At 41.8% G+C, this 104880-nt stretch overlaps 4 protein-coding genes and 1 non-coding gene across 5 annotated transcripts; 3 read left to right on the top strand and 2 right to left on the bottom strand.

Moving 5' to 3' along the window:
• The first annotated feature begins 5553 nt into the window (after window positions 1-5553).
• lpar6a (lysophosphatidic acid receptor 6a) lies at window positions 5554-8049 on the top strand. The gene has a single exon (XM_054600721.1). The coding sequence runs from the start codon at window positions 6389-6391 to the stop codon at window positions 7487-7489; it is 1101 nt and encodes a 366-aa protein (XP_054456696.1). The 5' UTR covers window positions 5554-6388; the 3' UTR covers window positions 7490-8049.
• Window positions 8050-18122: 10073 nt separating this feature from the next.
• On the bottom strand, window positions 18123-23989 carry nek3 (NIMA related kinase 3). Its single transcript, XM_054600743.1, has 14 exons — window positions 23967-23989; window positions 23672-23795; window positions 23287-23380; window positions 22895-22992; window positions 22714-22797; window positions 22324-22391; window positions 22122-22208; window positions 20826-20880; window positions 20362-20562; window positions 19949-20063; window positions 19238-19405; window positions 19014-19136; window positions 18775-18892; window positions 18123-18519 (listed from the first exon to the last, which is right to left on the bottom strand). The coding sequence occupies exons 2-14, from the start codon at window positions 23786-23788 to the stop codon at window positions 18453-18455; spliced, it is 1395 nt and encodes a 464-aa protein (XP_054456718.1). The 5' UTR covers window positions 23789-23795; window positions 23967-23989; the 3' UTR covers window positions 18123-18452.
• Window positions 23990-24283: 294 nt separating this feature from the next.
• On the top strand, window positions 24284-24356 carry trnak-uuu (transfer RNA lysine (anticodon UUU)). Its single transcript has one exon. It is a non-coding gene; the product is annotated as a tRNA-Lys (tRNA).
• Window positions 24357-32751: 8395 nt separating this feature from the next.
• Window positions 32752-73246, bottom strand: LOC129094712 (LHFPL tetraspan subfamily member 6 protein). Its single transcript, XM_054602977.1, has 4 exons — window positions 72973-73246; window positions 71589-72106; window positions 36771-36869; window positions 32752-33480 (listed from the first exon to the last, which is right to left on the bottom strand). The coding sequence occupies exons 2-4, from the start codon at window positions 71971-71973 to the stop codon at window positions 33362-33364; spliced, it is 603 nt and encodes a 200-aa protein (XP_054458952.1). The 5' UTR covers window positions 71974-72106; window positions 72973-73246; the 3' UTR covers window positions 32752-33361.
• A 2639-nt stretch (window positions 73247-75885) lies between these two features.
• cog6 (component of oligomeric golgi complex 6) lies at window positions 75886-97967 on the top strand. Its single transcript, XM_054623379.1, has 19 exons — window positions 75886-76108; window positions 76383-76526; window positions 77276-77347; window positions 77536-77594; window positions 84647-84758; window positions 85279-85361; window positions 85626-85696; window positions 86615-86708; window positions 88467-88595; window positions 89707-89798; window positions 90842-90906; window positions 91032-91123; window positions 91419-91536; window positions 92330-92461; window positions 92631-92798; window positions 93329-93436; window positions 95142-95195; window positions 95323-95402; window positions 97010-97967. The coding sequence occupies exons 1-19, from the start codon at window positions 75974-75976 to the stop codon at window positions 97155-97157; spliced, it is 1956 nt and encodes a 651-aa protein (XP_054479354.1). The 5' UTR covers window positions 75886-75973; the 3' UTR covers window positions 97158-97967.
• The last annotated feature ends 6913 nt before the right edge of the window (window positions 97968-104880 follow it).

The raw sequence follows: 104880 nt of genomic DNA, 5'->3' as shown, positions 1-104880 counted from the left end.
AATGATTTGAACATGTGTAGTACAATCTAACTCGTGTTTACACACAGAGATGTGACAGATACAGTTTCAGAGTCTTCCTGTGAGAGGAAGCTCCTGTTATTCTACAAGTATGCATGTTCACATCCTGAAGTGCAGCTTGACGGTGTCACGTCACCCAGTCACACTTCTTCCAGATTTCAAATAGCTGCCAGGAAGATTCAGGGTGTGGTCAGAATGACGGACATATTACAAGATGAGGCAATCCACTATTGTGGTGTGCAGAACATATTGAATTTGGGAAGTTTAAGAATATATATTTTTTCAGATTCAGTCAAAGGATTTTGAATTGACTTTCTTACGGTCTTGACTTAAACAACACGTTATAAGCTTCATAGTATGCTGAGCTCTAACAGACAGCATGTTTGGAGATTGCGTGATGAAAGCCAGATCAGCAGCTCACTGACGATAATTCAGTTACTCCGGTCCAGCTAATGGCTACTCCCAAAACAAATGATGTTAGATTTACGTGCACATGGCTTTGAGCATAACACCCACTGTAACCCGCAGTATAGAAGACTTATTTGGTGTAAGGTTCTCTGGTGATTTTGGCATGTATTAGCTTTAACTTTACATTACAGTTGCCGTAAAACATACATTTCATTTCACCCTATTACTTGTCTCTTAGAGAAATGGCCTTTTAATAGTATAGTGTGCAGAATTAGGCAGTCAGTGAAGGTAATATGTTTTTTATATGGATAAAGCCTCAGACTAAACAAGTACATTGTCACACAAAATGACTCAACATACCTGACACACAAGTTAAACGGTTTTACAGGGAAATGAGGAACAGCACTCAGCTGCCAACGGTAACTGGCCCTCTGCCACAAATTAATTTGCAAAGACCCTTAAGCATTCAGATAAATGTAGTGGGTAAAAAATAGCCCAATTCCCTCTCTAATTTAGAAGTAAAAGTATAATGTCCCATAAAACAGCATCAAATGAGTATCACTTTTGAAATTTATCACCAACTTTACTTTTTATAATTAGAGATAAAGTACCACCTAGAATTTCTGCTTAGATGGGTAGTAGTTCAGTGTGGACTAACAGTCAAGCATCCTCCTCTGTGATGACAGGACGTTGTTGGTTCGATAGAAGAGAGTTGCACCTCATCTGCCTTACAAGCCGCTATAAAATGTTGGTATTTTTGGCTTCTCGGAAGGTCATCTTGGATCTAGGTTGGTGTGTTGGTGTGTTCCAGATTCGTACAGAGTGATAATACAACCAGATCTAATTTCGTACTGTAATAGTTTGTTAGTTCTCTTTTTTGAGTTTCATGCACCAGTTTCTGTGAAATATATTATCAAACATCGACCGGCCTGTTTCCCCTCATAAATACCTCTCTGCATTGCAATCCAAGCATGCAGTATGGCTTGTTTGTTACACCTTGAGACAACATTAAAAGCAGTGGTTTCACAGTCAGCCCTCTCAGGATGACATTATGTAGTGAAACATATACGTGTAGCGGGAAAATGAAACCATCTGCATGGCTATTTCTGGCCAGTGAGGAATTGCTCCAATACACCAAGCTTCATCCAGAAAATGGAAACAACAGCTGAGTCTTTAAATTCCAAACAAAGTGTTCGGGCCAGCGGTGCCAGGACATCGGATGACCCCGTTCATGTTTGTTTTAAGTGAAGCAGAGCTTTCGTCTAAGGCTCGTACCATTAACTTACATGCAACATTATATGATGACTCTAAGGCCCAAATACTGTAGGTAACGCTTTACAATAAGGTACACAGCATCCAAAATCACTAGTTACTGGTTCCTAAACCACTTGGCCAACTCATAGAATAGTAAAATAGTAAATAGCCTGAAAATGAGTTAGCTTCGTGTTGTTGACAGTTTAGTTGTTGGGGCTTTTGTTGGGGTGTCAAGTAAAGGAAAGGTTGTGAAGACAAGTTGACACTGAGTTGATAAGACATGCGGTGAAAGGGCTTTTTATACTACTGTATATGCGGTCAGTGGTTTCAGTAGGGGAGGGGGAAGTATATGTTTAGCAAAGCAGTCAAAGCTTGAAGGCGAAAAGGCAGTGTAGGGGAGCACCAGCAGCACATACCCTTTTTATGGGTTTTTTTTTAAATGTCAAGAAAATAAATTCAATCATATGTGCAACTTTTTTTCAAGAGAAGATAAAGATGATAAAGTTAGGATTGTCACTATCATAAAAAGCTTAATTCAGTGTGTTAAAATCTGGAGAGTGATAGAACATCTCCTCCCTTTTGTGCCTTTTCTAGACATTTTAAATCCTTTAGTCTCTTTGCTGAAACTTATTTTAATTATTTATTCTTGATGATGATTCTAAATGTGTCAGGGCTGTTGACTGCACTCACTGAGACTTTTTTCATTGCTGTGGCAGTTCTTTAACACTTCCTTGGCCTCAGCAGGTCCTGTATTGACTGCAGTTCTGTTGGTTTCACTCTTCATTTGTTTATTTGTGAACGACAGCACAACATTTGTGCGGCCTCTGTTTCCAAGGTGAACATGGAGGAATGAGCCGAAAAACACTTAGAGTCGCAGCAAAGCTGTCCGTGGTCCAAAATGCCTTTTATTTTTGCCAAGTTAGACTTTTGTTCAGCAGTTTTCATTTTGCAGAGATGAAACACAATGAGTTTAAGTGCTGAAGGATGTGTTATTTCAAATCTTCTTCAAAAGGCGGGATTAAGTCATTTTGTTGAAAGTCACATGCGAGGGTCAAGTCTTAAATCTCTTAAATCCAAAAGTTGAGTCCCAAGTCCAACCTTTTTAGTCATTATGCTTCGTCAAATTTAATGACGTTTTTAAATGTGATACACAGCCATTAAAGAGAATTGAGGTCAAGTTACTACTTTACATTTTTTAATTAATAATTAAACATTTTGGGAAGTGCTGTCATTCCCTTTCCATCTGAGAGTTAGATGAGAAGATTAACACCACTCTCATGATTGTACTAAAGCTACAGCTTCGACCCAGTTAGCTTAGCTTAGCTTAGCTTAGCTTAGCACAAAGACAGGAAACAGGGTACCAGCTAGCCTGGCTGTGTCCAAAGGTAACAACATCAACCTACCAGCACCTCTGAAGCTCACTAACACCAACTGCATAAACAATGCTTTTTTTAAAAAAAAGCTGAGTGACTAATATCAAAGGGGTCACCTGTTGACTGCAGGTTTACCATATTTTAGCATATTTCAGCTTACAGTTTTGGTCTACGACATGTTTAACCAGCTGTATTGGTCTCATGACCAAAATGTGCTCATGGCTTCTGTTCAATATAAGCAGTTAGCTAAATGTAGTCTGCCTCATCTGTCTCTTTCACAAGAGAAAACTCTTCTACTTTGACCATTCAAGCCTGTATAACAAATATAACATTAAGGTACAATTATATGTTGAATCTCAAACTGTAAGTGTCACATTCCTGTTGCATTCTTCTAAAACTATTTGTGAAGTTTGAAGTCATCACTAAATTTGTAACCCATGTCTGACTACCCTTCTGAGCGCGTCTGATCATCGTTACACAACAGTATTATGTCACCTGCTATCTTTCTCATGCCTTTTTCTCCTCTATTTTAAAAGCCTCTAGTCTTGGCCTTGGGGGTGCCAGACAGTTTCCTGGCATTGTGAGAAATTTAACAGTCCAGGGATTTCAGGCACATGTTTTTGTTTAGCGACCACATACTTGCATGTGAAGAGCTTGTTTTTATGTGCTGGATGGAACTATTTTGCGAGTGAAAGACAATAGTACATGTTTTGGTTTTTTTTAACATTTCACTCCAGCCTTGATGGTGTTTATTTTGTGGTAGAGTGACAAAGAGAGGCACAGTGGCCACTAAACACCCACTGACTTCTCTGCAATATTTTCCTTCATTTGTTTGGCTATTGTTGGTAATTCTCTGAGGTCAAAATGAACCATTGTGGGATTAGTGTCATGTTACTTAACTAACACATATGTTTGTATCATTGGAGTCAGTTCCAAGTAGGGAAATATTATTGTTATCAATAAAAATCAGCTGAATAAGTTCCCCTTTGTTTGCATGATTTTACTCAGATGTGAACTACAAAGCGTGATTTTAGTAGAGATGCACTTGTTTTAGCATTCGTTTACTGACGGAAAAACCCAAGTAGTATACATCCCATTTGACACATTTACAGCCACCCAACAGAAATACACTCAAACAATTTACAGTATTCACTGACCGCATTGCCGATCACAAAGTTGAGAGCACTTTCAAGTTGTCTGAGATTAATTATTGATAAACTTCACATTCCTCCCTGCTCAACTACTTCACTCGCAACAAAGGCCTCAATGTTTTTACTGACTGCCAAGTGGGGAGTTTCTACTACAGGAGAACTTGAATGCTGTTTTGCAGCGCTGAGAAGAGAAAGCTGTGGGCATGGGCTTACATGGGCGACTGAAAAACTACTGAATAGAGAAAGCTTTCTGTTCTGTTCTATGTCCCTTGCAGAATAAAACAGTGCTTCTGTAGCAGAGCTGCTGCCCACACAGGCTGTCAAGAGCAACAAGGACACAGTTCAATTTGGGTGTACCGTAATGCAAGCCCCTGTGGAGGCCGTCACCCCCGACACTTCCAGGGTTTTAGTGAACTTCTCAGGGTTTTTTGACCTCTTTTCTTAATGGTCAGCTTTTTTTTTTCTGACAGTCTTTACTTCTGAGAAAGTTGCAACGCCGCAATATTAAAAATAATCACAGGTCCTGCATTCAGGATGTTACATTAAGTAATAGTTAAGAACTTGAAGAACAATGGTTCCTGACAGTTTCATATTATTGGACTATTATTACCCCATGCATAAATATGTAAGCAGCATTTTATGATGAAGCTGGTTGAGATGGAGCTCATTTTAATTTACATATAATTATAATAATTTAATAATATTGGTAATATAATAACTTGCGCTTCAAAGTAATTAGTAATAAGAGATGCTTAATAAATGTAATAGAGAAAAAAAAGGTGTGAAGTAGGCATATAAAGTAGTATTTGAGTAAATGTACTTAGTTACATTCCACGGAGGAGCCGGTAAGGGGTTTAAAAAATAACAAAAACATGAAAAAAATACATTTAGAGGCCTTTTACCTTCACTAATTTCATCACAGTTTAGCCAAAAATGTCATGAGTCAGAGCTTGTCTTTTTATCTGATTATAGTGGAGTTACATTTCAAACTCGTTGTTATGCTTTAATATCTAAAAATGTTTTGAGATTCTTGGCCTTATAAAAGCACCCTTCTCTCACTGATCAAGTAAGATAGCTCAAAACATTTAATTAAACTATATATTTCACAGACATTTATTTATAACTCAAAATGTGTTTATAGTGACAGTATTCCAGCACATGATGAGCATGTATTGTGAACTTTTGATGAATTCCCTCACAACCCAGAGTGGTTGATTCCTACTCCAACTGTAGAGCAGACAAAGGAGTAGGAGGAGTTGGATGAGAGGCAGTGGGAGGGGTTACCACAGCTGCTCTCCCTTCCAAAGTACAAAAACTGCCTGTGATACCGGCACAAAGGAGAAGAACAGCTCTGTCTGAGTGTGGTGCGTGCTGAGCAAAAGCTTGGGAGGCTGTCAGAGAGAGAAACGGGGGAAAGAGAGAGAGAGAAGGGGACTTACTGAGTGACTCAAGTCAGTGAGGATAAGAAAGAGAAAGAAGAAGGAGGGAAACAGTGAGACACTCACATTGTGCCACTCTCAACGCTCCAGAGATCCTTTGAATGAGCCTGGTGGTTTGTGTTGAGGACCTTGTGAGAAGTGGAAAGCTAACAACAACTTTGTTGCTTCGGAGCTGAAAAGGACAAAAACACAGGACTGAGTTTTGACAAAGAGAAAGGATTTTGCCATGAGGACATCTCTCTAACTGACCTAAATGTGGATTTGCCATCATTTTTTTTGGGGGGGGACTCTTTGGCGGCTCGTGGTAACTGAGGACATCTTGAGTGAGTAGGAGACGCATTCGTGTGACCGATTCATCTGATTAAGCTCAGTCTGCAGCTTGTGGGCTGCAGCCTGCTCAAGAGACAGGACAGGGGGAGGGGAGGACGCTCCTGCCGTAATCTCTGTCCTCTGGGAGGGGTCTTTTCAATGTGAGGTAACCCCCCAATATAGCTACATCAAGACAGGGACTCATGTTGGCCATGTGCAGCAGTCCTCTCTAACATGGGCATTTGTGTTGGAAGGAAAACTTTGTACCAATGGCCTGAATTATTAAACGGCAGAGTGTCTTTAAATGTATCCTGGTTTGGGACTGTTTTGTGCTTTACTCTCCATTCATGGTGAATTCATTGTGCAGGGCAGCCCTTTCATTATATAGTAATTATATAACAGACACCCATCGTCCCTCCACTCTTTGTCTCTCAGAATGTTCAACAGTACCCTCCTTAGCGACAACTTTACCCATGGCGGGGCTGCAAATAGCTCGGCAAACAACTCTACCTGCGACAAGAACGATGGGTTCAAATACCAGTTGTACAGCACCGTCTTCAGCATTGTGTTTGTGGTGGGACTGATCACCAATGTTGTGGCCATTTACATATTCACCTGCTCCCTGAAGCTGCGGAACGAGACCACGACCTACATGATGAACTTGGTGGTGTCTGACCTCCTGTTTGTCTTCACGCTGCCTTTGAGGGTCTTCTACTTCGTTAGCCAGAACTGGCCTTTCGGAGGCATGCTCTGCAAGGTCTCCGTCTCGCTCTTCTACACCAACATGTATGGCAGCATACTCTTTCTCACCTGCATCAGCGTGGATCGCTTCCTAGCCATTGTGTACCCTTTTCGCTCAAGGGCGCTCCGGACCAAGCGCAACGCCAAGATAGTGTGCGTTGCCGTGTGGGTGTTGGTGCTGTCCGGGAGTCTCCCCACAGGGTTCATGTTGGAGACCACCTCCCGCGACAATAACAAGACTGATGCCATTTTCTGCTTCGAGAACTTCTCCTCTAATCAGTGGAAATCTCACCTGTCCAAGGTGGTGATATTCATAGAGACAGTTGGCTTCGTCATCCCGCTTCTGCTCAACGTGTTCTGCTCCATCATGGTGCTGCAGACTCTGAGCCGCCCCAAGACCATCAGTCATGGGGGGAAGCTGAACAAAGCAAAGATCCTGCGCATGATAATTGTGCACCTCTTCATTTTTTGCTTCTGCTTCATCCCCTACAACGTGAACTTGGTTTTCTATGCTTTGGTCCGCACTAAAACTTTAAAAGGCTGCTTTGTGGAGTCGGTGGTCCGGACGATCTACCCGATAGCCCTCTGCATTGCTGTGTCCAACTGCTGCTTTGATCCCATTGTTTACTATTTCACCTCAGAGACCATCCAGAACTCCATCAAGAGGAAGTCTCAGGTGAACCGTTTGTATGACGTCAAGTTCTCTGAGGCGCTGCAGTCAGAAACCAGCTCCAACCTGCAGTGTAGCCTGAGGAATCTCAAAGCTAAAGTCTTCCACAATGAGTCATCAGTGTGATGGTGGGCTTTCTACACACAACATGAAAGGTATTAAATCTATCCTTCCTTGGAAAACTGAACTTCCTTGAGACAATGGGAAGTGCTTTATGGAGCAGGTATTATCTTCATCTCAGGGCAAATGTTTGGACCTGTCATTGGCAGCATCAGCTCTGCAGTATTACTGCTACATGCATGGATACATACGTGGATTGCTTATTTCCTGTGGAGTATTTTGTAATTGTGTTAAGCACAATTACTCTGCAAGTGACCTTGAGGGGAATGTGATCCCCGAACAGCAGGACAGTGATGATATTGAATGCTACTTGTGCCTGTATATTTGTACATTTCTGTGGTAAGTTGTGGTGCTAACTTTAGATTAGCATCTATTAAATTAACATAAAGTTATATCAAGATATAGATTGTACAGGGCTTCTTTTTTTTTTATTGTGAATTATAAATAGGTCACAGAAGTGCCTTTTTTGTTCTGGCACCATTTCATTATTGCCTATGTCTTTAAATGACCATTAAATGCACTGACACAGAATTCCACATACTGCACTCATGCCACAGTAATGAATAAAAGTCATGTACTGTTTAAAACAAACGATTGCACCTGAAACTTTTTTTTGTCATTTAAATGAAGAAGATGCTTTCTTTTTAAATAGGAATGGTTTTAAATTAGGAACTTGGACCTAATCGACCAAAATAACATGTCAGTACAATGCCTGTTTATTTACATCATTAAACCTTTCGACCGTCAGGGGAAGATTGTAGCAGTGGGGTAAGATAGCTACGGGCCTCAGTGCACACTAGTTACTAGTTATGAAGCACGCACACACACACACCTATACTTATTTTTGCCCACATGAGTTGTATATTACATTCGAATGAGTTACCCAGGCTATTGCATTGGAAAGAGCTCTATCTACGGGCCCCCACGCCACTGGGGCACCCCTGGATTGTAGCATCTAGCACACAAGAGCAAACGGGTTATATGACGTTTTTGCTGCATGCAAATTAGGAGGCAAAGAAGTGGAAGTAGAAAGTCTGATGGAGTAAGTGTGACTTCCACTGGGGGGGAAGGGGCTTCCTGTGTGGCAACCATTGGGGAATGAGAAGGAAGTCTTTATTAATGGCAACAGATACAAGCAGAGTATTCCCATTTTCAGGCAAACATTAAATAATTTTGTATGGGAATGTGGTGTAAGAACCACCCGGTCTAAAACAGCATTATTGTACGACTGTATGCCATTATGACGTCTGCTTAAACATAGTGAGCGGATCAGTTGGTACTAGGAGGGAGTGGAAGCACTGCAGTGTCTTTTATATTTAACTTTACCTAGATAGAAATTCCGTTTTATCATCCTGTAAAATGTTGTTTTCCTCCTCCACAAGGACATGGTGTTTTTAATGTCGTCACTGAAGAGGCTGATCTTTTGATCAACAGGGAATCAAAAATTCAAACAGTCATGCGGCATAATTAGAAAAAAATAGTTGCTCACAAAAACATCAAACTGAAATAAAAATAACAAAGTTAATTAGTAAGTCCTATTTGCAGTTTGATAGAAAATACATACGTATAAGTTATTTGTGTCCATAGTTGTGGACAAATTTACAAGTGATATGGCATCAGTGAGGCGTCAACACGGTGTGAGAGTGAATAACAAGAAAGCAACATGGTGCTTTAGCTTTATTGACATAGCCTGAAGGTCAGGCAGCGGCACTTTATTCATACACCACCTATAACTCTGGTTCTGGAGACATGTGAGACTCAAGGACGGGGGTCAAAGACCCGTGCTGTTATGAAAACAAACAAGTACAATTTGACTCGGAGGCGGTTCGCATTGTCTGCACAGGAGGTCATCCTCGTGCGAGTAGCTGCGACTTGGCCACATGCTTATGCTGAGCATCCTGAACTAGGACATGTTCTTGACTAATCATTTCAAGAGGATGTTGTTGTTTAATCACTCTGCATGAATTTGTCTGGCCATGTGTATCAAGCACATACAACCGTTATCTGATCACAAAGTTTTCATGGCTGTTGTCATCTGGGCCAAAGGTCAGGGCAGAGATAGAGGGACAACCAGAGGAAATGACAGTACTAATGCAATTAAGATATGTAAATTAATTGTTTTTCTAAACTTAATAGAGGAAGTAAATACCGTTCTTACTGAATATACCCACATTTACTATAAAAATTAACCAGAACCTTCTTCATAAACACTGACTGATGTAACTGCAAGATGTTCCGCAATTGTACAATGTTGCTTAAAATGTCAAGGACTTGAAGTTGTGTATACGCTGAAGTCTTGTGGTTGTATAAGCTCTCTGTATCAGGGATCGGACCCCCTCATGTGAGCCCAGCAGGCTGCCCAGCATACACAACAGTTATCTAATCAGCATGACCTCTCCTTCCCAGCGGGCTGCAGGGTGAGAAAACACAGACACCACACTGTGTGTCATCACGTACACTCTGTTCTGCGTTGCTCTGGTAATTTCAGATGGGAGCGTGCATCAAAGCGTTCTCGTGCAGTAAAAGATGGGCCGGGGATCTGGGAAATGTTTTTGCGTGAGTGAAGCGAAGAAAATATAAAACATCCGTAATTATTTAGACTTCTAAGATTACGACACTCAGAGAAGGACTGACATCCAAAAGTTTTTCTACTTAATAAGATTTTTGCATTGTTTAGCCTTTAAGAATCATCATAAAGATAAGTAATTTGTTTTAAGTAACTGCTGTAATCATACAAATCAAAAAACATTTGCCTTCTGCAGTATCATCACAGTCAGTGTCTTCCTCCAGGTTTTTCTTTCTCCCCTGTGGTAAACCCAGCATGTTCTCTCCAATGAACCTCTTTATGGCTGCTTTGAAGTTCTGTCAGTCCCATCTGACTGAAGATCCTCTGGTGTGTTGAGAACTCGTGTCAGGAGTAATCTCCGCTGGGGCATTAACGGGGACCTCTCAGTATGACGCGAGATCAGGGTGAGGTCTTCGTCCTCGGATTCACTCCACCGCTCCGGATCACATGACAAGGGTCCCAATGGATCTGTGGTGGGGGGGGGGGGGCTCTTCGCAAAGGATAATCAACCATGTTCCCTGCATGGGTCACAGGATGAATTTAAGAGGAAATGGCTGTTATTAGAGTGATACGGCCCATGCCCATTGAGAGATGTGCAACATTTTCCCACAATTACATTAGAACCACATTCCACATCTCTGGTATTTACAGTCCCACCTTGGTTTTGGGGTAAACAGGTATTATTATCGCTCTTAAAAAGTTTGTCACCCTCTGGGGGGGCGGGGGCAGATTGCTTGCTCCCAGGCTTCTGGAAGAATGCAATAAAAACACACAATGAGGTAGACAGAACATTGCATTAAATAACCATTCGTCAGGATGTGGTTTGACAAAAAAATAAAAAAGACTGAAGGTTGTTGTGCTTCTGCTAGCACAACAACCTCCCTCAGTCTAAAATCAGAGGCAGCACTGAGCTATAACCAGCGGTGGAATGGGCCCTCCTCAACTCCCTGTCGCCTCGGACCATAAACAGGCCTTATCAATCCCTGGAGGAGTTATTTGACCAGATCAGCTCCTGGTTGCATAACATCTTTGGAATGAAACAGAAAGTGCAGACAGAATGTCGATGAAACACTCCCTTCATCTGAGTGCCGTGGTGTTTACAAAAAAAGTGTTTGCAGTGAACAGGAAAGCTCATGCTTGTTTCATATGCATTTCAGCAGCTCAGGCAGGAAATTTGGGCATTTCAACCGCTTTCACAAAGGGTGTGTGCACGTCATTGTTCTTCTGACCATCGACCGGATGAGTCTTTACCTTCCTGCATTTTCCTGGAAACACAAGGTTGTCCCTCGAACTGAAAATGTACAGATCCAACAGCACACATAATATTCTGCCTTTGTTTCGGTCTGAGTGTTTCAGCCTGACTGAACACAGTATAACAGTCTGTTGGAGAAAAAAACCTGTCATGATTAGGTGTGTTCTGCTTGATGGGACAGGTTGGGCTCTCCTTAACTGGAAGTCCTTCCTCTGGGAACTCCTGGGGATTTGAACAATGTCTGGCCAGCTAATGTGGACACATTAATCCTCCCCAGCAGCCACAGCTGCTAACCAGAGAGGACAGCCCACTGGTTCAACTGACAGTCTCATGAGAGAAAGTAGAGGTCACCGGGTCAAACCCCACAGCAGCCACATGTCCCATATGCCCCCATGTCAAAGCACTTTATACCAAAGTATAACATGAAAACTGACTCAAATGTTTTCAAACTTGCTTTGAGGAAATGTAAGTTCAGGGTATCACATTTTATTTAGTTTTGGACTCATTTCTAGGGCCACAGTGTCACATAAAAAAAAAAAACATTTTACAACTATTGTTAGCTGCTGTCTGTTCTGTTCAGCTCTTGAGAAATGCTGAATCCTTATCTGCATGTTCACCGTGCTATGGACAGTGTAAAAGAAATACCTCAAATTTAAACTGAACTGTAAAGTCAACACATTAGAGCTGATCAGTACAACTTGTAATGAAGCCTGGGGTCCACCTATCAAGTTTTACACAGGGGCTCCACTAAGCACATGGCAGGATTAGTGAAATCCGGGCCCCGCTAATGCTGCAGTACAGACTCAAAAACAAATACCCGTAGCACACCCAGCAGCACAACCACACATAAAAGCTGACGCTTACAGGTCAGCCTCGAGGTCAGCATGTTCCCCACTAGGAATTTCCACAGACCACACAATACTTATCCTCTCTTCCTCAGCAGAATTTTGTCTCCTGTAACCACAGAAAATCACTATTTAATTCCCCACTGAGGTGATGCCCTTGTTTTCTTAAACCCACTGTTGTCTGGAAGCCTTACTGAGACTTAAATCATGACTATGGTCCACTAAAACAGTGAGTTCTCCCCTCCAAAGAACATTGCTGGGTTGCGGTTTCACAACGTTGGCCCCGAACACGTTGCACTGAACCAGAGGTTGGTTGGGTGTTGAGGGTGAGTGATGTGGGCAGAAGCTGCACGAGATTAGCAAGCAGGCATGTAGACAGGAAACACACAAGAAGTAGAACAGGTACACAACTGCAGGGGCAAGTCAACGTACTAAGCTTATGGAATGAGCGTAGCTACCACAGTGTTCAAGATAATGATATGAGGAGCAGTTGACAAGCCGAAGGGTAGGCTGATTGAGGGCTGATCAGCTGATTGCAGACAGGTGTGTATGATAAGCAGAGGAGGCAGGAGGACCACGCCCACACACAGGATATAGGAAAACAAGCAGGAGCACAGGCCACGGCCATGACATGCTGGTTCCTAGAAAAACTAAGGGATGACACGCTTAAAATACAACTTCCTCATCCCTTTGAACCAGGCTCCTGGAAGAGACACCAACAATTATTGACATTGTGGCCTTAGTGTGGGAAGGACATGGCTCATTGATACCCCAAAGGTTATCTGTTTGCTTCAGAAAAACACACACAATTAGCCCCATGTAACAGGCAGATAAGACCAAGACAATTCCACAGAGCTAGCATCAGGCTAGAGAGGCATCTGCCATTTAATCATCATATATTGATTGTACTATTTCCTGTGTTTTCCATTAACGCCACATTTAGCAAAAAAACACAGGTATATATTATTGCTACTGTTTTGCTAACCATCCTCTGAAGTTTCAGATTTTTCTACATTTTCCCAGACCAGCTATCCTTTTCCTTCCATACATTCCTACATCCATCCATCCATCCATTTTCCGTAACCTGTTTATCCAGTTAAGGGTCGCAGGGGTGCTGGAGCCGATCTCAGCTGTCAATGGGTGAAGGCAGGGTCGACCCTGGACAGGTCTCCAGTCTGTCACAGGGCTGACACATAGAGACAAACAACCACTCACACTCACATCCACATCCACGGGCAATTTAGAGTCTTCAATGAACCTAAGCTGCATGTCTTTGGACTGTGGGAGGAAGCCGGAGAACCCGGAGAGAACCCACGCTGACACAGGGAGAACATGCAAACTCCACACAGCCTGGGAATTGAACCCGGGCCCCTCTTGCTGTGAGGCGACAGGGCTAACCACTACACCACCGTGCAGCCCTCATTCCTACATGTTATTAAAAAGATTATTGATGGATGGATTTCACAACTTCTAAGCTTCAGGTGTCTATGAAATGAGCTGAAGCTGATGGCTGCCCTGACAGAACATAGAATGAAACTTAAAACATTGTTCCAGCACACACCAACACAAGCCAGTACACGCTCTGTACTCTCATCACCGTGTGAAACTTTCCCAGTGATGCAAACAGTGTTATGTGTTTCGAAGTGGCACGGTGACTGATCAGGACATTAATCATTAACTCGTTATTCTTTCCTGTTTGAACTTGTTCAGTGGCCATGCACTGTTTTAGATCAATAATATGTCCCTTTACACAGAATCAAGACTGAAATATTTGATTCATGCTGGGGCCTGAATTACTGCATTATTCTTTGTCATGCGTTGCACACCAAGCAGTTTAGAGTTACAATTGATCTGTGTCAACCTCATTTATGAACCAACATACACACCTTTTTTTTTCTTTTTAAATACTTATCGGGTATCTTTTTTAGCCCTTCTAACTGTGAATGTTTTTATAGTGGGAGTTTCTCAGCAGCAAATGCGTGCAGCCAAATCTGACTCATTTCAAAACCACCATGAAAAGTGTTACTTATCACAGGATATACGCAGAGATGCAGAGGTAATATCTTTCACTGAAAATATTGCAAAGTGGGGGAAGACAGTATAGGACAGGAGATTCACCTTTAGATCAGTGTGTAGATAAGTAGCGTGAAAACATGAAAAAAAAGAGAAAAGATATTTCCTGTAATTTTTCACCATGAGATGATAAGTGATGAAGATTTGCGGCTGCCAACGTCACACAATAATCTGTGGGATCTTCAAAAGGGCAAAATTTGATGTAACAATGTACTTCTTACGTCATAAAAATGTAAAGTATCGGATTTCGGAGAACTGTCTGTAAGCTACAAGTGTGAAAGCTTTTAAAGACTGCCATCGATCTATTATTGGCTCAAAGGAAGGATGGCAAAGGGACAAGCCAGCAGAGCCTGTGACCCTGCCTAAAGTCAGGAGTCACCAGGCCGGTGTGAGCCACAAACAATAGCAGCCTTTCAAACTGCAAATGGCCCGATAACCCGGTGCAGAGCCCGCACCGTCCCACTACACGGGATCCAAATATAACTGCTCCTGACTTTTTTACTTTGAGCAGCCGACGAATTGTAGAGCTCCACGACAAACCCCTGCTTGTCTTTTGTCTAATACAGAGCAACGAAACGCTGGCAGGAGACAATGGCGGGTCACTGCAGAGGGCTTCAAATAATCATAACAATGACAGCTCCCATTTTTAGAGTTGCAAAGAGACCTTCAACTGCAGTGCCTAAGTGCTTTGTTATTAACAGGAAGAGCTGCTCCCCGAGAAGAATAAACAGCACTTCTCTTTACTGGGTGAGTCACGGTAGCAGGTTTCATTGTTTCCCTCACTGTGTGGTTGATACCAGTGAGGCTATGAATGTCTACTAAAAACTTACTAAAAATACAGTACAGAAACGAATGCAGCTGAACATCTAAAAACAAATAAAGACACAATAGAAATGTGAACACTAAGGTTCCATTAGTTTGTTCTGAATAAGTGGAGAACTTTGGTAGAAAATGCCGTCCTAAGCATCGGTAGCCAGACAGAGATCATTGGGTCATTTTGCATCTGCAACGCTCTTCCTGTGTGAAACTGGGGGCGGGGGGGAACCTTCAGAAAGAAGGCAACAAAAACAGGCACCATGACAGAAGGGGAACAGAGATTGTTGCAGATAAACAGCGTCAATAATTCATCGAAGGCGATGACAAAAGCTGCAGGTCCAGATGTGCAGACAATCAAAATGAAAGGTCTTCTGTGCATCATTTGATAAGAGAGGAAGCTACTTGAATGTATGCTATTGGGTCACCAGGATGTAGCGGGAAGAAAATCAATGAAGCACTTCAGATTAAATGTCTGAGCGGGAGTCCAGAGATTCAACATCACTGTACCTCTGTAATACAGGATGTAGCATGTTTGAAATGAGTAACACTTCAAGGTAAGCTGAACTGAGAAAGATAGAGAGGAAAATATATCAGGGCCCTCTGATCTTTTTTTTTTTTTTTTACTCATGAGCTGCTCAGCTGGCACGCGATGTTCAAAACCAGGGCATTGTGGGATTCGCTTGAACTTCTCCCACAAAAGAAAACACTGCGGTGAGTTCTCAGAGGTTTTATTAAAGCAGAAATTGTGTTGTTCACTTGTCAGTGCAATGAGTTCTATCATCAAACTGATTTGACTTTGACCTCACAACCCTGCTGTTAACACTCAGTGTAGGAGTGCTGCACAAAGGAGCAATTCATTCAAAGAGAAATTCCTTTTTTGACCCATTTATAGCCATTGAGTTACAACAGACACAACTTCACATCCTTCCTGAAAGAGGAAGCCCCTGTTCATCTGCTTGTTCGGCTCTGAATTTTCTGAAGTGCAACCTCAGAAAACTGTTGTCATGATTCTTTTTTTTACAGCACCCTTGAGCCAATAATTGAAAGAGATGGACTTAATAACATGAATTACTAGACGATTCCATGCAAAGCAATAGTCCTGCAATACATTCTATCTTTGTTTATAAAGGTTCACTTGTGTAATTTGTTTTGAGACTTTGTTAGAAAGGTGTTGTTTTGTTATATTAATTATCATTATATAACAGCAATATACTGTGAGATGCTGGTATTTATTAATGAAGCCAAAGAATGAAAGAAACAAACAAAAAAGGAATTTAGGCCTGCAGCAGACGCTATGACTCAAGGCTCAAGGTGGCCCCATTTGCTGGCTTACTTTATTAGTGACACTGAGCATTATGGAATTATTAATAGAATCTGAATAACAAAATATGGGAGGAAAAAGAAAAAAGTGAAGAATCAATAAGGAGATTGAAGTATAGCACAGAGGGAAACAAAATCTACTACATACATCAGCTGTGCATGTTGGCTGTTGCCTACTTGCACAGGGTAATTCATTCCAGGGCCTAAAGTATTACGACACTCTATTAAAGTCATTATTACAGTTTGTAACAGAAAACCTTTAATTTTTGTAATTCAACACAATATGACAAATTGTTCAACAAATTAGTGTCTAATAAAGATTTTATATTACTTTTCCCTAATAAAATACAGTTTCAAGATTAAAGATTCCTGTTTTTGATCATATATCTCATCAAAGAATAAATACATAAATAAGACAAGAGCATTAGAAGCAACTTAAAATACATGACCCTTTTTGATACTTAAGGCAAGTCCAGATTTCAGTCAAAAAGTACTTAGGTTCAAACCTTTCAAAAACTTGATTGCAGCCCTAAATAACACAATCCTTGTTATACCATTCAAGCTCAGACTCCATAGTTTACATTAGATGGCTGAACTACGAAGACGGCGTCTGGTTTGTCGTTGACACGGATGGGAGACCCTCCTATCTGCAGGACACACAGTATGGTGGTGTTGTAGCTTGTATGCTACACCACTTTATCTGCATCCTCGCTTAAACATGGACATCTTTGGAGGTACGAGGGGAAATTAAGTAAGAATTAAAAAAAAAAAGCAGGGGGCTGGGGTGTGAGCCCTGGAGGGGGGATTCAGTGTGTCTTCAAGATAAGGGGCGCGCTTCGGCCCCGGGCTTCCTCAATAAAACACATCGTGGGCAGATATGTGGAAAAAGACTTGTACAGCGGAGTCCTCCTGTCAGCCAATGGGAGGCCTCAGCGGGATAATCCATCCCTGGTGTGACTGTTACTGGTGAATCAGCATCATTATGGTTTTGTTGACTCAAGGGTCTGTAGTATCTATATCCTGTTGAGCCCAAACCGTCATGGGCGAGACTTTTTCTTTTGTTTTACCAACATGTGGTTAAGCTGTTGCTGCTTTTACCTGATACTGTTGAGCTTCTAATTTGCCAAAACAAAGATGGAAACAGGCTCTACTTGTTCCCTTATATGAAACGACTTTATGCTCTTCAGTGTACAAATAACCGAGAACATAGTCCTTTGACTCCATATACAAGCACTATGAGCACTCCTAGATGAATCTGACTATAGCTGATTCTTAATATCAAAAAGGAATTCAACAAAGGTTAAATTATATCTGAGCCAGAACAAGAAGTTCTCACTCCCACTAACTACAAACGGTTCACATCAGTGATTTCTACTCCACCTAGTGGTACATAAATAGACCAGCAGTCACTTCTCAGTGTCTGCACCATTGTGTGGGTTCTTAGTGTCTCGCCAAGGAGTAAAAAACAAAGAAATACCAGTGACATGTTTAGTCTGCTTATGATATTGGAGAGGAAATCGACATGAAAAGGTGTGACCCTGTGGAGACCCAGCTGCTCTCAGACTAATATTTCCTGCATTTCCCGACAAAGGCAAACAAAGGCAAATCAGGAATGTTATCATAAAATCAAATGTGAGGCAGACACACACACACACACACACACACACACACACACACACACACACACACACACACACACACACACACACACACACACACACACACACACACACACACACACACACACACACACACATCACACACACACATCACACATATCTTTATGTAAAAAAAGGTTTTATGACAGCAAGTTGAACAATATCCAAATCAAATTGTAGTGTTTTGTTGCAGCAGTGTGATCCGGTTCACACAGATCAGTGCAGAGCTTAAAATGTAATATAAAAACTACTGTCATACCGTTACTGTCTGAGCTTCACTGGGGTTTTGTAAACTTGGATAGAAAGATGCTATTAAAGTTGGTCCTCATTCATTAGATCAAAACCTGGTCGGTCTTATATACATGATGTGAAATGACTTTTGTGTCTTTAGTTAATGTAAACACCTTTTGATTGTGTAGGCTCAGAACGAAATGAGGCTTTAGTGTTCTGAAAACATGTTCTCAACTTCATCCATCCAGTCACAAGGAGATTCTTCCTCAAAGTCTCTGTGGGGAGGAGAAACAGTAGAATACATTTGAACTTTGTTTTCATATAAGAAGTCATACAAAAACAGCACATTCCCTACATTCAACAGATATCAAACAGAGATCTCCTCTCTTTGTACATTCATTTCTAATAGGAATTTTATTGTGAGTTTTGTATATTTTTCTAGGTGCTACGTTGACGTGAAATAAAACCAGAAGCCTACCCCTACTGTACCAGATGGATTAGATTAGGGATAGTAAATCAGGATCACTTACGTGTCCTCGTCATCAGAGCGCGGCTGCAGACGCTCCTCGTTTACGACCACTTCAGGCTCACCACCGTCAATGTCGTCACCCTGTGGCTCGGAGAGGGGTCCCACTAGAGGGTCTTCAACTGAAAAAGAGAACCCCAGAGGACTGTTTATATCACCCACGAAGATGACATATGACGTATTCCTATAAAGAGGGAAATGACTAACAAACTAACACGCCATGTGTGTCAGATGTCAACAGACCTCCAGTGTTGATTAAAAAGGTGCTGAAGGCTCTGCTCAGTCGGGCCTTCTCCAACAGACTCAGTAGCCTCTCAGGAGGATCCCTGTCCCACCGTCTCCTCTGGCTGATGTCCTCTGGATCCTCTGACACACCCGGACAAACACGGACACAGCTGATACACACTGATACTGAATTTTATTTGACAAACTTCAAGTGGGTGATAACGTTGCTACTGCTAGCATACCTCCATTTGTAGAAGCTGTGAAGGCCTGGTTGGTTGATGCCATGCTGTCAGATGAGACGAGGCTGGCATTGGCCAACATCTGCCGCACGGTGTCCGATGGCTCAGCGGCCCACTGCTTTCGAGGACCTGGCTCTCTGCTTTCACAGTTGGCTTCAGGAAACTCCACTCCTGAGGTAAAAGGTTACTTAGGATACGTATAATTTATTGTTCTCAGTAGGATCCTGAGTAGAAATAACATTAATATTCTGTACAAGCTGCATTGATAAAAAAAACACAAAAACAAATGAAGGAAAAAAAAAAAGAAATACATTTGGGAATCTCTCTTGCTATAATAAAGATTTGTTTCAGTTGCAACCAGAATGGATTAGTCATTTTTCTTTTCAGCGCTTATTCTTATTCTTACTGTTCTCAGGTTTTCAAAAAAATAAAGCATCTGAAAGTATTCTAGAAATAACTCAGATGATATTTTTCCTGTGTTTTGGGTATGGCTGTGTTGAGTAAGTAAGGCTGAGTCCTGTCAGAATGATCAAAACTTGAGAGAATTGTATAAAAACATGTAACACATGTATGACAGCTGGTATTTGCTCACTGACAACAACATGTATCATCCTACCAGTCTTCACAAAAATGTCTGTGATGTGGTTCTCTGTGGAATTGCAGCAGTATTTCACATTTTCTTGACAACACTGTTAACTTTGACTTGGACTCTACCTTCACATGTTGACGTTTTTAGTAAACTCTTCTCTCCCAGAAGATTAGCCACCTTCCTTCCCTCCTCTCTATTCCATCGACCCGTACGCCTCCCCTGTTCCTGCGTCTCCAGCGCCTGTAAAAGATTCAAAGCACAGCAGTCAATCACAACACATAACATGAGCTCCGTGGCCATCTGAACTAACAGCGCCTTGTCAAAGGTCAGATTCCACACGGGGTCGACTCAGCTGGGGAAATTGTGTAAGAGTTTAAATTCTCACTTTGACACCGTGTTGTGACAGTGTGTCGAACTGATGGATGAGCGACCATAAAATCATGTCTGGTTCAACTGTTTGAGTGACTGTCACCATGCAGGAAGCTCAAACTGCAGAGAAGGGCACTTTTAGGTTCAAAGGCGTTGGCTGTTTCTGTACCTGGGAGGGCAGGTGCGTACGCAGGAGTCTGGAAACGCGGTGAGAGCTCAGGATGCTGTGCAGGGACGGCCGGTCTTTTGGGTTGGTCTTAAACATCTGCTTGAGCAAATACTGCAGCTCGTAGGGCAGGCGATTGGGGAGGGGAGGGTACGCACCCCGACACACCTTAAGGATCAGGCTCCTCCAGCTGGATGCCTGGAACTGGACACAAGAGCGAGGCGTGAGGATCTCCGAGAGACAACTAACCACGCCGCAACATCTGAGCCAAAATAAAATACACAGCAGATGATCGAAACTCAGCTGAAGATACAGGGCCTCCATCATTCCACAACAAAGCCTTGCAGGATCTCGCTGTGACGCAAGATGACAGCAGGAATATTGAATACAATGATTCATTGAAAATATTTGGAGAGAGGCCCGCAGTCCAACCCGTGGAACATGGCGAGAGGAGGGAGGGGAAGTACCGGGTGTCGCAGAGTGCAGAGCTCGTAGAGAACGCAGCCCAGAGACCACACATCACTGCAGGACACACAAACATAGAGATGGTTATTCATTCACGGCAGACATTAGTCATGTACTGGCAAGGTCAAGAAGATAAGGCAAGACGGGTCAACCCACGCATGAGTTACATAATCACTGCTGAGCTGAGAACACAGACTTGTTTTGAAATCTCCTCACTGTTATTGACACTCCAACGCTCAGGACTGGACATTTTGAGCGTTGTGTTAAAAAACTAAGTTGATCAAGCCGGCAGGGAAAGTCTGAGCAAACATGAAAATTTAGGAAAGCTCATGAGGATTTTTAGTTTGTTCTAGGAACTACGCTATGCTAATGTAAAGCAAACAGAGCGTATACAGTATTTCTGTATATTGCTTTTTCACACCTTGGGTCAACAAACACCAGGTGATGGAGCCAGAGCAAAGCACAACGGCCCTGTGGGAACAGATGCCAGCTGGGGATCCCAAAAGGTAGTTAGTACCTTTTGGGATCCCATGATCCACACGCTTCAATCATGGGGAAAACCAGCTGTAGCTCATCGCCAATCAGCGCATCACCTCCTCAGTCAGGAGAAAGGAAGGCACAACGGCAGACAAAAGGTTGATTCTCACTTTTGACAGTTTCTCCTGAAAGACGGAGAAGCCTAGACGAGGGAGACTAAACTACCCGGAAGAATCCTCACTTTACAAAATGAAAGGAATCTTTTGAAACCTTGATTGGTCCAGCCACCGGTACAGCGTCTGCATGTGCTCTACCTTCAAAGTAATATTCAAAGTGCACTGATACAAACATTACCCTATGTAATGTTTGTATCCTCCGCCTGTGTACCTCTGGTGTGTTTCTTGTAAGGATAAATTTAACTCATAGGAATCAATATTGCCAATTTTCTGCACATGGTCAATAATGTCAATAACATGTGCACATTCTATAGATATCGCAAAGGCATCAATATAGATATACTAGTGTGTATAGTCTTCCTGTATACACAAACATTAGCTTGGACTCTGTCTATGTATATGGCCCTCTGTACCACATTTCACAAATAATATTTATTCATCAGACTTTTTTATGTTTTCTTATATTGTTCTATAATTGGGGGGTTTATGTTTTTTGCTTTACCCGATGATTAATATTTCCTGTTGCAATGTTCCAATTTCCTCAAACTGGCATTGATCCAAAGTAATTAAGGTTTAATCTTATTTTCATTTGATCGTTTGCCATTGAAAATAAAGGAACCAGTCAAACATACATGGAAAAAATACCTCTTGTTGTTGTATGGCTTGTTGTCCCAGATTTCTGGAGCCACATAATATGGTGTCCCAACATATGTATGAGCGTATGCTTTTGAGCTGCAACACAATTACAAAAAAATGGTAAAAGATCAAATGTAGCAGCAGCAAATTGAGCACTGAGCAGTGATTGAAAAGAGGCAAACTATAAATTGTTGCCTTTCTCTTCCTGCACCTGTTCAGAATACACGCTGAGCCAAAGTCCCCGAGCTTGATTGTCCCATTATCTGTCAGGAAAATGTTCTGGGTACGGAAATGAAAAGGAGTGATGAATTGACATGAGGCCAAAATAAGACCAGCGAAAATGATTATATTATGCATAAGTGGGAGATGATCTTATCTCAATCTGCAACTTCATCATTGTTCATTTCACTCCACAGCGCTCAAACTGATGAGATTTCATCAACATGCATCCAACCAATAAACAAAATTATCGGCTTCCTGTTCTGATCTTCCTCATGAGTTTGTAATGTCTGTTCTATGTATGTTTACTGTTATAGACATACAAGGGAATCTATACACATGTAAAGTAACTATAAACTATGATGTCTAGAGACTACTGCACCTTTGACTTCAGATCTCTGTGTAAAACCCGTCTATCATGGATATGCAGTGCGGCAGCACACATTTGAGCAAACCACCTCAAGATCTGGAAATAAAAAAGATCAATAAAGCAAACATGAAATACAGAAGACATCATGTGAAACATGAAATAGTGAGAATAGCTTAAGGAAATCGAGGCTTACATCATCAACAGAGAACTGCGTAGTTTTCTGTTGCTGTATCCTCTGGAGCAGGTCTCCTCCACTGCAGTACTCCATGACAATACACAGGAGGTCATCAGCTGAACAAACGCAATCACACTGTCTTTTCTGCAGTCCAACCCATAATAGCACTTACTATATTCGGATTAGTCTGTTGCAATTATAGTAACTGCACTATACTTTTGTCTGGTTTTGCTTTATAAGAAAGGAGATGCACTTATGACTTCTGGTTAGTAGTTCTCTTGAATACCTATGTTGAATACACTTCCTGTAAGTCGCTTTGGATAAAAGCGTCTGCTAAATGACTGTAATGTAATGTAATAATGTAATAATAACTGTATGTCTTGTTATAAGAGAGTTAGTTTTGTGAATACCTTCGAATGCCTCCCTGAAGGCAACAATGTTAGGATGTTTCATTCTGGACAGCAGGATGGCTTCTCTCCTCGAATTCTCCAATTTGGAGTGATTCTATAAAAATGCAAATACAACCATGGATGCATTCTCTGTTATGAAAAACAATCAGCCTCCACGTCTCTGTACTAGGCCACAATCTTTTGGTTATCAGCACAGAGCAAATAGTCCTAACCTTTCCATATCCAAAGCCAGGGACATACCAGTCTAGAATGAAATAGTCTGCAGCAGGTTACGTTGGGGATTCTTATTTTGTTTTGTTCAAGTTCAGTTACTTCTCAGGTGAGGGGACAGCTACTGTAGCAGATATATGTAATGTAATGTAATATATATATTGTTTGCACATACCTTTGGCAGCTGGACTTCCTTGATGACATACTTTTCCTGTTTGCCTTTACACCGGACTAACAAAGCCCGACCGAAAGACCCCTCACCGATGACTTTCTGTAATGAGTACCTCTCCATAGAGCTCCTTCATACACCACAAAGAGACCACAACAAAGGATCAAAACAACAACTAATCCAGCTACAACAGAATGAGCCGATGGAGGCGAGAATAAAGTCTTGGTTTGGTCTTCAATGCTGGCCTTTAGACATTTACAACGTGTAATAAAAGATAAAGTCAACGCAAAAAAAGATATACCTGACTCGTGGGTGTTTGTTAAGCCGCTACTTCCTTATTATTGTATGACGTAGGCGATATATACCTGTACTGCGCGATTTGGCCGCCAGATGGCAGTAGATGATAGTCTCTAAATCCTACATATTATTACAATATGTTAAAAATAATATGTTATATCACAACGTGTCCTAGTAGTGCATAGATTCGGATTGTGTTCTGGTTTTTTAACTTAGTTTTGTTTACCATATCCTCTATTTTGCGTTTCTCCGTACACCACTAACGTGTTCTAAACCTACAGTGTAGACTTCTTAAGCGTCATACTTCACCACGCAGACAGAGCCCGGATAGCTCAGTCGGTAGAGCATCAGACTTTTAATCTGAGGGTCCAGGGTTCAAGTCCCTGTTCGGGCGGTAGTATTTTTGACTTTTCTGTGCGGACTGGACGACCTTAGGCTAAGATGCTGTATAAACTATCCACCAGTGACGCAAGGACAATTGATGGATCTTTGAGTGGGGCTAATACGAAACCCTAGTTCCTGCTTTGGCCAAATCTGCTCACATCTATATCCAAATTACTGTATCAGACGACGCTGTGCAGACTGTATCATTTTGAAACAGTATAAATCTGGTTTAGAAATATTCACTGTAGCGGATTAAAGAATTTCAGCATCTTTGAAGAATCTTTTTATTTTATTATCACACAGCAATGAATTGAGACCACCAAAACATCTATCTTTATTTTGTTGTATAGTATGTGTATTTATTGTCTGTGTCTGTGTAGTTGTATAGTATGTGTATTTATTGTCTGTGTAGTTGTATAGTATGTGTATTTATTGTCTGTGTAGTTGTATAGTATGTGTATTTATTGTCTGTGTAGTTGTATTTATTGTCTGTGTAGTTGTATAGTATGTATTTATTGTCTGTGTATGTATGTGTATTTATTGTCTGTGTAGTTGTATAGTATGTGTATTTATTGTCTGTGTCTGTGTAGTTGAGCTGCTGCAACACTTGAATTTCCCCCATGGGGATCAATAAAGGAATATAATAAATAACATGCAAAGCAATTCTAAACGGCCAGCACAAATTTAAAGTGTATGCAAGTTTGTTGTAGTTCAGGGGCTGAAACTCAGAAAAACACAGGAAGATAGTGTGCAGCAGAATTCCCCAAACATCTTGTGCAGCATAAACCAAGTGCTTCCTGCATAGCCAAGCGATTGCATAGTGGGTTCAAATATCTAGTATTTTCCTCATTACCTCTATCATTTTGCTCCATGGCAGTGCTCTTCAACAGGAGGAAAATAAAGGCAATAATGAGGTAAATATTGGGCATGGCGCAACCGTTTGTCTACAGCTCCTTGATTGTGCTGCACAAGCTTTTAAGTCAAATTTTGATGTGCACTTTATGTTTCCTGGAGCTGAAAAAGCTCCATCCATTATAACCACAATTGCTTACATGATCACCAGGGGGGGCTGGAATCGATCCAGGCTGACATTCGGCATGAGGGGCAGTCAATTAGGCCTAAACCCTGGAGGACGTGAGTCAATCACAGGGCTGACACATAGAGATCACAGTCTATGATAGTGACAGACAACCATTCACGCAATATTGAGTCGCCAGTTATCCTAACCTGCATATCTTTGGACTGTTGGAGAAAGTCACAGGTGCACCCACTGAAAGCATTGACGCTTTCTGCAGAGGAATTGCCAACTCCACACAGAAAGTGACAGATGGCAGGTTCGAACCCTCGACCCACTGGGTAACCACTGCTTTAAAAGATGTCTTGAGCTTCTACTGACGAAATTGACGATTCATGTATTTTCATACAGATTAGGTGAAATATTCCTGGCAGGGTTGGTAATAGGGCGAAACTATCAAGAGTACTAGCTTCAAACGTTAAAAATTAAAAAATTAAAAAATATCATGATCCATGTAAACAGTGATCATGGCTATTGTAAGTACTCACAGTTGTTAAGCTATCAGCTTGTAGAAGACTCCCTTGACAAGCAATGAGTGCATCGGCCATTTTAGCACGTGCAGAATATGCGCAAGTATATAGACAGGTAAATGAAACGATGGGACGCTCTAACTACAGTCCTGACAGCCTCAGATACCAGATTTTACTTTTTTTTTTTTTTTTTTTTTACAGCATTTTACGAAATGATTGCTGCCAAGATGGAATCATGATTATTTTTTTTTTTATCAACTCTGCCTTTGAGACGAGACAGTAATACGCTCTTGGTATTATATAATAGACTACAAGCCTAGAGGTAAATCAGACAGCAGGCCAACTGCCACCTCCAGCTGGTGATTTTCATGAGAGAAAAATTGTTTATAATCAGAAGAAAAAGTGGCCTCACTAAACATTTTTTCCCCATACTAAGCTTCATACAGTTGAATGAAAAGATCTATAAAAGCTGTTTAAATACATTCTGAATGGACTGAGAAAGAAGGCATGTTCTGTGTCATCCATGGTATCTAAACAATTTATTTATCCCCAAATAGCAGTTTGGCCTTCTGTGAGATGTAACAAGACAGTGTTTGTATACTTGGCTGAAGTAAAAACACTGTCAGGCTGTTCATTTGAGTCTGCTCTGCTCCTTAATTTAGGAACTTTCATTATGCCAACTATCTAATCATTCATGAGGTTATACTTGTTATTAAAGATGGAAACCAAGGGACCAAGCTAGAAAAATATGTGTGAGCGAGAAAGCCTTTACAAGTAATTTGAAAACATTTAATCTGTGCGGTGATGCCTGCGAAGTGAAGATCATGTTTCTCCAGGAACGGGCATTTCTGTAAGTGGTTGTGGTGCTGAGTGAGCATTTACATGCATAATTGTAACATATGGAATCTGTCAGAGGCTGTGACACTCTTCTGAGTTTGTTCTGACACAAGACTGGCATGAAGCAGCTGTAGGGCAATAAAGAATTAAAACTGAATGACATTAAGAACCACTAGTCTGGAGGTTTCTCAATCCAGGGATCAGGCGCCCACGTGGGCCTCCATGACGTATAGAGCGTTATTTATTAATATTTGTCTGAAAGAGGTTATGAAAAGTATGCCTTATTCAGGTGGCAGCTTGATAACTGTCAGGCACCTGGGGCAATGAGAAGTTTGGGACAAAAGCCTGCATGAGCAAGCCTGCATGAATGAGTTCCTGTGATGTAAAAATGTTTTCCAAAAAAATTACCCATGTCATATAATCTGTAATTATTTAACTTCAGTTAAATCTTTATGTTTGAGTTTATCAGTGAAATACATATTTTTTTAAATTAAGAAAAGTCTTGGTTTCTTCACTTTTACGAGGCTCACATTATATCAAAAGCCATCAGAAGGTCTTTCATACATATATACATATATATCCTATGTGTATATATACAAATACACATAGGATATGGGATTGTTTTAAATGTCACGTTGCCCAGGCGACAATTTTTTTTAACGGAGAAGGCTAATTATGATGGCAGTGTTAAATATTGCAATGTATGTCCTGTGAGAAATGAAAACAGAAAATTATAAAGAGCAAGAATTTGTGCTCAGTTATGCCATTGATAATAATAAACCGGCGCATACAGATACCATTTAGGATGAAGCCTGGTTCCAAAGCACATCTTAATATTGTTCAGCTATTCGAAAAGAGTGAACGAATGAGCTGAAACGAAATGGCAATTCAGTTTAATTACCAGGCTATTACAGATGGACAGCAAAGAAGCAAAGCTACGATCTTTGCTGCGTGTCGGATAAGCTGCTTTGTGGATGGTGAAGGTCATTCTGTGGGACGATTTAAAGTTTATCTAAACTTTAAGGTCCATTTGAGCATTACTTAACAGAGGTTTTATCACCATTCTTAATTCTTAACCTGAGAGTATATGTTACCTTGGAGGCTGTCACTTTTTTTCAGTTCATTGTCTGAAGCGATGTTAATAGGTTTATTCTTCACAGGCTTTTTGGATGGATCAGGCTGACTTTTCTCCTTTTTTCCTCAGAAGCAACAGTTCTAGTTTACTAATACAGAGCGGACCTGCAAGCTTTATTATGTACTCACAAATAGAATGACATCAGCATACTGGATGTTAGTGTTTAATATATTTTTACAGCAGTCCCAGAGAGCTTTGCAGTACATAATCAAGAGTGATGAGATCGGAAGCCTAATGTGTACAGATCCTAAATAAAGAGAATAATACATTTCTGACTGTGTGTAAAGACACTTACTAAACTACCCCATTTACCACAATTCCTATATTTGATCATGTTTTCATGTGATGTTTTCCAGGGGTCCTATTCCAGTCCTCAGAACATGTGTTACATTCCTGTGGTAGATGTCCCGAAATTCCACACAGGTCTCTGAGTGCCTCAGAAATACCGGAGGAAAATGTCACAGGAACCCAAAAACGTACTCTGGTTACTCACAAAGCAGAACATATGGTATTTAACCACTGGGAATGTTTTATTTTGGTCTCCACAAAAACAATATTTAGCTCTTTTAATACCATGCTTTGTTAATTAGTGCTGGACAGTTAGCATGCAGAGGGTTTTATCCCAGCTTGTTTGCAGAGTTAGGGATCATTTTGTCCCTAAGTCTTTCATTAAACATAAAACAATAAAGGTTGTGGAGGGATCATCAGCTGCTGTCTTAGTTAAATAGGTCTCAATGGGTGTATCATTTGGCTCAAAGTAACTTGACAAAAACAGCATTTTGAAGTTAGGTCTATGGTTACTGAGGATTAAGGGATCAAGGCTAGATTCTTAAACTTGGAACTGCATAAATACCAGTGGCCAGAGAGCTGTTTGTGACCGATAAGAGGCTGGCATTAACTTTATCAAAGACCTCCTTCCAGAGCTCCTCTGGGACAACCTTTCGTCGACAGGTGATGCACTTCATATGGCCAACACCTCTTTATAAACAGGACAGGAACATAGGTTTGAGACAGATTAAAATGGCATCAAAACAGCAGCAGATTGGGAACCCGCTGCTCACAAGCTTTTGATGAAGGATAAAAGAATCTGCATGTTTCTCTTGGGAGGATTCTGTACGGCAGAGGGCTGATAGCAGAGTTGATTACACTGAATAGTGCCTCGGTGTTGAGAAAACTATTAGATAGGAGCTCAGCGAATGCTGCTCTTGCATCTTCTCTGCATATATATCTTGTATTACAGTAGGTCTTCCATAGGGTGCTGAAATATTTGCACTCTGTTGATTGGCTCTTATGTTCGATACCTATAGGGGTTTAGGTTCCCCGAGCAAGAGGAGGCTGTGAAGCTGGATTTTTTTTTTAGTTTATATAGTTCAACAGAGCTCCATTCAGGGAACTGTGCCATCTTTGCAAGCTTTGAGAAGCTCACACTGTTTAGTTTTTTTTTTTCTTTGAGACCGTGCCCAGAGGTATGATTTCGGTTCTCTTGAAATTTGTGATGCGTTACTTTTTGTTTGTAGAAAGTATAACTAAGCTGTAGCCAGGTCTCACCCGGCTTAGAAATAATGCTACTGCTTGAGTTTGAACTTTAACTGAAGTAAAATGCAAGGTGATGCTACTCTCCATCCTGCAGGTTTTCATTGATGCTAGCTGTTAGGTAACACATCTGTGGAAGGATACAAAAACATTTTCTCCCAGCCCACAGTGCCACACTACTCTTACCAGGGGAAAAAAATACAGAGTGGTACAGAGGAGGAGTGAGAAAATGGGGAGGTCATTTGGGATTTTGAATTTTTTTCTAAATAAGTATTACCCTTTCCTGTGTGATTTTATGCCCATATAACCAAATAGAAAAATAGATATCAGTGAGGAGCTATCATCCGGCATGCAGATGACTGATAACCTTATGTTACATCCTCACATTCCCAATGTGTCTCTCTTTTTTTGATAATCACATTTTACTCTTAAGGCTCTGCAAACCTATGTTAAACCGACATAGGTGCTTTAAAGTGAGCATGCACAGACGCAGCTTGATTGACATCTCTCGGACTATTCTGTTAGCTTTGCTGCTCACACATTGTTAGGTGGGACACATGACACCTTTGTCATGGGCCTTTTCCACAGAAGACATTTTGACAGGTGTAAACTGATAAAAATGAAAGATGGCGGCATTCAGTTTGGTTTCAGGGTTGTGCATTTGTGGATAGTGGCTTATTGTCACATCACATGGCTTACTGGGACACCTTAATAGAACCAAGCCCTCGTTAATGTTATCCTTATCACCTGTGCCTTTCCAGCTATGACGAATCAAAACGCCTGCTGTGAAAAAAGCCTGCAATAACTGCCCTCTTTGAACCTGAGCAGAGGTGTAATCAGCCAGAATTGGAAACACCTGCGTGGGTGTGTATGACCTATAAAAGGTAAACAGAGCGGCACTGTTAATATCGAGGAGGCTGACATTTCGTCTTATTAAAATACGCCCCTCCCAGTATGAGGATTACCTTTTCTGAGTTCAAACAAACTGCTAATTTAGAAGCTCTGCTCCTGTATCCCTGTAGGTGGAACAGTGGACCATGAGCTTTGAGTAACAGCCTCCAATCTTCGCTGATGCAGTTTGTCTGGTGTATGTTTCATGAATTCCCATCATGCGGAGAGGGAAATATGATCATTTAAAAGCCGCTAACTGGCAGTTCATAATTGCAGTATGGCACAGTGTGAAACAAAAATGGCGTTTTAAAAAACAACAGTGAGATTGAACGTCTCCAAACAATTTCAGCCCAAATCACTGCACTGTCTGGGAAAAGTGATTGTTTGCATTCTAGCTAATGTGAAACACCTGCCTGAATGTCTTCATTATTGTGCTGCAGACACTGCACTTAAAAACTTTTTTATTACTCGACTGCCAGTGCACTCACATTCAGTATATTGCACAAGGCTGACAGACCACGAGTTTGCTATACAGGCTCTATATGACAGTAGTCACGGCTCACTATCTTTCTATCCAGCAGCACTATCAATTAATAATGCAATATCTTTATGGAGATTGTTGTTATAGTGGCACAAAACCTTTTTTAAGCAGTTGCTCTTTAGGGCAGTATCTTGCTCCGGTACTGTCGAGGAAAGAGAACTAATTAGAAAGAATTAATTATTGCAGAATGACTAACTGGATGAACTCTCCAAAGGTGATTCAGTGCTTTCCCCCTTAAATAATCCCCACTCCAATGATAATAAAAAAGGCGCAGCACAATTCTGCCTCTCGTTCCATTTTTCTTCAAGGTGAAAGAAAATCAATTAGGACAATTAAGTAAAAAACTATTTTAAACATGATTGTTTGGATTCAGCTGATAATTTGCAGCCTCAAGAGCTAATCCAGGAAGTTATCCTGCCGGTCTTTCCAAATCACAAATGTTTTGGAAAAAAAAGTGTTTTTAAATTGATACATACTTTATTTTGTTTATTTGACTAGAAGTATTTCAAGTGTTGGCTTATTTGTATTTATCTATTGGTGGCGCCCATTAAAGTGATTGCATTAAAGTGATTGCAAATTAACATTTGGATCAAATGCTCAAATCCTGCAGGTTTGTGAGATGCTCTTTAAGGGCCAGTTAACCCAAATTACAAAAGAAAACGCAGATAGTATTTTTTGTATTTTTTTTCCTCTGTCAGAGATTTCTGCCTCTACTGGAGTAACGTAGTGGTCAGTTTAAAGCAGTTTGTGGCCCTCACTGTATTGAAATAATTATACTTTAAAATGCTTGGAGCGATCAGCAGCTCAAGTCATCTTTAATCAGTTACAGCAGTTGTAATATCACTTTTACTCAGCCTCTGACAAGAGCAGCTGCACTTCCCTGGTTACCACACATTTTGCATGTTTTAAGACAATCAGCCGCCCACGAGTAACAAGCCCTCACTAAGATTGCATCGTACATCCCGTCTGTCAGTCTGAGGTACGGGTACTGATGTAAAAGAGGGAGCGCTGCAACTTAACCCCAATGTGTCAGCCTGTGCTGATGAGGCATCTGGTTGACACTCTGTATCAATCGTGGGTGATATCAATCAGCACGGCAGATCAGAGAGAGAGAGAGAGAGAGAGAGAGAGAGAGAGAGAGAGAGAGAGAAGAATGCAGTGGAGTCATTCTAACATATTAAACAGAGCAAGTACTGAGAGAGAGATTTCTCAAGTGAGGATGGAGGGGGGGTTGTCATTGTCTGGGGACGCGGCGCATTGTGAGAAAACATGCTAATAATGAGGGCCACATACTTGGAGAACAGCTGCATTGTAAACGAGCTGACTTTGAACACTTGCGCTTGGATGAATCTCTGAAGTGTTGTTTGCTAATCAAAGGAGGTAAAATGGAGAGGAACAACAAAAGGACTAAAAATAGTGACTGGAAAGCTGGGTGCAGCTCACATACAGCTGTGGTAATTGCTATGAAAAGGTTGCCATTATTGTTATTCACACTGTGAAGGCAGGTGGATGGACTCGGTGATAGCCCTTGACATTAAGCTGATGGATGCGTGGCTACTTCATGTCCCGGGGTGCGATTGCATCTTAGACTTTGTCTGGAAGACTCTTCAACTTTGAGGTTGAGTAACCTGATCAAAAGGCAAATAATCTGACTAAGAGTCACAGGATTTACCTCATCAATAATAGGGAAAAGTTAAATTCACAAGCGCTACCCGTCCTTATCCTCTATATCGATTGGGGGGGGGGAAGGACTCCCACTTGTAGTGAACACTACAGAGATCAAGAGGTCATGGGAAAAGCTTTTCAGGAATGTGAGAGGAGTTCTGTTCAGTTTATCTCAGGGCGGATTGTGGGACTGAAATAACTTTAAATACAACATTTCAATAAACATTTATTTACAAAACGAAAAAATAATGACAAAGAATACTTTGAAGAGTGAATACAAAACATGTGCTAATATGATAAAATACATTATCATACACGACGTATATCATCTTATGAATGTGTTAAATAAACTATGCTTAGACTTTTGGGATCTGAAAAGGTTGAGTCAAGGAAGCAGGCAGCCAGTGTTGGATTGCTTTACATTATAGGGATTATTGCATTTCAGTTTGTGTTTAAGGCAAGGATGAGACAAGAAGAGGAAACAGAAACACTTCACGTAACAATGAAGAAAGATTACTTTTCTCTCCATCATCACAGGGGACACTATACACATAAACATCAATGACTGAAGGGGGAAGACAAAAAAGAAAGAAACAGAATACTCTTAAAGAAATGTAACAATTTTACAAACAGGATTGGTCCATACATTTTTCATTTAAGAACAGATCTTAAGAGAAGAACAAGTTTTTCAAAGCCATGTGTCCCTGCAGTTGTCAGATGAGTTGTGTCCCATGATGCACCATAACGACTTGGTGTCTTTGGTGCCTGATGTGCTGTACTGGTGCAAGTCCACAGGGTCGGAGTCCTCTCTCTTCCTTCGTACCTCCCGGGCTCTCTGCCTGTCCCCGTCTCTCCTCCGATGCTCCAGTCAGTACGGGTACTGCTTCTGCTTCTTCCCCGCGAAACAGGACATCCAGGTGCACAGCAGCATGGCAGCCGCCGCTCCTGCACCCGTGCAGTAATACGCCCAGCCGATCTGGCAGGAACCTGCAGAGGAAAGCAGAGGATTCAGGGTGATATCTTTCCTCTGTTGGGTTTTCTCTCCCCGTCAGTCAGCAGGATATCTACAAAAACCCATGAATGGATTTCAATGGAGTTTGGACAGATAAGCCTTTGGACAGGGAACAACTGATTACATTTTGGGTTTCACCAGAATGTTTGAAGAGTCCTGCACTGCTTACTATATACTTTGGGATTACTGCTCATAAACCTGGCATCACTTCTACAATAAAGGCAAAAAACAACTTCTATAAAAGAGCTCAAGTTTAAAACAGTTTACTCCAAAAGACATAAATAAACTGCAGGAGGATATCATCAGAGGATTTTTTTAATTCAAGTCATGTTCCTGAGATATTAATATTTAAGGGATTACAAACACTTTAGTTTTAACAAGGCCTATTTATTTTGTTTCTTACCTTGAATGTGTCATAATTTGAATATCTCTACTGTTGTTGTCCTGTGCACACAGTGCCCGTCCAAAAGTGGTAACAACTGGCACTGGATACTGGTGTATGAATGGATAACTGAATGCTGATCCAGGTGTGGAATTTCCAGCCTTACTTATAACATAACTGTCGGTTCATTTGAAATACTTATGTTCACTTGGAATGTGTAAGTATTCATTTGTACCGTCTGTATCATAAGAATATTACACTATGTCTATTCTTGAATTAAATCCAACATTAACATGTTACTGTCAAGTCGAGTCAGTTTCATTTATATAGCCTAATATCATAAATCACAAATACAGCACATGACAACCTCTTTCCTTTTCCACCTTTGCTTAAGTTGTGGAAAAAACTCCCAGAGCAAAAAAATGTTGTGAACTGCTTAACATTTTTGTTCAAGCCACAACATTTCCCTTCCTCTTGTGAAAAAGAGTTGGCATTGTTGAAACACATGCACTGGACATAGTTAACTTCATTTGCAAACAGACAGTCTGGTATGTACCAAATGCACTCTCACAGCACAGACTTCTGGGAAGCACACCAAAGGCAGAATGTGCTGAAAGTGAGCCAAAAGCAAGCACAAATTAAAACATAAAGGACCTCCTCCTATAATCCTCAAAAGGGAATTATGTGCACTATTAAAGAAAGATATGACCTAAATCTGCCTCTAAATTTGGAAAATGTTGAGATGACCATCAAGACTTCTCACTATAAACATCAAATTTGGGGAGAATGTCTGATTGAATGTAGTTATCTGATTACCGGCCGGGTGGTATGAGGAGGAAGCGTCTCATTAACAAATCATATCAGCTTCTTCTGACTGCAGAAACCTGATTCAGCAGGCAAAACTGAAAACACTTATTTCTCAGACTCCATTTTCCGTTGCAAATTTCTCTCAGTGTCGGCATTACTGAAAATGAGCTTCCCCTCTTTTGAAAACGTGGCTGAGGTTTATTAACTATTAACAGGATGTGAGAGTATTGAAAACATGCCAGGTCAATGCAATGACTTGGATCTTCCATGCATTCGTTCTGTGGAAATAGATGTGATCATTTCCCCAACTTTTTTTATCCAACATGCATGCAATTTATGTTTCTCAAATCTATCTTTGAATTGCTAAAGTACTGACTGCTTTATTCATGATTAATGAACAAGTCTACATTCTGACACAACTTGTGAAATCCGTGTGAAATCCCCGGTTTTCACAGCAGAACATCACAGTCCTGTCATGAAACAAGACAGAGGTGAAGCAGAAATAACTGAACAACACACTGATGCAAACGCACCGGTTAACAATAATCCTACTGAGAAGAGCCTGTTCTTTCAAAGAGGAAATCACAAGATTACAACCTGACATCCAACATCATTTCTTCTGATGACATGGTCTGAAATTCCAGTTATTAAGACGACATGTTTAGGAATTTTAATCTGATAGAAACATATGCACGTGGGTTTGATTTCAATGTTGTGTCACATCTACCAGCTCACATATTGGCTGCTGCAATCTGTATGTATCTATAAGTATTTCTTAACAAACATTTTTTATATAACTAATAATTGTTGTGTTTGCCTTGTTGGTTATTGTTTGGTTAATTTATGTTTTTGATTGTCATGAAAACATTTTTTATTGACTAGTGATGCTCCGTCAGGTCAAAACTTGTTGATTTATATAAATATTATACATATAGTAAAACTGATAGTAAAAACTAATGATTGGATTTCCTCAGCATACTGGGGACTTCACGGAATACTTCACGGACAAAGTGACCATTTGTATATCAGTTACTCGCCCCCTGTTACCATGAATTCTTGAAGAAGACACTGTTTTTCCCGCATCCCTAGATGGTGAACGGAGAATCAAAACAACAGAGAAAAGGCTTGATAAATTGAAGAAAACGGGGGCCTCTAACAAAACTCGTGCAGATCCCGAGTCTCATTTATCCAGCTTTATGCTCACTTCTTCCCGAACACATGCAGCTTCAATTCACTAAGACTTTTCTCCCTTTTTTTGATTCTCTGTTTAACGTGGAGGCAAGCGGCAAAAACAACGTTTTCTTGACTTATTCAAGCGAACACTGGATGAGTAATTGATATACAAATGTTCACTTTGGGGGGTTAAGTATTCATTAAATTAGTTGGTTTGTATTAAGCTGCAGAGCAATTAATCTGAGCAGTTAAGAAAGTAGAAAAATAACTTCATTAAAAAAAACTAAATACAAGCTGCAGGAACTCTAGCATGGCGGACGTTGATGTAAATTGAAAGAGAAAGCAAATCTATGCGTACTTGATTACATAAGTAATGGTCTCAACAGCTCTATCAAAAGCGTACCTTTGACATTTAATTAAAGTATTACATAAAACCAAGTGATTTTTCTCTGTTAAGTAGAGGATCAAATGTTGTTTGATTAGCATCAAATAAAGAAAGCAGCTGCAGAATGAATAGCCTCTCAACCTGCCTAGCGTCTAATACAGTAGCATATTATTGTCCATCTATGAGATAGTCCTGACATGCCAGCTGAATACAGAGCACAAATCTGGCTCCTGTTTAATTCTGGGCACATATTTAGAGCTTTCAAACTCTGCAGAAATCAGCAACAACTGGAGGTTCTGTTGACTTTTTATCATTCAGAATTAAAAGTCTTCTCAGTTTTCAGCTTTGTCATCCAGAAAATCAGTTATCAGCTCTGGGACAGACAAGTGTACACAGTCATGGTTGAAGCATCGGTGTGTGGGCTGTAGCTGTGTGTGTGTGGGTGTGTGTGTGTGTGTGTGTGTGTGTGTGTGTGTGTGTGTGTGTGTGTGTGTGTGTGTGACTGGTGGACAACCCACCTAGTTGAAACTGGTTGGAGCTGTTATTGCAGGTCTGCTGCACTTCCTCACTGTCCCATCCCAATGGATAGAGTGCACAGCCAGATCCTATGAGCAGACCTGAGGATGAGAGAAAGAGAGACCGTCAGTGATGAAGGAATCGCACCAACCTGTCTGATCACAAAATAAGACTGGAGGCTGACGAGGCAGCAAGGACAAACTCTCAGCATCAAGGCGCTCACTCAGCTCGTTGAGGAAGGTCTGCATTGTTTTTTTTACGAGACCTCGCCTTGGTGGGTTTACATAATTTTAGAATCTTTCATTAATGAAGAAAAACGCAAAGCAGTGTGCTGTTTATTAATTAAAACTCGGGTTTCGTGTGGATTCTCCCTCACTCTTTGGTTTATGTTTTAATTAAAATGATTAAAAAAACAACAGAAACAACGAGCTGCTGCTCTCCAATAGAATGACGTCTGTGAACTCGCCGCTGTGATTTTTATATTTATGTCACCTTATCAACCGTTTCCAGCAGATACTGATGGGGGAGAGCTCTGACCCGTTCCAACAGTTTTACCTAACAAGCCTCAAATCCCTTTGTAAAATGACACGGATTGTGAATTTAACACTCCATCACGTTTTTTTACCGCGACGAAACAAAGCACTCCTCTGCCAGCAGCTCATAAAATACCGCTGCAAATGAACAAGGAACATATGCAAATAGCTTGGCAATTTCTCACAGAGGCATCAGCGAAAAAAAAAAAACAAGCATCTTTTTGGTGCGCAATAATTACTGTAAAACTCTGGAAAATCCTTGAGGGACTGCTTTATGTCAGTGATTAAAGAGACTTATAACTGCGCTTAAAGCTGCACACAGAGACAAGAGTAAAATCTAGTCAAGGCCATTTACATTAAGGATTAATATCCACAATATTAGCCTACAGCCGGGTCTTGACAAGTTATTCCCCGGATGCCAAGGCCTGTCTCTTGAAATTACCCTGTAGGTGGCTCTGCCATCACATTAGCTTAATCCCCTCCGATGTGTCTACCCTGCTATCAGTTTTGGGATGTGAGGATGGCAGCAGAGGAAGAGAAGGCAAGACAGCTCTGCCTTCCAACCTGATTAGCCCTGCCATCCAGGACTGCCTTATTGCATATAGGCCAAGATAACAAGCAGGAATTAATCCATATGCTTATGCAGATGGGCCAGACAAACTGGCTAACATCAGAGGTGGAGTTGGAAAAGTGAAGAAGACATCTGTGTTTTTCCCCAGCTGCAGCCAAAAGGACGGCGAATGTCACCGGCTCGCTTCTGGGGAGAAAACAGACCGGCTTATTATGGCACCTGTGGTAGGAAAACAATCCAGTGAAACTCGCATGTTGATGAGAATGAGGGGATATAAAAATTAAAAAAAAAGGCTCTGACCAAGTATGTGTCACTGCAGCTCAGGATCAGAGGGGATCCGGAGATTGTCATACGTAACAACTCTGCCGTTTCTTCTTCAGCCCCTTGAGAAAAGTTCAGGGTGAGTTTCTGCCTCAGATCCAAAATTACAACCTTTAAGTAACACAGGGGGCATTTGATGTAAATCCCTGTGCAAGCAGCCACTGTGGACCTCCGCTAACATAAAAACACACTATTCTACAATTCTGCAGAAATGCGCTCAGGAGCAAGGGAGCGCGCAGTCAATAAAATATTCTCAGTTATATAATGTTATCGAATGGGTTTTGATTTGTAACAGTAAAGACTGTAAAGCATGCAAGCATGATAATGTATTCATGATTAATATTTAACCGAATCAAAAATTCCCTTTCAAGTGTAATGCAGAGAGATACAGCAGCATGCAATCAAATAGAATTTCCTTGCAGCACACGGGAGGGGAAAAAATAATGCAGGGAGGAATGTGGCTTTGTTTCCCAAATAACATTTTGTTATTCTATCCCGCAAAATGCAATATTTCCATTTGACAAAATCAAGATTCATGGGGATTCGCAGTCATTCTTTGATTAATCCATTTGTTAAAATGATCAGAAACATAAAGAAATGCTGCTCTGTAGCAGGCACCTCAGAGAGAGGAACAGGGGAATGAAAGACTTCAGTGAATAGTTTCCACATCAGGACAGAAGATGATGATTTGACGACAAGGAATGCTGAAGATCTAAGGCTATAAAGACAGGAGGGAAATTACTGCCACAACAAAGACAAAGGCTCAGTTCCATTGTGTAACCACAAAAAAAAAGAATCAAAGGTTTCCGGCTGAACTGCCAGTCTTTTCTGTTGTTTTTGGGGATAAACTCACTGAGCCTGCAACACTGCAGTGGGTGAAATCAATGCGAGCCCTCACATGTTACCATGACACTGTGGAGACAGAAACTGCACGACTCAAATCACTGTGGGAGCAGATAAAAAAAATATATAAACACATCTCCAAGGTGTAATTCCATACCGTATCATACGTGGCCCTACATTTCTCTTTTGGCTTTTTCTTTATTTGATTATTATTCTTTTTTTTGCCGCTAGAGTTAATTCCATCAAATCCCATCCTCCACACTCACTATGTGGGTTATTGAGAACCAGAGGTAGGGAGGCTGGTGACTGGGATGTGGGAGACAGATTACCAAGAATGGAAAATGTTCTTGCACACAATGTTTATGAGTCAAGCTGCTCGTGAGACGTGTGGACCTGTGAGAGGCAGCTACCCCGGGCTCTGATTCTCCATGCGTGCTGTTGGAGACTGATACTTCCTCTCCTCCTTATTTCCTAAGCTGACACAGATGCACCCCGATCTGCACAAACAATCAGTTGGGGATTTGTGTCATTTAGCGTGTGGTTGTCAGCTACAGCAGTGCTGCTCAACCTTTTTGGCTTTTGACCTCTATTAAACCGAGGCCTTCTCCTGACCTGCGGGTGGCTGTGGTGTAGTGGAGAGCAAGGTAGTTCTCCAATCAGAGGGTCGGTGGTTCGATACCCGGCTTTGGCAGTCGATGTGTCCTTGGGCAAGACACTTAACCCCAAGTTGCTCCCGAAGGCTTGCCATCGGTGTGGACTGGATGTTGCATGAATGTTAGTTAGAGTCTGATGGTGGCACCTTGCATGGTAGCCTGTCATCAGTGTGTGAATGGGTGAATGATATGTAATATACTACTGACTGTAAGTCGCTTTGGATAAAAGCGTCTGCTAAATGACTGTAATGTAATGTAATGTAATGACCTCCCATCACAGTCTGAAGACACTTGTATCGTGTGATGTGATTTTCCCCCCCAAAAAACTGTTGACCTAAATCTGGTGTCCTGGCCTCCAGCTTGAGAACCACTGAGCCAAAGGACACGCTACAATCACAAGCACTAAACCACATGGTAGACTTTTTAAGATAAGAAAAAATGTAATGATCCCCTTGGGGAAAAACTGGTTCGCTGTAGCGGAAAATAGAGATAGCAAAAAAATAAGTCAAATGAGAACACTGCAATAGGAAGTTGACAAATAAAACTCTTGGGTGTTATGTAGAAAAACAGTGAAGTGCAAATGCAAAAAAATTAAAACAACCATATTGGCTTCCACAAATGTGTTTTGTGAAATTTCATCGCTTTCCCCAAACCTCAGAGAGGTTCTCTCTTCTCCTGCAGACAACATGATACACATCAACAAGCGGCTCATTTCTCTGTGAGCAGATGGCCGTCTCATGATGAAATCATTGCAGAACTCCACTTAAGCTGCCATGAGGATTGTAGTGGATAGAGTCAACACGCGGCTGTTATGCAGCCAGTACACAGCGACTACACCACAGAGAAGAACAGACGGACAGAAGAGATCATAAATGTGAGAAATCTTTCATCACCTGCATCCACGGCCGCTGTGTGTGCCTTCCACGGATGACGTTGAGAATCAAAAGAACGAGTTTCCCTTTGGCACGCCCACGCCCTCAGGTCAAACATAAAGATGCCCCGATCTTTCTGGGAGATCGGCAGAGGTTAAAGTGGTGCTCTATCAACACAGACATGGGAGGTTTGTTTGTTTACTTTGCTGCTTTTTGCTCACAAACGTCGTTTGTTAAACCTTTTTTTAAAGTCTTGTTTCAGTTGCTATGGCAGCCAGCTGATGCTGATGGTCCTCTCTGGCAGACGAGGTGAAGAAGAAGAGGCTCAGAGAGCGTGTGCAGTGCAGAATCAAAGAGGCCAGGCAACTTATTCACAGATTGAGTTTCAATTGATCTCCGTGAAGTCGTTATCACTATGACTATCTCCGGCTTAATGGCTCCTCTGAAGGGTTATTCTAACTGGGATATAGTTCAGATGAATGGACTTAATCAAATACAATCAGTCCCACATATCAGTGTTCAATCCATAAAGCCTGCTCTAACACAGTGAACTTTCTCCTGCACATCGTTGCCTTGGATTTCATCATCGTAGTTGAGCTCACTTTTGAAATGGCTTTTATAAAAAGCACACAGAGAGGTGCTTTGTTCCATCAGAGCTGCTCCATTGTCCCCCCCCGTCCTTTTTCTGCCGACGCTTTTTACCTGAATGAAAAACTGCCCCCTTTTCATATCCCCCACATTCTCTGATTTAGCGAGTGCTGATGCCCTTTGTCAAGCTTTCCTGCCCTCTGTCAAGAAGCAAGGCATTTCTTTACCCTCCCTCCTGCCCCGAGACAATGCCATTCAAGGTTATCATTCAGAAGGCCAAAGAGGACGGGGAGAAAGGGCTGCTGCTAAGCTGGAGAGAATTTTGGTGGCCAGGGAATTTGAGTGGGGATGTGCCTGAATGGGCCGGTTTAATGTAAGACATTCCCTTTTGGGATTGGATGATCGTTTGAAATAGAGAGAGAGGTGAGGGGGATGGAAGAGCAACCACATCTGGGAAGGCAGTTATACAGAAACATGTTAATGTCAAAAGGAAAAGGTTGACTACTAAATGGGTAGTTTGAGTTATGATCCTTAAGATTTTCATGGAATCAAACCCATTTTTTCAGCAGTAACTGTTCAACATATTTACATTCAGTTATATTTCTCGACATAGTCATTTTCATTGTAAGTGGTGTAGTCCGCCATTCCCACACTGTTGCCTATGTATGAGGGATTCAGTAACGCAGCATGTGATCCAGGCATGTTTTTAAACCCTGGATTAAATGTTTTTATTTTTATTTTTAAATCTCATTGATATCAGTCTTATTGCTTGCCGTTAACTCTCGCCTTTGCACCCGCAAGATCGCTGGTAAAACAAATACGCAAAATATCACACGTTTTATGGTTCCTCGCGTGTTATCAATAGATAAATAAAGTGTATTTACTATGAAATTGTAAACGTGTTTCTGTTATTCTGAGCTTTAATTAGAGGAAGCGACAGGTTCTGACTGAGTCCCACGGTGTCGCTTCAGCCCAAACAGCCCATGTGACTGATCTGTCAACAGTACTATCCCTACATGTCCAGGCATGTCTTTTTTTTTTGTTCTCTCTTTACTTGAAACACAAGTCACACATCAGCATGTACAGCTCGCATTCCTGCTTCTCTCGCCACGTTTGGATTCTCTCAGTCATTCAAGTTGGATCACTGCAGATGTTTTCAGACGGGCTTACTCCTATGCAAGCATTTTTCGCCAGCGAAGCTGGTGTTTTTCATGTGAGCAAGACGGGGATCTTGAGATTCAGTTGAAACGTTGAAACGATTCTGGAGCTCTGAGAGATGGAGGATGCAGAGGAGAGGAGGGATTTAAAGAGAGTATGTGTGATATGTGATGTGCAAAGTGATGCATATGAATACAGCCTGTGGCTGGTATTCAAGCGTTATTCAGCCAATAGTTTTTAGCAGTATTACTTTGCTTAACTGTTGTGGTTTTTCAGCACAGCACTCCCCATAAGATTATACCTCAATCATCCCGTGGAATGAGAGGTGTGTTCATGGTGAGGATGTTTTTCTGGTTGAACGAAGTTTCCTTTCAACTGTGACCACACATTAGATCCTCCAGTCTCGCAGTCTTCTTTTGAGTCTGTTGAATATCAAACACAGAAACTGTATTTCTGACCAGGCCGGTCAGAACAGAGCTCTGTGACAAACCGGCTCTACACCAGGCTCTGACTCTTCATTCAGAGTGTGACCATCTTCTCCATGACCAATTTCTCTACCGCCGGCCCGAGAAAAGGTCAGACAGTTACAAACAGCCCTTTATTCCAGCAGCCGTCAAAGGACTTTACAAGACTCATTGTTCATGTCGTGGTTATGTGAGGCCTGCATGGTAATATTTCCATGTCAGCCTGCAGATGGACTGTCGTGTTCACTTGTATTGCTTTTTATTTTATCTGCTGTAGATCAGGTTCCCTCTGGGACTAATTAATAATAAACTGAACCCTGTTTACCGTTTTAAACAGCCATCAGCACACTAGGTGTAGTGTTGAGGTTCATCACAATTTTGTGAAGTTTTGCTATGTCAGGTTTAGGGTTAAGAATTTCAAATAACCCCAAGAATGTAAATTGGTTCGGAAAATGATCTCTCTCTTACTGTATAGATCTCGTATTAGCCTTTTTTCCCCTACAGGGACTTAACAAAATGGGAGTAATGTAGCTATTGTTCTTTATTCTGCACGCTTTGGAGGTACTAACTAACTAACTCGTAGAGGAGGTGCTGCTAAATCCAGGAATGTTCAGGCACAGCTGGAAGTGCTGCTGAATAATATTTGACAAGAAAATGTGAATGCTTAAAAGCTGTACCAAAGGGTTGGCGTGTTCAACACAGCAACACAGGAGTGCCGCAGAGCAAACTGGAAAACATGACGAAAACACAATGAAAATGCAAAGAAGAACCATGCGTTAGGGCCGCGTGATTATGTCCACAACGATAATCACGATTAGATTAGAGAATTGAGATCACAATGATTTATCACGATTACTCATCGATGTTAGAGACAAAATGTTTTTATGCACTTTTACATTTGAATAAAGAGCACTGCTTCAACTCATGTTGTTACCTTCCTGTTCATGCAAAAATCTGACTTAAAACAAGGTTGTTCTTCACCTGAATTTCTGTGCATTTTCATTTTGCCCATAAATTATTCTTCCCCTCTGGACTACAAAAACTTTCAGGAATGTTTCAGGAATGCAGGCTGCTGGTGCAGAGTACGCTCACAGTGGCATGAAAGCTTCCGAAAAGTGAAGCCAACACATCTCAATCTCAACCTCGTGGCTGGCAGTAAGTTTAGGAAGCACTAGATTTCATATGCAGTAATGTTTTCTATGAGCAGAGCACACGATTCAAATGTCAATATCCAAACGATCATGTTCATGTAATTGTAGGTATCCAAAATTGTGATTTGCAATTTAATACTGATTATTGTGCAGCACTTAAAAGTTCAGATTTTGGAAAGGTTATGGTGATGGAAACTGTCAAAGGTGAGTCTATGTTAAATATTACATCGGCCTCATTCTCTGGCCTGCTCCTTGGGAATATGTAATCTGACAAAGTGTGTTGGCTTGTGCCACTCTCCTGAACCACAGTCTCATTTCATTCCATGTCCACCCATCAGTCACCGTCCGCGGCCCTGGGCGGAAAGACCAGCTTGTGTTGTATTGATCTGTTTCAGCGCGTTCACTACAGGCATTCTGTCAGGAGCCGGCCTTATCTAATCAACCTATTAATTTGTCACACAGTTTCCGGCTACAACCGGTAATTAATAAACACACCAATTACAAGAGCAAAATTAACTTCTGGTTCATTAAGCAGTTGGCGAGTATTAGACAGGAGAAAAAAACTCTGTCAGGTCTACAGCTCAGGAGCACAACACAGGGTATAAAGATGAAACTTGGGCGTGCTACATACGTAGCAAATAACTTTCAAAAGACAACGTCTTTGGAACGTGTGGGGAGAATGAGCTTTTTGCACGAGGGCGCAGATATTCTCTGTATGTCTCACTTTTTCCAGCTACAAACCCACGCCTCCCTGCGACCTCAGCCATGGCTCCTCTGATCTCATGTTGCAAATTGGACATTCTTCCCCCTCCTTTCAGTTACGAGGGGAAGTCAAATAAGAAGCAGGAAGAAGAAAAAAAGCAGGGGAAAGAATTCAGCAGCATCTGAGAGAAATTCCTCCTCTAGCGTTACCAAAGTAATTTTACCTTTCTCTTGTAAACTTCGCCCCTCCTGTTCTAAACAGCAGAAACAATGAGCTCATGTGTGTTAGTAGGCTAACAGAGAAAACCTGCCATGTCACGACCACCTGACTGCTGCACTAGTGTTAACTTGCTGCCTTGTTTTTTTCCCCCACAGAAGTCAAAGGGAAGTTTAGCTTTTGCAAGATCTTGCCATATCTTAATCACTTATTATCATTGTGAGGCTTGGTGGCAGGGTGGTGACAATAAGCTACTTTACTTGCACATGACAAAGATAGAGTCAAAGCCAACTTACAGTAGATTCTTGGCAACAGTTTTTCTGCCTCATTAACGGAAATTTCACTTATTTAAAAAAAATCGAAGTAAGTGGAAAAGCATTCTTAAAAGGACATATGAGCAACCTCTACAGACTGTTATACAAAATCAGCATGCTAGTCTAGAATTTCATTGTAAAAAGTGATGGCTGTTCGATCCATCGGAGAGTTGAGTGAAGAGGAAAAAGTGAGAGGAGAACAAAGCAAAATCCTCCTCAGGGTAGGATCCCCTCTATATGGTCCTACAAGTGTAGCTCTTCTAACTGGGTCATGTCTGATGTGTCGAGCAGCACCTCCTCCTCCTCCCACTGACAGAAAAATCACGACGTTAGGCCACGTGTCCAAAAGTCGGCGTACACCTAAAGCAATGCACTCCTGCCTTAATTACCCTTTACAATGAGCGGTAAACATGCTAACGCAAGGCTTTCTGGGAGAAGACAGAAATCAAAGACCCCGCAATCTACACTTTAATATTCATGGTAATAGCATCCAAATATGCAATGAATGTTTTAGTATCTTGCAAACAGATGCTGGCAGACATCAAAATGCCTCTCTGACATCACTGGGCTAATCATGTGAGCGGCTCCATACTGCAAACACAAAGAGCCTCCTTTCAAAAGACAATGCACCGCTTCAGGGATCGAGGAAAAACTGACTCCCACTGCCAAGTGTACAAAGTACTCCATAGCATGTGTTTAAAGTGCCGGCCCACTGCATTCACGCTGTCTTCTGGGACACACAGCAGGCTAGCTTATTACCCCTGGGGAGCGAGTTTGCTTCCCAAACTCGCAAAAATCAATCATTGCCTAAACTAACAGGTCACTTCTGCTCCCAGCGTTTCATTGTGTGGGTGTGCTGTGAATACTGTTCTCATTCTGAAGCCCTGGAAAGGTAGTAATAACACCAGAATATAACCTAATAAAGTATGTAAGACATTTTTCATGGTTTATGATTTAAATGTTGGTAATTTTGGGAGATGAGCCTTTCTGCTTTCTTGCAGAAAGTTGGATGATAAAATAAATACCAGTCAGATTTCTGTACATATTAAGCTACCACCAGCAGCCGGCAAGCTTAGCTTAGCATAAATACTGGAAATAGTTCTTTCCAAAGGTAACACAATCTGCCTACGAGCAATCTGAAACCCACTTATTCACATGCTTGACCTTGTTTATTTAATTCATACGAAGTTTGGAGTTATTCTTCCTTTTGTATAAATGTAGAAAGATAAATATTATATGATGAAGCTCAAGTGGCTGCTCTCTCATCACATGCTGTTATCGTGACATTTGAGAGCCCTCGAGGAAGAGGAGAATAGTGGAAATGAGAGCACATTATGTAACATGTCAAGTAATCTGTGAGCAATACAATAGGACAATACAATAGAGAGGCACAGATCAGGTTGTGCGAGGCTGTGTGTGCTTTTGATATTTTGTATGATATTGAATTGGTATTGTGATCCTCCATAATCACATATTATCTGGTTTATCCTGTCCGCTCAAGGATGAAAAGCTATTTCTGCCCCGACGATTCAGCAGATTGAAACTAAACAGATGTCAAGAAAAGGCTTCCAATTCCATTTCATATGAAGACTTGAAAGAAATGAGGTAAACAGAAGCGGATGCTGTTATGTTGAGATAAATGTTAATGACTCTGAAGCCTTGTCTTCTTAACAGTGCTGTTAGGGATTCCTTTGAACCCACGCGTAATAAAATAACATCTAGAACAAACCTGTCGTTTCTTAACGCTGAATGTGTGGAAAGGATACATGACAGTGACATTTGCTTATTTGGCCTTGGTGGCAAAAAATGCCCGGTGTGATAAAACATGACCAAATGCCCAGAATGCCTGAGGGTTTTTTCCCAAACCGACAATTATTTTCACCCCTTGGTCAGAGCACTGGTTAAATGTGATGACTTGTTTCTTGTTTAGACAGGCACATCCATTAAATCATTATCTCCATTAACAGTTTGTATTTTTGTCAGTCAAGCCCTGAGGCAAACCAAGTCAAAAACATTGAATGTAAAGAAATAGAACCAGCTGGATCAGTATATGAAACCAGACAAACGGGACAGTTATCCAGCATGATGTGTTTCTAATAAAATGAATTAAAACAGGACGGTGCACTGGTTTTCTTTTAACTAGGGGCGGCTGTGGCGTAGTGGAGAGCAAGGTAGTTCTCCATTCAGAGGATCGGTGGTTCGATACCCGGCTTCGGCAGTCGATGTGTCCTTGGGCAAGACACTTAACCCCAAGTTGCTCCCGAAGGCTTGCCATCGGTGTGGACTGGATGTTGCATGAATGTTAGTTAGAGTCTGATGGTGGCACCTTGCATGGTAGCCTGTCATCAGTGTGTGAATGGGTGAATGATATGTAATATACTACTGACTGTAAGTCGCTTTGGATAAAAGCGTCTGCTAAATGACTGTAATGTAAATGTAATGTAACTATGCTTCAAACAACGCAGACTTAACACCTCTATTACACTCCTGCCTCGCACACACACAAACATGGCTTCAATCAACCCGCTCATGCGAGTCAGTGGATGGCATGAATCCAGAGATTATAGCATGGGAGCAAGGACGAATGAAAATCAATAGTTCCCAGAGTCCTTTGCAAAACTGCTTCTCACTGAGATGTTTCAAAGTGAAAAAATAATATCTGCAGAAAGGAACAGTGGTATTAAAGCACCAGTGGTTTCATCCTGCAGCCAGGCTCGTTCTGCTCCTATTGCCTCATGCTCAATTCACACGGGATTAATAGCACAGTATGTTCATGTATCTCATCAATTAGCTCTATACCTCAAAGCATGAGGATCAGGAAATGACACATCAGATACAAGCCTGTTAAGTGAAACCTTTTATAGTTTGTCACTATGCAAAGATACACTTCAAATTGCCTCCCAAAAGCATTCCCAACCAAGTTCCACAGTTTCCACTTCAAGTTTTTAAGTGCAAAATTTGCCTCTAAAAGAAAAAGACACCATTGTAAGCCAAGAATAAAATCAATTTGCGTGTAGTAAAATATTCCCCAGGGACCTCTGACTTCACTGCGATGTTGCGGGTCATTTTCTTCGTTTAAATCAGAACCATGGCAGACTCGCAATCAGGATTAAAATCATCAACGCTCTCCCTCAATTATACAAATCACTTCCCAACCTGAGGATATATAACAGTTTCATGCAAACAGAGCTTTATAAAGTTCCATCAGTATTCATGAACATGAACGGCTCTTCTTCAGAAGCTTAAAATGAGATAAAACTCCGGTCTGCTGCGCTGACGGTGATTAGAGATCAACTTTGTGAGATGAAACTGTGAAACTTCGCAGCCAAATTAACTTTGTGTCATTAAAGAGCTCTCCGTGATGAGGCAGAAAAGTTCGCCTGCAGTGTAATGTCATGTATCCACAAAGGATCCCATTCACTGTCACAAGAGCCTCAGCCACAATACGGCCCCTGATTTAATCAGTTTGAGTGCATGTGGCTCTGAAAGGAACTTGTTCCTGCTCATAAATTATAACTGAATTGTCCAAGACCACAGGTCATTGCATGTGCAAAGTATTATTTTCATGGATTCATTTTTTTCTTCTTGAATGTTGATTACTGTAGCACTGTTACTGTAGCCTCACGGTGACTGAATAGCCTGACAAGGGCTGTTGGGTATGTACCAGTGGACATTTCAGAGCTAGTCAGTCTGATGGATTGAGCCATAAAGTGTTTGTCCGTGGGGCGAACAGGACTCGGATAAAAGATAAGGAGTCCGTTGAGTCTTGATTAATGTTAGAGGATATAACCTCTGGCCAGTGGTGCCGGAAGATTTATATAAACAGGGGCTCGGCTGCGAAATGTACGCACACTGAATTGGAGTGGTTTGAAGTCAGTGAGGAAAAAACAATCACAGGGTATCCCCGAGAGATAAGCTCAATCAAAACAGAATTTTCACAACTCCATAATGAGGCAAACAAGCGCATTAACAGACAGATGAAGCACAACAACAACACAACACAGACCAGACTAAAATACACATCTTAAAAGGCAGGAAATTGGATTTTTGCCTTAATCAGAAAGAATGTGATGATGGCGGGAGGGGAAAAAAAAATCCTCTGCATATTTATAGAGGACCATGTCCGTGTTAAACCCTGCCCCACCCCCTGGACCTAGGCTGCCTGATTAGCATTCAGTGAATTCATTAAGACACAATCGCTGGTGTCTGGGAACATGGGAACTCTTGATGGAGGAGAGGTTGAGTTCAGCCCACTGAGTAAGTCCCTACAGAAAAGAAAAAAAACCAAAAACGACCCCATCCCCCAAACCTGAAGGTCACTATGTCCTTACTCAGCTACTGATCTGATGATCACAGGCAAACAGCAGTTGTGGGGCTCTGCGTTAGGATCTTTATTTGCACATGCTGGGTTGTTGCCAGCATGCAAAGATCCGCACCGTGCCGGAGAGAAAAACGCTAAACGTGAGTGTGACTTCTGGCTTGATTGTCGCCAAAGGCAATCACCCACAATTCATCACCCAGGAGGGAGTGTTGTTGTGCTGCGTTATAATATAGTGTTTCTCCTTGTAAGCTGTAAAAAAAATAAATTACAAACGAGATCAGACTTTGTAGCCCGCAGACCATCCATCCCTCAAAGGTTGCAACCCCACCCCCACCTCCATCTCCCCAACTATTAAAATCAATGTTTAGATGAATGAACAGCATAAGTCGGGGTGAGGGGGTGGGGGGGGGGGGGCACCTGGTAGAAAACTCTTCCGGCTGCTCCAGTGGTTCATAAGTTAGGGAGGCGAACTTTGGTCGCGTCCCGGAAAAAACGGTGATGAATCATTCCTCAGGGAAGCACTTACACACTTCAGCCAGTTTAATGAAAAACACCCAAAAACCTGTCCTGCATGAAAGCCTCACAATAATAAATCACTGGCGAGGAGAAAATATTGCATACGGCCACGGTGCACAAACCCAATAGAGTTTGGCTTAACTCTCCTCGCACTGCTGGACTGTCAATCTTGCGTGTTTCTTCCACCCTGCTCGTTATCAATTTGACCTGCAGCTCTAAATAGGAATCCCTATATCATCACTTCCTATGTCTGAAAATGATTTCAAATTATGAGAGAATTATCAAACAGTGGCAAAAAACACTCCCCCCTGGGCTGAAAACTGCAATTTAGGCTTCTCTGTTTCGCTGAGTTCTCTTGTGATGGCAAAGAGATCTTTCACCTGCACCATTTTAAGGTGTTCGCAATAAAACTAATTACCGTTATAAAACAAAACAAAAAAAAATAATAATTCGGAGCGCAGCCCTGGCAGTACACAGCTCTCGTCCCAGAGAGAAATCTGTCCCATATCCTGAAGCTTATTTCTGTTTTCCACCACCACAATGAGGAAGCAAGACTTTGATCATCCACTATACTGTATCTCGCTCACCAGGAGAAGAGAAAAAACAGAGTCAGGGCATAAAAGTTGGGTGTTCCACAGAGGGGGATGCAGAGCAGAGGAAGAATGAGGTGGACTGTCATGAAAATAAAAGCAGAAAACCTCCAGCCGCTGCAACGCTCTTGACAGCAAACCAAGCGGCTGAAGCAAGCGTCAAACAAAACAAATTGCTAAACCTTTCCTGACACACAGAGCGGTCTCCGGATTGTCACGACAAGAGTGGAAATTAAGTTGCCAGAGACTGCCTAGGATGGATCACCAACATCAAGAATAATGCTGACTTTGGTGGTGGTGGTGGTGGTGAGGTGTGTGTGTGTGTGTGTGTGTGTGTGTGTGTGTGTGTGTGTGTGTATATAAGTGAGCTCATGAGGTATCAGTTCACATCTGAGAATTAATTCATAAAGGTTTGGTTATTTGTGTTTTTTTTCATCCAAAACGCGATTGGAATTCCTTTGCACCACGTTCAGTTTTTGTCATGGAGCCAAAGCAAAAATGGGCTTCCTCTCAGCAGGGACCAAAGTATTCCGTCTCAAAATATTTCCTTTTGGGGCCCAGGCATGGCAGGTACATAAGCACGAACGTGAGAGAGCCGATAAACACATCCAGGTAGCTCGCTTTCATTTAGGAAGGAGGGAGTGCTTCAAAAGAATTCACCCGACGGGGGTTAAGAGAAAATACAAAAGAATAAAGGAGTAGCTGGGCTGGCTGCGAATGCATTTTGAGATGGACAGGAACAGATACAGCAGCAACAACAGCTACGATGAGCACATCTGTAGTGCATTCAAGTTCAAGTCCGAAGAAGGAAAATCCTATTTGATGCATTTGAAATGTCTAAATCATGCTTTTATGTTAATCCATTCTGTGCACGTGTGCAGAATCAGGTATTTGAATAGTAAACACTGCCAAATGATGGCAACGTGATATACAGTATATTATTTCTAGCAAATCCCCCTCATAAAAAAAAAATCTGTTTTGTTTTGACAAAACGTCCACAGAAAACAGAGGGTAAGCATTAACTATAAATCACACTATAACACAGCGACACTAATGCAAGAAGAAGTAAAAAAAAAACTGCAAAGGGAGATATACGAGAGGTATTCCAGAGGAAACAGCAACAAAGAATCGAGTGTGTTCCTGTGCATGCGAGTGTGTGCGTGTTAAGATCAGGGGCATGTTGCAAAGGTAGCCATTACTGCTGAGTGTAGCAGCAATGGGATTACTGGTGTCCGGAGGGCACAGATGGCACCGAAATCCTCGGAGTCATTCTGAAAAGGTCACACACACAAAACACAGGGGAGCCACCTACTCACCCGCCCATTCACTGCTGCTAACAGATTCCTCGGGCTGGTAGCGGGTCGGGCTGGTAGCGGGTCGGGCTTTTAGTCCCTCATCAATCCTCTGAATGCTCCACAGTCATTCTTTTCAGGTGTGTAACAGGGACATGAACAGAAATGCCTTTAAAATGTCAAACGGCGGCGGGCCTGACTCGCACGCTCATTGACGAGACGGTGGCAATGGCTGCACTCAATAAGGAGCTTGTGGCGTTTTGGGGGAAAAACAGATTTTATCACAGCCCTTTTGTTATATTGTTTAATGGGACAGGAAAAGCGAGAGGGAAGAGATCCAGAGTGATGTATTAAAAGACATTAGTCTTTATGGCCGAGCAGGGAACAAATTAATGGCTCTGCACCTTGTGATTTAGTCTGAAGGTCAGTTTTGACCCTTTCCATTCTCCTCCCTCTCATTTATTCATCTCTGTCATACTGCATGCGCTCATGCCAGGTCTGTTGTTTTTTTGCATTGCAAGCAAGGAGACTCGCATTCCTCCTCTGTCTTGTTGTGCCACATTGCTGTGTCTGTGTATTTCCTGCCACCATACGGCCGCATCCTCCCCAGGCGCTGGCTCCTTCACCAACACCATATGGCAAGGCCAACTAGGCAGGCAGCGCTCCGCAAGACTCTCACAGCGCCTCCCTTATCCCGGTTTTATTTGCGGCATCTGATTGCAGAGGGTTATTGCTGTATAGACTACACATACGTACCAACTCATAAAGAATCGGAGCACAGCAAGGCAGCAGAGCAATTAGACCGAAATGTATACACAGACTCCTTCAGGAGCCTCTCTGGAAAACAGTGCAGCTAAATCCTTATTCTTCTAAAAGTATACAAGGGATATATAGAAAATGTGCATACTCAATCAAAAATAAAAACAAGCATCTTGTGTGAGACTAAAAAATTGTGTTTGGAACTGTAAACCAACAGAATATTAGTTAAGGAGAAACAGCTTATCTTTACTTGATAAAAGGGGCCAGATGAAGAATAGTAGGGTTCTGATTTACACCCCTGTGCATCATGAGATCATCATTAAAAAATCTTAGGCGGTAAAAGTTTGCCTGGAAGACTAATAACCCTGAAATTCTCATACCTACTCCACCATATGGCTTGTAAACTCAGAAAACATCCACTGAGAATGGCCGGCGGCTGACAGCTGGCAAACCAATCACTGAACCATTGGGAGCAATTGTGATGGTGACATGAGTCCAAACGCTCTACACCCCAAAACCTGTGAATTACAGCTTCCACCAGGTGGTGTGGGTGTAAAAATGAAGTGTGATTCTGTAGATGCATGTCTTATTTCTGACAAGTCTTGCTGGATAATTTATGAAATGTTAACAATAACTCTTTATAACTATATCTTGAAGTTAATTAGGAAGTCACAAGGAAAGCTGATGACAGCCAAGTGAGCGGTGTGTTCATCCAGTCAGGTGCAGGAAGGGTTTATAATAATGCATGAATGAAGGATAGCAATGTCAGTCCCTGCTGTTCAGTGTGGTTGAATTTCTCTCCAGACCACAATGAGGGAAATTTGAGGGTTGGCTGTGTGAGCAAACCATTTGATTCCAAAAGGCAGAAATTACAAGGTGCAGTGCAGCAGTATTTTAGTCAGCACACATTGAACCGCTGGAGGGAAACTGTTGTTGCACTTCTCCTTGGCATCACAACACATAAACTTGGCCATTATCTCCTCAGCTTGGGAGTGTGGCTGTATTGTGATTAGTTGGGAGGAATTCAAACATCAAGCAACTCTGTTAATGTTTTTTTCCCCCAGTTTGTCTGACAAATAGCAGGTTTTTTTTCTTCGCATAATGGCACAAGCAGTGTGGAAGGAGTGTGAAAACCAAATCTGGAGAGAAAGCAGTAAATCGATTTACCAAACTGTGGCGGCAGACAGCCATGTGGAGTTTGTGAAGATGAAGCATGCGTACCACAGGTTCACACTTCATGTGTTGAACGTGCTACCCTCTACACCCTCATTCCAAATGCGAAGGTGTTACCCCTCTATTTCTTCTGCACCGGCATCATGGAGTAAGGAAACTGAACTTTGACCCATTCTGCAATGATCATTTTCAATTTAATAATATAAATGAATTGTTTGTTAAAGGGGTGAAGTTGTTTATCCAACTAATTCCATCTGTCCACATGAGATGCTCACATAGAGCTCCAGAATTTAGCAGGGACATACATTAAACGAATTATGCAGTTACTGATACCAGTGTCAACACATGAGGAGTGACGGAGAGCCAGCACCACCCCTGACATCTGTGACTGATTACAAGTTGTAATGTGCCAGCGATAAATGTGTGAACAGGAGGCGGTGATGAATTTAACGCCGCTCCCCAAGGAACCCAAGCCTTCCATTACATGTCTTATTATTGTCTCTCCTTCCTGATGGCTTAATTGATCCTTGTGGGCCAATAAAGTAAACGCTCCTCCACCCATCCAGAGATCCATGATACCCGATAGGAGGGGGGGGGAATAAATAAACGACCACAGCAGCTTTTAACCCAACTGGCCTCTTGTTCAACACTCAATTACAGAATTGCGAGTCTTTTGTTATATCGAGCAGTTGCTGGTCTGTAAAGGTGAGTGCAGCGTTTTATCGCTTAACTTCCATTTTCATTGGATGCAGCTTGTTTTTTCCTCTGCAGATAAAAACGAAAATAGAGGCCACCCGTCTGACTGGCATGTCCTGGTGCCTGGGCTTCCTCTGCTGTGGTGCGTGCTAAAGTGAGCGCCTTCATGGATGAATTCAGAGGAGAAATGCAAAGCATGGAGGAATAGCACCCACAGAGGCTGACCACAGCATATGCTGCCGCTTCTTATTCCCTGTGTTTGCCTGTTTTCCCATTGTATTTATAGCAGGAGGGGGGGCTTGATTTAGATCTGCTCCGTCTGGTGATTCGTTGTAGGGTTGGGTGCCACATCTTCCGCTCTTCTGTGTAATCTGCCCCCCCCCTCCAACTCTGCTTACAGGCCTTTATTTAAAGAAGATGGTAAGTGAGATAGCAGGGCGTCGCTTCTCTCTCCGTCTTCTTCTCTGACACCAGCTGCTGCTGCTGCACAGTTTATGATGCTGGCTGGGAGGAATTGGGATGAGGGGGGTGTGTGGAGCCTGCGGAGGTGAAAAAATCCCTCCCACTTTCTCCGGTGGTATGCAAAGATTCCACAGGCGGCCTCCAGAGCCCCTTTCCTTCCACAACCCTCCCCCAGTCTCAGCTCCCATCAACCTTCAGCAGCCCCTGAAAGGGAGGGGAAGAGGGTGGAGGTAACAGAGCCGAGGTTTGGGGCACAGAGGAGGAAGAGGCTGATTAAAAGCCGTCCTTACCCTCTGACTTCCATGTCTGAATCTCTTTTTACCTCTATATAAAGATGTGCAGGGTTTTCAAGCATTTGTACCTACAACTGGAGAAAGTGTAGGTGGCAGTTTCTTTCATTTCAAGTAAATGCATGAAAATGTAGGGCAGGAAAGCGAGCTACAAAAAAAGAAGATTTTCTGATCTAATGAAGCCTTAAAAAAACCGACATACAGGCGTCGACAGCGAGAAAAAGAACAGCAAAATAAGATTCTCTGAATGTTCCAGAACGTTTTAGCAGCACGGACATGAGCCAATTTCAGCTATAATCATATTTTAGAGGAGATCATAATACCTCTTAATGGGAAGGAAAGTCATTTCAACGGACAACTGGTAATGTGATCGTCTACCCATGACTGACACTCAATTCAGATCTTTCTTTAAAAGCCCTTATTTCATTACGTTCTAATGTATTCTTTACTCAGCGTGCTGGTGCAGGGAGAAGTGGGTGAAATGAGGGAAGGGACGGTTAAAGATGAGCTGCTATCTCAAATGCCTCATTTCATGGGTTATTTTCCTGCTGATAAAAACCTGCAAAAATTGAAAATTGGGTTATTTCTAGTCTGATGATCAATCAGCATCTGGCTTCAGCTGAAACGTGCCGTTTGTCTCCTTCACTGAAGTGTTAAGTGGAAGTTTGTTGAAGCTGTATTTGACTTCCTCTTGGAAGGAACAAACAAGGGGCTGGGCCTCCAGCAGCTTTGTCAGGGTTAACCTGTTATTCACTTTGCCACGATTGCAAGACTTTCTGAGTTTACTTGCCAGAGTAAATAACTCACCATGAGGTCGTCCGTCTGTCTGCCGGAGCTTTAATGTTGCTGAATTATATACAAGCCAGAATAATAAGCCAAGCAAAAACTGACTTCTAAAGATTCACACAATGCTGCTTGAACAGACTGTGAAGCCCTCAAACTAGTCGGATGGATGCATTGTGTGACAGTAAACAAGCAAATAAAGAAGCACACAAATGACTTACAAACACTTCTTTGTCTTCTTGAATTTCAGCTCAGCAGAGTACAAACACACTGATGGGGAGCATCTTCGGCTGCCTCTGCACCATGTGCACGTGTTTGCATAAATGCGAGACTGATTGTTTGCTCTAATCTGGCTACGTGACAAAACTAAGACTGAAATTTGCAACAGGGGGAAGACAAAATGTTGTTTCAGCAAATATTGATGCGCGATATGTGAGCAGCTTCCAAAACACAAAGGAACCCGTAGTGCAAAACAGGAAACGGCACAAACAGCAGAGCCAGTGAATCTAACCTCCCAGACTATTTGCTCACCGTCACCTCTGAGTGCGAGCACAGTCACGCATGATTCTTGCCTCCGAGGAGGCTGGAGGCTCCCCGCAGGGAAAAAAGGGCCGTCTTCACTGATTTAAATTTCCACGGTCACTGACGGAGCGTGGGGGGAATTGGACAGGCCGCCACTAAGGTGACAACCTGGTGACCAGATGAAGGCTTCGGGGTTCAGCATCCCCTTCGTAGCTCTGCACTAGGCTGGCCCCCGCCTGCAGCCTGTCTTGAAGACGGATGAGGCAATGGTGCTGGGCCTGGGGGCCCCCCTGGCTCCCTGCAGGGACCTCACTATAGGTCTGGTAGATTGGGTCTGGATCACAGTTGACATGCCACAGAAGAAAGCAATGGGATGGTGTAGAAAGAGGGTGGAGTGTTTCTTCTCTCCACTTCGAATGTGGAGCAGTCAACATGTCATCTCTTGTTGGAGATATATTCCGAGCCTTTCCATAAAGTAATATAAAGGATATACATATATTTTGTTGAAACAATTAATCAAACAAACATACATAAAATCAAAATGTAATTGTCTCAAATGAAAGTTAATTGAATATCCTAATGTATTGGACTGCTGGTTGGACAAAACAAGCAATTTGAAGGCGTCACCTTGGGCTCAAGGAAATGAGCTGTACCCCTGTACGTATTAATATCATGGAGAAGCTGTGTGCATCATTTTGTGTGTATTGTTTAGGCCCTGGGAACATAATAATAACAGATCGTCCTTCCAATTGTTTCATATTATCACTGGCGAAACCACATTAGCAGCCACTCAAGCGACAGCAGCCCATTTCCCCCCCGTGTCCACCTCACCACCCCCACCCATTACTGCTTCCTGAAGATATATAGCCAGCCATATACATGCCAATGAATCACAGTCCTGCTCTGCACGCGACACATTGCCCTTGGTTAGATGTTACTTCTCAAGCTCAAGGTCTAACAACGGAGTAATTACCACAAAGCAATGAGATAGAGGAGGATGTTAGAGGATGGTATGTTTAGCCCGAGTGCGGGGGGGGCTTAATTGCTCAACGCACGCAGGGGATCGATCATTTTGGGGTTCTTTTAAGACAGAAGTCAAAATCAGAGAGAAGATCAAAGTGCTGCTTGTGAAGAATGAAGATTTCTAAAAAAAAGAAAAATAACAGAGTGTTAGGAGAAACGCTGTCTAGAGTATGCAGCGAGGCAGTCGAAAGCCATTCATCATCAAGTGCCAAGTAGTGGTCATTCGGTAGCTGCGGAGAGGATGTATATCTCTTTTCAAAGATCAATAAGTCCTGCAGAGGCCCCCAGGCCTGGTGCCTGCTCCTACCACTCGCCTCCTGTGTTACTGCCTGCAGGGCTTGCCAAAGGTAGAAGAGCACGCTCAGAACAACAAAGCCTCCTACAGCAAGGACACTACGGGGCTCCCAGCTGACGGATCCACAGCTTTGATCATGATTATTACAGAACACTGTGGCTCTCAGGGCAGGTGTCTTCCTGATTCGGCGACGCCCTGCCGAGAGCTCATCAATAGGCAGGCGGAAGGGATGATTGTTGGAATACTTTGGCTCGACGACAGCACACCTTTAAATCCCCATGATACAAGCTGTCTGCTTTTGAAATGTTGTTTTGTTCAGTTGCCTTCCAAGAAAGAGGATGTTTGTGAAAACTCATGGGAGCTTCTGGCTAGATTTGAGAAGGGAAACTCTTTTTATTCAATCCAGGAAATCACAAACTCCGCCCAAAGAAGTATTAAAGAACCAACCAGTCCCATCCCATTGATGTATCTGTTTTTTCGACCCATGCAGGTTTTTACTTTAGGCTGCTATCCCTCCGTCACACGTTACAGCAGGGAAAACGATTGCATCGTGGCTACGCTGGAAGTAATTGTAAAACACCAGTGCCTTTTTTGTTTGAAGTTTGGAGGTATGTGTGGTTTAAATGCTGTCTTTTCAAACTGAATGTATGTCGCCGGGGAAATCTCCACACGCCAGTTGCCAGTATTCCGGCCGACAACTGTTAAGGAAAATAGTGCTCAGCTTCTCTCAAGTCTTTCAGTGTAAGTGTCTCAGGAGGATGGAGAGCAAAGCTGTGGATTGACCAGCAACCATACATTTGCCATTTTTTCTTCAGTATGCCCTTTCCTGTGGTTTGCGAGCCTGAAGAACTCACAGAGAGTGTGAGCTGCATACCAGCACATAAAAGCTCCAAACCATTGGGAAAGCAGTTCTTTGAAATAATAAGCTGTCAGATTTCATTTGAAACCCGTGACATTTCATTTCAGACTGTTTGTCTCTTCTGTTTTTCTTCCTGTCTCGTTAAAACACAAATTTTCAATCCTAAATATAGTTATATTGATGCTTTACAGTTATATGACTGCTGGCAACTTTAGAGGGAAAACCCACCAAGGAACACTATGTCATTTTAAAAAATGTCTATTTTCAGTGGGGCTGCCCCCTCTTAGAAGGACTAATCAACATTTCTTAATGCTTTTTCCATGCTGAATGATTTCTTGCCAAGAAACTTCGCTAGTAAACACAAGATTTAAAGTGGTTCTTTTGTGAGATTATTTGTGAGGAAAACTCAGTTTCACAATTCTGTTGATGACATCCACTAATGGATAAGGATATACCGATACCGTTATCGGATATTAAACCAATACTGACTCAAATAGTAGGATCAGGTATCGATAAAAATGGGGCTGAGTTTATCAATTCCGTGTTTATATACTAAACTGGCATTTTTAATTCCTGTTTAAGGTTTGTTGGTGCATTGAAAAGGTTTACATTTGAATTGGAATTCCTGTTGATATCAAAGATATTTCACCAAGTTGCAGTGAGTACGATGTATCATTTTAATAATAAACAATTCAGTACATTTATATCTATGTATTTTTCTTGTTAAATTTTGTTTTGCAAAGTTTAGAATTTTTAAGGCTAGCCTTATGTTGCCTTACACTTAAGAGAAGGATCCAGCTTATTAATTAAACACTTATATTCAGATGTGGTATTGGCCGACACCCAAAGCCCAGGTGTGGCTATCGGTATCTGGACTGAAAAAGTCAGATCAGTGGATCCCTACTAATGGAACTCAAATGTAGAATCCAAAGATATACAAGTCTCTCCAACAGAGCAGACTGCAGAGCAGCCACTTGAATTTCCACCAAGAGGTGCAGCTCTTGCTTTACAGTCTGATCCAAAAGTTGATCATTCGGGATGCATCCGCCAAGATACATAATGAAATCCTGCTCGTATCCTAGAGGACATTTCCAACACACATCAACTGCCAGCCAGGCTTTTCAGCTGCTTCTCATCTCTTTTGACGGACAAAATAATATTGGATTACTCATCTTCAACTGCATTGCCCGGAGAAGTGGAAGCTTAATGATCTCAGAGCTCCAGACACAGTGGAGGCTTGAGGGGAAGATGCTGAGATAATAATGGACATTTAGTGGCCAAAACCCAGAAGGGTATTGCAGGGTCTCCGTGCACCGCACAGCTGTCCCTGCTTTTATTGACATTTTGTGCATGCGGCCTGGGTCGTTTTACCGGATGGCTTACAGACTGACCTTGATGTCACTGCTGTTCATGGGTGATGGGCAGTTCAACTACTGGAAGACGGATGTCAAAGTCGCCTCCCTCTATAATAGCCACCTCTGCCACTTCACTCCAGAGAGCTGATGAAGTTACAGAGGTGGAAAACAACCCCCAATATTGGATAACATTTCATTTCTGGGCGGGTCAAGAGAAAGACATTGATGTTACATGAAATCAAAAATCAGATATCAAGGAGGCAATCAAAAGAGTACAACCCACCCTTTGTCCACTCTGCTGTGTGGCTGCCGTTTTATCAGCAGGCCTGAGTGCCTGACTTCTCCGTTTCTATTATCTCCCTCTTTGCACATGACGAGCCATTCGGCATCCATCATGAGTGAGGCTGAGTGCTTTCCGTTTGTAAAAAAAAAAAAACACACTCCGGCCAACCACTTACTCTGCGGTTATCTTCAAATGTCAGATGGCGAAGCCCATCACGGTCAGGCTGAAACATGTTGAGCAGAACAGCTTTGAAGGACTTCACTTCCTGATCCAGCGGATCTCAGAGAGATCCAGCGATGTTGGGAAAAATAACACCGACTTCTGGGCTTGTCAGAAGAGTCCAGCCAGCCACTGAGACATGTTGTTATGACAAGCGATCAGCTGAATCTCCTTTTATTTGTCTAATTTCACCCCAAAATGATCACATGAGCCATATTCAATTCGAGCAGCCACCCTGACAATTTTCTAATGCAAGCCATATCTTCAGTTTTCCTGCATCTACGTGCTCTATCAGAGAGACAGTAGGCAGCGGGAGGCAGGAAAGGGAGCTGCCCTGAGGGGAATGCCAACAAAGGACCAGCATTAGAGTAGCACTATCAGGACGGTCACGATAGCGACACATTCACTAATGATCAAGTCTTAGCTTGCGGTGCAGTAGATAAGTAGATGTGAGCGATATCACTGACAGTGGAGTAGTACGCTTCACCTCCCAAGGGCTCTGCTTTACGTATAATCACTCCGTAATTAAAAATCGTTCCCTCTGCTTCACCCGAACAGGTGACACCTTTGTATTTAGTTGTGTCTGTTAGAAGCCTTGAGGTTCCCTCCCAATTTCCCCATGCAATGGCACTTATATGCCATAGCACTTGGGTGTGGAGACTTTAATGAGGTTCATGTGTTTCATAAAAAAAAATCAATACTTCTTTCAGATGTTCGATACTAGAACAGCACAATCCATGCCAGAAAAAAGTAATAATAATTTATCCCATTTTCGCTTCTGAATGGATTTAGATTACTCTGTCTGGCAACGTTATATTTTAAATGAAAGCCACAAGACAAAGCATACAAATGATGGTGGTCAGTGTTTGTATTATATTGGAGCTACACACTGATGATTGGTGTTTTCATTATGTTGGTGAGTCTATAAAGCCAGAGAATAAGTCACATTTAATAATTTCGATTCATTCACACCATCTCCCACTAGAAACAGCTCAAGCGATAGCTGGAATATGTGATTAAAAAGCCTGGGTTCGGTCACAGTGTGACTATAAATCATTCCCGTGAAAAGTTTCTGTAGTATTCTGATGTGACTGTAACTAGAGCCATGTCGCTGTTGCCATGGGGACCCCCAGCGAGCCCATGGGCCAGGAACTGGGTGTAGTTGGCTGGTCAGGCCTGGGAGAACAACACCAGGGGGCTCAGACTGGTCCAGAGACAGAATTAGTGCAGAGAGCAAAGTCACTCTGCCGGATCAAAGAGTACCTTTGTTCCCATGCTCCCCTTTTGGAGAGCAGCGGAACTCTGCAGCATTCGCTTTTCATTCCAGTTCTCTGTGTCATTTCGTTTCTGTACAAGCAAAGATAACATACACATGAGTCAAGCGAGGCTTGAGTGAAAACAGAAAAGAGAATATGTGACTAATGGTATTAAAGGGCATGAAAGCAGCAGAGGAGGAGGCGGAGCGGGCATGGAGGGCAGGTGAGGAAAGAGATAAGGTATCGCTGCTGATATCATTATCACCACCTGTCATACAGCTATTTGTAAACTGCATCTGACACAACTTGTCAAAGCAAGGTCCTCAGGTTTGAACTACGACATTATTCTATGTCTAACAATTGCATCTGCATGGCGTTTAACAATAGCTTCCCAACCTCAGACAGCTCTGCGCAGCTCTTCCACCAAGCTGTTTTTCCACAACAATCCTATATAAGGGCATCAGCTCTTGCTGATCTTCACAAACACATACGAATATGGGTAGAGCACGTCTTCTGTCCTGTTTATAGCCTCCTCCGGCTCTCTCTGAGAAGGAGCTCTCTTGGAGCATTCCAGAGACCTTGTGTTATGCTTTCAAGGGGCTGCATTTTGGACAGAGCGGCTCAAAATACATCCAGCCAGTCTGTCTTACGGGGGCTCCATCTCGGGGCCTCTTATTCCAGAGTACTTTACAACCTTTGTCTGCTAGCTAGATGAGGTAAATGTCTGATTTAGGGCTCTTTCTTGCCAGGTTTTGTTTTTCGTCTCCCGTTTGGGTTCACAGTGAGGCCAGTCAACAAGGTGCTGTTTAACTGTTGACTACAATCTGCTCGCGGTGGGTAAGAACAGCCTGTTTCAGCTGAACTCCAATCAGCAGAATGGTGGTGGTGTGTTGTTTCTTGAATCTAAAGGCAACTTGTTGCTTAACTTGTTTATCTTAAGCAACAGAACACTGACAGCTAAAAGACTCAGGGGATTTCTCCAAATGTTGACCCTCCCTTCCTCCCCTCTCTCTCTCTCTCTGCTTCGGGTCTGCACCCCCTGCTGCTGTGGAAACCAGATCCTATAAGGGGAAGAGCCCACCCAACTGCTGCTGACCAGCTGGAATGAGAGTCTGGGAAGCAAAGCAGAACTGAAATCACACTGTGTCGCCTCCACCCAAACACTACACCCTTTCCCGGTCTCCACAAGCACAGCCATGGGCCTCAAAATGGAGATTATTGTTCAGCTGAGGCTTTCACTTTTTCCTCTTTTCCTGAGACATCATTTCATGGGGCACAATTACAGGTTTGTCATTTTATGTTAATGACGGGAGTGACATTTTGCTTATTACCACGCCAAGGTGCCTTTGATGGTGTGTTTCTGCAAGGCATCAAAAAAGCCCACAGTGCACATCCCATTCCTTCAAAGGAATTCTTATTTGTATTGACTAAAACACACAAACGCTCACTCTCTCAAGGGTCTTGCCACCTCTAATTTAAATGGGATGAATTCATAACGGAAAAATCCTTGCCTCTGTTAGCACGATCACAAGCTAAATATAGATTTTAGCCTGCTGCTGTAACGACAACAAGACGAACGCTGCGGAATTTATTCAACTCGAACACTTTCTCTTGTGCAACACATGCAAGCGCACTCATTAAAAGCCTCAAATTTAGCTGGTAGTGGTTCTGAGGATGGGGAGTTTTGGTGGAGGGGTGGGCTGGGGGGGGGGGGGCACTAGAATATATTTACCCTAAATTCCCAGCATTACTTGAGGCAGACAGCAAAGGCAGGCCTTGGCCTCAGCACACGGGACAGTAATAAACTCAGCCGCATGCAGGCTAAACTCTCAAACAAACACAAATGGACCAAGGAAGCAACAACTTCACACTTTACAACAGCACATGTCCCTCTCGCACACGCAACTACTGTCACCAAGTGATCAACAGGCTGAGGGTACTGGTGACGGACAAATGCATGTGTTAAGGTCCCCCCCCCCCCAACACCTCCTGTCCTGCTCTGATCTGATCTTCAGCTGCCTTTTACACCACCTTCATCTGTCCTGGCTGTCTAGCAGCGCGCCCACATGTGCTCCGAGTGACCCACTGAGGGACAAAGCTTTTCCACACATTACCGCCCATGAGATCTGCTGACTCTTCGTGCAGCTCCTAATGCTATCCCTGGCCTCTCAGGGATAAGATGAAGGAGATGCTCAGACACACTGAGTCAAATTAAATGAGAGATCCAGGAGTCAAAGTGGCGAAAAGGAGAACAATTGCTTGTTCTTTAGAGGGTATTTTGCACTGGCTCTTTGGGACAGGGAAGTGTACAGTATAATGCATCTATGGTTTGAGGGTAAAGAAACTTAAGACAGGCAATTACAGTGGATTCCTTTGCCAAAAATAGACTATTTTCTCAGCTATTATATGCTGCCACTTTTATGCGCAAATCCAGCCCGTATTCTATTTCTTTGCTGGCCTGCTATTTGACCTACGAGAAGGCAGCACAAAAGGATTATTGACCCCACATTCCCCCTCACTAGGAAGATCAGGGTATAATTACCTGTAGTGTTAAAGGCACGAAGCCTCTGAGACTGTAAAACAGGGTATGCATACTGAGCAAACTACTTTATCCCGAAGGACTCCGGGCAAATCCATCCAATCCATACTTATTCATTTATTCAGCCGACTCATGGCCTCTGACTCCCTCCGAGATGTCTACCAGGTCAAATGTGGGCTTTCCATCTTCTTCATCTCTAATTAGACATAACATGTGGGGAAGTTTACGAAAACTGTTTTAGTTTTTTCCTTCCCCTTGTTCTCTGTTTGTGTTTCTGTTCACACAGCGAGGTTTATCTGCAACAGAAACAAGGACTAAGATGGCTCAGACAGCATGAAAGGGGTTTATTTTTGTATCCCTACCTGTGACTAAAGTATTGCTCACTGTAAGTACAGGCTAGGGCACTGACACCAAACATGCCCTCCACAATGTGTGTCACCAGTGATACAGAGGAGCGGAGCCTCCACCATCTGTTAAGCATCTGCCTGAGCGGTGATTCACACATATTCACTGTTTTAGGTGTCAGCGGCAAAGACGTGATATGTGTTAGCAATTACTTTTCCGTCTGCTTCGCCCGGTCTGTAAGAGCAGAGAAGAACATCCCGGGTAATCATCTCAGGAAACAAACACAATCCTCACAAGGAAGTGAATTTGCTTCCTGAGTTCCAATTAAAATGTCAGTTAAATGTTAGCATGCTAACACGCTAAACTAAACTAAGATGGTGAATGTGGTAAACATTATACATGCTAAACATCAGCATCCCTGCATAGTTATTATGATTGTGTAGGCATGCAAATGAGCATTTAGTCGCTAGCAGGGCTGACTCTGAATAATTTTTTTTAGTTACAATGATAAAAAAAAAAAAAAACTGAGAACACTCACATTTGATTAGCTGGCCTGGAGCCAGTAAATATATTATATTGTTGCTTGCCAATTATATAAAAATTAGCAATTAGCACTTTCAAATTGTTATCCAAAATGAATATATTCCCCACAACTGTCTCTGTTTTTTAAAGCTGCATTAATGCCAGGCACGAATGCAGACAAACCAGACATGTTTTCTGGAACAGTTCTGTTCCGAGTGACAAAAACAACCCGATATGCAGCACGCCTGCTACTATGGCAGTGAAAACAATGACTTAACAGAGGAACAGACTGAAATAACCCTTCTGTCTGTCCTTTGGTTGCCCAGACTTCCTGTTTGACAAAACTAAATCCCTGTTGATGCTGGGCTTTCCGCCCTGTTTCTATCCGTTTCTGTCTCACTCTTTTTTCTTTTCTTTTTTTTTCATCCGTTCTCTCTTTCTGGCTGAGCCCAGGTCCACTCTTTGGGTCACTGGGTACCAGCCCAATCTATTTTATTTTTTTCCTGACAGCAGTGCGCACACCCACTGCAAAGAGGAGGAGGAGAGCGAGGTAAGGAGATGGAGAAGGAGAGAGGAAGGACACAAAGGGGGTGGACAGAAAGTAGAATTAGGGGAAAGGTGAAACAAGGCTGAACTAGAAAAGTTAAAGACTGAGAGCACTGGAAATAATACGGTAACCCGAAAGGCTAGAAAAGGGAGGGCAGAAAAGGAGGTGTGAGTTCATCCTGTGATAAAGTGAAGGGTGAAGGAGAAAGATAGACCAGAGTGGTGAAGAGAATAGACTGCCTGTGGTGCAGAGGCTTCGTTTCACCGCTCTGACTCCAAGCACCCTTGCGGTGATGTTGGTGGGGGTTTAGGAAACTGTATGTTGAGCAAAAATAGCTGCCGGGGCTCAATGGGCGCATTACAGTGTTGCAAAAGGGGTCTGCACTTTAAGTGATCAATCAACCCGGAGGAAGAGACGTCCACTTTATGACCATCAGTGGCCGGAAACGGGAGCGATGAAGAGCAAGATAGCGTTCTAAAAAACATTACCCAAGACTAGTGTCCGTAGTGAAAAGGCTCGGCTTCCTCCTCTCAAACATACGGGCCGCTGCTATCTCATTAGTTTTATGCAATGACGACATGACAGGAGAGACAGTGTAGTCCATCATCGTCACATCAAACTGGCAGGCCTTTGAGGAGGAAGGAATACAGATAGGATTTTTGGGAGTAAAAGGATCAAACGGCGCTTCAGGGAATATTTATCCATAGCCGCGGAAATGTCTCCCGATCAGACATGACCGTCAAGAGACACCGCCCCAGACGGAATACACTCCCTCCCCGGAAACATGAGCTCTCCATCCCAAAACCTTCCTCACGCGGATGCGATTTCATTTTGTTGTACCTCTTGAAAATGAGTGCTGATGGTGAGAGGGGAGTGGAAGCACACATTCTGGGGCTGGGCGGGATCCAGCTGGCAAGAACTCACAAAGCCGACACAAGGACAAAGCTCCTGGCTGTGTTGGTATGGCTCTAGAACAGGACAACACACTCCTGTGCCAAATAGCCCTTGGCAACATCACGGAAGCCAAAATAGCAGCCCATCTGTAATTTATTTACATATCTTTAAATTTATCGCTCGTGCCCATGCCCTTGACACACACCTCGAGCCACGGAGGTGGTGCAGGCAGATGTGATACATCTAATTTGATCGACATGTGACCGGGACACTGTATTACATGTTACAGGTCACCTCTGGGGGAACAATAGAGCTACTCAGGAAAATGAGGAGGCAAACTTTAGTGAAACAGACCCAGAGTTGAACGTATTTCATGTGTGTGTCCTCTCTGCGGCTTCATATTGTTCATTTACTGACCTCGCACACCAGTGAGGGCAAACGAGATGCTGGCACAGAGGTGTAAACAGAGCCAATCAACCAGCAAACGAAATGGAGAGGCTCTCCCAGCAGGCAACACAGCCAATTATTTGATAGTTCAGATCAACTTCACCGGAGGCAGGTTGGGGGAAGTATTCAACCAGCGCGGCCAACAAGCCTGTGCACCATATGGAGGCTGTAGACCCAGCGCGTTGCATTGTTTTCCTCACAAACATGTCCTTTTGTTCAGACTAACCAACGTGATACTGTTTCATCTACTGTTATTAAATTATGTTTTTACCGTGACTCTCATTGGAGTGTTCTTCAAATCTGCTTTGAAGAAATGCAGAAAAAAGAATCCAACTCACATGTTTTGAAAGCGGTGGAAGCATGAATGCATGTCACATAAATTACAAGTTTGTCATCTCGCTCTGAAAGACCTCACATGGGAGCAACCCAACGCAGAGATGCATGTGGAAGAAAATCCACATTTTTCTCATCTCAATTCATCAAAGGGCCGTCAGAACCCAGAGTAATATTTAATGTAATACGGATTAAATGTCTCTAATCAATAATAAATGCTTTTAGCCAATCCAGGAGTGATGGCGTTGAAAGTTCCTGCTCAAACTGTAAATAGTTCTCTGCACTTCTCCCAACAATGACAGACACAATTAGACTGTATAGATTCCCTGCTGACCGCAACCTATCCTTATGGCAGTGAAATATGCTGCGTTGAGCTGTTTTAAAACAGTTTTTTACATACCTTTGGGACCAAAAACCTTATGCAGTAGGTCCACACCTCCTCTATAACAGCATCAGCTAACAAGAAGTCCTCTGCTTGCACCATACAAACTGCCCTAACAAAATCTGTGAAAGAGGCCAAGTACAGCCTGTAATGCATCATATTGTTTGTCCTGTTATTTCGCCTTCAATTTCAAAAAGACGCTGGAGTTCAGCACCTTCTCAATAAAAATATAAGGCCTTTATCCTGCGGCCTTGCACAGCTATATCTCCTGACATTTTTATCAAGAGTTAAAGTGATCTCAGTCCATCTGACATTCTCCGCGGGTCAAGGCAATTTCTTTTAGAGATTTCAGACATGTTTTGGAACAATGCTTTATCACTGTCTCTCCTAATGTGACTTGTGATGTTATTTGGGCTTCACATGCTGCAAATCAACCTTTAGGACCTCTGGTTTTGGGATCACAACCGTTTCATTTGATTGATTGGCTTGAAAGGGCACAACAGGGTGTAGGTACGCTGACAGAAACTCGGTCTACATTTGCAATTTTCATGTTGTTAATTGGAAATCAACCAACATTAGAGACCTCTATAACAAAATAATTATAATAACCACATCAGATCAGTGCACCGTCTAGATAAAGCCATTTTAACGTGCCTTTATAATTTTACCTCTGGCTCTAGCAGAGACAACCATTTAAAGCACTCTCTTTTACAAATCTGGCATCCAGCCCTGAATGTCTGCGTACTACTATTCTTTCTCTTAACTGCACCACCGTCATTCGAGAAGGTCACATTTTAAGTTTGTTCCCCTGCCATATCTAAACATTCCCAGACGCTCCCATAAGCAGAGCAGGCATCTCACTTTTATAAGACCTCAAATATTATAAAGAGAAATAAGCATCTCAGTATTCCAAAAAGCTTCTGGGAGGCTCCCAAACGTTCCCATCACTATCCTTAATATTTAATTGGTGATGGAGCTGACCCGTCGTCCAATCGCGGAGCCTGTCAAAGTTATAGGCTATCATATCGCAAAATGCCAAAACAAAACTACCTGTCAGGCTCAGTAGAAGAAAGAGAGGAAATAAACACCAAAAAAAGACACCAAAGAATAAATTAAACGCAGCTTATTGTAGCGAGGGGAACCACAAAGTACTTAAAAAGGTACACTGAGGTCTTGTACCTTGCCTGGGGAAAACATACGTTAAACAGCTTTCCCCCCCGCTGTGCACAACTCTGCTTGAGGAACCCAAAAGACAAGGCGAGGCTCTGCGGGGGGGGAGATCAAAATCCCCAACAACCAAATCCAAGTCAAAAATCTTTTAATGTCTGAACCTCCCGTCTGTGCCACAGTCGTTTGGAGTTCTCACCGCTGCATAACTAAGACAAGAGACTACCACACAGGCAGTTGTTTAATGTAAGCAGCACAGAGCGCTCAGGCCTTTGATTTATGAGCCAGAACAGTCTCATAGTCTCATACTCAGACTGAAACTCTCTGGCCCGAAGAGGAAAATCTGGGCCTTTGCCATTAGCAATTAACCAGCTCTGGAACAACTTGCCCACAAGTGAACTGGGAGAAAGCAGCATTACAAGAGGTAAACAACAACACCAGCAACAATAATAGTTTTTGTTAAAAAGGTACTCTTTCAGCCGCGGCTTGGGCTAATGAGATAAAGCGCTGATAAATCCTTTCTGCTCTAATCTATTTCATGGGATTGAGATAAATTACAGGGAGATATAAAGTGGATGTTTTTACTCGTGGCGGCCCACAGGCCCCGGCCTCTCTGGTTAGACACTCTTCATTAGTGGCCCGACAATAGGAGCGGAGGAAACACAAAAGGAGGAAGACACCGGCAGCAGACAGGGAACCATGAGGCTTCTTTACATCTGGCGAATTCAAATAAGTTTCCTCACCGACTGTTTGTCTCCATTACTCCCTCTCACTGTTCCCGCTAATCGCTGAGATTTGATCATATCCCTAAGCACACATTTCGTACCCCCCCCCCCCCGCGGGTCCTCAGTTCTTAGCGAAATTCTCGATTAATAAGAAGTGAATGCTGAATGTTACAATCATCAGGTGGTTCTTTTTTCTCTTCTCCTCTCTCCCAATTTACCCTGACATTTCTACACTCTTTGCGAGCAGAAAAAGAAGACAATGCACGGAGCGCCCACTGAGCTTCCCAATTGTGTCACTTCCAATTAGCCCTTCTGAGACATCTCTGGCCTTTGGTTCGCCAGCATTCAACTTAAAAAGAACTGAGCGGTGCCCCTTTCATGCAACCCCGCCCTTCCTTCTCTCTCCCTCCATCTAAATTCATGCCGGTGCTGGATTTGTGAGTCTACCAAAAGAGAGAAATCGCAAGAAAGAAAGATTTTTTTTTTCTTTTTTAATCCTATAACCAAAAATAGCCGTTTGCTGTAATACTCTATGTATGGGGTTGCTGTGAGCTTAAAAGGAGCTCTCCTTACATAAAAGTGCACATTTCTGAATAAGCCAGCCAGCCTTCACCTTAATCATCCTCCATATTATACATCATTAATACCGACGTTCCTAAGCAGCTAAGAACTAGGACATGACACGTTGTGGTGGTCCTCTGTAGATTTATCCTTCTGGGGGAAAAACTGGCAAGCTCTGTCAAATCTGCCTGCAACCTGCTTTCCTGTCAAATCACTTTTTTAAAGCTGAAGTGATGGGGATTGCAAATAGCAGAGTGGTGAGCCACAGTATGCGAGCAAACGCTTTTGAGTTAATGAGAGGGTCGGAGCGCCGCAGCTTCTTAAACTGGGGCAGAGAAACTTGCAGCTTCAGTGGAGGCCTTTGCTCAGAACTCGCGTCCCCGGGAGAACACATGTGCAGAAAACCAACAGTGCACATAAACAAAGCGGCTGCCGTGCGGAGCCGCGTCCACTTATTGTAATCAAACAAACAAACAAAAAGGCATTTCCATGGCCAAGGCTGCGGCTCGGAGAGGATTCCATGTTTGCAAAGAGAAAAAGAAAGGGCGTGGGTTTCCTTTCAACTCTAGGGGATCAAAACCAGAGCAGAAAATCAAGCTGACATATTTTGGGCATGCTGTCTTGATTTTCTGTCATCTCATCAGTCGAACTGAAAACAAAAGATATGAATTGATGCCAAAAATCTGCCGCACATATGAGTATAAGTTAAATAGCCCAAGCTTTCTTAAATGAGACCAAAGCCACATCTTTGGCACCAAGACACTTAATGTGAAATCAACAATTCAGTTTGTAAATGTGGTACTTTTTAAAAAAGGCTCTTTCAAATATTCACTCTTTTTAAACTGCAGTCATGAGTTAAGAAAGGTGAACTGACCCAACGTCGTTAACCACGCTCCATTTCTTGAGGAGCCAAGTGTCTGAGGAGGTTTTGTTGGCCAAGAAAACTGGAGCCTGAGGTGAAATGTTCACGCTTATTAAGATTTCTAAGCCTCCTTGTTCCATCACCAATGTGATCGCGATTCCTAAACAACCCACGTTGGATTATAAGTTAATCACAACCATTAAAACTTCACAGTTCTCCATAAACATCTTAGGAGTTATAAAGAATCTTCCAATGCAAAGCAAACCATCAAGTCATGTGTGATATGAAAGTTAAAAACTTGATAGCCCCATATCTTTTCATTATTCTAACCAGAGCCTTGGCTCTGCACATCCGCAGTCAGAAGAGAGCCAACCATTGTGAGGGGAAAAACAAAAACACAGAGACATAAACTCACCTCCAACAAACTGAATTCCGCCGGCCACGCGGCCGATTGTACGGGAGATGAGGTCAGAGATGCAGCAGCCCATGAGAGCTGTGAGGGCCACCAGCAAGAGGAGGCCGCACCCCACGCCCGTCACCACCGTGCAGATCCTCCACTCCAGGCTGGGGATGCCGTTGAAGGAGGCGTAGCGGCCGCACTGCTCCAGCATCACCGTGGCCTGCCTCTCCTCGTCCCTCACCGGGTAGGAGCAGCGGCGGAATGTGCCAAAGGACACTGGCTTGTCCATCTGTGTCCCCAGCAGCCAGTAGGGCATGAAGAAACCAACGCAGGAGGCGGCAGCGCACAGCAGGGACAGCAGGGCCCAGATAACACCAGTACATGTCAGACTAGACGCCATGGTAAACAGCCCACGAGCGCTTCACACAGTCACTGAACCAACAGCAGTTATATGAGCAGTCGCAGTGTGCTGGGAAGCCTTGCAGTGAGCATTTAACACCAGCAACCTTCACCTTCTCAGTGACTCCCGGTCCCTGTCAGGAGGAAGAGACACAGAGAAGACAGGAAAAGTCATCTGTGGGAACAGGTTGTTGGCTTTTGGAATAACTTGATTAGCCACAGCTTGATAAGTTGAAAAGAATCTGAGTAAGAGAGTACCATAACTTATTAGTTTGTCAGATGGTATTCTTTTTTCTCCTGTAGAGTACTAAAAGACTTGAAATGATGAAGTAAGCAGATAAGTAGACGGTAGAAAAGCTGGACATCGTTTAATGAGGGGCATAGTTATTCAATATCTTCAATACTATTCAGATTTTGATTCATGACTAATAGCAAACACAATTCATAAATGATCAAACTCAGGCCAATAAATCATCAACTCTAGTTTGATAAGATGAGGGCAACAGTTATTCTCCTTTTCCTTTATAATCACACAGGAATCCAAGAGAAATAAATAAAGCATTCTAGTTAGTTCATTAAAATCAGCTCATATTAAGGCAGCACTGAATATGCATAGTAACAGCCAGTATCTCCCAACAGGTTGGCTATTAATGGAACAACTGCTATTATCAAGTCTGGCTACTGTAAAAGTACTGTTTATTTTTGAAAACATGATTAACTCTACAACAAAACAGCAACTTTATCATGATAGCATACACATAACAGAGCAAAACTACAACACTTATGGGACTGTAATAACATATGATCTACCCATTAAGTACAACATAAAGTGCACATATAGTTGAGGACACACTCCCTGCAGGAGCAGCCACTAAAGGAACATAATCGCAGTGATTTTCTTTCGTTATAGGGGTGACCTCACGGAACACGCTGTATTATCGCAGTGCTCACTCACACTGCATGTGAATCATATAAAAGAAAAGGAAAAAGACAAGCTTACATGTTGGGAGACCTCCGGAATACAGAGCTCATTTCCATCTGCTGACTCCAGCTGTGTTGGGTCTCAAAGCAAACTTTTTTTTCTGCAGTCCAGGAAAAAGAGAAGAGAAAACGCGTTCGACCGAAGAATGTTAATGTTAATATCCTCCTCCTCCCCACCACCACCACCCCAGCAAAAAAAGTGACCGCAGAATCCTCCTCATCAATATATTTATTCAATTATTCACTCCTGTGCTGTGCAGAAACGTGCAGTGCTGTCTGACTGAACTCCCCGTTTCCACATTCCTGCTCAGAGAGAGAGAGAGAGTACGAGAGAGAGAGTACGAGAGAGAGAGAGAGAGAGAGAGAGAGAGAGAGGAGGAGGCGAGTCCATGAAACACGCTCAGGAGGTGACCATCAATCACACAGATCCCCACCCAGGGGCTGGACTCACCGCTACTATCATTCCCCTCATTCTCCCGATGCATTCAGGGACGCCTCGTAAACTGCTAGACTAGTAAACGCAGGCGATGAAAGATGGGGGAAAGCAAGGGGCAGCTATGTTATGAGAGTATAAGTCTATCAGGTCTATATTACATTACATTACATTACATTACAGTCATTTAGCAGACGCTTTTATCCAAAGCGACTTACAGGAAGTGTATTCAACATAGGTATTCAAGAGAACTACTAGTCACCAGAAGTCATAAGTGCATCTCCTTTCTTAAACAAGCATCTTAAAGCATAAACCAGAGCAAAAGTACAGAAACAAACTAATATGAATACAATAAGTGCTAAGCGGAAGGCTCAGGGTGCAATACCATAACTATAATTATTCTCTCTGTATTTATAAGATTTTTCTCTTAGTTATTGTGGGTTTTTTTCTTACTTACTTGTTTAAAATACTTGTTTGTTTTTTCTACTATGTCTCTTGTTTGCACTATATCTATAAAGGATATATAAACTACAGTACATTACATTACAGTCATGTAGCAGACGCTTTTATCCAAAGCGACTTACAGGAAGTGTATTCAACATAGGTATTCAAGAGAACTACTAGTCACCAGAAGTCATAAGTGCATCTCCTTTCTTAAACAAGCATCTCAAAGCATAAACCAGAGCAAAAGTATAGTGCAGAGGCAAATTACTACGAAAACAATAATTGCAACAGACTAATCCGAATATAGGATTATTGGTGGGTGGTAAATACTCAAATTGGTGTTATAGGTCGTTTTTAAGTAGCATGTTTTAACACAGTAGGGACTTTAATTGTATTGCTCATTTGCTTATTTATAATTACTTCATTTTTGATCTTGTTTTTTTATTATGTCTCTTGTTTGCACTATCCTCTATGCTGCTGGAAACCTGTAAATGTCCCCGCTGCAGGACTAATAAAGGATTATCTTATTTATCTTATCTTATTGTATCTTAAGAGATCAAATAAGAGCTTATATTTTGTGTATCAATTAATTTGCTATTCTGTAATTGTAACGTCTTGAGTTGGAGTTTGAGTTGGAAAAAGGGCTTCCCACATTAACATGTTACCTTTTGGTGTCAATGTGTTAAATAAATACAACCTAATGATTATTTTTGCAAGAATTTTTAATCAGCACTGTCTTAATGGTCAAAAAAAGCCTGATTTATAACATTCATACTGTAGGCTATTTGCCTGTGTTACGCCCTGTGCGAAAAAGTATAGGTTTATTAGCCTGGGATAAACTACCTAATAACTTAGAGACACTATAAGTGACTCTGGAGATGAAATTACTGAACTAATGTTGTCTTGAAAGTGCACCAAAAAAAAAAAATGTAATTCAGATTTCTGCAGACAGCATGCACTTAAAGATCTTACAAAATTAGAAATTGCTCAGAAAAGGAGCAATTTCAAGAAAATTAAGCAGTTTTAAACCATAACTAAACAATGCTTAAGTAAAAGTATTCCAATGCTTTACAATGTTGAAGCAAGATAATTAAACATTTTATAAACAGTTTATTATAAATGTGGTACAGGTAAAAATAGCAGAAAAAGATGTATATCTGTAAAAGCTTAAGTTCAATTTTTTAATATAATAACGTAATTATTATATGAATCATTTATGTCATATACATTGAATGTGTTGTATCTCTGTTATGTTGTTCATTCTGTACACATGACATCTATTGCATTCTGTCCATCCTGGGAGAAGGATCCCTCCTCTGTCGCTCTCCCATAGGTTTCTTCCTTTTTCTCCCTGTTAAAGTGTTTTTTTGGGGGAGTTTTTCCTGTGCTGATGTGAGGGAAGGACAGAGGATGTGTACAGATTGTAAAGCCCTCTGAGGCAAATTTGTAATTTGTGATTCTGGGCTATACAAATATAAAAATAAACTGAATTGAATCATAAATTTGATTCTCCCTCCCCCTTTTTGGGGATGCACAGTCAGCCGAGTTGAGAGTCACAGATTTAGCCTACAGGTTACTAAACCAAGGCCTGTGTAGCTGTGACATAACCTCACTAACCACAAGGTCATCCCACTATCCCCACTATCTTCATACTGTAGAACCAAAGGAGGATAAAAAGTGGAATATTTCCAAATGTACTTGAACGCAGCATCTCCTGTACATGCTTTAAATCGGGGATCTTTTATAATAGTGGTCTCGTCTCTCTTATTTTTCAAAAGTTAATCTGACTCAGATACCGACCCAGTAAACTGACTAAACGAGCCTCTCACTCAATCCTTGTGAATTATGACTTTGAATATATTGTTACTATTCAGTACTTGGAATGATATAACTAATAGCACAGCTTCTTGAAGAAGTGGGGAGGCCTGCAGTTTAGAAAAAGTTATTTTTTTATGATATCATCACTGTTATTATCGTCATCACTCCAGTAGCCTCTTCCTTTTAAAAAAACTATAACGTATTTTAACAAAACTAATAATCGCGTAGCGGAACGTTGTATCGTTTCCTCCGTTTCCGCCCGGACGTTAATTTCGGACGGACCAAAACATCTTTCCAAAAGTTGACGTGGAGGTGTTTGTGAACGATGGCTGATACTAAAATAGACATTTCAACGGACAGCTCCACTGTATTGCACAACCAAAATGTGCCTTCTCAGCCCAATAACCCGCTGTCAAGGAAGCTTAACAAAATACTGGAGACGAGGCTTGACAATGACAAGGTAAGATGTGAGAGTTTAGCTTCTCGCTAGCTAGCTAGCTAACATTAGCTAAACCTGCAACACAGTCGTGTCACAACTGCGCATACTGTTGCTTTTGGGTGAGAGGGACTCGCTGGCTGTGGTTAACCACTGTAACAACGTAAAGAGAAAGTCATTCATGTAACAGTGGTTGAGTGTGGGCTGTAGTTTTAAACGTGGACGTCGGGTCCTGGTTTGTTCCCCTACCTCAAACAGCTGACTGCCATTATAATGTCCTTTTTGATTGCGCTTCCAGGAGATGCTCGAAGCTCTGAAGGCGCTCTCCGTGTTCTTCACTGACAACAGTTTGCGCACCAGGAGAAATCTTCGCGGTGACATAGAGAGACGAAGCCTCTCCATCAACGAGGACTTTGCACGAATATTTAAGGATGTAAAAGAGGTAGGTTTTTCAAGAAAATACAGTTTATTTACCCTTAAACAGCACTCAAGTCTAACTCAATTTAACCAGGAATGTACAGTACCAGTCAAAAGTTTGGACACGTCTTCTCATTCAATGGTTTTTCTTTATTTAAATTTTTTTCTACATTGTAGATTAATATTGAAGACATCCAAACTAGGAAGGAACACATATGGAATTATGTGGTAAACAAACAAATGCTCAACAAACCAGAATATGTTTTATATTTTAGATTCTTCAAAGTAGTTGAATGAGAAGGTGTGTCCAAACTTTTGACTGGTACTGTACCTGTGCACTGATTACTAGATTACCTCAGATTGAGGTGGGTTGACAAATATTCACATTGAGAGGCAGGTGCGTGGGTTCATCTCTAAATTGTTAACTGTTTTTTTTACAAGACAACACAGACCAGCCATGGTGTCATGTCTTTGGATTAATAGAGACGATTTCAGTTACAAGTGCTGTGATAGTGATGTGGAAGTGCATTTTTAAAGTCCAGGGAGTGATATGGAGTTTTAAGTTCAAGGGGATGTGAAAGTTTTTTGGGAGAATTTATTAGCAACTAATATCACCAAGACCATAGATAGACTGTAGTGGGGAATGTGAAAACCTGAGATTGTAGCGGTCTACTTTCCAGGCTTCATTTGAACAGTCGTTTTTGACATTGCACGTGTGAACGGGGATGCATCGGCCTCACATCTGTTGTAACTGTGACCTCATGTTTTCCAAAGGAGCTTGAAAGTCTTCATGAAGATGTTCAGGCCATGAGCACATGTTCTGAAGAAATGACCAATAGGTTAAAGGTACGTTATATCATACCTGCATGTCTTTTGAAAATTCTCCTGCCCAGAAAATGACTTACTAAAGCTAAACTCTTCTTAACAATAGAACGTAGTATAATTGTGCATGATGTGAATAAAATGTGTGACGTTCATCACTTAACAGATATTTTAAATCTAATTTTAAAATCTCAACAACTTTTCTTCAACAGGCTGCTAAGGATCAGACTCAAGACCTCATAGTGAAAACCAACAAGCTGCAGGGAGAAAAGTGAGTTAAATCAAAAGGGGCAAACATAGTGTCTGTTGGGTTGGGGATGTATTTGTGCGCTTGTTATTGCTACATGTATATCTGAAAAAAGATAGATGAGAAGAAAACAGGAAATCAAGTTACCTTTGTAATATATTTTACAATTAGTGGGTACCATTATTTACTATTGCTTCTTGTGGCTGCAAGAGATACACCAGGAATGTAGAAACTTCTTTTCAATATATTGCAATCTAATACACAGTAATTATTACTACCTTTGGGAAACGTACTGTTTTTATTGTTTGCTGTGGTAGTTAGTGGGTCAGAAAGTTAATTCAGCTCTACTGTAACTTTTGAGGCAGTGGTTTGGTATTATTGTATTTGATGCATTTATAAGTATTTTTCTGGTATTTTGATCCATAAATCTGGTGGACAAAATGTTAGGTATTATGCAATGTAGATCACAACACTTTTATAATGTACATCCTCAAGTTAGTCTAAAGAGTATAGTGAGAATTAAAATACTGAACCTCTTATGTAAGGTTCTGTTTATTGTAGGGCTGTTATAATGGATTACGTTGAACAAGCTTTGTTACTCAGCATTGTTCTCCTTCGAACAAGTGTTGATATGGGAGTTAATCAAGAGACACAATTTTATTCTATCATAGCAATCACAAGTTTTTTCTCTGTCTGATTGTAACTAAATCACCAAAATGAACAGACTGCCACCCTGAACTTTAAAAATTACATTTCAGAATGTCAGCGGGGATAAGGGAGAAAAGGTTGCAACTTTATTCTAAAATAGAACTCTAAAAAGAAATTTCAGAGAAATCCCATACTGCCGTTATCTGTTCTGAGGCCACAAGTCATTTTGGAAACCCATCACACGCCTCGCTGATAGGCATCTTCTTCATACCAGAGCTAGACTCCATCAGTTCACTCTCTCTGTAGTCTCATTTCTCTTGCAGAGAAATTATGTTTTTTTCTATTCAGGCGAGTTTCAAGACAAATAGCACTTCAATCAAACCACACTGCAGGAACAACATGGTCCACTTTGCAAGTGATAAGCTTTTATTGCACACACGGTGTTTGGAAAGTGAGATCCTGCTCAATGTGCTAGCACTTCCTTGTTTTCCAAGAGTTTCCTCTATAAGTTGGGCACCCACAGGGATTTTTTTGATTTAGGTAGAGCCAAGCAATTACATTAAGAATTACATGGGGATAATTTGAATATTTGCACAAATAAAGATTTGACCTGCCAACACTAGTAGATTTCTAGTCTTTGAAATGCAGCTCCTCTTTAGTGTCAGACGTTACAAAGATATGGTGCAGGGCAAGAGGAGCTGGGAAGCACATCTTTATTTCTGATGAGGAGAGATGAATGATTAATGAGTTTGATGAATATTTCTCTCGCAGTTGTCTATTTGCATAAGGAGGGCAGCAACCATCATTAACCAAACTTCATTTGTTTTATTCGTAAGGTCCTGTGATGTTTGGCTTTGAGATACACATCAAAGTAGTTCTTGTTTTCGCTGCATTTCTCCCTTATCTCATGGAAACAAGACTATTACAACTGGAGAGAGTGTTCCTGTATTTGAGCGGGTGCATTGAGATTTGCTGACACATATTAAGAGCCATCAGATATGCGGCTCCAATACATAGAGCTATGCATGAAATGGAGTCATGAGTGGAGTCAGACAGTGCATCTGGCTGTTACTCTTGGAATACTGATGGATGTTTTGGGGTAGTATGCCTGCCAATAAAATTAATTTAGCTTTTATTAAATCTGAAGTGCGTGACTTTTACGTATAAATGAACGTCCGTTACATTCAAGCCCTTGCCAAATAAGTTCACACAATGCTTATTAAGCATATTGCTGCCAGGGAAAGTGCTCAGTATTTTTGCAGTAGTTGTGGACACCACAACCAACCAACAGACACTGGTGGTGACTCCCATGCGCTGGCACACGTATGCCTCCAGGTGAGCTCACTGCATCTCTCCCGCCTCCAGGAGCACTCTCTTCAAGCCTTGCATCCACTCCTGATAGCTAGCTGCTGCTCTATCGCTACGGTTCCTCCATTAGTCTAAATACTCTCACTGCCAGAGGGGGGAGACAAAAGTTTAGCACTCCAGCTTTAATCTAAGAATTTGTGTTTATATAAAAACAACCGCTCCTGTTCGCTCATAGCTGTGGGTTGGGATTGGATTCATTAGCATTTTGTGGCGACTGTGACCTTAGTGCTCAGTGACCTTGTGAGCCGACATAGAGGCAGCGGCACGGGCAAAGATAATGCAGATTTCTGGCAAAACACACTGCATACAGCTGGGATGCACCGAGGCAATTCCATGCTCCGCTGGCACAGCTTCAGGACCACCTTGACGGAAAGGTGACGCAGGAGGGGAGGGCTCTGAATCTGACTGCGGTGAGAGACACCGGTGGGGATTCGCCACCAGCGAAATGAATTAATCCAAGTGCTATCGTTTGGTGAAGGGGTTTTTTTTTTTTTTTTTTTTTTTTTTTTTTTTTTGAAAGTAGGTGGTCAGAGGTTTCAGATGGTCGCCCTTCTGAGTGCCCGTCTTTGCATAGTGGCCCCTTTGGGACCTGCTGTCCTTCCCAGTGACATTTTCATTCGCAGAACCGCAGTGACCCCACCGACAGATGGGATGGTGTCTGCACGCTGGGCTTTGACCTTGTCTTTAGTGATTTTTGTCTCAGAAGAGCTGCCAGGGGAAGCGAGCAGTCAAGCTTTTGTCCTTCAGCCACCCAGCAGTCAGCCCTCTGCACCACACCACACCACTCCAGGTTTCTTGGTCAGACCTTTTTTCAGGTCACACAATCCTCTGCAGTCCCAAGCCAATGTCTTTTTTTTTTTGGTTTGTTTTATGTTTCTCCTGTTGACGCTTCATGTCCAGCATAATCTCATATTTTGTGCTTATAGGGCAGCACTGATGAGAGAGCTCAGTTGTTTGTCAAAGCTCTGCAGATGCTCCTGATGTGGCAGAGCAGACCTGTCCCCAACTGTTTGCTATCTTATCTGCCAGTGACACTGTGTCATTTGTCAGCTCTAATGAAATGGTGAGGAACAGCGCATTGCTTACAGTGTGCAGAAGCAAAGGTGGAGGTAGGCGGGTCGATGAGAGCGGACGGCCCGTGTTTGTCTTCCTGCTCTCAGACGTGCTGCTCTTTTGTTTTGGGCCGGCCCTGTTCATAGACGCTGTCAGCAGGATCACTGAATCGGTGTTGTGTGTTGTTCCATAATGAAACGTCACGCTACCCAGCTGTCCTGCACCGTGTGAGCTTTGCATTAGCGCGACATGTTGCTGAACAGGTTGAGGCGTCTCACAAATGGATGTTTCCGTGGACTGTGTGACCCCCCGAGCAGCCGGACCTGAATGCGTTTGGCCTGTTGGCTTAGTTCTACATCTATTACTGAACTGCTCAGGCAGCGACAAGAAGCCTAAATGGCTGCATGCAAAGGAGCAATGTCGAAACATTTAGTAACAACAACTAGGATTTACCTGGATTTGCTTTGCAGCCTCATTTCTTCCGACAGTAATTCCTACAGCATATGATGAATTGTTAGATAGGGAGCCCTGTGTGTCAGTTAGACAATTTCCCCCTGAAATGAAAGCAAATGTTTTCAGTATGATGTCTGTGTAGGTCATCAAGAGCTCCGAAACCCTCGAGAGAACGATCGGGGACATCAAAGTGTAAAATGGCACTTGAGCCTTATTAAGGCCCAGCTGGGTGTTAATGAGGGCATGGCTGTGAGTGTGCCTTTGTGTTGTCTGATGTGACTGTGTTCATCGGTGCATGGCTAACTAACAGCTCTGTGAATGCCAAATTTCCACGCAAGCCAATGAAATGGCCCCTAATAGATTTTAATGGATAATCGACCCACATTGTTTACAGTTTACGAGAGGGTTGGACGTTCGCTTGTTACAGAGAGAACAGCTGATCTCCGCATCATTCATTCCGTAACGCTTATCAGTCAGTCAGTCCCGTAAATCTTTTCAGAGAAATCACATGTTTCAATCAAATCATTAAAATGAGATCAGAATAAAATAAAAATAATCTAATAAATTCAATTAAATGTTGTTCACTCATGGAGCTCTCATGTTTCATAATCTTGGTGCTGCGCCATCAGCTCAGCTCTGTGAGGTTATTAAACAGGCATCGGTAGTTCCAGTGTTTCTGTTTGACGAAGCTGTTCATGAGATCGTTCTGTGTTATACTGCTTAAACGATATCTCTGCATGAACAGACAAAATCAATTGAGAAAAAAATTCTGAGAAATCTTAGCAGTGCGCACACACACACACACACACGGACACAAAGAGACAAACACTGTAACTGTAGTTCATTTCATCATGTAACATCATGTAACCTGCATCTAATTCCACTTTTCACATATTCTTAAAGAGAAGCTTACATGTTGAGTTCATTTGAGTTCTTTTTTTGAACCAGCAGCCCAGAGTCTCCTCATACTCGCCCAGTGCAGTTTGACGTTGTTCACTCAAGTATGTTTCCTCTCTCTGGTATTCCATAATTGCAGTCAGGAGAGGAACGTGTCATGTCCTGACAGCACCGCAGAGAACGATCCTGCTGCTCCACCGTTCCCTCGCTCTCCTTTGCTCTGCTGCTAGAGCTCCCACAATCCCCCCTTTCCTCGCCATGTGCAGCCTGTGTGTCTTTGTTGTGATTTACATCCTGGAGGAACACGTCTGTCACTTTTGGCCTGAACAGGATATTTCTAGAGGTGAATCTGTTGAACAGCTTGACATGGGTGAATGGTTTTCTCTTCTGGTGCTCCAGTGTCTATGAAGTTCAACACGTCCATAGACAGACGTGAGGTCAGTTGAGTAAATCATGTAATTGCCATCAAGTGGCTTAACCCTGAGAACACTGTTTCAAGGTGACTGAAAATAAAAACAGACGTTGCCTTTGGTCCTTTTTAAAAAATTGCTAAATACTTTGAGTTTTCTGCATTTCAGGGTCAAGAAGGCCTAATTTGATCAAATATATTACAAAGTAAGTTTTGGATTTAGCTTTAACCTAATCTTATACAGATGTGAATACAACATCAGTGGCCCACTCAAATGAACTCCTCTCATAAACACAGTGAACACTGATTTGAAGGCACCGGCTGTTGGTAAGAATGCAGTCTGTGGCTTAAATGCTTTATGAATGAAAGTCCAAGCTATGGCATGTTTAATGAGACCTATCAGATAAGGCTTGGGAAGATTTAGTTTATGCCTATTAGGATCGGATGGCCAATCAATTTTATGTCCCATAAAACTGATGTGTGGGAGGTTTTTCTTTTTTTATCACAGAATTCATCTGTGCATTTCTGTCTTATTCTCTCGATCTTGTGAAGATAATAACTCGACAGGCTTTAGTGATAGAAATTCCCTGTTTGCCACAGTTTCTTACTATGGAACAGATAGAAAGCTTGCTGCATAAATTTGCATATTAGTGATAAAATCTCTTTTCTTGAGACAACAGTAGCTTCTCGATGTACAATACTTTACATATTTCTTGTTAATATTGCTCATGTGTTGAATTAAGACAAGCATGTTCGCATGGAAATAGTTTTCACTAATGTATGCATCACTTATTTTAATTAATAGCCTCATTAGCATAGCGTGTGTTTTTCTTTTTTTTTTACATACATCAATGTAATTGTAATGGGAAGGTAGCTGAAGTGCCTCCTGTTTTAACTAACTATCTTTCAGTAGCGTTTTTTTCTCTTGATTTATTCAGTATTCTCCTCTTTGTCATGTGTGCAGGGTCGGGCAGTGATTCTTTTAAGGTCAAATAATATAACTATATTCTGTCACCTAAATAATTGACTGTAATTGTAGATATTTGTGACGGACTAAAATATTGTTTTTGACAATCTCAAAGTGGAGCCTGCAGCCTTCTTTTGTATTTTAAAAAAAATGAATATTGGCTGAAGTAGCCAGTTTGCTATATAAGGTCCCTTTTTAGAGTATGATACTTAAGCCTATGTGTGCAGGAAATGAAAGGCGGTGGGACAGCCAAGCTGTTGTCTTTGTGCATCGCTACAAAATCTCTACACACAGAACCCATAAAGGGCAAAGATGCCTTGAGGTCCTGCGTGTGAGGCTCAGCAAGCTCTACACAGAAATACTAAATCTTAGAATCCTCTAACAGATTTACAACCCGTTACTTTCAGCTGGCTGAGCATGGGTAACAGCCGTGTGAGAGACAATGGTCAGATAATGTTGGGTTTAGCTCCTCCACCAAAACAACCTGGTGATTTACCGATCCAGCCTTGTTTTCGCAGACGGGAGGAGAGAATATAGACGAGCTGGTTTGGATGGAAACATGGGGACAGAGGGAGCTCTCCCTGTTCTCCTGCTATCCCGTGACAAGAGTTCCCTGTTTGACTGGGCGGTTGCCATGGACACTATTGTGTTGAGACACTTCTAGTGACACGGATAGCAGTCGCTCTGCTGTTATTGATGGTGACAAAAACCTGGCCGGTATCTGGCTCTGTAGACTTTTTGTGTCTCTTGTCTTCCTCTTGTTATTTATTGTCTGCACATGATATCTTTAGTCTGTGTGTGTCCCACCCTGTTGTCTCACTCAGAGCTCACTGTGCGTGTGCGTGTGTGTGTGTGTGTGTGTGTGTGTGTGTGTGTGTGTGTGTGCGTGTGTGTGTGTGTGTGTGTGGAGTATGACTGCCATCTGCTGTAGAGCTTCAAACATTACAGCTTGTTGACTTGTTGGCATCTTTCTGTTTTGTGTTAAATAAAAGCATACAACTTTGCTCGAGTTTTTCTCCACTGACAGGTATTTTTATTTGCACAGTCAGAAAACACAAAGGTAATGACAAAATACAGTGGAAGGAATTGTGAGAAAAAAAAATTCTCCTGGTCCTTGAAGACAGACAAAACAAGTTGTGATGACTAGAAACAGACCCAACTGAAATGGACAGACTCTAAATGACAAAATATCATAAGGAAAAAGTAATTCTCCATAAACAGATATTAAGGTGCAGCAATGGCAAGTGAAGGAAATGACAACGTTTATCTCTTTCCCCTCAGTCACCGGCTGGAGTTGAGAGCTCAGGTTGCTCAGGCCTTCCTTGCAAAGTTCCAGCTGTCTAATGAGGAGATGGCCACACTGCGAGGGGCTCGGGATGCCCCCATCACTGAGGTAATCTCTATTATAATGTAGACTAATTAATGAAGTCACGTAAAGAATCCTCCCATCTGCACCTTCACGATGGGAGGACGCAGTATCGGGAACAGATGAGTGTGCTGCTGATCTGTAGCTGTCTTTTCCTTTCAGTTTTTTGCCTGATAATCACTATTATATGTGTCATTTAATGTTTGAGCTTCTCACTTTACCAACATGCCACCCTAATAAGTTTTGTCAAGTATTTTTCCATTTTTTGTTTTTTTCCTAACATCACTTTATATTATAAACAAAATAATCTAAAAACCTTTTCCTTTTTTATGTGCTTTTGATATGCGCATAGATAAGTTATCATATGAAACAAACATACACCTCTATCAGCTTCAAATCAAGGTTATATCAATCGATATTGCATGATCAGCTACAATGCGGTCACACCAGAAAATATTTTCACCAAAGCTGTCATTTTTTTCGCGTATGGCCAAACCTGCAAACCCACATTGCTTCTCATATATTTACATATTGTTCAATTTCCCAGGATTTCTTCAAAGCTCTGAGCCGAGTGAAGCACATCCACGAGGATGTGAAAATCCTCTTGCGAACCAACCAGCAAACTGCGGGGTAAGGTGCACGTCTCTCCTCATTGTGTCGCTCTGTGCTCCACTTCCTCTGACAGAATGGAATAACAATGTTGTTTTTAAATTGTTTTTTTTTTCAGTGATTCTGTTCTAGTTGTTAAATTCATTTTTGACCTGAATGAAGGAACAGATGAGTGGAAAAAAAATAACCCACTGGTCTGGTATTTATGTCACTGCCCGGGATCTGACACGATGCAGCAGGTTATGTGTATGTAATATGTGGTCTTGGTTTGTGTGCCCGCTCCAGGTTAGAGATCATGGAGCAGATGGCCGTGTTACAGGAGACATCATATGAGCAGCTCTACCGCTGGGCTCAGAGTGAGTGCAGAACACGCTGACGGATAAAACTGACTCACTGTGTCCCTCATTGTACAAGAAATTCATTGTGAATTACTACCATAGTCTGTGATTTTAAGTTCATGTTTTTGGTCTTTTGTCTTAAGTTTCTACTGCTTGATGATTTGTTCACTTAAAATTGTGCTCTTTCAAGTGCAAGTAGTGCTTGTACAGGACACATTTGAGGACTCATGTGACTCATAACCCCTGACTGAGTTTTGCCAAAAGAATGCCAGAAACCAAAATTTTCCGCAGCTTAGCCATGTGTTTTGTCATCAAAATTGAGGTGGAAATAAACCATTTAGATCACAGACACCACAGAACCCAATATAGAGCATCTACTAAATTATGATTTCCCTACAGACGCTTATTTTGCTCTGCTTTGTATTTGCCAAAAGACCCAAATCCAGAAATTGAAAGTTATTATTTTGTTTGATCATTTCTCCACATATTGTAGAAGTTTATTTTGTGAAGGGTCTCGTATCGGCATGTTTCATGTTGTTTATGAGAGAGACCTACATTTTCACAAAAATATTACTGCACATTGTTTGAATAAGGCATTTGTTTTGAATAAGGCATTTACTCCAGGTCTAACTAGAGTGAAGTGTGTTGACGCATGTTCTCCACAGTCTGGCAACTGCCTGTTTATTGTTTGTGTTTTCTGAAGCAGAAGTAAACGGACTGACTTTTTGGTACAAGCTCATGGACAAATGTGATTGAAAAATGTTCTTGGTGCTTTGATATTCTTCTTGCCAAAAGGGTTTCCAGGGCCCAAAACATTTAGCAGCAATGACGGGAGCATGACACAACAAGCATAGTTACCAGAAAGACTGCAGCCATTTAGTTAGATGGAGGATACATTCCTATTCTTAAAGCTTCACTTCTTGTCTCTCTACAAAGATGAATGCAGAGGACTGACCCAAGAGACCTGTGATATCTGCCCTGTGTTGACTCAAGCCATGGAAGCTCTACAGGACCGACCTGTCCTTTACAAGTAACCGACACATACACAAACACACACATAACATGTTGCATGGTCAGTTCCTTTATGTATCTTCCTCTCCATGCCAATCAGTGTTTACACATCTTCTAAGAGCATTACTGTCTAGTAGAAGCAGACCTGTGTAGTGGTACATGTTTTAAAATGGGGTGGATATTATTTTATTCATTCATTTATTCAAATGAATACTAACTGGAGCCCTAAAAATGTTCTCGAACCACCTCCGTTTATAATATATTTGCCACATAGAATCAGGCACTACACTTCGCTGGCATTCAACATAGAAGCAGAAATACATGCTCGTTAGATTTGAAAATTGAGTGTAAGTTCTGTTAGTGATTATAAGGCTCTTTATTTTAATCTGTGGGCCCTCGCAGGTGACGTGTGAGAACCTATTGCCAAGAATAATCTTGTAACTGTGTTCTTGGTGAGCGATACAAAGAGGTGTTTGGTTGGGGAAACTGCAGGACAAACAGCCTGAAGCAACAGAAAAAAGTCGCCACCATCCTCCCAGCAGAAGAAGAAAGTGCAGGCCCCAAAAAAAAAAAAAACATCTAATACAAACAATCAGCATTGTAACTAACCATGTCAGCAGGTTTCATAAAAATATTGTATGAGGAGTTCACATTAATTAATCCAAATATATTCCCTCATAGTTTAATAAAAGTGTGCTCAAATTGTATCAAGTAAATACATTACTTGATATACTTGAGACATTTTAGGGAATTCATTTTTTTATTGTAAACAGTTTTTGTTTACAGCAGCTACATTTTTGATTTACCTTGTCACGTTTTTTTTTTTTGTGGGTTAGGGGATAAAGTTAACAATAAGCCTTGAGAAGCCGTGATTCACTGTCATTTGCAGCGTTAGATTTGTGTCTTTTCCATTTTTCAATTTCTCTCTCAGTAGTTTCAGCCTGTCCGTCTCTTTCAACCACTTATCCATACTTAGCAGTAAATCACGGCAATATCTGACATTTTGAAACAATAGGTGTCTAATTGGCCAGTAATACAGAAGTAATTCGGTCACAGCTGTGTGTTTATAGCGTATTTCACAATAGCTATGAAAGAAAACTATTTTATAAAAAGGTTTCAGTCACTCTAAGAATCGTAGAACATGTACCACTATGGGTCTTGATAATCTTTAAGTGCTTTGAAATGTACATATGAGAAGTATTACTAATGCCCATTACTCACACACATTTAAGGCAAGCACTAATATATAACGAAGGAAATGAAGAAACAGGTTTTATACCTTCTAGAACAGGACAGCAATTTGTGCTCAAAGAATTGCAGAGGACGCACAGATTACCTGAAGCTTTCTGTGAGTTTGACTCTGTCCCTAGAACAAAACGACCCAAAGGAAAGTTTCACATGTTACCCAATGACATCATTACATGCCAAACTCTCGGTTCTGTCCGTCTGCATTTTCTGAAATGCACCTGTCTCGGTGCCCAGTAAGTGTTCAAGGTCATGTGTCGGCTGGGGATGTTGAGGCTATGAGAGTGGAGACCAGTGTTCCCGGAATCTTAGTTCAGCACTATCTTCTGTTTAGTCTGTCACAGAGCCCTCCACCGCGTAAAATAATCAAAACAACCCCAAAGTATTTCCTTTTGGAAAAGCTGCCTGCATTGTTGATGTATGTCAGCCACTGACCTCCGTCACACAGTCTGCACAAAAACACTGTGACCGCCGCCTTTTCCCATGAGGCTTGGGTGTTAAATATTGCCTTCTTTATCATCTGTTTGGCCAGGTACACTCTGGATGAGTTTGGGACTGCGCGCAGGTGTGCTGTGGTACGAGGCTTCATCGACGCCCTCACCCGTGGAGGAATGGGAGGGACTCCTCGCCCCATAGAGATGCATTCACATGACCCTATGAGGTACATCTCATGTATGAACTGAACTTTGCCAGTCCTTACTGTAATAGAAACAGGAGGAAGCTTTAGTCCTGATAGAAACCTAAATATTTTCTCTATTGTCTTGGCATTAAATGATGAGTTCAGTGTAGCTTTGCTCAATTTAAGGATGCTTGTAAAATCAAAGGCAATCTCCCCTTTACAAATAGGAACATCTACAGCAACGCATCTCCAAAGATGTAATCTGATATATTCTATCTTATTTAATAATTTAAATGATATCAAACTTCAGTCTGCATCCAGGTAACATGTGGCCACAACCAGAGCTGATGAATACAAATACAGTTTATATCTTTTGTAAAATTCATGTTGTAATGCCAGGCTGTTTTGCAATTGTTAGGATTTATCTTGTACATAATTCCTCAAACTCACAAAATATAAAAAAAACTGCAAAACTTTAAACAAAACGATATACAGAGATGGTATTACAGTGATATAGTACTATTCCTTAAAACACAACTGTCCCTTTTGATATATATTTAAGATATATAAATATCCTAGAGTGTAATTATTGTATGATTGCAAATGTTGATGAATTACATTTAGTTCCAAACTCCTCAGATTCTAACTTTCAAAATCCAATTCAAGAAAATGTTAAATGTCTATTTCATCAGTGTCCCAGTGTGTCTGTGTTTCCTGTTGTAGAACATTGTGCTCTTCCGTCTTCCTCATGTGCCCAGGAGCCAAATGGGAGATTTTCTCAGAATACCAGGCATGTGTGGAACACAAAAGCACCTCCACTTTATAGGAGGCATCAGCAGTTCTGAGAACATCAAGTTCTTTCTCACCTCCCTATGTCCAAACACACACACACACACACACACACACACACACACACACACACACACACACACACACACACACACACACACACACAGGCTTACACACAATAATTCAAGTTTAACCGTCCTGTTTTCCACGGTTATGTAACACCAGAAGCCAAGTGTGTGTTTGTGAGTGAAACACGATGACCCGCGCCTCGCTGTAGCTGTGGTCTCGGCATGGTTAGTTTAGCCCTCGGGTTGGCCCCTCAGTGACATACTGTTTAATACAGACTGTTTTGTCTCTCTTTCAGGTATGTTGGGGACATGCTGGCCTGGCTGCACCAAGCCACAGCGTCAGAGAAAGAGCACCTAGAAGCTCTGCTGAAACAAGTCACTCTGCAAGGTACAATGTTTCCTGCATGCTAATCACACATACTGCAGTTCTCCATCATAGCCGGTTCATTCCACACCTTTAATAACAAAGAAAAAGCAATCACCCCTACAGCTATTTTCCCCTTTTGTTTTTATCTATCCCTTGGAAATGTTTGCTTTGTTGCATATTTGAATGTGTTGTAAACACATGTCACACTGACTCACAAGTCATTTTTTTTTAATGGATAGAGTTTAGGTGACCAGTTGTTTTGTAAGGTTAGAGTTTAACAGTTTGAGAGTGTGAACACATCTAATTCCAGTCCGTTTAGTTCAGCTGGACTAATCCTTTGCTTGTTTCCCTCGTTTAGCTTCTCCGGTTTTTATAGCAGTTAAGAATGAACACAGCTCAGTAGGGGGATCAGTCAAGAACGGGCTTTTTGCCTTTGGTCAATTGTATTGTGCTGAGCTGCTGCTATTACATCAAGTTATCAATGTATCTCTTATCTCCTTACACACGTTTGGGGTAGATTTTTGCAGATAATTGTGATTCTCACTCCTAACCAATCACGTGATCGTTTGGAACTTGGAAAAAGTTTAAAATATATATACTCACCGGTCTGCTGTATTCTATCTTATATTTTTAATTAGAATTTACCATATTTTTTATTAGATTTTATTCCCATTTTTTTTAAATTTCTGCACTATTTTCTTTTTTATTTCTTATGTCTTGGATTCTCTTTTTTATTACTTCACATGTTTCTACATTTTTTAGTAGAATTGTTTGAGGGAGCTTGAGAACAATTATTTCATCAGCAACTACTGATCAACAGTAAATGTTGCGTTTATGACAAATAAAGACTTGAAATCTTGGAGCTAGTTTGAATAATGGCAATGGCAAGAAAAGTTTTGGGTAAACAGTGGAGTAAGTGTGTTACTTCACATTTACTTTAGATCCAATTTCAAGATTTTGTTTTCATTAATACTTTGCTTGTATTCATGGTCACCTCAAAACACTTGATGTGTTTAATCCCAGATACCCTGACTACTGGTGTGTGTGTCTTCCTCTCACATTAGGTGTGGAGGAGAACATGCAGGAGGTGGTTGGACACATCACTGAGGGAGTCTGCAGGCCGCTGAAAGTGAGCACCCAAACGCATTTAAGACGCTATAACAGAAACGCTGACCAGCTCTGTTAAATGCATGCGTTTTTCTGTCCTGTTCTGCTCATGTCCTCACTCTGTGATTTTATGTATCCGTCCCTCAGGTTCGGATAGAGCAGGTCATCGTGGCTGAGCCAGGCGCTGTCCTGCTTTACAAGCTGTCCAACCTGCTCAAGTTCTACCACCACACCATCAGGTACTTTAACTCACTCAGTCGGCAACAGATTTCAGAATCCGTTAATAATTTAGGTAATTTACACAGCGAGACATACTTGCTGATTTGGAAATGTTGTGCCTTTTCACTGTTTTGTGTCATTCTAAATGTCATACTGTTTTGCTGGTTTGTCATATGGACAAACAAGCAATGAGAAGATGTCACTTTAGGCTCTTGGACAAGCTCCAATGAGCATATTTTGTTGAATTTTGACTTCTTTTTTTTCCCGAAAGACATATTTTATTTATAATGTAAATAATCAATGATCTTTGTCCAGTTCCATCATTGGGACCAGCGTGGCCTCTTTGCTCATCACTATAGAAGAAATGCACATTCTCAGCAAAAAGATGTTCTTCAACAGCCTGAGCCTTCATGCAAGCAGACTGATGGACAAGGTACAGTATGAGTAGGATGATTTGTATTTGAATAATCCACAATATTGTTTTCTCTTATACAGTTGTGAGAAAGTGACTGGTAGGTAAACAATGCCATCAACTGAGAAGAAGAAGAAGAAGAAGTAGTTTTTAAAATAGAGACTTTCACTCTGTTCTTTCATAAAAACACTTAAATGTCGAAATCCTCAAAGACAACAAGGCTTTTTCTGATGATCTTATGCTTGTAAACAGTTTCAGCCTGCTGGCCCCAGCATCGAAATGGCGCTAGCTGCCAAGAAACACCAAACTTGTTACCGTTTAGTTAAATTGCCGTCCAAATATACCTCAGCACGAGCGGGAGCTCTTCCACATAACATGCTGGCTGTGTCCTGATCAATAGCAGTTACAAGAATTATCCCTGTAGCTCGGTGTTAATCCAATTGGAGGCCCTCAGGGTTTTGGTGTCAATTCCAGCTAATGCCAGGAACACAGCCTTCTCATAATTTGCTCTATTAGGTGGACAACGGTGGCTGGGCTCAGTTCTGTGTTGTGTATCCAGCAGCCAATGAAATCAAAACCCTCTTCATTAAAAAAAGCTCTACTGACTCTGAACAAGCTGAGGCGCAGAGTAGCAGCAGGAAGCAGTCGTATACTCGGTCTCACCTGCTGCTCATTAGGGAAGTTTAATGCTTTGATAATGTTATGATGTCTTGGTGAAGGTTACACGCGCAACTAATCTCTGCAAGAATAACGCTTTTCCTTTTGCACCATCACCTAATACCCTGTCTTCTACCGTCATTGTCTGCCTGGGCAGGTGGAGCTACCACCTGCAGACCTGGGACCTACAGCCTCCCTCACTCAGACCCTCTCCCTCCTCAGGGAGGTGCTGGCCTCCCACGACTCGTCAGTAGTTCCTCTGGATGCCCGCCAGGCTGATTTTGCTCAAGTAAACTCACGTTTAAACAGTAGAAAAGTCAAATTTGTCTCCATTCATTTTCATATTGAACCAATTGCTGTGAATTTTTCTGATATAAATGTGTTAATTTTTGTTTTTGTCACGCGACAATGATATTTCCCTCATCTCTTAAGGCTCTGTCTTACTTTATCTTTCCCAGGTGCTCTCCTGCATCTTGGATCCCCTCCTACAGTTATGTACTGTGTCTGCCAGTAACCTGGGCACTGCTGACATGGCTACCTACATGGTCAACTCCCTCTATGTCATGAAGACAACCTTGGCTCTCTTTGAGTTCACTGACAAGAGGCTTGAGATGCTCGAATTCCAGGTCTGTCCTAATAGTAAACAATAATCACACACATTAATAGTGAGTCAGAAAATTTAATTTCAGGTTTTTTTTCATGTTTTAGGTATCTTTTTACATTTAATTACAATTAGTCAAGGGCATGAAAATAATAATGATGGACAAACCCTTTGTATGACAGACAACTGAATCATGTAACTAATGTCATCTAAAATTAAAACTCAGCTTACAGTCCAACATTGTCTCTGCGTAGAGGTATTGTTCACTGAACATTATTTTCCTTCCTTCCATTAAAACCCACAGAGCCCAAATCCTTTATTAAAAATATTTAATTTGCTATCTAATAAAAGGGTGTGCGTCATGCATTGTTGTTCATGCTTAAACGCGCCATCTAGCCTCTATTTTTAGCAAGTCTTTTGTAATTGAGCAACACAAGAGCTCCTGTGGAAGTTTCATTATCAATAGCACAGTGGTTCTCTATTAACCACCAGTACCATCGGTTCACAATGCGGGCTTGGACTAGATATTAAGCCACTCTCTCCCACATTTTCTAGATCGAGGCTCACCTTGACACCCTGATCAACGAGCAGGCATCCTACGTGCTGACCAGAGCCGGACTGAGTTACATTTACAGCTGTGTCCAGCAGCATGGTGCTGAGCAGGTCTCACATGAAACAATCAACTACACATTCACAAACACGCACTCATGAAGTTATAGAACTGTGAAGAACTGTGTTTTTTTCTCTCTACTTTCCTGTTAGAGTCCCTAATGGTCCCTTATTTTACAGGCCCTCACTTTATTGTTTACGCTAACTCTGTAGGCTTTACACTAGCTATTGCCATGGTTACCACATGACCAATATCTTTCTTAGGGCATAATAGCATTTCAATCACATGTTCAGATGAGAAAGCGAGAGAGGGAGGCAGATCATATTATGTTCTGTTACAAATATTCTAGCTTCACCCGAATTGTCCTGTGCAAATGAGAGAGCTGATGCCCCGGATTGTTCCTCCCTCTTTGTAACACACTTTGCCACTGCGTTGACCGAGGCCCATAGTTGTGGTTTAGCATGCAAGTCTTGAAACCCTGGGTCATGTCAGGACACACCACACCCTGCTGCTGCAGCTCAACGCAAAGCTCAATCAAGAACTGTCATTCTTCTCGCAGACTACCTCTCTCCTCGGGTGGCCTGTCTCGGGTTTGCTTTAAATAGTCTTCTGTTTGAAAAGATTAGGTCTAGCTGTCCACACTCGACGGCATACGGCAGATGTCAACGACTGAAAAGAATCCCCAAGTTTATTTTAGACTTTTCAGGTTTACTTTCACTATCTGCTCAACATTTAATCCTTGTTATTTTCTGTGATACATCAGATGAACAAGTCACATACAAGACAACTGTGATTAAAGCAACACCGGCTTGCAGCTAGCAGTTTTCAGGCTCATAGTGTGTTTGTTAATGTGCCCATATCCCCATAAAATCCCTCTAGGTACTGCGCTCCAGCTTTGACCCTTGCACTGTCTTCTATTTGCTGCTTTTAATGTTGGCAATTAAGGCATTTAAGCTTGACTTAATGTTACCATTCTGGATAATAAGTGTCAGCTAATTGCCTTAAAGGTACCAGCTGTTGTGTTCACGCAAAGTCAGTCATCTTGTTAGCTATCAAGAGTAAGGGAGGATATTTCTCTTCTTTTCTCTGTTACCAAACCAAGTTTCACAGTGTTCAAGTTCTGTGTTCAAACACGTTTTTTTCTCCCGATAAATATCTTCTGTACTCTCAATTAGGGCTGAAAATATAGCTGAAGTTATCAAATCACCAAAATGATCCATCTCTTACCTACTTAAATTGACTCTTTGTAGTTTTTTACATGAATAGTCTGAATCCAATATGATTCAATTACAGCAACCCATGACATCAAACAGATGTTTAACCAACCAATCAGCCAGCACAATAAAGGAAGTGTCCTGTACTGATGCACGTGCACTATTTATAGCCATTGTGAATATTTTTTTTGTTTCATCAGGGGTAGGAAGCAGTTAGACACAATGACGATGTGTTTTTTTTATTTTTTTTTTACTTTTTCTTAAACCAAAGAAAAATAAATGATCCTTATTATACGCCCATGTGGTCGGAGGTAAATCACTCATTCAGTCATCATGTACTCCATCCATTTTTAGTAGCTGCCTGAGGTGTAGTAGACAAATGAGAAAGGCAGAAAACTGTTCAACACTGCCTGCAAATGTGAATAAATAAATGAAAGACCTCAGCCACATGACTTTTTGTGCACTCCTGAGATTCAACATTGTTGCTGTTCAAACACTGTGACCTTGAGTTGATTCCAAGCTGATGTTGACTTTTCTGTCTCAGGGTCCTCTGTCGCTCCTCCCCAGCATGGACAGCTCCTCTGTGAAAGCAGCGATGGTGAGTTACACTGTGTGTGCGTGTGCGCGTGTGTGTGTGTGTTTGTTAATGAAGCAAGTCTCTCTGCAGGAATCAATAAATTTAAACGTAATGATTATTATTCTTTGACTCCTCACACAAACAACAGGTCCAGTTCGATCGTTACTTGTCATCGCCGGACACTCTTTTGATGCCACAGCTCAATTTCCTGCTCAGTGCAGCCATCAAGTGAGTTCCTGTCCCAATTGTTGACAAAAAAGAATAGCAAACATGCAATATTCAGGTGTGTTAAATGTTTACAACATGGTGTTTCAGCAAGGTAAACAGTGATGAAAATAGAACAGGTTAGCCTAATAGTGTTCAACATTCATTAGTTTCCCAGATGTAGTAAAATCATTGCAGCATTCCAAACAAAACACTCAAATAAATGCATGGCGAGCGCCGATGACAAATTGCTAAAGCCACCAAAACATTGAGAGAGTGGTCGTCAGGGCTGCCTGTATTTGTATTACTGATCAGGAAATTCACATGCTTTTAGCTCAATCCAGCTGCTACATTGGAGGGCTCTTTCTATGAGTCACGTTTACTGGGAAGTGCAGCAGGCTTGAGGAGCACTCTGTACCTCAGGTTAATGTTCTCTATTAATGGACATGGGAGGACTGATGGGCAGGACGCCATTAATTAGCTTCTGGTCCATTTCTCACTCACATTCATTCCCTGAAATCGTTCCTCCTCTTTGTCTTTCTCTCTCTCTCTCTCTCTCTCTCTCCCTCTCCCTCCCCCCTCTCTCTCTCCCGCTATCTTTCAAGTCTGCTTCTCTGCTCACCTAAATACACAAAAACACCCGCCAGCACTCTAAAAACGCTCCTGGAGTTCACAAATAATGGGAATGTACTTTTAGACTCCCAACGTTTCAAATTTCGCGTTACAACCATAGTGCTGTGTATAAAACATTACTCCATACCAAGAGCACTGTGTTCTCTGTGGGCCAATTAAAAATATGGATCTCAAGAGCCTTAGTTGGACACAACCAAGGTGCTCCCACTGTGTCCTTGAGTCCTCTCACTGGGCTCTACAGTCCTACTGTTGCATCCTCCATTTGTACTCCGCTGCAAGAAGTAGTCACATTATGTACTTCAAAATAATTTTAAAAGGTAATCAAACTTTAGAACGAAAACAATTCACAATATAAAAAAAAAGAACAATATGTTGTTTCTAATTAGATTTAAAAAATGCCAGAAGTTCGTTTTAAATCCATGTTGCCTCAAAATAAGTAAGTATCTAGTGACATACACAAATGCTGTGTTTTGCCCAACTGTCCAAATGTAGTATAATCGATCTTTAAAAAAAGTAGCTTAACAACTTTGTTGCAGCACTAAAAAAACAAAAATCGGTGTGACATAACCTAAGTTGAGTTGAAACATTTGTAGAGATGGATCCAGAAATCCATGAAATTTTTTTGTTTATAAGACAGCTGCACATATGATTAGAGGGAATACAATTATCTCTTTACTTTGATGAATTGGTATATGTTGCTGTGGCTGACACCTGATGTTTGTGCATTTATGCAGTGATATGTATCCATAGATGGCAGTGTGCACCACATACTGCTACTCATGTTTTCACACAGCGGGGGCACACAATGGTCACTGAACATAAAAAAAAAACAAGCAATTAGGACAAATTCTTACTGTTCGCTAACTAACTCGGCTCTCACAGTTTAGCTCTGCTTGTCTGATTTAGACCTGAAATGTTGGGATTTAAAAGGCCCACTCACTTCTGGTACTTTGTTTTCTAAGTATAAAAATGTAAAGAGTTTTCATCTGTGTGTGCAGGGAGCAGATTTTCCGTCAGTCCACAGAGCTGGTGTGCAGAGCCTATGGGGAGGTTTACAGTGCGCTTACCAGCCCAGCTAACAGCTACAAAGACCCAGAGAACCTGCTTCCCAGATCACCTCAGCAGGTTCAGACCTTGCTGTCCTGAGAGACACTTTTGTCCCCACCTGGTTGATCTCAAAAGCACGAGGTGAGCCCCAGTGAAGGACAGCCTGTAGGTTATTTAAAGAGCTGTGTAATTTGTACAGCAGAATCACATATACAATAATATAAAAAGTGGTTGTTAAGGTGGGGTTCTTCTTTGTGGGATGTGGGTCACTGACATCAGAGAGAGACTCTCCTGTGTGCCAGGAGGAAAGAACATTATATGTATATGATCCATTCACTTTCACTGATGCAGTCAGTCTGCTTGTTATTCTCTCTGTAAAGCATGTATGTCATTCTTTATGTCTGTTTTCGCAACCTGTACTCTAGTCTATCATGTCCATAATTGTACAAAACAATGTCATTTTTATTGAAAACATTATATTAAAAAAAAAAGGGTACGCTTTATTTAAGAGACTCGTCTTGTTTTTCCACACTAAAGAGTAGTCGGGGAAATTTCAACCACAATGTTAAGAGGAACCTCAGAAGCTTCAGGGCCAACGTTCTGTTTATTTTCATCTCAACTGTTTTGAGTTGTAGGGAAGAAATGGAAAATCTGCCTTACCATCTACCATCAACAAATGTCGATGCTGACTAAGACGTATAAACAAGACAAATTCTACCTTTTTAAATGAATCATTGACTGTACAAAAGTCTTTATTGTGTTTCAGGTGGAGAAAAAAAAATAGAATTAGCACCACGTTATGCATTTGACAGCAGTTTTGGGCCATAACTCAACAAGTCATATGCTAATTATGACAATTTCACACAAATGTTTAATAGGATCAAATGATGAAGTGATCACATTTTGATCACATGGATGGAAAATGCAACATGACTGGTAGGTGGAGGCAAACAACTGCAAGGCAGTTATTCTAGTTTGATTTATAATATGATGTTTCAGTATGCAAAAAGTATTCTCTAAATAATGCAGCTGTGACCGAAATAAAGCATTGTTTATTGCTCCATTTAAGATAAAGGTATGAATAAAAGTTTTACAAGGACGATCTCTGTCTTTCATGAATGAAGATCTATAGAATCCAAAAGGATTGATTATCCTTACAGGACACCTGTAAAGTAACCGAGTGCTCATGCAGGAAAGTTGATCCCAATAGTGTGGTCATTTTCTGGAAAGTAAACATGATGGGCGTATGATATCATATCATTGAAAATCTGACACCACCCAGCCCACATAATCCCCAATAAAGCACCACTGAAACAGTAAAGATAAGTGGATATTGATCTGGTATGTTGTTATTTTATCTGGCCTGAGAGGCAGCATTTCATTTCTGCTGTCTGACATCAAGGTTCATGGCAGCAGGCCTGACCTTGGCAGCTCTGCCAGCACTGAGACCCAGGATTTCCCCAGCTCACCGGATGTAACTCCGATATCATTGGCCGGGACATTGAGTACTGGGAATAAATGGAATACCACAAAGTTCAGCATCTGGACGGCGCTCTTAAACCCTTTAAATAGACCAGTTCTCTCTTCCAGTACTGCTTGGCTCTGGTCGGGTACAAGCTGGATTCTCAAGTGTTTTTACTCGGCACTCTTTGGCAAAAAAATGGGATGATGTTTGAGAAGCGGCATTACTGAATAACAACATTATTGTTCATGTGTAACGATACACACGGTGCAAGCCCTCACTTACTCAGCTTCACATCACTTGTAGTTCGGCGTGTGAGAGCTTTTTTTTCTGCCGATGGCTGTATTAATGAGTTAGCAGATGTGAGAGGTGATGGAGTCACCACTTAGAGGCAGGTAGTGGTGAGCAGGGTGGCAAACATTCATCCCATCATCCGCTCCACATGACAGCGGCCACTGAGCTTTTGCCTGCTGAAGCATGAGACCAGCAGGAATCTGGGTTAAAGGATAATATTGAGTCGTCGTCCCCCCTCGCTCCAGTGACTGATGATTAATGTCGAACCAGAGCTAACAACTCAAGTCTTATCTATTGCCTCAGCAGAAACTTTGAAAGGAAAATGACTCAAAGAAATGCACAGATTACTGAACTAATGCTGCTTTTACTCTATGTTCATGCTTAGAAATGTCATGAGTTGCTTCCTCGCTCAGAAAAGAATCATCAGTTCCTCAAAGTAGGATTTGGTAACTAGTTGAACAAGAGGAATGCGCGTTCTTTGTGTCACAACGTAGTTATGCTGTTCTAATGTAATTCAAATTCAGTACAAATGCAGGAATAGGTTTCTATTCAGCTCGATAATTGTGTGCATAATTGTGTGCATCTAAAACACAATGTTCTTATTAAGTTCACTATATTAACTGAATAGATTATTATAATTTTTTTTACCAGTGACACGATGTTTTTGGTAAAATACCTTCTACTTTCCAGCTCTAATCTTCCCTCACAGATAAAGTCTTGTCAGACAGTAAGTTGTTGAGAAATGAATGACGAAATAATGGACTTTGTGCCACTAAACTACAACGTTGGAACGCTGTAAGGTGTACAATGTTAACGTGTTGTCTGTTTTGATTAGACCTTTCATTACACAAACTGTGCTGTACAGTACTTGCAGATTTAAGGACGGTTGCATCACGCCCGGTCCCCTTGTTAAACATTGAACACAAACTTTCTGCAGGAGATGCGTTTATCCGCAAAATTCTTATTTATTGGTCATTAAGTGTAACATGGATTTTGTCAATACTTCAAGAACAACTTTTGTACTGGATATCAAACCATATTTTTGGATCAAATGTTGCCACTCATCCCCCTCAGCCCCTTTACAAACCCTAATAAAGCCATTTGAAAACAGACATTAGTTATGTAACATGCTCTCTGTGCTTTGTGCACTCGCTGCTTCGAGCCCGGGGCATGGTCACCCATCTTATTATGTAGCTCAAATACCTCCTGCCTCGTATCAATACAACTCATAATTATTTCTCCACATCACTATTATTATTTGAAAAGGTTACCTCATGTCAGACCTCTCTCTTTGGAGGCTATTATGTAATTTGTCTATTAGCGCAGGAAAGGAGGACACTGAAGTACTGACCTGAAACACTAGTGCACACATAATTAATTTTCCTTTCTGATTCTCTGCGGTTCCCATCACACTAATCAGCATTTCATTTAGTGCACTCACACAACACAGAGCTTCAGAAACTCCAAAACTGCCTCGAAAGTCAGCATTTGCAGCTTGTGATTTTGGCACATAAGACACAGTTATTAATGCACGTCCATCTGTCCCTGCTATTGACCGGCACACTCCCTTGCTGACCAGATGCATGTCCAGGTGGCCCGATAAACAAAGCATATCAGAGACACTAACAGCACAGTGTTTGGTTAGTTGTGGGATGAGAGGGGAGCGCGGCGATGACTGGCTCTCTCCGGCCAAAAGATTAGCCAATGATAGAGCAGCCGTGCCCTCACACTGTTGGAAAAGGTTGGACCCCCCGATGGTGCCCCAGAATGCTTGTACAGTATTGCGTGTGGCTGTGATACTTCATTGTGTAAGCTTTTCCTCCCAGCAGAGACATGTTTGCTTTTTCTGTTATGAACACTTTGTCCAGAGTCCTGGGCCGAGCACAAGCACGTTCAGTGTTTCCGAATTGTTTCACCAATGATCATATCTGTCCTGTGTTGTAGTTGGATTTTGAGTCACCAATGAAAAATCTCTACTGTATTTGTTTTTACTGCATGGACATGATATCTTTATGAAGTTGTGTGCGCCACAAAAGAGAGAATTATTGAAAGCTGGTGGTAGTCAGAGATGTGTATTTACTTCACTTATGGAATCTTTCATGAGTATTTTAAACTGAAGAACAATTTGAATTTCTTTTTTCTGCCAAACATTTTTAAGATCACGAGGTTTGCCACCAACACACGACCAAAACCATGAACCTGACAGACAGACCTATTCACACTTACAGAATAGAGAACAAGAACATGCAACAAATTCACCATGACTAATACCTCTGTGAGTAATCCAACATGCTGTCAATCATTACTCACACTGTCTCTGCTCTCATTGGTCCCAATGTGGCCCTGCTGTGCGCTTCTTCAAAGCACCGTCCCGTGACTCCCGTCCTGAGGCGGGAGGTGCAGAGGAGGGAGAGAGGCAGTGATTATATCGACAAGGGTCGTTCTTGTCGCCGGGGTCGAGGACACAGACCCGGTCATCCCACTTTCATGTGTCCCTGCTCAGGGCCAGAAAACAAACATGGCTGTGAGCACAAGCTCTAGCTGCATTACACACGGCTGTGTTTTGACGCCAGAGTGCCCAGAAGGCAATGCAACAGTAGCAGGCTGGGATCCAGTCAAAGGTGGACAACATCTGCACTGGTTCTGTACTCCGTCACTGTAGTGTTAGTTTTAAGTTGAGCATCTGTATCTTCACATTGATCATATGTATTCTCTTCTCTACTCTTTTGGAGCACCTTTGAACAGAATACACACACCAAATAAAAGCAGAGTAACCTAAACTACTTCAATTAAACATATTTGGAATTTCTAATTGTGACTATACAGTAATCCTACAAATACAGGTAAAGTAAAATATAAAGGCTCAGATGCAACAGGTGAACAACACATTCCTCATAAGTCCCAGTATTTTCCGTCATTAATGGTATTTGTGTCCATCCTGTTTCTGCCTTCCTACAGATGCCATCCACCCTGCATCGTTGTTGTTTGGTTTTTCACCTTCAACACCTCCACAGCGTACATGAGGCACATCAACGCACTGTTTAATTGCAAACATCGCTGATCAGCTAACTCCATTGTTGGTTTTAAGCCTTAGGATAATACCTGATGTTAGTTTTAAGTAAGCTGTAGCTAGTCAAATTATTTTAGCCGGTCTGTGACTGATATGTGTACACATAAACCACACTTTCAGGTTTTCCGATGGGGAAATGAATAAGAGAAATAGAGTATTGCTTGATTATTCCTTCTTTCAAAGAGAGATCTCAAGTAAAGAGGAGAGGATGGTGACACATCTGCAGTGTGTTTGTGTTTGTGTGTGTGTGGTAGGAGGTGTGGGGGTGGTTGCGCAGGAACAGCACTAGAGGCCTGAGAGGGGAAGAAGAGAGCCCCAGTTACTGAGTAACTCAGCGGCCCAGTCCCATACTCACCTTTACCCTAATAGCCCTTCACCTTCCGAACCACGTGAAGTGGGCCTGTATGCTGACTCCCCATAGTGTGCACTCGAACGGACACACCAACAAAGCTTAGCTAGTGACAGAGAAACACAGCAGCACACACTCACAAGAGCATTAAGTGGAAGTTTCCCTTGACATCAGAACAAGTACATGCAGTCATTTTACTCTCCCATAACACAAAATGACCAGAATGCTCAACACTTGGGAGCCATTGGGTCATGTGTGGTCAACTGTAGTGTTTGCTGTGTGATCAGTGGAGCTGTCCATGGCGCTAAGTCCCGCCCTATAATGCAGACTGGCCAATCATAGCGTAGGATCTGCCAGCTCTGATCACGGTCCGACTACTATCCCGCTCTTCTCCATAGACTCGCATGCAATTGTTTCGGATTTTCTTTGTTTTTCAGGCTGGCTTTGTGGATTTGGAGCTAGTCATGGTTAAACGTTATCCAGAGAGGTTGAAAGGAGACATATGTTGCTAAAACGTTACATTTCTACATAAAAACCTGTCGAGCTTACATTAGCAGAGTAAATTGGCATCATAAACTCACGTTAGCACTTCTATGGTATGCTAGTTACTGAAGCTATACTGAGTGTATACACATGCTGCTTTTGGTTTTAAATGATACCCAGGTTTACAGGAGCAGTGTCGTTCTTCCGTCTCAATCGCCAGGTGATTATGTGGTTCACTTTCACACTGATCTGTAGCATTCGCTTTCATTTTTATCGTTTAACTTGTTTGTCCTGGATATCAAACTAAACAGACCAGTCTGTCTGTTACTTTCTGAAGCGTTTTTTCCATATTCCGTTCTTCCAAAAATGTGATACTATTTATGCAGAGAGTGCAGTTGGTGGCAGTGTGGGCTCCATGGTAGCTCTGACAGCTTGAGGGAGTAGAATCAAGGGTCAGGGCTCAGCCAAAGGTCAATTGGCTTAAGTCAATCCTCATCAGCTGTCATTTGACAGAGCGTTCTGAATTGACGCTGGATGCAGCTGGTGTTAGCTTTTAGTGAAGATAATCTATGTTACACCTTCACCTGTTCTTTGGGCTAAATGCGTCATTTTTATCACGTGGGATCACAATTTGTATTCGGAGCACAAGACGAGAGTGTTTGTTTTTTCAGACTGCAATGTTTTTGGAGGACACGTGCAGACTAGTTATTTTCTCTCTTGAATGCTCAGAACATACGTGCGTAAAGGCAGTTAACTGGCCGTTGGCTGTAGAGTTTGCTGTGCTCAAGTGCAACTTTTAGCAGAACACGTGAGGCGATGCATCCGTTGGTCTATGTAAGCGCCAGTCCTCTGAGGTTGACTGACAGATTGCCATGAGTGACCAAAATCATATAACATTACAGCTATGAATGATAATAAACCTGGCAAAGCAGGATTGTCACTCCAGTGACTGCAATGCATTTCAATATTGTGATCCTTCTTCACTTTCTAATGGATTTTCTAATTAGTTTGAGTTTAACAAAAAGGCTTATGCTGCTAAGTAGGGCACAACTGGACTTTGTGGAATACTACAGTGGAATATGGCAGAATGGAGAAGTGTGTGGGATTGTGAGCACCTCTGTGTCAGCAGAAAGCCACTCCTTCCCATTGTAGCGACTGAATGAGTAAGATGTCAATGGAAAGTATGAGTCACTAGACCTACAACTCACAACAATAATATTTAGCAGGAGCGGGAAACTCGGAGCAGTCTGCAGAAGGTAGATTGGTGATTAGTGGCTTTATACGCAGACTGGGAGTGGCTGCTGGCCTGACGTCATTAATCCACCCCCAGCCCACACACTCTCCACGCCAGACTGGTAAGGGAGGTACCGGCTGAAAGAAGGCCTGCTAATTCAGTCCAGGGTGATGAGCAGAACCAGAGCGATCCAGATCAGCCACACTTAAAGTTTCGCCCGTTCCCTCATCATAAGGGCGTGACTAGGACATTTTCTGGTAATGCCCTATGTCAGAGAAGAAAATCAATCTGCTTTTTCACACAACATTCTTCCAAATCACTACGTAAATACTTTGTAGGTATGGAATGTGTAGAAAATGTGTCGTGTCAAAAATACAACAGAGATATATAAAAATCTAGCTTGAGTTAAAATCATTTTTTTTGTGTTTTAAGCTATTTGGCATGTGTCCGTCACTGTTCATCACCAATCATCTATCAGATTTGTCCTGTAGTTGTTGTTTAGCAGTATGATGGGAAAGAGAAGTCTGGATGAGGATCTTCATTACAAAACTTTCCGGAAAAAGCTCTAAAATGTGTGATCTGTATTTTAACAATAATCTGTATATCAGTGGAACACTCGAGAGGAACTTGAATTATATGTTGATTTTGACGGCCCCTGTGGACAACAGTGGTAGTGACCCTTAAAATAACCTTAATCTTACTGCAGCCGGTTCTGGCAGTCAGCTCCACTCAGTCCTGGTTCTGGTTTGTCCTCACAGTAACTTCAAAATAGGTGAAAATCAAACAAAGACACAAGTTACACAAAGAAAAATTAAACTTGGTGAAAACCTAACACAGAAATGTTAGTGACATGTACATCCAAATGCATACTGACCAAGCAACAGAATTTAAACAAATTACAGTGCAATCGATGATTGAAATCAGCAAAGG

Source organism: Anoplopoma fimbria, chromosome 1, assembly GCF_027596085.1.
Source record: "Anoplopoma fimbria isolate UVic2021 breed Golden Eagle Sablefish chromosome 1, Afim_UVic_2022, whole genome shotgun sequence".
In the NCBI taxonomy this organism is placed as follows: Eukaryota; Metazoa; Chordata; class Actinopteri; order Perciformes; family Anoplopomatidae; genus Anoplopoma; species Anoplopoma fimbria.
The sequence above is the reverse complement of the archived record's forward strand: the minus strand, read 5'-3'. Positions and strand labels throughout refer to the sequence as shown.

Excerpts from the sequence above, each read along its gene's own strand:
- LOC129094712 (XM_054602977.1), bottom strand. The coding sequence starts at position 71,973 with ATGGCGTCTAGTCTGACATGTACTGGTGTTATCTGGGCCCTGCTGTCC. Across the intron at positions 36,870-71,588 it reads CGGAATTCAGTTTGTTGGAG|GTCTGCTCATAGGATCTGGC; the intron begins GTGAGTTTATGT and ends TCTCATCCTCAG. Across the intron at positions 33,481-36,770 it reads CTCCAACCAGTTTCAACTAG|GTTCCTGCCAGATCGGCTGG; the intron begins GTGGGTTGTCCA and ends TTTCCTCTGCAG.
- nek3 (XM_054600743.1), bottom strand. The coding sequence starts at position 23,788 with ATGGAGAGGTACTCATTACAGAAAGTCATCGGTGAGGGGTCTTTCGGT. Across the intron at positions 22,993-23,286 it reads CTTCAGGGAGGCATTCGAAG|CTGATGACCTCCTGTGTATT; the intron begins GTATTCACAAAA and ends GCGTTTGTTCAG. Across the intron at positions 22,798-22,894 it reads CGCAGTTCTCTGTTGATGAT|ATCTTGAGGTGGTTTGCTCA; the intron begins GTAAGCCTCGAT and ends TTTTATTTCCAG.
- lpar6a (XM_054600721.1), top strand. The coding sequence starts at position 6,389 with ATGTTCAACAGTACCCTCCTTAGCGACAACTTTACCCATGGCGGGGCT.
- cog6 (XM_054623379.1), top strand. The coding sequence starts at position 75,974 with ATGGCTGATACTAAAATAGACATTTCAACGGACAGCTCCACTGTATTG. Across the intron at positions 86,709-88,466 it reads GACCGACCTGTCCTTTACAA|GTACACTCTGGATGAGTTTG; the intron begins GTAACCGACACA and ends CTGTTTGGCCAG. Across the intron at positions 91,537-92,329 it reads CAAGCAGACTGATGGACAAG|GTGGAGCTACCACCTGCAGA; the intron begins GTACAGTATGAG and ends CTGCCTGGGCAG.